The sequence below is a fragment of the Juglans microcarpa x Juglans regia genome, chromosome 8D (genome assembly GCF_004785595.1).
Source record: "Juglans microcarpa x Juglans regia isolate MS1-56 chromosome 8D, Jm3101_v1.0, whole genome shotgun sequence".
In the NCBI taxonomy this organism is placed as follows: domain Eukaryota; kingdom Viridiplantae; phylum Streptophyta; class Magnoliopsida; order Fagales; family Juglandaceae; genus Juglans; species Juglans microcarpa x Juglans regia.
Genome location: NC_054608.1, coordinates 6,451,716 through 6,595,894, shown reverse-complemented (window position 1 = coordinate 6,595,894; position 144,179 = coordinate 6,451,716). Strand labels below are relative to the sequence as shown.

Sequence of the window (144,179 nt, the reverse complement as noted above, 5' to 3'; positions counted from 1 at the left end):
TGAATTTTAAATTGCTCTTTATTTGAGGTTATTATTATATGAGGAGATTTATTTACCATTTTATGTGGAAAGTTTATTTATTATTTTATGTAGAGACAGTTACTCACTATTATTTGAAGAAAGATAATGGTTTGAGTGATATTATTAATAGGTTTTGGAAAATTTTGCTGTCGGGGTATACACCTTAGGCTTGTGTTATACTTCTGTAGTGTGTAATCATTGATAGTAAGTGCACGTGTAAACTGATTAGCTAGGAGAATGTGCGAGATTTAGGAATAAATAAATGAGGTTTAAAATTTTGAAATGTTAGGCTCGACTAAATGATCGAAGATCTAAAATCGAAACATGGAAAGAATGCGATGGACAAGTATGTAGGTTGCTTGATGTATTAGCAAATTCCGAGGATGTAATTTTTATAAGGAGGGGAGTTTGTAACAACTCGATCCTAAGATTAGAATATAAGATAAGTTTTATGTATTTTTTATTTAACTAGAAATATTCTATTATTATTATTATTATCATCATCATCATCATCATCATTATTATTATAAGATTTTACAGTTGTTAATTTTAATAATTACTATTATAATTTTGTTTGAATTTGCTAGAGTTTTGTTTTATTATTAATAATTATTACTAGATTTTATTAGATTACTAGAGTTTTGGGTTGAATTTAAATCTTGTTTCTTCCTATCCCTACGACATTCACGGCAACAACTTGCATGGGAGATACACATTCACATTACGCAGTTTTTCTACCATTTGTTTCTCTAGGATTTTTATCAGTTCCTCCCTATATATATGCGTTACAGACTTCACGCAACACAAAGAAGGAAAACTCATGCATTAGTCAAAACATCCCCACGTTTCAGTCCTGTTCTACACTTCTTAAAACAGAGCAACCAAACTAGGCGTTGCCGCAAAGCCATACGGACACGACTCAGTGAGACACAACAACCGAAATGGCCGCGACTCGACGATGGAGCCATCGCAGCGATTCCACTAAGGAGACCATGCATGACCGCGAAAACCACCAGGGCATGCCGCCAGCCACCACAAAAGACATCGGCAGTGGCTCTTTGGCCGTGTACTTGTGCTCTCATCGCCAACCACCTGAAGGGACATCGAACCACCTCCCAGCCACCATAGAAAGAGTCGACCAGCCCAACCCAGTCGCACCCACTCCTTCTTTGACAGCCCAAGACCGTCGCCACCCTCATCTCTCTCTCGACAACATTTTAACGTGACAGAGCACCCTCTCTCCGACTCACGTTCTCTCTCTCTCGGCCTCACCACCCTGCCCAGACAAAGCAGTCGCGCCGTCGACCACTTCCGGCCACCCAGAATCGCCGTATCGTGCCGCTGCCCTCGGTGAGTTTCGACTCTGTCGGACGTCCCTCTCTCGAGCCTCTGTTCTCTCTTCTAATGATACATGTGTTTTAAGTGTTCAGGTGTTAATTGATAATATTACATATATGCCCTTTTATTTCTATTTATCTAGTATCTTGAAGGATTGTTTTAAGTATAATTACATTTGTAACTTTTACAGACTCTAGTGATCTTTAAATGAACTTGTATTTTAAATTGAGCTTGTTCTCATATTATTTCAATAATTGTTTTAGTAATTTTATTAGGCTTAATATTAATATTTTTAAGGTTGAAGTTTTCCTTAAATAAATATATTAGTTAAAGGCTCATTTTATAAGAAAGTATTTAAAGAATTTGAAATATATTTTTTTAAGTATACTATTGAGCCTAGTATTTTGTTAATATTTCCTTTGCCAATTTAGTCGGATTTTAAGAAATTTATTAAGTTATACTTTAAATAGGAAAATTAAGGAATATGTTATGGGTTTTGAATAATATTATGATTAAGTCTACTTTTATTAATCGAATTTTTTTACCAAATATTTTAGATTCATATATATGTATATATATATATATACAGTTAAATTATATTTGAAAGATTAGATATCATATTTCAGCAGTAAAAGATTTCTTATAAGATTTAATAATTATGTTAAGAAATGAAACTTATTTTAAGAGTTGAAGTTTTATGATTTATTTTAAAATAGCTCAAGTATTCTACTAAATTATAATATATTATTAGTATTTAAGTAATTTAAATACTGGGATTTATTTGATTATGGTGTTAAGCAAAAAGATTTATTTGACTATCTTTTAGATTGTAAATTTAATTAAGTAGGATATTAGTACATATTGTTCCCAAACAGATTTAGTGATAGTTATTATTGTGTATAAATGACGAGTTACGAAGTGATATTCAAGAAGAAGCGCAGCGAGGTAAATAATTTGATCATAAATTAGGATCATTACAGTACATATTATAAGTATTATTTAAGCCAGTTTATTGACAGCCATTATTTATGAACCGCTCATGTCATATGTAAGCATATCTCATCAAGCATAGTATACGATCATGTCATTCCGCATCATGTTCAAATTCAGAAATTATAATTATGTATGTATTATGTCATGCATCTCATGTGTATAAGACACGTAGTTATCTTAAGTTCAAAGTGCAAAATAAGATCAGATCAGTTAATAATCAGATGACCATTCAGATGCATGGTACCAATGCAATTCAGTTTCAGGGTGGATGTGCAAGTCACGAACTCAGTCGTGGTCCATCATAGTATGCCAGAATACTATCAGTGGCTCCCCTTGCTGCAGCGGGATGTGGGGCCGATGTATAACCTCACACACAGAGTTAAGTGTGTTAGCCAATCAGATCAATCAGTTAAATCAAATCAGTTAGTTAAATCAGCTCAGTTAGTTATTTTAGATAAATTAGTCATGCATAGCATAAGCATCAGTATGAACAGTCATGAATTTTAAGCTCTCAGCATGAAAACTTTTATGAAACCTTATATTTATTACGTTTACGTTGTGATGGATTTCTTAATGAGTTTTCGACTCATTTTAGTTTGTTTTCATGTTTTTAACCACGCAGGTGAGGATGATCATCACAAGCAAGCATGCCAGGATTAGAGGGAGCAGTTCTTTTAGAATAAAATTTCTTTGATGACATATTTTTTATTCAGACTATTCATTTAATATTTTTTGAAGACATTTTTATTAGACAGTTTTTCTACAAAATAAATCCTAATTTCAGTTATTAAATATGAGAACTCTTACCGGGTTTATTTTATAAAAAACACGTGACACTCTTAGCCTACGGGAAGGGGGCGTTACAGGACCGCATACTATAGCATATAGGTCAGCAGAGATAGCACTAGGGTCCATTCTACGCTTCTCTTGAACCTGACAAGCCAAGTAAACAACAAACCAGCATATTACGATGTTGCCTAAATAAACAATTCACTAGTTTATGGGTTGCTCATATGCCAATATAACCTACACATTTCTTCAACCATCTTGGAAACTGTTGTGAGTGAGTCCGATCGATAGAATTTGGGTGCTTTTCCTTACATGTGTTGTAGTGCTCACTACATAGAGAAAGAAAGAACTATTATTATGTTATTTGTGCCTAGCAAGAATAGCTAATAAAAGCTATTCCCAACTAGCAATAATGAGTTCATAGGAAACATTATTAGTAATCGGACAACATAAAGAATTAAGCCATACTCTAGGTAGGTTGCAATCTCAGTACAGTTGTTGAGGACGTACCAGCGTGCTGACTTGAACAATTTATCATCTAATTGAAGTTGAGTTGAAATACCCAAGGGACAAAATTTCTGTGTGAAAACTGAGAACTCGTCTCGGCCCTCATCATCTGGTAACCCATCAATGTTTCGGTCTTCCCGATTGAACCTCGTCTCAATATCATAGAGATACATCGAGCAAAATATTAAGTATTCTACATGAATATACGCTTCCGCTATTGATCCTTCTGGGTGAGCTTTATTCTTCACATACCGTTTGAACTTGCTAAGGTACCTCTCAAAAGGGTACATCCACCTATATTGAATTGAGTCCCCAAGCAAAGCCTCACGAGGTAAATGAACTGCTAGGTGGACCATAACATCGAAGAACGAAGGGGGGAAAATCATCTCCAACTTGTATAGAATGTTGACGATATCACTGTCAGGCTGCTTCAATAGGTTCCGATCAAGTGTTTGCGCACATAATTCTCTGAAGAAGTTGCTAAATTCAATCAAGGTCAAGCTAATATCCTTTCTTAAATACCCACCCACTGCAGCAGGAAGTAGTCTTTGCATGAAAACATGACAATCATGATTCTTGAAACTGGAAATTTTGCAATCCCACATAGAAACACAATGAGAAATATTGGCAGCGAACCCATCAGGAAATTTCACAGCCGACAACCACTCACAAAAACTTTTCCTCTCATCTCCATGTAATGCGAAGGTAGCAGGTGGCATTGTACATCGATCACCATCATGTATCAAATGTAATTCTTTTCTTATACCCAAGTTGGAGAGGTCACGACGTGCATTGATATTATCTTTACTTTTTCCAGGAATGTTCATCAACATGCCCAAGATGCTATTGCAAATGCTTTTCTCGATATGCATAACGTCTAGATTATGTTGAAACTTAAGTGTGGACCAATATGGCAAATTGAAGAAAATGCTCTTTTTTGTCCAATTCAACTCTTCAGGAGTGTGTTTGCGCTTCTTTGAGCACTTCCCAAACGACACATGTCCAATACAAGTTAGTTGACCGAGTAACTCTGGTCCTGTTAACAAAGTTGGAGGTGTGCAGTGATCTTCTTTACCATTGAAAATGCTTTTTTTTTTTTCCTCCATGTGTGATCCAGTGGTAAGAATCGACGATGCCCCATATATGTATGATTTCTGCCATAGGTCAACCACATGGAATATGTGCCTAGATTGCATGATGGGCACACTAATTTTCCTTTTGTTGACCAGCCAGAGAGGTTACCATATGCAGGGAAGTCATTGATTGTCCACAATAGAGCAGCATGTAGCATAAATGTTTCTTCACTAAAGGGATCATATGTCGCAACCCCATTTTCCCAAAGATTACTCAATTCATCTACCAATGGCTGCATGTACACTTCTATTTCATTCCTCGGTGATTTTGGCCCAGGAATAATGAGTGATGTCATAAAGAATGCCTCTTTCATGCATAACCACAGCGGAAAGTTATACGGAACGAGGATCACTGGCCATATACTGTAAGGTTTAGCCATATTATTGAAAGGGTTGAAACCATCACTTGCTAGACCCAGTCGTACATTGCGAGCATCCTCAGCAAACCACCTATGTTCTTCATCAAATGTTATCCAAGCCTCTGAATCAGCAGGATACCGCATATTAATGCCATCATGTGCTCGTTACTCTTTATGCCATCTCATGTCAACTGCTGTCTTTGATGACATATATAGTCGTTGCAACCTCAGCTACAATGGGAAATGTCATAAGAGCTTTTGAGGAATTGGGCGACTTTTGTGTGTTGATTCCATCCACCTAGATGCATTACATTTAGGGCACTCATTTAGCTCAGAATTTTGCTTCCTATATAAAATGCAGTCATTAGGACATGCATGGATTTTTGAGTAACTGAACGCCAAACCTCGTTCCATTGATCACGACTCTTTGTATGAGTGTGGCAAGACAACATTAGGAAATGCTGACCTCAACAACTTAAGCAGCATGTCAAATGACTTTATTGACCAACCCCCAATCGTTTTAATGTGTAGTAATTTTACGATGAACGAGAGCTGTGAAAAGTTTTTATAACCATCAAATAGTGGTTGTCGGGCATCATTTAAAAGTTTCTCATATGCTGAGGTTTGTGTAGGTCCAGGGATTGGAGGGGCTTGGTGTTCATGAGGAGTTGTAGAGTATTGCCTGATGCCACATCAACAAACGTTCCTGCCATAAAGTCACCCAACATCTAGTCCATGTGATCAATATATTCTTCTTAATGACTTACCTCCACGTTGTCATCAGAATCGTTGAGAGTTTCGAATGGATCCTCATCCGCATGAAATATCTAGTTGGTGTAGTTGGGATTAATCCCTGTAATGAACAAGTGGGTTTCCACCTCACTGATAGGTAACCAAATATTATTAGAGCATATATGACATGGACACCAAATGCAACCACTTCCCATCGTGTGGTTTTCTGCCTGTGTAAGGAACTGCTTAACCCCTTCAGCATATTGATTTGATTTAAGTCTGTCACTCAAATTCATCCAACTCTTGTCCATCTTCAAAATGGGAATTTAAGAAATTAGCTTGTAGTTCGCATGTACATGTTTTACAGGGAGATATGTAGGGAAGTAGCATGTGAGGAAAAAGATTGATCTACTAGTTATGAAAAAACTTTATGATTTGCATGCCGAAATATTTGAATTTTAATACGATGTCACTTCGTTGACTTATTTCATTGGGTAATGGGGAATCGTGGCTATTTATTTCATGCTCGGCATAGTATATTGCATGGGGATAATCTCAAAGACCCCCTTCGACTGTGAAGGGGCAGGCCAAGTACATGAATAAGTGAGAAAAACAAAAGCCCAAAACATGCCTCATCAACCAACCATATTATTCATTGCTAATTACTAACTTTCATACTAATATCACTTATAGTGAATATTTTCAATTGTTATACATAAACTAAAAAAATAGGAAATACAAATATTCGTTATGATGATCTAAACCAGTCACTAGCTACCAGTAATAAACATGGCTTTACACTCCAAGAATTTCAAGGGGTATCTACATAGTTGAACTCATATATAGCAGAAAATATAATTTCAACTACACATGCCAGATCTAGACAATTCAACTAAAATCTGCAAAAATAAGTATAGTAGCAGTTGCACAAAGTGAGGACATCCATTACTCAGATATATTATATGGTTCAAATAAAGGCTAATATTGTAATTAATGCAGCCCATAAAGCTGCGATTATTAGTGAAAAAGTGTGGCATTAATCATGATGAATTTCATAGGCAGGGAGTTTAGGAAATGGAGTGTATCAAACAAGCAAAAAGACCCCGCACAACTATTCAATGAATATGAAAGCAATTATCCAACTTGTTTACATTAACGTAAGTTAATAAGATGCAGCCCTAATGATCGGAAGAGAGCCGACCTTCTGCATATATATATATATGTTGAGGAAAAAATTTGTTGATTGGCATATTCTTGTGAAAACCTGTGTAAAATTGAGTTGTAACAAGTGTTGAAGCAGTGTAATATGAAAAAGATTGAAGTGTGCTCAACATGGCTCAACTGGCGCTCGAGCGGGACCTTCCAGAGAGGTTCGCTCGACTTGCGCTCGACTCAGCGCTCGAGCGGAACCCATATAGAGTGATTCGTTCGATGTGCGCTCGACGAAGTGCTCGAGTGGAACCATCCAGAGAGGTTCGCTCAAGGTGCGCTCGATGTGGCGCTCGAGCAGAACCTATCCAGAGAGTTTCGCTCAAGGTGCGCTCGACATGGCGCTCGAGCAGAACTCATCAAGAGAGGTTCGCTCGATTTGCACTCGACGTGGCACTCCAGCAGAACTCATCCAGAAAGGTTCGCTTGATGTGCGCTCGACGTCTCGCTCGAGCGGTTTCAGAAGACAACGTGGGCTCGACCTTCGCTCGAGCCAATGTTCAAGACAACCTAATTTTGAGCGTCGTGTCTTGCTGGGACTATAAATAGAATAGGTTATTTCTGTTCTTTGTGTGAAGAAAACAGAGCAAAAACACAATCTCTTTTCAAGAGCATTTGAGAGAAACTTTTCTCTCATTCAAAGTTGAATCTCTTGGAAGATTTACCTTCACCAAATCACACTCAAGATAAAAACACTGTAGAGTCCATTGAAGTGGACGTATTCAATGGCCGGAAGGTTTCCAGAGCTGCCGTGCTGCAGAGATCGAGAGGTTCTTGTGGGATACTATAGAAAGGGTTATTTATGGAGTTGCAAGCCAAGATTTAGCTACTACAAAGGTTTTGTGAGTGTTTCTAAATTGGTTGTAACGAACTTATATTTCTATAGTGGATTTGTGGTGGTGACCTACACCCGGAGTGGTTTTATATTTTGAAGAAGTTCTTCAAATGAATTTCCACTCCGTGAACAAATCTCTACTTTGATTACTTGTGTGATGCATATTTTTTATTAGTTGTATGGGTGTCAATATGTTTAGTAGACTAAGAAAATTTTGAACTACACCTATTCACTCCCCCTCTAGGTGTTGTGTTGGGTAGAACCACTGCTTTTTCAGTTGGTATCAGAGCAGGTTCACTCTGCTAGAATTTAGTTCCTGAGTGTGATCCTGTTGTAGTGGTTAAAATGGATAGGTCTCAATCTCTAACATCGCCACCATATTTTGATGGTAGCAACTATGCTTATTGGAAAGTTCGAATGAGAGCTTTTCTAAAGTCTATGGATGAACGAGTGTGGGTTTCCTTGACAAGAGGATGGAAACAACCGGTTACAATAGTTGATGGAGTTGAAATTCCCAGAGATGTGGAAGAATACTCTAAGGATGAAGTCAACGAGTGTAATTGGAACAGTAAAGGCCTGAATGCGATTTTCATGGCTGTGTCCCAGGAGGAGTTCAAACGAATCTCCATGTGGGAAATTTGTAAAGAGGCATGGGACATTCTTGAAATTACACATGAAGGTACCAAGGCTGTCAAGAATTCTAAGCTTCAAATGTTAACCACTAACTTTGAAAAACTTAGAATGAAAGACGATGAAACGTTTGATTCTTTCTATGCTAAATTAAATGATGTTGTCAATTCTCGCTTTAATTTAGGGGACAAACTCCCAGAAAATAGGATTGTAAAAAAAGTCCTCAGATCTCTTCCTGAAAGATTTCACCCCAAAGTTACTGCTATTGAAGATAGCAAAGATTTGGACACTATGAGGATTGAAGAGCTGGTGGGCTCTCTACAAACCTATGAACATACTCTTCCTGTGGATAAGAAAAACAAGTTTATAGCCCTCAATACCATTAGAGAGGAGTCAGATGAGTCATCAGATGAGTTGGCTATGAGTGACAAAGAAATAGCATTCTATGCTAAGAAATTCAGGAAAATGTTCGTGTCTAGAAATAACAAGAATCAGAGACAAGAGAAGAAACAGTTTGAAATATACAACAGAGATTCGAGTTCAGGGAACAAGGAGAGGAGCTCTAAGAAATACACTAGTTGCTTCAATAGATTCCAAGTCTTCCTTTTACTTAATGAATTATCCTTGATAATTAAAAGAATATATATATATATATATATATATCTCTTTATTTATATACAAAAACTTGGCCCGCAAAGATAATTTTAAAAAACTACTTTTCAAGTTGATCATGGGCTTAAATATAGTATGACGTTAAACCGCGTCAATTTATTTAAGAAATTATTTTGTAGTTCCTTTTGGCTAAATTCAGCTAGCCTTTTATCGTTTTATACGAATAGTTCCTGCTTGCATATAATTAGACTCCAATCCAATTAACAACATTTGATCCTAATCTAGTAAATAACACTTTTAAAAATTAATCCTAAAGTTGAGGGTTATAATATCTTCAACAATCATAGATACAAGATGAAGAAAACTGCCAGCATTTCCCAATGCTCCTTCTACACAACTCATTGGTGAACCTCAAATTCTTCCTTTCTCTTCCTATAGTAGTGTTTAAAAAAATTGAGATTACATACATATATGCATATATATATATATATATATATATATATATATGCAAACGGCCTCTTTTTGAAGACTTTAACATGATAGGTAAAATTATTCGAACCATATGGGAGATTTGAATATTGGTTTTAACTATATTTACTGATAACATTTATTGAAAGACTTTGTAGGTTTTAAATAATAGATCAAAAGGGTTTGAAATAATAGAAGTAATTTATAAGTACTGGTCATGGGGGATTTTAAATTTATTAGGAGTTTCTATTTTCAATTTAAGAGTTTAAAAAATTGGTTCAACGTACACGTGAAATATTTAATGTTCAAATTGAAAGATCTCTAGTCCTACATGTTAAATGATATCACTTATTCTAAGATTTAACTTTTTGTGCTATATCCTTATAAACACATGCACTAATTAAAGCCATAGTCTTGCTAAAGCCCACAGTAACTCCTAGGAGGTGACTAATAAGTGGAAAGTCGAATGGATAAAGGAAAGATCAGAATTTGGATTAGGTCAATGAGATGGAACTCCAACAACTTTGATGAAAGTATAATTTTTTTTTTATAGACGTGTGTGTGTGTGTGAAGAGCAATGAGGTAGAGCACGTAGGCGTTGGGGGCTGTTGATCGAGGGGTGCATGCAAGACCACATAAATTAATTGGTGATGAATACAATCTCTTTGCGTTGGCAAGAAGCAAGACAATAAGACCAGGGCTTTTGCTAGCTGCAGGGGTCCATATATATGTATATAAATATATATATGTCTCTTAAATGTGTGGACTATATATATATAGGTGCGTGCAGTCCTCGATGAAAACATAACATTTGTAGTACGTGGTGCATCTTTTCGTATGTAAAATGGTATATATGTCATCCACGCATTTACGGGGTGTGTGATTCTTATGTGAAAATTATTATCTAAAATGTGAAATAGGGGTGTGGTTTGCCTTCACATCAGTGAAAAGACTTTCAAATATACTCAGTGTTCTGTATCAACTGTGACATACAAAAAACTGTGTCTATCATTATTAAACAACTTAAATCCATGGGCTGCAGTCACATGTCAGAATAGGAAAAAGGTTTGTCAGTAGTGTAAATTATAATTCGTTGAATATATCACTGCAATTGACTTCTGTCAAACACAAGATGCTATGAGATATTATTAACCACAAAGAATAGTTGATACAAAAGCAGATCACACTCAAATTCAAACCATGTTGCCTGCCCCTTGATCATATAATTTGATATATTATGGCCCCGTGTTTGAAAGTTCATAGAACTGATAAACATTATATATGGAAATCAGATAGGATGAATGCATTCCCAACAATTCTTCCCAAAACACTGTAAATTCTTTCCAAAAATTGAGTTTTATGCTTAAAGCTTAAAAATCCAAAAATGGAGGATAGATATCTCTATAATTTGATGGTAGAGATTTTAGGGGAAAAGAAATACCTTGATTCACGTGCAAATCTTCAAACTTGTCATCAATGACTTACAAGTGGAGGTCTGGATGTTCGATAGCATATATATGTCGGGTTCCTTGTACATTAAAATAAAAAAAAAAAAGGTAAATTCATTCATATAAAATCGAAGAAAACTTGGATAGATTGATGAGCTACCCGCGCATGAAGCATGAGATAAACTGCCTTGTAACACCCCGTATTTTTTTTTAGTGTATTTTTAATGAATGAATTATTTTTATTGATTCAAAATTTATTCTCTTGTTTTAAAAAAAAAAATTATTTTTGAAGTGCTTTCTTTAAATTAATTATTTTTATGCGTTTAAATTTCTTCTCAAATTAAATTAACTTGTGTGGGGTTTAATTATTTATTTTCACTTTAATCACTGCGTTTGAATTATTTTATTTTACTTGCGATGTTAAAATCGTCTCCGTTGGATCATTTTTGTGACCCAAGTTATGAGGATTGGACCTCATTTATTTTCCCTCCATTTTTCTTCCTCTCCTTTTCTTTTCTTTTCTTTTCTTTTCTTTTTTTTCTTCTTCCTTATTTCTCTCCTCCCCCGTGCGCGCGCCCCTCTCTCTCCCTCTCTCTCCTCGGGCGTCCGTCACCTTCACCCAGACCGCCGCCGTGCGCGACACCCCCGGCTGACCAGCTCCCCCTCCCTCCGGCGACCTCACCCCCCAAATCCCAGCCCCTACCTCGCCGTCGGTCGCCCGCACGCACCCCACGAAGCCGCGGGCCACTTTCACGCCAGCGCCGTCATGAGCCAGCGGTGGCCTTCACCGCCCACCCCTTTGTGTTCCCCTGCCGCCGGCAACCTCACCCCACGAACCTCACCTCCATCCGCGCCGCCGTTAACCACCAGTAGCCCTTCAAAGCCGCGGCCACCATTCGTTCCAGCGCCGCCGTCGCACCACCTCTGGCCACCATCTCTTCACCACATCATCCTCGACTTCCTAGCAACCCAATGGACCCAACCTCACCTCCGATCTGTCACCGGTGAAGCCCCACCATCAATATTTCCGTTTTGGGTGTTTTTGCACTACAACCGCCTATTGCGCCGCCACCCACGGCCAACCACCACCACCACTAGCTTCACCGACATCCCTAAGCCCTACCCTATCAATCTGGGGTCTTCGTTTGCACCCGTTCAAAGGTGGGTCTTTGAGACCCTCGGCCACAATGCATTTGGCACTGTTTTGTTGCTGCGTTGTCGCTTCGTACAACTCCGTGATCTTTCAAAAGTTATATTATAGCATTGTAAGTATTTTTCCAAAGAACTTTTGATATTTAAATGTATTTCTGCGCTAATTCATATTTACTGTGAATTTATTGGTTGTGCCGGACTGAGTCCGAGGAGTAAGGGGATCGGTTGGATTGGATGATGGAGTTGTTTATGTGAGATTGGTTTATGCTAGGAAATTTGTTGGCTGTTTCGGGTTTAAATATTGGTGTTTTGAGTTTGACGTCGGTCATGGTGAATATTGATGATTTTTAGGAAGTGATGATATATTTTTGGATTATTGGTTTGATGTATTGGAAATGTTTAGAAGGGTTTGTTGGGGCCTTTTTAACATCTAGAAGTGTTGAGATATTTTTTCCTGTTGTGGAGTGTGAACGAACAGAGAGTAGTGTGTAGTGTCGTCCTGATTAAATTGTTAGTAATTGTTTGGGACTGCGAACTGTAGGAATAAGTGTGAGTGACTGGAATTTGAGTTGGCATTGGTTTTGATGCTTGTATTGGACAATATTGAGATTGGTATAGAATATTTTGGGTCGAAGTGTGGGCTGTCCGGATTATTATTTGGCTGATTGAGTTTGATTAAACTTACTGAATTATGGTCTAGAAATTGGGTTTTAAGTTGTCTAAGACCAATTTTGTGTTGTTGGACTTTAATATTTAGTTTATATTATTTTTATGAATAGGTGACGAGACGGATAGAGACCGTATTCAAGTCATAGATAATGCGCTGCAGGAGTCAGGTAAGCGGGGTTCCTATGCTAGGCCTTACACGAATTATTTGAGACTAAGGTTGATTTTCTGAAAACTTTGCATATTTTTGTGGGGAAATGAGAACTTTGGAAAAACAAAACCAACCTCTGTCGTTTATTTGCATACTCATGAAATTTGTACAAACAAGAGAAAAATATGTTCTGACATGCATTGTGTAGACATGAGCTAAATTCTGTCATGTGATTTCTGAAATCTGAAAAATGAGCGATATTGAGTATATGAAAAGTTGTGCATTTATTTGAAAAGATGTGCTGGCTTTTGTGTTCAGTGTGTGTAAACTGTCTGATTCTGTTTTGATACTCTGTATTATTTTGATATAACATCTGAAAACCTTTGGCATGGTGTACTGGTTTTCGTATCTGACTCTGTCTTTGCTTTGCTCTGCTCTGCTCTGTTATGCTCTGCTATGTTTGGGTTGGTACCAACTTCTCTGTCTCTGAGTGCACCCACTTTGAAAATAAAGTGGTTTTATTGTGGTCTTTCCTGTGTGCACACTCGGGGCTCCGAGAAGAATAAATGAAAGATTTCACCTCTGTCTCTGCCTGGTTTGGCCACCGGGGTTAGCACAACCCTACCACGGGGGTGAAACATGGTCTCTGCTCTGTTTGATGCTCTGTTTTGATCTGATGATGATACTCAGTTTATGTTATGCCAAAGCACTATGAGTTTTACTTGTCTTAAAGCCATCGCTCTTTTACTTTTGAAAATATGTTCTGTTCTGCATGATAACTCTGGAAAATATTTTGTTCTGCATGCTCTACTTTGTAAATGCCCATGTTTACACGCTAGCATATGATTTCCGCTTACTGAGTTGTTGATAACTCACCCCCTATCTTCATAATATTTTTCAGATGATGTGGAGAGTCCAACTGAGGACCTGGATTAGATTGGTGAGCATGATTAAGCTGAGAGAGGATGTTAGAAGAAGGAATTCTGATGTCTTATGTCTTTTAGATTTAATTTTATCTTGGGCTTGGGTTTAGTAAGACTTTTGAAGTTATTAGTTTGGTTTGTTATGACTACCGGGAGATTTTGGGACTCCTTAGCTTATTTTGCTGCAGTAATAACTTTGTAGAGTTTCAATGTGGTTATTTAGAGTACTTGAGATTGAGTTTTGCTAATAAAGTTTTGGAGTTTTATTTTAGTTGTGTTGGAAAACATGTTCTTAAGTGGCAGGTAGTAATTCTCCATGCCAGCTGGGTTTGGGGCGTTACATTTGGTATCTGAGACAGGTTTGAATTATGCATACTATAAACCTTGGAGGTTTAGATTTCTGTGGGTTCATAGGATGTCAAGATTGTAGTGTAGGAACTTGAGGAATTTAAGGATTATCTTGTGGATATTTAAGTTTGGGATTCTAAAAACCTTATGATGGATTTTGATGGGATTTGAGGATTTAGATTTTGTAAATTCTAAGAAATGATTTTTATAACATATCAGGTTTTAGATCCGGTAAGCTTATTCTTTAGGATGCAGGAGATGACTTGGAAATGATCTAAGGTTCAGCTTTTGAAGTTGACCTAAGTTTGACCGAAAGATGGGTTTGAGGTTCTGCTGACTAAAAACATTTGAGTTTTGGATATCCGTGGGTTTAGGAAGAAACTTCAGATTTGAGGTGTAGATTTGTATACAATAAGAGCTGATTTTGCGAATATTTAAGGTTTTAAATTTTGCAGACTTTATGATTGAGTTTTGAGATTTTGAGATTTAGGGATTTTAGATCCGACAAAATTAGTTTGTGGACTATAGGAGATAATTGTTTTTAAGATTTAAGGTTTAGATTTTTGGTGGTTTAGATTTTAAAGATGTACTGGAGTTTAGAACGAAGTTGGGTTTACAATATGAGATGAGAGGAATGACTATACGAGTTGGTTAAAGATATAGCTAAGAATGGGTAAAATCTTGTGTGCAGTACCAGAAGAGTTTAAAGGTTTAATTGGAAATTATTGTTTTTATTTAAATTGAATTTATTTGGTTTTGTTTGATTTTATTTTATTTGAATTGAAATTATGTTATTTTATTTATTAAGTTTATTTTATTTTGTTCGTTTCGTTCGAACCTGAAAAGCGGGTTAAGAATTAAGTTATGGCAGGAAGATGGTACGACTGAGAACGCTATTGTTATATTTAGCAGAGTAAACTTGAACTTTTTGGTGTGCTTTTATAATATCAAGGTTTGAAAGGAACGGCATGGTCTGGGTGATCTTTTTGGGGAGTATGATATTTGAGATTTTCGATTTCATGGATGTATGACACGAGGCTTTAGAATAGAAGATTGTAAGTTCAACAAACTTTAATGATAGATTTACGAAAATTTCACCAAAAGTTTAAGGTTTTGCAGACTTTAGGAAATGATTGTTATTATTTAATGTTTTAGATTTTGAAAGCTTGGGGAGTCGATTGTTTTATTATTGGATATAAGTTTATCGATCTTACAGATTTCAGAAATTGATTCTTGTATAATTTAAGGTTTTAGAATTGCAATTTGAAGGACTGATTTGGACATCTTGCCTCATAACGGTAACCAACTTCAGTCATGGTGGTGGGGGGAAATCGCGAACTGCAGAAGATGAGGTAGGGTTTAGATAGAGAAAGGGGATCGAAGGAGAAAATGCCCAAAACGTCGAAAGTTCTTATAGTTGTTATTGCGGCGACAAAATATTATTGCCGTATTAGCTGTATCCCGACGGAAAGTATTCGACGCAAGAAACAATTACTAGTTGCGGCGAAGAAATCGTCGTAAAAGAGCAAAAAATTGCCGTAAGATGTAAACTGACCACTCCCACTTTAATCTACTGTAAAATCTAACGGCGACATTTATTCCGTTGCAAAAAACTACTAATTTCAGCATTTTCTTTTGCAGCATTCCACATATCGCCGCAATAACTATTATTCCTTGTAGTAACCATGTGGGACTTTTAAGCTGAATGTAGATGGAGCTATTTTTAGCTCGTTAAATGTTTTTGGTGTGGGTGTTGTGTTGCGGGATGACAAGGGATATATGGTTATGACAATGTCTAGAAGGGAGTTAGGTATTCATGAGATGGAGGATATAGAAACGCTTGCTGCTCTAAGGGGTTTGCAGATAATTTCTCATATGGTTATCTCTCACTTGATTATAGAGGGGGACTCACTTGCTGTTATGGAGGCTATATGCTCAAGGGGGGAGGATCTGAACAGGTGCAATGTCTTAATCAATGATGTGAAGAGGATGCTGTCCAGTTTTAATTCTTTTGAGGTTTTGCATGTTGGTAGGCATGGCAATGAGATTGCACACCTTCTAGCTCGACAAGCACAGTTTGTGGATGACACTTTATGGTGGTGGAATGAGCCTCCAGATTTTATTCGAAGTAGTCTAGCAATGGATGTAACGAGTGCTTATTGATAGATGCAGATGCTATTTTTTAGTTGGTTGTAAAATGTCACCATATTAGTGTATTATGTATTCTAAAAAAAAGAAAAAAACCTATAGTAAAGTGAATTGCAGCCAATCTATAAAAGATTATGAGTGCTCTTGTTTCGTTAATCGCGAACTTTACAATTGATTTCACAAAAACAACTCAAGATCATTTGAGATAATCAATTCATTTTTTTTTTAATATGATTAGAATACATCGACCCTGAAAACAATAGTCATCCCCGAATGACCTTGAAGAGTGGATGAATTGGAGGGACCTATTAATACACATGAAAGTTCTAATAAGATTGCATGTAATATTGCTAGTTTCTCATGGTATACAGGATTTGTAAGAAAGAGAGGATCAATAGGATGATAGAAGCCAATGTCGAAAGAATAGCCCAAGGAGTGTTGAAATAATTGCGCACAAACACTGCATGCCATCTAGGTCATCTTCGTTGGCAGTATCCATTTACAAAGGCTTCTGTAATATAAAGTCTTGACATAAGCATTGTGGTAGAGCTTATTGAAGAATTGAACCGCTTCCTTCGATTTGACCAGCTATGAATAATCTCACTCTCGCAAAGTATGTCCACGTCCTTGGTAGTGTTGATGAGGTTGTCAATGACTATGGCATAGGAAGTCAACTGTGCTTCACTAGTGGTGTAGCATTGCTCAAAAGCGATCAAATGGAAAGTTGTTTATGTAGTCTCTTGGATTAGTACTGGGGGAATTTTTAGGACCCACCCGCCCCCCCCCCCCCAAGTCCCATTTTGACTTCCCAACATTCTGAGTTGTTTTCTTCGTCGTTAGTTGATGAAACCAACCATTTTCTTAGCAAGTCGACAATGTGCTTTATGTCTTTGAGTGGCAAGATTTTGGAAGGTGGTGTGGCTGAGCAAGTTCTCCCAAAAAATTTAATGCAAGTTCCACTAAAGACTCGTTGTGCGTTAATTTGTTGTTTGGTCATGTTGAACAACCACTCAAGTACAATCCATGGAACTTGGTTTTCTAGTAATATCATGTCGTGGTATAGAAATTGAAGCGTGCAAGACATGGCAAAACTAGGGTTTAGTTCTTTTTGTAACATCCCGTATTTTAGTGTATTTTAACTGAAGGATTATTTTTAATATTTCAAAAATTTATGCTCTTATTTTATAATTATCGGATATTTTAAATGGGTTATTTCATGATCTTTAAACTGTGAAAATTAAATTGTTATGTTTTCTTAATATTTAGTTATTGTTGTACATTTAAATTGTTCTTCTATTTTTTTTAATTAATTGATTGTGAGATTTAATTATTTTATTTTCATTGTATCATTACGTTTAATTTATTTTAATGGATTTGCTGTTTTAAAATCATTTTCGTTGGATAATTTTCTGTGACCCAAGATGTGAGGATTGAACCTCATTTCTTTTCCCGACTTTTCTTTTTCTCCTTTTTCTTTTCTTTTTCTTTCCTTTTTCCCCATTTCTTCCTCTTCCTTTTCTCTCCCCTCCCGCGAAGCGGCTGCGCTCCCTCCCCCGTCCGTTTTCTCCTCCACCCACAACGCCGCCGTGCGCCACTCATGTCGGTCACCGCCCCTACCATTCACTTCCCCATCGGCCGGGGACCCCACCTCCTAAATTCCAGCCCCCCTCATTCCGTCGTTCTCCTCCACGCACAACGCAAGCCGCGACATTCCTTGCACCGTTGCGCCGTCGCCGTGCCGTCGTGGTCCTCACCACCCAGCCTAACCTCTTCCCTTCCTGCCGGAGACCACACCCTTCCAACTTCAGCCTCCCTCGCGCCGCCAGTAGCCTCCACGAACCGCCCAAAGCCGTGGCCTTCACTTCGTCCGCGCGCCACCTCCGGCCACCATTTCTTCACCACTTCATCCTTGACCTTCTAGCAACCCAATGAGCCCAACCCCAGCTCCGATCCGTCACCGGTGAAACACATCCAACCCCATTTCTAATTTGGATATTTTTGGCCTAAAACCACTATTTACGCCGCCACCCACGGAAAACCATCACCACCATTGGCCTCACCGACCTCTCTAGGCCCTATTCTATCAATTTCGGGTCTTAGTTTGTCTCCATTTAAAAGTGGGCATTTGAGACCCACGGCTACAGTGTATTTTACACTGTTACGTTGCGGTGTCGCCACCTTTTGCAGCTCCATGATCCTTCGAAAATTATTATATAGCACTGTAAGTATTTTTCCAAAAAACTATCGTGATTTAAATATATTTTTGCACTAACCAATATTATTGTGAACTGGTTGGACATGCTCGACTGAGTCTGAGGAATTCGGGAGTCGGATGGATTGTGGATGGAGTTGTGTGTTTGGTTGGTATTGTGAAATGTTGGTTGTTGGTATGGTGTTGTTCATGTACATGGCATATTGCACACATGATCATGTTTGTAAAGGAAACTGGGTTTTCGTGTACATGCATTCATGTTTATGTGTTTCATGAAAACTGGGTTTTCATGTGTTAAAGGATTTTGGGTGCGTGTGTATCACGACCCCAAGCCGAGATGGGGCATTATCTCGGTGGAGCTCCTCTGGTCACTTGGGAGCGGAATATACTGAGTGACGTCCCCTGGGTTGTCGCTGGGCGACAACAGGATAGGACGAGATGGTCTCGTGCCGACTCCGTGGCCCATCTGCTGGTGGGGGGCTAGAGGATGCTTGGCCACGAACGCGCTGGGTGCGGAACTGGGCATCGCTCGTTGCGTAGTGGGTGCGTGGCCACGAACGCGCTGGGCTTGGAACTGAGCATCGCTACGAAGCCAGGACGTGCGGATGATCCCTAGGGAGATAATGGTGCATTGGTTAATGGAATAATGAGCTGTTTTTTGGGAAAATAGTGTGTGTTGATTAAAAGGTTTTTATGTGATTCATTTTCTGGGAAAATGAGATTTTATTGATTTGGGTCATTTTCTGGGAAAATGACGGAGTATTCTTTTTGGGCCAAAATGAGATTTTGGCGTGTGTTGGAAAATATCTATTTTCGGAAAAAATAGTATTTTTGGATTTAATGCATATCTCATCATATGCATGCATGTTGGTAGCATTAATGTATTTTTATCTCGTGGTTATTTGGGTTATACTTATCTGCGGTACCGTTCTATAGTAATGCAGATTTTGATGCAGATGAGGATGAGGGTGAGCCTGAGGATGAGGAGTGATTGGATCACTTGCATTTTGGTTTGGGACTTTTAAAATATTTATTTCGGATGACTGTATAATATTTAAACTTTTTTACTGATTGTTTAAAATGTATTAACAATTCTGGTACTTAGTTGTATTAATTATCCGCTGGTTTGTTTTTGTACACTGTTGCATGTACACACACTTGGCACTAACGTTGGGATGTGTGACCCTGTTGTCATCATCTCGGCGTCTCGATTCCCATGTCTCCTTACATGAGGGTCGTGGGCGCCACACTTTCTCTATAAACTCCTTATAAACATCCTTGCGAAATAGCTCAATAATGAAACAACCATCAATTAACAAAATCTTAACAAATTCTTCTGGAGTGTATTGATCAATTGATTTGGCATAATACTGATGAGCCTCTCTCTCCACTTCCTTGATGGACTTCATCAAATCTATCACACTTTTCTTACTTGTCTTTGAAGTGTGTAATCGAGAAATATGACATTAGTAGTGTAGTGTAATTTTTTGGCGGCTTTCAAGTTTGGATGGCCATGGTGAAGAGGCTCAAAAGAAAATGCGTCAAGGATAAATGTTTTTTCATTATGCTTGTAGAGTATTTTGGGGATCTTGAAGATACTGCTCTTCAGTGGCACAAGCAAATCATGAGACATCATTTTTTCAATCGAATAGGCCAAACCTTCTATGTTGATGATATCCACGCCTTTCGCTTAATTATTCGGATGGTCCATGGACTTGGCTTGCTCTATGTCGGGGAGAGGTCGAAATGCCGCTTGCCAAACCGCCTGCTCTCTCCCTCGGGAAGGTAATTCACTTCATTATTCGGGTGGTCCATGGTTGGTCCACTCCTTCGCTGCAGTGGGGGTTGGAGTAAGTGTTCGGGTAGCCTTAGGGCTGAACCCGCTCTCCTTCGTAGGAAGACAGCTTTTGGCTCATCTCATCCCTCTGTCCCCCGCGGGAGGTATGTTGTTCGGGCAATCTGTTCTGGACCCGCTCTTTCACAATGACATCGCCAAAAAGGGTAAGTTTGGGTCAGGGTAGCGTAGATCCCACACTTCTTTGTAATGAGGGTCGGGGTAAGTTATTCGGATAAGCACGATGCTTATTCCATTCTCTACTGTGGGAGGGTTAAGGCAACCTTATGGTCTACCTTTCCCTATGGTATCCCATAAGGAGGTAAGTCGTTTGGGTAGTTTGCTACTGAACCCACTCCTGCTCGTTGATGCTGACCAGGAAGGTAAGCATTTTCCTTCTAGTAGCTGAAGACTAACCCGCACTTCGTCGTAGGAAGGATAAGGCAACCTTTTTGTCTATTGCCCTGCGGGGAGGTAATTCAAATAGCATTGTGGCTGATCAGATCCTTCGCCGTGATGGGGGTCGGGATATGTTATTCAGACCATAGTGAAGGCTAGTCCCACTCTTCTAGACAAGGAGCTTGTGCCATCTGTTCACCTATCATTCTTCGTCGTTCAATCAGTTTGACCTACTCTCACCCATTGACATCACAGGAAAAGGTAGGTTTGGGTGAGGCTGTCACTAATCTCACACTTTGTCGCAACAAAGGTCAGGATAAGTTATTCGGGTAGCTGCGAGGCTAATCCTACTCTTCATTGCGGGAGGGATAAGACAACCTTAAGGCCTATATCTCTCTATGGTATCCTGCAATGAGGTAAGTTGTTTGAACAATCTATTACAGGACCCACTCCTGCCTATGGATGCTTAACGTGGAAGATAGATTTTTGTCTTAGGCTGGTCAAAGACTAACCCGCACTCCTCTGCGAGAAGGATGAGGCAACCTTTTAGGCCTACCTCTCCCTTTTTGGTCTCACAGGAAGGTAAGTTGTTGATGGAGTTTCCGTTTAGTGGAATTGACTTTGCTAATGGAGATTGTCGATTTGGTCGAAGGGGAGTTCGCTTGACGGGTAATGTTATGTTCCTAAAATTAGCCATTGAAATACAAAACTTCTTTTTTAAGGCCCGGAACTGGTGCACAAAAACGTATAAACTTATGAAATAAATCGGTTTAGCAATAATATTTCCGTAAATGCTCGGTGTTCCAGGGGTGTGGAAGCTCATTTCCTTGGGAGTCTCTGAGGCGGTAAAAGCCCGAACAGCTTGTGGCGACGACCACATAAGGGCCCTCCTATCAGGGGCCTACCTTTCCCTTATCCTGCATTGTAGTTCCTATCTCTTTGAGTACAAGATCTCGAACCTTAATGGTTCTCGGACGCACACACTTGTTGAAGCATCTCTTGACCCTTCTTTTGTTGGAGGAGATTCTTATCTCAGCCTCCAGTTAGACTTCTTCTAATAGATCTAGCTGTTCTTCCAGCTGCCTATCGTTAGACTCTTGTTCGAAGTGCTGGACTCTGTAGGTGGAGATTCCAATTTCTACTGGCGGCATTGCCTCGTATGTGAGGGTAATGGGTGTCTCCTCCATTGACATTTTTACTGTGACCCTGTAGGCCCACAGGACGGCGGGGAGTTCTTCTACCCATGCCCGATTTCTATCATCAGGCCGCTTCTTGAGTATTCCCATCAGTGTTTTGTTGGTTGCCTCAATTTGCCCGTTAGACTGGGGGTGTCCCAGGGCCCGAGGCTAGTAAAAGCGTGCTTTTATTACATTTCCGTCCAATGCCTGTCCTCCTGAGTGATTCTTGCAAATCTCTTCTTGTATTTCTACCAACACGTATTGCGCTTCATCAGGGGAGATGCACCTTAAAAGAGGCGCTGAGTGACCCCATAGATACAGGAGTCCCTAGATTAGAAGGTAGCGCTACTCTATTTCTGATCTTTCTTGCCTCCTTCTGTCCTCAAGTAGCTCGTTGATTTCCAAATATCTAATTATGTCTCCTGTCCAATCTGGGGTTCTGTGTCGTATTTCCATTACCTCGATTCCTGTTGGAGGTACTTACACAATTCGGACCACTATATGTTCTTGCAAGGGGGAGTCCTCCTGTCTAGACGCAATACGTGCCAATTTGTTCACTTTTTGATGTTCTATCTTCGACACTTTCTAAATCTAGAAATACTTGAAATGGGGACTTTCAACAAATAGCCTTTTCAACTAGTGCTAAATATTTCTTCAACTTTGTACTTTTTACAGCAAACTCTCCTCGCACTTGATTTACCACTACCCAAGAATCAGCCTATACTTCGATCTCGGTGGTGCCTAAAGACGTGGCTACCAATAGCACTGAAAGTTGTGCTTTGTACTCCACCTCGTTATTTGTCATTTTGAACACCAACTTGATGGCCTAATTGTATTATTCTCCTTCGGATGTGATGATATTCACCCTCACTCCCCCTCCAGCCCTGCAAGATGAGACGTCAATGAATAGTTGCCAAGGCTTTACAAGAGGTGCATCATTGTTCTCTACCGGGAAACCTGTAAACTCAGCGACAAAATACGTTAGTATTTGCCCCTTTATGGTGTTTCGTGGTGTGTAGTCAACGTCGAACTCACTTAATTCCGCTGCCTAATTCATAAGCCGGCCCAAGGCGTCCGGTCATTGTAGCAACCTTTTTAGGAGGGTTTCCGTGAGGACCTATACTGGGTCAGCTTGAAAGTACGGACGTAGCTTGTGCGTAATTACTACTAGCGCAAAGGTCATCTTCTCTATGCTGGGGTACCTGACTTCGGCCCTCCAATACGCTCGGCTGGTGTAGTAGACCAGCCTCTGGACCCTTCCTCTTCGCGTACCAACGTTGAGCCGTATACCATGTTTAACCCCCGTGGCAGGGTTATAAACAACAATTCTAACTCGTGAAATAGTCGTATCCACTATTATAATCCGTAGTTGGCCCGTATCCACTATTATCACCCGTGGTTAGGCCGTATCCACTATTATAACTCATGGTTGGGCTATGTGCTATTATCATTCGTGGCTAGGCCGTAATGGAAACTGAATAGAACATCATAATTAAACTTAATTAGAATACATAATCAAAATCTCATGCCAAGGTTTTTCAGATGCCACAACATATCCAAATAGAATATTGATCAAATTTAGATCTTTTCACATATTCAAAAATAGTTTCAGAACATTTTCGCATCACATGCACAAATTTTCGTAAGTTTCATATTTGCTCCTTTTGCATAGATCAGAAGCATTATGCACAAAATTAGCTCATGTCTACGCCAGTCATGACAAAAAATACTTTATCTTATACCGCTTCCATGCATATGCAGAACACATATCTAAGGTTGTTTTTAGATTTCTTTTCAAAACAAACATGCGTACTTTCAAAATCAACTTCGTTTCATTTTTTTTATATAAAGTCTAGTATTAGAATCTCGCTTACTTGAACTTCTTAACTTTTTGAATTTCTTTACAATAGTGCTGGATGAAAATTACTTATCGCCTGTAAGAACAGTCACGTAATCTTCGTAAATTTTCCGTTGAAGACATATTTTAATACTTAACCTAAAATGCTAAAAATTAATCTACTTTAATTCTTCAAAAACAAAAATTCTCATAATTCCTAAAATACCTTCATTTTCCAAATCCATCAATATCCACTTAATTTTTCCGACTAAAACATTAAATTCTAACTTATTTACTATTGTGGTTCAACTATATAGTATAAAATAAGATAACATAATTATATCAAAATCTATTAAAGTGGATAAAGTAAAAATATCATTTAATTAAAATAGACTTAATTAGTATTAAAGTATTTAAAATAAAACTAAAATCTTATTATAACACACTACTGAAATGAGTAATAAAATACTTACAATTTATTTTGAAAAGAAAAGTATTTTCTATAGACTTTATTATCCCTCAAATAGAGCCATGCAAAGCAAGTTTAATATAAAAAATATGCCCCATGAGCTATCCTAATGGCAAGGGCGTTATGGGAAAGTAAAAATCATAAACATGGGCTATTTGGGAAACGCACTAAAAAAGGATCGAAAACTAAGACCAACCACATGCAATGGAGACATCCAATAATCACCGAGAGTGGAGGAGTAGAGCGAAGAACTAGGAGGTGACAGAGATTAAGTCGGTGAGGTGGCAGCTGAACACTGAGAGAGAGACCAACTAATGAGAGAGAGAGAGAGAGAGAGAGATTAAGGGGAGAGACGGAGATGAGATCGTGGGGAAGATTGGAGTGGGCTTACTAAGAGGAGGACGATGATCGAGAGGTGGGAGGGGTGGTTTGTGGTTGGTGTCCGATGATGGAGAATATTTTTTCGGCAAGTAGCGGTGGCCAAGCGGCTGAGATATACAAAGGTGGTTAGAAACGTGAGAGAGAGAGAGAGAGTGTGTGTGTGTGTGTGTGTAAAGCAACAACAACCTACGGTGTTCCTACTGTGCTTGAATTGTGGCAACCGTTGGGAGGACGCTTGGGCCATGTTTTTTGTGTAGTTGGATGGCCGAGTAGGCTTGCGGGATTGCCGTGCATGGGAAAAACTTGTGCTTTGTTTTTGTTTATGAAAACAAAGGATGTTTTGGAGATGTGCATGGGTGGCCAAACATGGGTTGAGCGGCAATGGGTGGTTGTTTATAGTGTCTGTGTTGAAAAAAACAAAGGGCTCTTTCCAATTTTTCGTGTGCTTGAGGATGACCTGGAGGCTCTCTTAAAAGGTGGCTGTGATGGCTGAGCAGTAGGCTATCATGATGGTGGTGATAGTTTATGGTGGAGGGAAAGGAGAAGGGTAGTGGGTTGGTGGGCCGGCACATGAGTTGGTTGGGTGCTAATGAAGATGGTTGTTCCTTCAGTGCAGGGCTTAGGTTTTTAGGATGCTCTGAACGTAGAGGGAGGTTGCGGCTTGAGGTTTCTTCATGTAGGAAGTAAGTGATTGAAAACAAAGAAGAAAAACCCTAGAGACGAGGGAAAGAGAGATGTACGGGCATGGGACTATGTGAGAGGACTCGGGGCCCCGGGGGGGGGGGGGTAGGGTTAAAAAAATAACTGATGTTGGTTCGCACTGGTTGGGTTTTGGGTGATCAGGTAGGGCCCATTACAAGTATTTGGGCCCACATTTTTCGGTAGTGTGTGAAAATAATAAATGAGCTTTTTTCTGAGTTTTGGGCATCGACTCAACTTCTAAAAAATAACTTAACTTGTCAAAAATAATTGGCCCATAAAAAACTATTCCATCCATTACAAAAATAAAATTTCGGTCTGTATAAAAAAACTACTCAAAATCTCAAAGGGGCTTTTCTACATATAAACTTTCAAAAAAATTTTGAAAGCGGGCTTAGCTATGCCCGGGTGTTACAAAGTGAGAAGTTGCCGCACTACGCTTTTGGCCTCAGCTGCGATTTCGTTGCAAATCCTTACCCTGACTTCTGGTTGCTCTAGGTTGAGAATGACCATCTCCAAGATTGGTTCCGCTTTTTGGAGCTCCTGCTCATCTCGGACTTCACTTATGACCTCCACGCAATTTGGAGTTGGCGGCAAGGTGCAAGCACCCTTCACAGGATATCTTTCACTTACCTCGTCATTCGTTGGAGCCTCTTGTTGGTATGCCCATAGCCCTCTTCTATTGTGCTCTTCTCACTTCCATGAACTTGGTTCTCTTACTGGTTAGCCTCCATGTCACTGGTGACACTGGCAAGCTTTCGAGTTGCGTGGAACAGGTTGCCTCAGGTGCTCGAAGTACATGTAAGATCTATAATGAATCTCATAGATGGTGCCACTGTTAACGTTGTGTTTCACACACCTTTGAGCCAAGCTCCTGCAACTCTGGTCTTTCAAAACAGGCTTGCAAAAGACAAGGGAGAAGACAACTAAAGGGGGGTAACCTTGGGTCGGGGAGTCTCTGGTGCCAAAGTTTGTAAGTGTTCTTGGAAGTTTGTAAATAAATAAATGAGTCTAGGGACCAGAGAGCTTTCTCGTACATAGAACTTGCTATTTATACCATGAGTTGGGGGAGGGGAAGATCGTCCTTGTCCCTACAGAGGTCGTGCCTCTTCTATTGTTCCTGTTGTCAGATCCCTTAATGCGGCGTGACCCTGCGACGGTACCATAAATGTGGCATGTAGCTTAGAGCACTCTCATTGGATTAGCTAAAGTTAAATGACATTTTTTTATGAATGTAAGAGAAATTTTACTTTTGACTATTCCATTCACATAAGTCTCCACATTGGAATAGTTAGTTTTTCATTATATAATAATAAAATAATATAAGATGAATTTAGTTTTGGTTATTCACATCAAATCTCCATATTAGATTATACATTTATTTATTATATAGTAATGAATAGCTAATAATTTCAAAAATATTTAATTTTTTAATTGTTAATTTATTTTATTTTGTCATATTTTACTATTCTACCTATTATATATTAATTAATAATTATATTCTTATTAAATTAATGTATCACTAACTCAAATTAATATACCAATTGTGATAAAATATGTGATAGAAAGAAATGGAGAGAGAAATAATTAATAAAATATGTTTTTGATGTATGTACAGTAACATTCAAATTTGGAAAAACTTTTGAAAGTCACTGTTATTTATAATTTAGCTAATCCATTGTGAGCATATTTTGCTCTCTAATAGCTAAATACTCAATGAATTTAACTTTTAGCTAATCCAATGAGAGTGCTCTTAGTAGTGGCGTCATTAATGCGGCGTGATTTCTTGGCCTTGCGTTCATCCCTTGTGAGCCGTAGATGATTTGATATCAATGGATCGAGGGCCTTCTGCATTTCCCGCTACGCTCTGTGCAAGTCTCTAGGTTTTGAATGCAGTCGCTGACCGTTAGGCTAACATGTCTTGTCAACCACTCGACTCCTTTTTCCTTGTAGATGTCTCAACCCTTACGTGGACTTGGTAGCCTTTGAGCCGAGTATTAGGCTTTGTGAAGTGGGGAAAATATCCTTACGCTAACAATATTTTATTCAACTTTCATTTCATCTCAACTTACTATCCAACCGAGACATAAAACAAAAATGGTGCTAGTAGTAATAAATTATTTTTTTCTTTTTGATGAAAACAGACTTCATTTCATTCAATGAATCAAAGTTACAGCTGTGACTTATCAATATAGAGAAAACCCAGACTATAAGCCAACATACGCATCTGCTCTGGGGTACCCCTGCACACAAACTCCTTTGTAGTAGACATTATCTTAACTTCTAAAAAACTCTTTCCTAACAGAGAAAGTGTTTTGTAAAAACAGGACTACACGACCCCTCTTCCAAAGAAGAGAATCACTCGCCCCTCCATCCTCCCAAGGAGAGGAGTATGGGACTCTGCTGCTATGGACACTATGTCTAATAGTTTATTTCTTTTTTATTAATTACAAAAACAAAAAATGCAAGAAAAACACATTAAAAAACTACAGAAACACATAAAAACTCTTTGCTACCGCCGCCTGCCACAAGCACCGACGTGAGCCCATACGGCATGCCCACCGCAAGCATCGGCTTCACAAGCTCGGACGGCACCGGCACCCAGCTCTCACATGGACACCAGTCGCATGGCCACTGGTCATAGCATCGCCCTCTCCTCTCGACCAGCTTTTGTTCCAGATTGCGTCCGATCCAGGCAGCTCAACACCTCACTCAGGTAATGGAAAAACACTAAGAAAACTCTGCAAAAATGGAAGTACAGCACATAAAAAGTCAGCAGTGGTGCTTGCAAGACAAGTACCACTCTAGAAGGAAGGCCGACGGTCGATCTTGAAAGTCTTGGAGTCAGAGGTACCAGAAAAGCCAAGCGTTGTGTCGACAGAAGGCTCCTCGGTGGAGCGTGAGGGCCACACGCCTACAAGCTTCGAGGCTTCAACTCGCGCATGCGGGCTACGCCCCACTCTGTTTGGCGGCGTGTTCGGTGGTCTTGAGGATTAGCGGCTGGGCATCATCCAGATGGGGTGCGTGTTGGCTAATGTACGCCGAAAGGTCCCGAATGGGGATTCTGCCTTATTTGGCCTAAAAAACACAAAAATAAAACCAAAACACTACATAGGCAAAGAAATCGGACAGAGGAGAAGGGAGGGGGAAAGGAGCCGAAGCTCCCACTCCCTCTAGCTAAATCTTGTGTTTGAGGCAGTTTAGAGAGAAGCGAGAGGGTTTTGGATTTTAGAGAGAGTAATAAATTCTTATTAAAGACTTGTTTAGTACAACATAAAAAGTTTTGCGTACGTCAGTGTAAATCCTGTGCATCATCTCGTGTGAGTATACTTTATTACTATGTTTCTTAAAAATATTGTTTTTTTCAAATTCAAAAATTCAAGATAAATGAGATAGTTGACTAAACTCACTTCGCATTCCTATCTGATCAATTATACGGCACTCTCTGTTGTTGACCCCAGGAATTTGAGAATTCCCATCACTGAGTGGGAGAGAGGGGGGCTGATAAATCGTATAGGAATTAGAAGCAAGTGGCAACAATTGAAACTCAATGAAGAAGAACAATTAACAAAAATCAAGATTAATGTTGAATGTTCATAATAGATTAGAGAATGTAGGGGATCGAAGAGCAAGATTAGAGATTCAGAAGGAATGTTCGTAATAGCTCTTGAAGAAAATGATTTGTTTGATTTGAGTTATGTAGGTAATCTGCATATATAGGCGGAGCAATAAATATGAAGATCCAAAAAGATTATAAAATTACTTTTATCTTTGACAATTTATTAATATTACTTTATAATATCTACTAGTCACTCCGGTACATCTCATGCAACTTAATTTTACTTAAATTGGGTTCGCCTTTGAGGCAGTCGACTGTCGGTCACCTAACGCGGTTTTTGAAAATTCCAATCGCTTGCACATGCTCTTTAAAAAACAAAAATAAAAAATTCAAACCACCAGTCCAGGCTCTTATGTTCTGCCGTCAACGTCTGCTGATCAAAGGAAACCATAGTCCTGGGTATCATATATTGAAGGGATTAGCTATATATCATTGAAGGCACAGAAAACTGATCAAAGCTTTTGCAAGAGAATAGCTGAAAAGTGAAAAGCAGAAAAATGAAAAGAAAGGCCGCAGAGGCAGAGGCAGAGGCAGCAGAAATAGGATTATTGGCTTCGCGACGAAACGGGACTTCCCAACAAGTCAACGCCCCTACCATCACCACAACTACTGCAGATGTTTGTGGTTCGACGTCAGATCCCGTTAAAGGAGGAGGTAAGGCCAGGAAGCCTAAAAGCATTCATACTATCTTAATTGGAATGAACTGTGTATATATATATATGTCATCCATTAAAGGCATTTACGTAGATTAATCTCTGTTTTGATCCAGAAAATCACTACACAGCTTGGTAAGCAAAATATTTTCTGTTTGTTGCTATGCTGCAACTTTTCATTTTCCTATATATAAGGACTCGTAAGATCATTAGATGCATAAATTTTAAATTCTGTGAGGGGTGGAGAAAGGGAAAAGAAAGAAGATAATTACCTAAAAGCATTCTGCTATATATGTGCATGCATGTAAGAAAATGCTTATTTGTTGGATGGTTTCGGAGGCATTCTTTTTATGGATCATTTTGATTGAAATATGTACGTAGGTGTTGATTTTTGTAATTCTATGGCAGAAAAAGAACTTGGCATTCAAGATGAGGAGAATCTTAAGAGCAAAGGAACACTACCGGTCATTAATTGGTCTGCGGGTTCCAAGGATTCGCTTCAGGATCAGACTAAAAATGATACTTATATCAGCAATTATGATGAAACAACTGAGCATGAAAGAGATGAGTTAATGAAAGAGGCAGATCTTGAAACGGGAAACAAAAGGGTACCGGCCACTTTCCGTAAACAGACAAGAAGTCAACTGCGATCAAAACATAAACGTCGTCGTTCTCTTGAACACAAAGGTACGTACGTACTAATTTACATTCAGACCGTAAGACAATTAGCACATTCTCGTCGTAATTTGAAATGAACAACTTCATAAATTTAAAATTCTGTAAAGGGTGGCGAAAGGAAAAGGAAAGAAGATAATTAGGCTAATTGGCTGGAATTAGCATTTCGTTATATATCATGTGCATTCAATATGCATGTGAGAAAATATTTATTTGCTGGATGGTTTTGGTGGCATTCTCTTTCGGATCATTTTGATTGAAATCATGTGGTACAGGTGTTGATTTATTTTTGTGCATGATTCTATGACAGAGAGAGAAATTGGAGGTGACAAATACATCACCAAAGGAGATGAGTTGAAAGAGGTAGATCATCATGAAACGGAAAACAAAAGGGTACCGTTCTGGCGTAAACTGATAGCCTATCGCCCATGGAAATCTAAACCTTCTAGTTCTGATGATCTTGAACGTAAAGGTACTAATTTACATTCTGATAGTAAGACAATTAGCACATTAATCTCGTCGTGATTTGAAATTAACAACTTTTATAATTTTGTTTAGAAATGATATATATGCTCTATTATTGCAGTAGTTAGATGATTTTGGTGATAATTAAACTGGTAATAATGGTAGTACTATGTCATTTACTCATGAGCCACGAGTTGTACGTTAAACAAATTAGGCCGACAATAAAAATGAATCTTAGATTGAAGAAAGTACTACTTAGCAATAACAGGATAGGTTACTTTGTCACAGTTCACACTTTTAGATTTTCTAGTACCTTCGCACAATGAAAGAAAAATGTGAAACTCAATTAGACATAGAGAAAGGAATATCCTATTTCGAGAGAGAAATTACAGAATTTAAAATTAGCTAGAACTCAAATCCAGGTATTTTTCAATCTACAGCGCCATAAAACTCAATTAAAAGCATAAGGAAATTATTTATATTCATGATATAATATTAAGGTTATATTTTTTTTTCCTTTTTTATCCCGTATTTTCAGGTTAGAGAAACATAAAATATAGGAAATGAATATAAAAATAAGTTCCTTGTTTCTGTTTGGTTTTTTAGTTTATATAATTCTAAGATATAATAAAAATTATTTCAAATCTTTTATTATATGAAATTAAAAAATCCTTGCAGAGCACAATACTAATAATAATAATAATAATAATAATAATAATAAAAACTATAATAATGGTTGTTAACGTCGTGTTTCGTACACCTTTGAGCTAGGCACTAGCAACTTAGGTCTTCAGAAATGGGCTTGTAAAAGATGAAGAATGGTGCAACTAAGAGTGGGCTGCCTCAAAGCCGGGTAACCTCCGATGCCTAAGTAAATATTCTTGAAAGTTTGTAAATAAATCAAGGAGTCTAGGGATCAGAGAGTTCAGAGAGATATTCACATACGTGGGATCTGCTATTTATATTATAAGTCTGGGGGGACAGATCGTGCCTACCCCTAGAAAGTCTATGTCCTTTGTATTGTTCTTTGTGTAAAAGTCTTTTAATGCGGCGTGGCTCTACGACAACATCATTAATGTGGCGTGTAGTCTGGGTAGTGAAGCCATTAATGCGGCGTGGTACTCCGACCTCCTTTTCCCAGGCTGTCTTCTCGAGTTTGTCGACCTCGCTAGTTGATAGCTTTCTTTCTTGATCGCACTATTTTTGCCAGCCTTTGGTGCACAACCAGTCTCTTGGGGTCCTAACGACTTTGCCTTGTTAAGCTAGGGTTCTCCAGATTTTCTTGTACTAGTTTCCTTACTTCGTCTTTCAATCACATTTTACCATGCCTTGCTGTTTCGTTTTTTCACTTCATCCTTCCTTCATTGTACAACTTTCCTGTGGGACTAATCCCTTGGCCCGCTGTGGGGAGGCAAGATGGCCTTGAGCTGGATCTACCTCCTTTGTCCACATTGATGTAGAGTTGCTTGGTCAATTTGGAGCCATATCCGCTCATCTTTGGTTTGGCTTTTCGCATTTCTCCTACTCGTTAAACAGGGGCATTATCATTACTCTTTGGGGATAGTAGTCAATATTGCAAACCTGAGTTTTCTGGTATGTGCTCCTTGTTCTTCTTGTTGCGCCTTTATTGTCCCTGCTTTTGATGCCTACACCTTTTGCTTTCGGGAGATTCATACACTCAACTGCATGTTGACATTGTGTAGCTTTCTGTTGTAATGCCATTTCCTTTTCTAGAGATTCTTTTTATTTCGGATAGTTGAAAGACTAAGCCTACAGTCCATTCGAGAGAGGTTGGTATGCCTCAAGTCAACCTGCCTCTTTTGGTTTCCCAAGAAGGTAACTTCTTCGGATGGCCGGGGCCTGATTCTTTCTTTTACCGTGATTGGAATGGGGGTAAGTATTCAGGCAACCACAAGGTTGGTCTCGCTCTCCACCATGAGAGGGATAAGACAATCATTAGGCCTACTTTTCCCTATAGTATCCCACTTGGAGGTATGTCATTAGGGCAATTTATTACTGAACCTACTCCGACTCGTTGGCATCATGAGAAAATATAACATTTTGGTTGGGGTATGTGTTCAGGCCACCCAAAGGTTGATCCTGCTCTTCACTGTGGGAGGGATAAGACAACCTTTAGTCTTACCATTCTTTATAATATCCAGTGGGGAGGTAATTTTTCGGGCAATCTGCAACTCAACCCGCTCCCGCCTGTTGACGCTTATGAGGAAGATAAAGTTTTTATTTTGGGTAGCTGAGGACTAACCCGCACTTTTAGGCCTACCTTTCCCTGTGGTATCCTGAGGGGAGATAAGTTCGGACAACAATGTAGCCGGTTCACTTTTCACTGCAATAGGAGTGGGGGTAAGCTGTTCGGGCCGCTCGGGGGGGCCGGTTCTCCATCATGAGAAGGGTAGAGCAGCCTTCAATTTGGCTATCTCCTTTGGCCTTGCAAGAGGTACATTGTTCGAGCAGTTTGAGACTGGACTCGCACTCACTTGTTGATATCGTAGGAAATGTAAGTGTTGGGTCAGGCTGGCGTTGATCCCACTCTTCGTTGTGGCAGAGGTTGGGGTAAATGTTTGGGCCACCCTAAGACTAATCCTACTCTCCACTGTGGGAGGGATAAAGCAACCTTTAGGCCTATCTTTCCTTATAGTATCCTGTGAGAAGGTAATTTTTGGGGCAATCTGCAATTGAACCCGCACCCACCTGTTTACTTTCGCAAGGAAGGTATGCCTTCGTCTTCGGGCCTCTCGAAGGCTGACTTGCATTCCGCCGAGGAAGGGATAAGGCAACCTTTAGGCCTACCTTTCCCTATGGTATCCCGCAGGAGGTAAATATTAATCCATCGATGAATTTGTCGTTGTAGATTTATTTAGTCACAAGTTGTCCTGCTTTGCTGTCAATATGGAAGTTTGAAGCAGGCATTTTGCATTGTCCTGAAAAATCACATTTTTCATTAAATATAAAAAAATCACATGTTGGAGAAGAAGACATCACAAAACAACGGGAAACGAAATTTTCAGCCAGGGAGGTTGTTGCTCGCTCTTCCTTCTAGGGCCATTTGCTTTGTCCCCTTTTAGCCTAGCAGGGCGAGTAGCCGATAAGGGCCTGCCCGAACTCTTCAAGTAATGCTCGGCCCATTCTTTCCTGGTAGTTACGTCCGAGGTATGATCATTTTTCCTCTATTTTAGCTCTTGGACATAGCATTCTCTTGCCAAGACTTGTTCGCCTTGAACTTCTCTCACTCTTTTTAGGATAGGGAACTTCATTATGAGTTGATAGGTCGATGTGATGGCCCATGAGCTGTTGAGAGTGGGCCTTCCAATAATGGTGTTGTAGGATGAAGGGATCCTCACTACCAGGAATTCGACCATGATCGGGGCCATGCGAGGGTCCCTGCCGATAAGGACCGACCACGTGTGGTTCCCACAGGCTAAACCATACTTTCGAAGAAGCCTTTCAAAGGCATCGGGGCCAGTTGCAGCTGAGCAACTTCTATTCCTATTCTGGTGAAGGCCCCTACGAACAGGATGTTCGTAGAACTCCCATTGTCAATGAGGATTATGTAGGTGGTGAAGTTGGTGATGAGCATTGTAACCACCAATGTGTCGTCATGGGGGTATAGGACCTCTTCCTCGTCAGCCTCCGTGAAAGAGATGACAAGGTTAGGGTCACCTCTTCACTGCTTGGCAGGATGGTACTCGGCCAAGTATACCTCATGGTATCGGGCCTGCCTGGAGTGTGCTTTTCTGCTCGAGGAGGAATGCCCCTGCTATGGTTCGGATTTCTCCGAGTGGAGGTCCCCCCGTGGTGGAGAACGAGGTTAGGCTTGTTGCGGTTCCTATACTGGTGGTTGCCCCCGGTGGTTGTCTTCCCTCCCGTACCTATTACCTCGATCCCTGCTTCTTTCTATCGACCTTCCTCTTCTTTCTTGCTTCAGTCTCCAGGTTGGGGAGCAGTGTTGCCTGTTCTGCCCTGAATATTCCCTCCTCCCTTGCTAAGAGAAACAATTCTCAGTATTATGTGAGGTGGACTTGTGGTATGTGCAGTAGTGGTACATTATACCTTGGTCATCCTTTCTTTGGGCGATGGAGGTGTTAGCCTCGTAGATGGTGAACGCGTGCCGATTGAGCTGGGGTCTCAGTCCCCTTGTCGGGGCTTCATCTTGCCTCTTGTAAAGGGAGCTCTTCAATGGCTTCTTGTGGGGCTTAGCTTTGGCCAGAGCTTTTGCCTTTCTCTTTGCTCGCTCCAGCTCTTTCCGTCTTGGCTTCATCAGGGCCTACAACGTGTCTTCCGAATTGATGAAGTTGTTGACCCGATTAATGAATTCGCATACATTTGGGATAGGCTTTAGCAATTCAGGTCTTCAGAAATGGGCTGGCAAAAGATGAAGAATAGTGCAACTAGGAGTAGATAGCCTCGGGGCCTTATAACCTCCGATGCCTAAGTTAGTAAAAACCTCTGATGCCTAAGTTAGTAAATATTCTTGAAAGTTTGTAAACAAATCAATGAGTCTAGGGATCAAAGAATTCAGAGAGATATTCTCGTACCTGAAATCTACTATTTATACTATAAGTCTGGTGGGACAGATTGAACCTGCCTCCATGAAGTTTGCGTCCTTAATATTTATAGTTCCTTGTGTCAGAGTCTTTTAATGCGGCGTGGCTATGCAATGGCGTGTAGCTTGAGTAGTGGAGCCATTAATGCGGCAGGGTACTCCGACCTCCTTTTCCCAAGCTGTCTTGTTGAAGGCCCGTTGATGTCTTTCCTATTAGTATATTGATGGTTCCTCACGTATTACGCCTGCTATGCGAGCAGGCACTTGAGAGCTGGACACTACTCGAGGAGCCTTCAGATCGAGGAGTCTCATCCCTTGTAGCACCATCCCTACTACAGGTTGCGTCCAGAAGACTTTTTCCGTGGGCCAGATTGAAGACTATTTTCCCTGGGTTGGGCATTTGTCTCAATTCCCTTTCATTCATAGGCTTGCTGGACTTAGTAGGGGGGAAATCCCCTTACAATGGTATTATTATGATGCAGTATCAAATTATAATTGTTCTTCAATCCAATTTTTTACACTTTTCTTTATTATTATTATAGTTTTGTTATATATTATTATGTATTATAGATGAACCCAACATCGACGACCTTGGTGATGATTCGGCCGAGGCCATGGCTCCGGCTCGTAGGAGGTCTGGTAGGAGGTCGTTTCCAGAACCTAACCCAGGTACCACATTCTCTCTGGAAACTGTTTTATTGCTGTTTTTTTTCAACGAATAAAAAAAATGAAGTAGTAGCTTTTTGGATATTAATTATGAGTATGCATGTGTTATATACAGTCATGGAGTGTGCAAGTACTTTGTAATCGTTTTGAAAAAGAGTACAATTCACTATTAATTTTATTTTATACATATCCCACTTTTACTCATTTTTTTTAAAAGGATTATATGGTATTTACGCACTCCACGATTACAAATATATTTTCTCTAAAATCAAATGAATTTAAAATAAATTAATATTTTATTAAATATTTTTATTAGAATTTTGTTAAAATGGAGTTGCTGATATCATCTTTTATAACCATAATTTAATGCTACTTCAGCCAATCTTTGCCGCTTTTCCTATTATTCCAATGAACTGAAGTGCCTTTATTCTTCCGAAGGCATTCTTCTGGGAAATCAAAATTATTAAGCATTGTTAAACTAATATTATTCTTTAATATTTCATGGCTCTGTTACGTAGGCTGATAAATCTCATCATGTTTTGTTATCAGCATTTGATATCAATTTCTATTCACATTATCTTCATTACGTACATTAACATGCATACAGGAATAAAGCGACCACCTGTTACTGTTTTTCAGCCACCGCCGCCACCACCGCCACCAACATTATAACGAGAGAGAGATTAGAGAGAGAGAGAGAGAGATCAGTATTTGGGGATTGTAAAAGGGTGTATTGCATGAATTTGTTGTTTTTATAACAATAAACTCATATAAATATTAGCTTCTAATCGGTGGTTGTAATGCAGAGCATTTGAAGACTCGAGCTAGAGGTAGTATTATAAAATGAAGACTCCAGCATTAATAATATGATTTAACTTTTTCATATTTTGATTTTATTTTAATTTATGTTTGGTTTACATATTGTTATTTTCTACGTATATATAGGACCGGATTATTTCATATTATATATAAGAAGATATTGCAAATATCAAAATATATGGGGATATTGCAAATTTATTGCACTACAACACAATTGAGTATTTGTGTTGGTTTTGAATTTGTGACAGTCTTGAAACAATTTTCTTCGATGGTAGAAAGAAACCATGACTAGGGGTGTTTATTCGGGTTCCAACCCGGGAACCCGGGTATACCCGAACTGGGACCTGGGTTTCAAACCCGGCCCGAAACCCGAACCGGGTTGGTCCGGATCAGACCCGAGCCAGAACCTGGGTAGATCCGAATTTTTGAAACCTAGAAATCTGGGTTCCAGGTTGTACCCGGATTATTATTATTATTTTTTATTTATTTATTTAAGGTTAAAGCCTTTATTTTATTAAATTTTTTTTCTAAGAAGTCAAGTTCATGAAACGCATGATATTTGTGTTCTAAAAATACTAAATGCATGTAAAACAAAAAACAAATCCAATATTTATCTATGCATGCATCACAATGCAATCCATTACATATTACACTATTGGTATTTATAAATTATATTACCAAATACAAAATTACAAGAAATGAGTTACAAAATCAGCAGCACAGTCTTCCCATCAGTGATTTAATCTCACACCAAAGAAGCTCCCCAAAGAAGCCTTTGCTGACATTTCATCAGGAACTTTTCCAAGCTTGCTTAACACAAATTGCTTCATCCTAGGTTTTCTTCTATCTCTTTCTCTGCAAGATAGATACATGTAAAAGAAAATTGTGACAATGCTAAGCATATATTCCAGTAGAAAATTGTACTAAGATGCAGTATCTTCGAAGATCTGTTTAGTGATAGACTTAAAAAAAAGATGTTGATCATTGAGTTCCATTTTTAAATCAATAATGGGAAGTTGTAACCCTTGTAAAGACTTTTCAGAAAGGAAAAGTCTACACTTTTTTCTATCAGTACTGCTGCGTAACATGTCAAACTTTTCAAAAATACAAGTAGAAGACATTCCGTTTGGCTCTCAAGAAAACAACCCATACCAAGACACACACACACACACACACACACACACAAAAGAGAGAGAGAGTTCCATACCCAGATGTGCTAGAACGGGGAAAGGGTCTATGAGGTCATGTGTAGCATCTGCACCACTGCTCCTTCCTAGATCTTTGGCTGAAGAAACTTAAGATCTGAGCAGATCAGTAGTGAAAAACGACCCATGTGAAAGACAAAAGAGGAGATCTAAGAAAACATTAGTCCATCACTTTCACCCCAAAAGTCTAAAACCCATCACAATCGAATAATCATGTTTATAATATATATGGAGTAGCTACTTCTTATCTATTAAATTCAACTTCAAAATTTTCATCGACAACATCAAATATTCTAAAAACAAAGCTAAAGAGAAAGCATTGAATCTAACAAGACCTTCGTCGAAATCAACAAAACAAACTCAAAATCAACAAATAGAGAACAAAACATATAGAGAGAGAGGAAAACATACCCATGGATGAAGACGACACACCAGGATCTAACCCATAAAAATACTCATCAAACATTTAAACATTTTCATCAAAACAAACTCAAAATCAACAAACAGAGAACAAAACAAATAGAGAGAATAAAACATACCCAAGGATGAAGACAACGGCACGAGGATGAAGACGATACTTTGATCTGTAGAGGAGGCTAGGGTTTCGATGTGAGAGCAAGAGAGAGAAAGCAGGTTTCGGCGTCTCAGAAAAGAAAAAGAAAAGGATGAGTAATCACAAGACCACCCTTTACGCGGCAAACCCAGACAGAGCACCTTGTAAATCGGGAAAATCTTTGCTGAAAGACCGACGACAAGACAGATCGTGGTCATTGGTGCGGAGTGAAGAATGAAAGAGAGACACGACGGCCGTTAGGGTTTTATGGCTAGGTTTTGCGTGTGTGAGAGAGAGAGAGAGACATCGTGGTTGGGGCCAGGGAGAGTGGAATAAAAATTTGACTGAAGATTGTTTTCTATTTTATACAAACCCGGTACTCGGGTTTTTAATATGGAACCCGGGTTTTATACCAAGATTCAGACTAGTTTATATCCGATTTTCACAATGTGGGTTCTGGCCCGGATTTGACTCTGGCCGAAAACCGTAACAGGAACCCGGTTAACTAGGCTGCAAAAAACTCTGGCTAGGATGAATAGTCTTAACCATCACTAAAGATGGACGAGAAATGGTTATATGTTCCAACTATAATAGTGTTTCGTTCAAACGTAACTCAGACGATGTTGTTTTCGAATGAGTACATTTAGATATTGACTGGTTTGGCCACCAGGGATAGCACTATCCTACCATGGGGGTTAAGCATGGTATATGATATGATATGGTGATATAATACGATACAATACAATACGATATGATATGAAATGATATGATAAGATGAATATGTTCAGTCATGTTATGCCAAAGGGTCTTTGAATATGAATAGTTGATTCTTTTTATACAAATAGTTTGTAATGTCGCTCTGATTTTTTTATAACACGTTTTGAGATCTGCATATTGAAACAAAAATGTTTTTTTTCTGCATTCTAAACATTCTGAAAAGGCTCATGTTTATATACTAGTATATATTATTTGCTTACTGAGTTTTTTATAACTCACCCCCTTATCTTCATAATACTTTCAGATGATGTTGACGATTCAGTTGGAGACCTAGAATAGTAATGTGAGCTAGACTAGCTGAGGATAGGGAGTCAAGTACCTAAGGGTACCATCACTAATAGAGGGGTTTCATTGATTATCTAGATGAGTAATGGTAAGTATAGTCGTAGAGTATGCAATCGCCATGCAATCATTTTGAAAAAAAGTTGGATCCGCTATTAAAAAATTAATTTTTGTTCACGTCGGTGCCATATTTATTCACTTCTTTCAAAGGGATTGCGTGGCGTTTGCACACTTCACGACTGCAAATATCATTTATATATTTAGATTTCATTGTGTTACTTGGCTTATTGAGACTTTTGAAATTATCAGTTTATTATGATGTGCTTATTGTGAGATTGTGGAGACATTGATTTATATTATTGGATTTATGGGATTGATGACCTTGTGAAGGAAATTTATGTATTAAGTTGAAATAGATGAATTTATGCTTTGTTTTTTGAGCCTTTGGAGATTATATTTGTATTGGGAGACATGATTATAGGTGACAAGTAGTAATTCTTTGACTTATCCGAGTATGGGGTGTTAGACAGTGGCTCAGATTGGGTGGTATTCAGTTGTGCTCTATTTTGGTTAGGGAAAACAAAGGAGGAAGTGGCTTATGGGGGTGGTCACAGGGGAGATCCTGGGATATACTAGGGGTACTAGGGGTGAGGGATAAGGGTGGGGCTTCAACTGAGCGTGTTGGTGGAAGAATTACTAGTGGCGTGCGTGAGCATGGGCGATGGTGTGTTCTCGGTTTCTCTATGTGTCTTGCAGCTGCTAAAGGGGGCCGAGTAGGTTTGTTTGTCCAATAGGCTGGGTCACGGAGGATAAGCAATGTACGGTGGTCTTTGGCAGTTTTTTTTACATGTCGTGGGTGTTGGACATGATGATCTATGGTTCACTCACTGTCACCTTGAGCTTGGCAAAGCCATGCTTGACAAAAGGGCTGAGCGTATAAGGTCTTGGCGATGGTTTTTGTGGAACAGAGGAGCTGAGTGGAGGATGGCTTGGCATGCGTGAAAGGGGCTGCTGTGTATGATGATGTGTGTGCCTCCACACACACACATTCTATATTAAAAGTGCCAATGCAAAAAGCAATAGTATTTTTTCGTCTTCCTTTTCTTTCTTGTTTTACCCTTATGTTTCAGTAGATTTCTCATTTCACATTATCTTTCCCAGAAACTGTTTCCTTCGTATGCATGACTTCAAACATAAATTATCAAATTATACCCATATAGACGAAAGCAAGGTAGATGCAAACACAATCCTTTCAAATTTGTACAAATTCACTTAAATAAATCATACCCATATACACAAAACCAACGCAAATCCGAACAAAGAGATAAATCCCACGCAAATTCATATCCATATATATGAAAGCAAACCAAATCCAAACACAACCTGTAATACATGTCTATATCTAAAAAGAATTTGTTAGCTTAGACAATTTTAGAAACATCATTCTTTACAAAATGAAATCAAATCCAACCAAACACAATATGTAGATTAGGAAGCTCAACAAATGTGACCGAGCTGCTCATGAGAAATTTTTTAAAACAAAAGCAAGAAAGCCCGGCAAAGAAATGCAAAGTTCAAATATTCTACCACCTCTGAGCACAAGTTCCATATGAATGAAATTCTCGACCTTGCCCGAGGATTAACACCATAAAGGACGTTGTGGCCGTCTAGCCGGAGACATTGACAGTGGCCATGTGGCCCCCGATGACGTCATTACGCTCAAAGATTCGGATAGAGAAGGGGTGGGAGGAGTACTGACTAACGAAGTGAGCGACGGGGGAGCTGCCGATTATGTTGTCGATGATGCAGAGAGTGGATGGTGCAGGTGGGGGAAAGAAATGGGTAAGGGTTTTTAGAAATGTAGTGCGGTGGGGTTAATAGAAGGGAGGGTGGTGCAGGAAGGGGGAAGAATAGAGACGAAACCCTAAGATTTTGCCTCTTGTGATTTTTTGGAGCGTGATGGTAAGGGTAGGAGACTATTAGGTGCGCTGTGAAGATCGCATGAGAAAGAGGAGGATTAGGGTTAGGTCTGAAAGGGAATTGGGGATTAAAAAGATATATATGTATGGGGGTCTTTTTATGAATTGTTAAGGGTCTATTTGTCTTTTCCTTATTAAGTCAGTTGTCATGGGTTGGGCTTGTTGCTTGTTGACTAGGTCCTGGTAGTTGTTTTTTGTTGTTTGTTTCCGTGGGAGTCGTGGCCCCTATCTGATCATGGTCTCTTCAGTTATTTGCTTTGTATTGCTATTTAAAGTTCAGTTCATCTATGAATGAAATCATCTACGTATTACATTCACATAAATTGTGTTGGAGGTTTTGGCTCCTCGAAACGCCAAGTTAATTATCAACATCCATAGTACAGCCCTAATAGTGGTATCCAGAGCCAGGTTTTGGCACCATGGCATAGGGAACGCGCCATGCCCAATTGAATGAAACATTATGAATAATGAAGTTTGTGATTTTGAGGCTGTTGGTTATGCACTGTGCTTGGCATTTCAAAATCTAGTTTGTGATTATTGGGCTGTTGGTTATGATTTGTGCTTGGCATTTCAAAATCTAGTTTGTGATTTTGGTATTGTTGGTTATGATCTGTGCTTGGAAATTTGAAATCTAGTTTGTAATTTTGGGGCTGTTGGTTATGATTTGTACTTGGCATTTCTAAATCTTGTTTGTAGCTGATGATGCTATTGGTAATGATCTGTGCTTGGCATTTCAAAATCTAGTTTCTGATTTTGGGGCTGTTGGTTATTCACTGTGCTTGCCATTTCGAAATCCAACAGGTGATTTTGAGGAATCCCATATTTGTATAATTTGCTGGTTTGAGACATTAACTTGAGGTGATGTTTGAGGAGTGTTGGGTTAGATATGACCCGTTGTGAGCAATTTAGATAATTTGCTAATTGTTGGTCTTGTAGAATATTTAAAATACAGGGGGACTTCTTGAGTACATCTCTGTAAGCATTTCTTAGTTGTTTGCTTGGCATGAAATTTTGTTGTGTGCAATTTTATAGTTGTTTGCTTGAATACATCTTTGGAAAACAAGTTTATTCATTTGAATGGTGGGGTTTGTATATCTTATTTGAACAACATTCTCATGAAAACAAGCAAACTATATATGTTTTTGGAAGTTCAGAGTAGAGTATGCAATTGACCTTTGGCACATTGACATTTTATTATGTTCACTGTTATTATTATTTTTTTTTTTTTGGCAAGACTTGTCGTACTTCTCTATTACTTGTCTATTACTTTTGAGTTGTTGCTTACTTGTTTGCTTGGCAAGGACTTATTAACACATGCTTTTGTGCATCAGACTGCTTATGATATCATTACTACTCCTTATTATTTATTATTGAACATCTCACAATTGTATTTGGCGGTATCTCTTCTATTGTTACCATGGACTTACTTGATCATGGTTTCAATTACCTAGTTTGGACTAAAGAAACTGCTATTATATTGATTTGTACCCAATGCCTTTGTATGCATTCATACGCTATTTGGTATTGATTTAGATCTGTATAAGGCTATGATGATGGTTCAAGTGACTCCATGGGAGGGGGTAATTTCACAAGTGTTTTTAATGGGGCTCGATCGAAAGTGACAGGGTAATCCGAACCCGAATGGTCACCAACCTTTTTGTGATCGTTTTCACAAAAGGCAACTGGGGTTTTTTGGTTTTGTAGCCATTATCTTAGTTGAGCTCCTGTCTTACACATGATGTAAATTTTGTAAACCATTATGAGCCACATTTAAGACACAAAACGGTTTAGAGAAGTAGATATGAATGCTCTTATTTTCTATTTTGCAAATTGATTAGAGATGGATTTGAGTTCTCTACACCCCTGGCTGTGATGATGAGAAATCCTCCTGGGGACATTTGGCAAGCTTGGCACACACCTCCATGGCATGGTAGTCCGAATGGCCAATAAATAGTGGCAAGCGGTTGTTACAATCATGAGAGGGAGGGTGCCTAGTGTGGTCATAAGTTACCATAGGACTTACTGAGCCGGCTACCAGAATCACTTGCAAATATTGTTGGGTCCTTAATTGTCTAGCATGTGTACCTATTCTTCTGTATCTACAATGTTTTAAAGATGGATTCATAAGAGTATGAAAATATATTTTTCACCAACCTCCTGACTCAGGAGCCTGAAATTGACCACATTTATGGTGATCAAGGTGAACAACCTCCTATCACTTTGGATGACTCTCCACCCCTACCCCAAGTAGAGCCTCCATCTCAAAGAAAATCAGCTAGTGGTGCAAACTTCACCCCCAAAGAAGACAAGTTACTTGTCTCTGCATGGTTGAATCGTAGCATTGATGCATTTAGGGAACGGACCAAAAACACACCTAACTTTGGGAAAAAGTTAGTCAATACTTCAATGAGTATAAAGAAGGTACAAATGAGCGGAGTGTTGGGTCCTTAATACATCGATGGTCTACCATTCAAAAGGCGACCAACAAATTTTGTGCTAAACTTGCCCAAGTTGAAAGTTTGAATCAAAGTGACATGACTAAGCAAAACAAGGTATTAGTATCCACTTTTATATTATTTTCAGCACTTAATCATGATATTTATGCATTATGTTTTCTTTATCTTTAATGGGTGGTTAATTATTTGATTTTATGCTTGAATTGGAAGTTTGACAAAGCGAAGATCATGTACCAATCACTTAAAAAAACGTCCTTTTAGTTCGAGCATTGTTGGTAGCTGTTGAAGGACCAGCCAAAATGGATTCAGCGTTGCACAAAGGACGGGATGAAGCGAAGGTCGAAGATGTCCATGACATATTCGCGTACCTCAGCAGTTGCACCTGATTCACCTATGGATTCAATTGGTGGTACAGAGGCCAAGAATGTAGTGGATAATGATGTCATCGAATTGGATAGGCCACTGGGAAGAAAAGCTGAGAAAGGAAAACATAAGGCCCAAGGCAGGGCATTAGATGAGCTTGTGGAGCTGAGTAAGCATAAATATACTCTCCTAGAGGAGTCACGTGCTCAAGAGAAAGGGAGGAAAATAAAAGTAGACATGAGGACGAGAGACTGAGGTTGGAGGCGGAGAAATTGGAAATCGCCCAATGGGAGAGAGAGGAGTGCATAATGTTGCTCGATGTGAGTACGTTGCCTCGAGTTCAACGAGTATATTTCCAGCAACTTGAACGGGAGATATTGGCGAGACACAATGCATAAGAAAATTGAGACTAGATTTTTTTTGTAACTTATTTTTTTATTCAGTATTCGGACATTTGTATTTTATGCTTGGCACATTAGTATAACTTGCTTGACTGTTGAGATTGATGTTGAGGGTTTTTTTGAAGGACTTTGGCACGTTTGTTGTATTTTATAATTTGTATGTTAACAAGTATTTATTGAGAAGATAGAAGAACGTGGTCGATGAATTTGAGTCTAACATGGATAGATGTTGCTTGATTACAGTTCGACATTACAAATCTTTAAAGTATTACATATAATGAAAATATTATAGTAAAAATCAGCATGTTCTTGAAGAAAACATGTTTTTTGGAATGGAACTTGAGGAAACAGGAATAGATGGTTCCTATTAATGAGAAGATAGAGAATCCAACAGAACGTTCTCTTCTATTGTTAGGAATAAATATGTCAATGTTGTTCAATTAAATCTGCTTGTAGTTGATGATGTGCCGAGCTGTCTCTAATTTCATGATGGCGTTGAATGAAGTTGATAAATTCGTTTGTTGGATTGCGCGACAGTTCTGGGATATCATCATCAACTTGATCATACTCTATGTTCGGACCTTGACTATCATCACGCTCGTTCTCAATGATCATGTTATGTAGAATAACACATATTTTCATTATATTTGTTAGCTCATTGACTTTGAAAAATCGGGAAGGTCCACAAACGATAGCAAATCGTTGTTGAAGTACCCCGAAAGCACACTAAACATATTTTCTTGCGGATTCTTATGCTACGACAAAGTTTTTCTTCTTATTCCCTTAGGGTGATGGAATTGTCTTCACAAACGTTAACCACTTGGAATAAATACCATCGACAAGGTAGTATGCCATAGTGTAGTTGTAACGCCCCGATGTCCAATAAAGACATTTTAGAATTTTCGGGAAGCCAGCTACTAAACTTAAACTTTAAAACTTTTCTTTTCAACAACGTGCCAAATGCGAAAGATTCCATAAATAAAACGAAATTTAATAAATACTTAAAATCCAAAATAAAGTCTACGGAAGTACTTATTTAAAAAACTACGAAAGTCTCATGTGCTTATCAGAATAATTTATTTAAGCCTTAAACCAAATAACTAATCATAACATAATTTGTCTAGGCCTTTGCCTCGCCTCCCGTGATCAAGTTCTGTCCTGCAATCTCATCCGCATAAATGTTATCACTTGGGGTTGTTTAAAAACATAAACAAATTTACAAAAATGAGTCGAATACTCAATAAGCAACATATCATACAATAAACATAATAAACATAAGGTTTCTTGAAAAATGTGCATACTCATAAATACATATGTAAATAACATGAATATGAACATGAACTTATCTTTCACTTATCATAGGCCGTTACCCACTATTGACCCCCGTGAGTTAGGGTTAGCGTAAATTCCAATTCTGCCCGTGGCCGCAGGTTGTGGAATCCATACATAAGGAAGACATATTGGGTGCACTACCAACATGCATGACCTAGTAATGCAATATGCCCATAACATAGGTACCATCTGTAACACCCGAGCCTAGCGCCAAGTTTATTTATTTATTTATTTTTTTTCTATCTATATTTTCGGGTTAAGTATATGAAAAAGTCAAGGGAAATTTTTCGAATATTATTTTATGGGTAGTCATAATTTTTTAAAACAAGTTGGTTTTTTTTTTATTTGAGTTTGAGTCGGGGCCTATAATTCGCGGAAAAGGCCCACACCCATTTGTGTTAAACCATGAAAAACCAACTATTAGTAGTTATGATCACTTTTCCCCACCCCGCACGACTCTACCCCCATGCACGTGCACGTCTCTTTTCCGTTTTCATTTGGTCCTCAATCTCATTCATAAGTACGCATTATACACCTTCTTGCAGAGTTGCCTCCTTCAAGTTCTAGGGTTACACCAGCCCCTGCTTTAACTTCAGCAACCCGCATCACCTCCTCGCAGTCATCACAAGAGAACCCAAACCAGCCATCATTTTTTTTCTTGCCATATGCAGATCTACCTTGCACCACCACTAGCCACCGAGACTGCCTCCCCAAACGACCTAGCCGTGAATCAGTAACTCACCACGCATGCCCAATGATTTTAGCCACAACATCGCAGTCGCCTCCATGTCCAGGCAGCACCAAACTCATGCACACAACCTAGTTTTCCCACCCCTGATATTTTAGTTTTCTTCCATAACCACCAAGTCCCACAAGCGACAGGTTTCCCCACACCCCTTTTCTTTCTTGTCTCTCCTTTGCATTTCCTCTTGTTTTTTCAATCACGTGTACACACATACGTTTATACCTCCTGCATGTAGAAACTCTCGGAATAGGATTGCCGTAAGCATCTTCACATCCAACTGCCAGTCTTGGGCTACCTAGCCGTGACCACCAAGCTGCCGTTCAACTCCAGGCCACATCCTCGCCACCATGGAAGCCCAACGAGTCACCCACCGCACGAAACCAAACCACCCAACTTTGGCCATGTGAATCTCCTGTTTTTGTTTCCCTAAACAGAGCACCCACCCCTCATTCTCCCCCACCATAAGCAATGCAAACCCACCACCTAGTCAGTCATAGCCCCAACTTGCTCAGCCGTTTGGTACCACCTCTGTTTCTAGATCACTGAGCTACAGTAGTTACAGAACAGCCCTATGCCACCATCGCCCAGCCATGGAAAATCACCAAAGGTAACGCTATGTTCTGCTGCTCTGAAAACAGGGTACTCCCACAGGTGGAAACCACCACCACCACATCTCGGGAGAGCCACCGCACGCCGCCAACCCCTTCGTGCCTTACCCATCCACGCATGCCTCGGTTTCCCTTGGGTAAGCCCCTACCGCCACATGCTTGGTGTAATTCCCGTGTGTTTTGTTCATCTAGATTTTGTTCCTATCAATTATATACGTACATAATCTACATATTATATATATGGAAAGTGTTAACCTAATAGTTGAGTGCTAATACCAGTTTACCCTTAGTGTATTTCCCATATATATGTTTTCGGATCAGAGGTCTTTTTGGATTATGTTTAAATGGGTTTTGTTTTAAGTCTCATAAAATATTATTTTGTGTAGATAATATTTTAATAATATTGTTAACTAAAAGAAGTAAACCTATTTTTAAGAGAGAAGTCTTTTGCGTCGTATCTTATAAGATTTTTGAAGTAGTCAGAGTATTCTATTAATTTATAATACGTTGTTGATACTTTAGATATTTTAAATTTACTTTTTATTGAGTCCCGTAATTATCTTAGTACTTGTTCGATTAAATTTCTTATTTCGGTACGAATTCGATTAAGTGGATATTGATGGTTTTAGAAAATGATGGTATTTTAGGAATTATGAGAATTTTAGGTTTCGAGGATTTAAAATAGGTTCTTTTAGCATGTTAGGTTTAAATATTGAAATACGTGGTTGATTAGAAATTTAAGGAAATTACGTGATTTTTATAGGCGACGATTAATATTTGTTCGGTATTGTTGAGGAATTTTTTGAAAGTCTAAGGAGTCCAGGTAAGCGGGGTTCCTATGCTAGAACTTACACGAATTTTTGAGAATGAGGTTGACTTTTTGAAAACTCTGCATATTTTTTATGAAATGATAACTTGGGAAAAACCAACATCGATCGCTTATTTGCATTACTCATGAAATCTGTATGAAAAAGAGAAAATATTTGCTGACATGCATTGTGTAGACATGAGCTATATTTTGTCATGCTGCCTCTGAAATCTGAAAAAGAGCGATATTGAGAATCTGAAAATTTGTGCATTTATTTAGAAAGATGTTCTGACTTTTGTTTTCAGTTTTGTGAGAATGATCTGAATATGTTTTGGTACTCTGTTTTGTTTTGATATGGCATATAAAAACCTTTGGCATGGCGTACCGATTTTGTATCTGACTTTGTCTTTGCTCTATTATGCTCTGCTCTGTTTGGGTTGGTACCAACTTCTCTATCTCTGAGTGCACCCACTTTGGAAACAAAGTGGTTTTATTGTGGTCTTTATTGTGTGCACACTCGGGGCTCCGAGAAGAATAAAGGAAAGATTTCACCTCTGTCTCTGCCTGGTTTGGCCACCGGGGTTAGCACAACCCTACCACGGGGGTGAAACATGGTCTCTGCTCTATGTGATGCTCTGTTTTGATGTGATGATGATACTCAGTTTATGTTATGCCAAAATACTCTGGGTTTTACTTGTCTTAAAACCATCGCTCTGTTACTTTTAAAAACATGTTTTGTTCTACATGATAACTCTGGAAAATATTTTGTTCAGCATACTGTACTTTGTAAATGCTCATGTTTGCACGCTAGCATATGTCATCTGCTTACTGAGTTGTTGATAACTCACCCCTTATCTCCACAACATTTTTCAGATATTTTGGATACCTTAGCGGAGGTTCAAGAATAGGAAGCATAGGTAAGGCTTTGTGAGCATAGTCTGTTAAATACAAAGAGGGTATTTGTTGTTGGAGAATTTTATTGAATAGTTTTGTTTTGCTCTGTTGACTTAGTACTTTGGGAAGTTGGCTTTTATTTTGAGATTTCATCGTATTCTTAGTTATTTATTTTGGAATAGATGATTTAAAGCAATGAGGTCTATGAGTAAACGAGGAATTGGAGTTTACATTTGTACAATGAGATATGATTTTAGGTGTTGAGAGGTAATTCTCCAACCCATCTAGGACCGGGGCGTTACACCATCTTCATATCATAACATAGGCCGTTACATATCTTATCATAATCATACTTGCATACTTGTCATATCATAGATTTTAAAAGAAATCGCATACATACTTGTCATATCATATCATAGATTTCAAATGAAATCAGATTCTTTCATAGATGTTGTGATACATGTTTTCTCACATAAATTCTTGACTTTTCATAAATATTTTAATGCATAATACTCACATAAAATCATGACTTTTTATAAATAATTTTAATGCATAATTCTCACATAAAATCATGCGTGACTTTTCATAAATAATTTTATGCATAACTCTCACATAAAATCATGCATGACTTTCCATAACTATTTAAATGCGTAAATTATCACATAAGATCATGAATTTTCATAAATCTTCACATAAAATCCTGACTTTCATAAAATACTTTAATGCATAAATCTTTACATAAAATCATGATTTAGGTACGTAAAAAGGGGCTTCCAACGGAGGGCGTACATCCATAATATTTTTATAAAAGACATGTTGTTTACCGTATATACGTGTAAGGGTATGATCATGCTACTTACCTTGCAGCGCTAATCCACTTTTTTCGGCACGTAATCGGTCAGCTATACAATGAGCGTGTAATTTTTGTAAATTTTCCAATCGAACGCGTGTTAAAATATTTAACCCTGAAATGCTAAAATTAACCTATTTTAATTAATATACTAATCCATAAAATACCATCATTTCTCTAATTTCATCGACATCCAACTAATATTTATTTACCCTCATTTTAATTCAATACGAGTCTATTTAAGAAACAAGTTTATCCCACTTAAGTAATATAACTGTTGCCACAATAAAAAATCACTAAAACAATTACTAAAACATAATAAAATCAAACCCAATTTAAATACAAATCTATCACAATGATACTCGTCTAATTAACCTCATGTCCAGCTCACAATTAAGGCAAGTCCAATTTAAAATACTCCAAAAGGTTTCTTCAAGATGATTTACGGGAGCTTTCAAAGCAAGGGTTTTAAGGCATAAAATTTATCTTATTATCATCTGTAGCAAACTGAAAAACCTAAAAACACAACTTATAATTTCTAGAGAAAAAGAGGGTATCGAGAGAGTGGGAGACAAGCGCGCGTTTACTGGGGAGAAAACTCACCGGGGGAAAGCTGAGGTGACGACGGCTTTGGAGTGGCTAGAAATGGCTGGCAACGTGACTGGGTTCTCTGGTCAGAGTGGTGTGACGCCGAGAGAGGGAGAGAGAGTTATGTCAAAGCTTACCAAGAGGGAAAAAGAAGGGTGGCAACGACCGTGGCTTACTGGGATGGAGTGGGTGCCACGAGGTTGTGCTGGTCAGCATGTTCTGTGGTTGAGGGTGGCTGGGCTGTGGCTCACGGTGGGGTATAAAAACTCTGGTTTGAGTGTGTAAAAACAGAGGTGGTGTTGCGGTTACACGTTGGTTGGGCGGTGGGCCAGCGGATTTTACCTTGCAAGAGGGAACTCGGCAGCATTGGGTGGTCTGGGTGGAGGTGATCTGAGGGAGGAGCAGCAACTGGTTGGCTTGGCTATGCATGGGTGCTGTGCCTTCCTAGACAGGGAGGCTTGGAGGCATTTCTTGGTGGTTGTCGTGTGTGTGTTGTGCGGTGTCCTTGTGGTTAAGCTACGGTAAGAGTGGATTGTGAAAGCGAAGGGTGCGTGAGTGAGGTACAGCTTCTCCAGACCTATTTGTGTTTATTTGTGGGAGTCTAGGATGTGTTTTATAGATGAGGTGGAGGGGGATGTCGTGAGTGATATGGAGATTGGATAAGTTGGAGTTAGGAGTTGGCTTTGAACAAAGAATTTTATTCAAACTGGGAATCCAACAATGTAGGAATACATGTACACATGGACTTGGGAAATAAATTCAAAAAAATATAAATACTATCTAGAAACCTATCTTAAAATATATCTCAATTTAATAAAATAAAAAATTTAATCCTACTTCATCTATAAAAATTTCAACCGAAAAATAACCTAATTATCAAACCCAATAAAATATCTGTAATTATCCCTATTAATATAGGATCGGGTCGTTACAATAGTCATTGCCATTGATTGTATAATTGACTAGAGGAACACGCCCTTGGACGAGTTCTATGAAAATAAAAGATCTCTCTAGTACATTAATATCGTTATGTGAACCGGGCATACAAAAAAATGCATGTCATATCCAAAGATCATATGAAGCAACTGCTTCTAAAATAATAGTTGATTCAGGATGTGCCGGGGTACATACCTTTCCAGGCAGTGAGACGATTTATCCACTTTCAATGCATGAAATCAATGCTTCACAGCATTCCTAGGAATCTTTGTTGTTTACCGACCGTAAGCAAATAAGCAATATCATTAGCATTTGGAGACCGCAAATATTCATCTGAAAAAACCGTTATGATTGTCTTCTAGAATTTTTTGAGGCTCTCCATTGCGGTGCTTTCTCCAATACTTATGTATTTATCCATAAAATCTCCAGTAAACCCATACGCCAGCATTCTAAGTGCTGCGGTTATCTTTTGCATAGAAGATAAACCGAGTCTTCTGGCATTATCTCTTCTCTGGACGAAGTAGGGTTTGTATGCCTCTACCTCATTTTGAATACAAAGAAATAGAGGACGACTCATCCGAAATCTCCTTCGAAATATATTGGAGGGATATATATGATTTTTTGCAAAATAGTTGTGAAAACCCTTGAATATGATTGTGCCGAATAAACTTATGACGTTGGCGATTGTCACGATGTCTCGATGACTTTCCATCGGCCTCGGCATTAAGAACAACATCAAACTCATGATTAGATGACAAGTATGTGAGCAATTTGCAAAAGAAAAGACGAGCTATTTGATAAAGGGAGTTGGAGATGAGACTTGGATTTTTGAGAATGTGAATGCAAGCAGAAGGCATATTTATAGAAGAAAATGTTACCATTACATATAAGGTAGAAAATGTTATCGTTAGAGAAAAGACAAAAAAAGTTACCATTGGAGAAATAACAAAGCATGTTACTGTTAGAGGCAGGAATTCAAAATATTACCATTGTACTATTTTGCAAAAACTTTTATCATCAATTCGCGGATAGATATTACCGTTAGAGAAACTGAAAAAAACATTACCGTTATATGAAAATGAAAAAATTGTTACCATTAGACAAATGGAAATCAAATATTACTCAAGTATATATGGACAAAATCAAATTTAAAAATAGCTTTGCGTTGGAAAATGCACATATTAAAAAAATTATTATTTTTAATACTGATGTTGGATTGAAAAATAATAGTGTATCCAGAAAAGAAGTGAATAAGACGAAAGAGTTAGTGGTTAAGAATGGAAATGGAACTGAGAGAAAAAAGTAATAAAAAAATAATAGAAGAATAATATTTTAATAGAGTAGAGAAATGAGAGGGAATGAGATGTAGAAGGTTTTTTTAAGATGAGTAAAATTTAAGATAAAATTATAAGGAGTGTCCTTTTTAGCTACAAGTTACGGAAACATTTAGGGAACCGGATGGGAATGCTCCTACACCCAATATATAGCTATATACGAAAAATCGACGATATCTTACCTTTAAAACCTTCTAGTAGCATAAGAGATAGAGGATATCTCACCTTAGATTCAGGCCGTTGACCGTAAGAATATGATGATCATGAAATCTAATTCACTACAAGAAATTTGGTTTTTTGAGACAAAAAATTGTCTCAAAAAACTCCTATTTCTTCCCAATATGGTTTTGGAGACGAAAAATTTTTATCTCTATTTTGTCTCTAAAAGACCGTCTCAAAAGGTTTTTGGAAGTGAAAAATGAATTTCATTTCCAAAAATGATTTTTATGGACGAAATTGGGCAAAACCAGTCGAATTGATTCGAACGGGTATTTTCTTTAAGACGAAAATTTTCCATCTCAAAAATACATTCGAATGGATAGATACAAGTTCGAATGGACACAGACCGTTCGAATGTAAAAAATATTCATTCGAACAGATGAAGTGTTCAAATGGATTTTATGGGTTCAAATCGACTATTTATTTTTGAAACTCATTCCATTCAAACGGGAGCTTAGTAATTAATGTTGCTCGAATAAATATTTTATTTTTCGAACGGACATACGGACTATATATCATGGTAGTCGTTCAAACGCATTATTTTGTATTCGAATGTGTCTGTTTTTGTTCGAATGGATTTAATAAAGGTAATTGACGTTCGACTGTATTAATCATACAATACAAAATTTAATTAAAAACAAAATACTAATATTACAAAAATTGTAATTCAAACATCACAATTGTTCAAATATTTTGGAACATCATAATAAAAAGACAATTAAAGAAAAAATAAATTTTAAAATTGTGGTGGTGGCATAGAGTTTTGGGACATAATTGACTGCAACTGTTCAAGCACAGCCTTTTGTACCTTCGTCCCCAGACTCCTCTGCATGTTCTCTTCTAATCTCGCCTCAAGATCCGTTGCTTAATCTAATTAGGTTAGCAACTCATTTTCCTTGGACCTCAATCGTTCTATCACAAGTGTTGATTCCTCCAATTCCTTAGTCTTGTTGACATTCGATCTGGCTTGAGAAGAGGTTGATGATGTTGAGGATAGCTTCACGCAACGTCCTAAACCCCTCAAATATCCAGAACGTGATTCAAGAACTTGAGGAAAGATTTGAGCATCTTTGACAGATGATGCATCAGAAGGATCTGCAACAGTTTCCTGAAGATATATCATCTTGTCCTACAACAACAAAAACATTAAAGGTATTATATGTAACAAAAATATTATTAGACAATCGAGTTAAAGAAATTTAAACTTACATAATTTGGCTCTGCTTCAGGACTGCTCCAAGCACCATCACGATTTTTATGTGCTTTAGCATACAATTGGGTCAGATCATAGTCAATAGGACTTTCTTCTTTCTATTAAAGGAAAATCTATATTAGAACTTAAGAAAATTGTATTATATGTTAATATTTAACAGGGATTAGAATAACTTACCATTTTGTTAAACAAACGATGAAAAGATCGAGAACCCGCATGATGGTGTATCGTTAAATTTGATCTATTTGCTTTGTTCACCGTACTTTGTTGCTAAAAAAAATATTATGTCTATATGTTTAATACATCTATCATAGACTACTAAGAAAAGATAGTAGCGAAATTACCTGATAGGCAGGATCTTCAAACATATCACAAACCTTCTCTCATTCGTTCGGTGGCATTTTTTGGAATGGATTTTGACGCGCCTCTAATGTGGTACTAAACTCCTTATAATGTACATGGCATCGACCTTTGTACCTCCAAAATGCATTTGACATTAGTTTCACAACCGTTAATCGATCCTCTCGTCGGCCAAAATTAAGCTCAAACTCATCATTTCAAAAATTATAATCAAGTATTATAAATACAAAGTAACTTTAAATTAACATGTTATATACTTAGTTGTTTGGAATATAGCTTATTACCGAGCAACGATTTTTGATGTGGTCTTTCACATCTTGAAAAACTTTAGACCAAGAGGATGTAGCAATCGGTGCATAAGTGCGAGTAAGTGAATCAATATAAGAAGCAAGCTACGCTGCTGAATCTCCGTAGCCATTGGTGTGATCATCAGGAATATCAACTTTAAGTTTTCTCACTTTCCTTACATTCTCTATACAGACATCCCTCGTAGTGCCTCAACCTTGACGCTGGCTTACAACAAGTATATATACAGTAATTAGTGTATTTGAATTAAATTATTTTTATTTCATAGATATATATATTACCTAAATCAAGCATAAAATATGGTATTTAATTTGATATACTATACCTTTTTCTGGGTCTAGTGATATTAGCCCATTATCGATGGCAGGTGAACCACAAGGGGAGTCAATAATGGATGGCGATTGTGCACATGTTGCTTTTCGTTTAAGAGGCATATCTATTAAAAATTGTAATAAATTATATATCGAACAAACGTTACGGATATTTATAAAAATGATAGTTACAAAAATATCTGTTTGAAATTCATTTAATATCGGTTTTGCTGGACCAGTCACCCTCATCCTCACTAGACACTTCAGGTGATTTATCTTTTTCCGACATTTCACCCTCAATTACGTTGGGTTGAACATCTTCTCTACGCAATGGGACCATGTCATATTGGCTTAGATCAACAAATAGATTGATGCCTGATTCATTTTCTTGATATACTTCTTCATTTGCTGGACTATCATCTTCTTTATGTGGTTCGTCTGTCTCTGGAATGTAATCATATGCATTTCTTGGTGCAAACTTCTGCACTACCCCCCATTGGTTCTCGTATTCTGGATCATCTAAATAAAAAACTTGATTTGCTTGGCAAGCAAGAACGAAATAATCGTCCTCATACCATGTGTAAGATGAATTGACACTCACAAAATATTCATCGTTACACACTCCCAACCTAGGATTTGAGACATCTCACCAATTACATTTAAACAACCAGACCATATATCTCCCCATGTATTTTAACACTATGATATCTTCCACAATTCCGTAGAAGTCAATGTTATCATCCCATGGCTTTCTTCGACAACAACCCCATAATTTTGAGTTTTCCTATATCATTCTCTATCAGTTGTGTGAAATCTATATCCACGCACCAAACATCCTGAGTATTGGATGGCTCGCTTAGACGGACCACGTGCTAGAGCATACAGTTCTAGTGAGATTTCTTCTGAATTATCACCATATTTCGATATAACCTACATCAATAAATATTATAATAGTTATATCCATTTTAGATAGAAATCTGTGGAGTTTAGTGGTATGTAGTTCGTATTATAAGATGGGGCTTTACAGTAATACTGTATGTTCAAACCACGAGGCAAATTCCTCTTCGTGCATCTTTTCTACATTAGTTACACCATTCATGCAAAGTAGTTGTATATATTCGCTGCGCATGTTCACATGAACTATTGATTTTTATCAACTTATAGTACTATAGTGTTATACATGAAATTAAAGATAGTATTGATTTAGAGGATCATCACTATCCTCAAGTAGTAGTCAATCTCTGCGCAGTTATTCAAGACATACCATCGAGCTCTTTCAAACTCTCGCCCATATAGGTCATAGCCCACTTGTACGCCTATGAGACAAACGGTCTGGAAAAACACGGTAAATATCGATGAGACTCCCATTTGTCCACCTTCATAATTTCAATTTGGTCTCGTAAATCTAGTATCAACTCTATGGAAATACGTTGAACAAAAGGTATGACATTCATTATCAATGTATGACTCTGCAATTGAACGTTCCGGACGAGCTTTATTCCCAACGGATCGCTTAAATTTTCTAAAAAATCGTTCAATAGGATACATCCATTTATACTGAATTGGGCTAGTGACTAAAACCTCACGAGGTAGGTGCACAGCCAAATGAACCATTACATCAAAGAATGAAGTGTAATGAATGAAGGCGGGTACAAACTCTCTAATTTGTACAATATCACTACAATGTCAGCTTACATTTTTACCAATGCATCAACTTTCAACATCCTACTACAAATATTCCTGAAAAATCAACCTAATTCTCTAAAAGCAATGAGAACATCTCAAATAAGCTTTCCATGCACAACAACTGGCAACAGACGTTATATAAATACATGGCAGTCGTGACTTTTAACACCAGTTTTCTTCAATCATGAGTTCGAACAGATCTTGACATGTTTGAAGCATAGACATCGGGTAACTTGATTGTCATGAACCAATCATAGAATTTTTTTCTCTCATCATTTGAAAGAGTATACCATCTGATGGGCATATAGCCAGATGACCCATTATCTTGCAAATGCAGCTCTTGTCTTATGCCCAACTCTTTTAAATTTTTACGAGAGTTAGCTGTATCTTTTGTCTTCCCTTCTATTGACATCAGAGTGCCCAATATACTCTCACGTATATTTTTCTCAATGTGCATAACATCTAGATTGTGGCGCAGTGTCAAGGTAGACCAGTATGGCAACTTGAAAAAATACTTTTTTTTGTCCAATTCAACTCCGCTTCTAGTTGTTTTATCTTTCGAACTCTTGCATCTTTCCCAAATCTATTTTTTAAAACATTCTCAATTGCGCGATAATATCATTTCCAGACAACTCTGGTGGTGATAACCTGCGCTCAACCCTTCCATCAAACATCGCTCTATTTGAATGCCATCTATGATCATCTGGTAAATATCGACAGTATCCCCATGAAACATAATTTCCTACCAATTGTCAACCACTGAGACTGTATATCTTTATTGCAAACAGGACAAGCCATTTTACATTTTGTGCTCTACCCAGACAAGTTTTCGTATGCTGAGAAATCATTTATTGTCCACATCACTATAGCATGCATCTTGAACTCCCGTGATGAGGCTGCATCATACGTACTGATATCCTGATCCCACAACTCTTTTAACTCTGCAATCAGTGGTTGCAAATATACATCTAATTCGTTCCTTAGTGATCTTGGCCCCGGTATCAGTAGAGTCATCATAAAATACGGATCCTTCATACACTTCCAAGTTGGCAAGTTATAGGGCATTAATATGACAGGCCAAGTATTGTGAGAAGTGCTCATATTGCCAAATGGATTAAAACCATATGTTGCTAAACCAAGACGTACATTGCGAGGTTCTTCGGCAAACCATGGATACTCGACATCAAATTTCTTCCATTGTAAGGAATCCGCAGAATGTGAGAGGAAGTTTTCATCGTGGACTCTTTCTGTGTGATGCCAAGATATATCTTTCGCAGTCAACCGGGACGTAAACAATTTTTGAAGTCAAGGAATGAACATAAAATGTCATAACACTTTTTGGGGTACATTACGATTATCAGATGTCCAGCTTGACTTATGACACACTGGACATGAATCAAATTTTGCATATTGCTGTAAAAAGAGAACACAATCATTTTAACAAGTGTGGATGATATTATAATCAAATCCTAACCCTTGCTTCAGTTGCTTCACTTCATAAAAATTACGGGGTACTACGTTATCCTGAGGTAGAGTCTTTTTAAATAATTCTAGTTACATGTCGATAACCTTAGCAGAAATACGACAAATAGACTTAATATAGAACAACCTCACCGTGAAAAACAACTTACTATGACAGGTGCACTCCTCATACAACTTTAGTTGTGCATCATCCCACAGTCTTCCAAAGTTTCTATTTCCCTCAAATGATTGTGCAGATGTTCCTTCTTCATCCATCGTCCCAAATATTCCTGCACCCAGATTGCTTAACATCTCAGTCATATTCTCTACATTATCATCATTGTCACCAGAAACATCCGCATTAATGTTGTCAGTGTTGATGTCGTTACCCTCCTCCATTGATTGGACTGATAGCTAAATCTAACTCCTCTAGAAAATGGTTCGCCATGTAAGACCCAAAGTGAGTATTTAGGATCGATTCCATTTACAAATAAATGATCCTCCATTACCACCAAATTATAAGAACTACGACTTTTGCACTTCTTGCATGGACATCTTATAAATCCTCGACTGTCAACACTCATATGAGCAAACTCTATAAAAAACTTCACCCCTTATGCATATTCCTTATAGTCTCACCTAAGTCTATCTTCAAACAGCATCCAAATTTTCTCCATTGTATTTCCGTTACTCGTCATCTGTCTATCAAAATAACATAATTCATTGGATAAACATTTACAAGAGTCTTTTAGCGGATACTACTTCTAGTATTGATAAGGTAGTTGGTCATATCTCATTCGAGAGACTATCATCTATATCGCATATATATACTCAGTTTAAACTCTAATGTTAGTCAAAATTTCAATAGCATTTCTCTACAATTTTTCAAGTATGCGAGTCACGATAAGTCATCAACCCTATTCATGCGCCGAACAACTTACGAATGGCATACCAGAAGAATGTAAGGAAACACTGAACCAAAATTTTAATTGACTAACACAAGAGTTTAAACTGAATATATTTGTCATATAGATGATAGAATCCCAAACTGTCCACTTTAGACAATTTAAGAGTTGTACCCAAACATTCTTTTAAGAGAATGTTTGGCCACAACTCTCTAACGGGTCTAAGGTTCAATTACATGCATATAAAAATAACACTGAAATCCATCTAGCTCCTAACTAGTAAACCAACTCCTACAATTATTTAATCACTCTCTAATTCATATGTTTCTTATTTTTAAGGATTAATTATAATTTGAATTTACTTATTTTTTAATTATACCTTATAGCTTTTAACCCCACTATCTTTTAAATATTAATTCTAATTTAAGTTATACATAAATCTTATGTTTCTTATTTTTAAACTATTAATTATAATTTAAATTTACTTATTTTTTAATTATACCATTTAGCCTTTAACCCCATTATCTTTTAAATATTAATTCTAATTTAAGTTATACATAAATCTTATGTTTCTTATTTTTAAAGTATTAATTATAATTTAAATTCATTTTTTTTAATTATACCTTTTAGCGTTTTCTTTTAGAAGAAAAGTCAGGCCCCTGTCCAAGAGAGGCCCCTATCCTGAATTTATTAGAAAAAACCTCACGAATGGCAGAGGATCATTGTGGTTACAAAAAAACCCCCCAACAAAAACAAATCTCATTTCTCTCTAATAAAAGGAATCCCCAAACGATCCATATGAATCAAACCTCGCAAACATATTTGTTCAGATTCCGAGCCAACAAAATCAGTGTTAACACCATGCATCCCTTCCTTCGCCAAAAAATCCGCTACCATATTTGCTTGCCGAAAAATGTACCTAAAACATGCATTAATCTCATTAGCAAGATTCTTTATCTCCTCCCAAAAATCCCAAAGAAACCAAAGTCAAAAAATTTTGGAAGCGAGCTGATTCATGTCTACCGGTGAATCTAATTCTACTAGAACATCCCGAAGCCTCAGCCGTTTACATGGCCAAAGACCATCTAATAAAGCTCGACATTTGGCAACCGTATTAGACGCAAATCCGTAGTGATGTGCAAATCCTGCTATACTCTTGCTATTGGAGTCTCGGATGATACCTCCACCCCCTGCCTCTCCCGAACTGTTACAAGCACCACCATCAACATTAAGCTTCACCTTTCTCCTTTTCGGCATCACCCATTTGATTAAAACTGCTTGTTTCTTATGAATAGGGGAATTCAGTATCCTCAAACTCTCCATCACCAACCTATCATTCTTTCTCATTTGCTGGAATTTTTTCAGATTAGAAGAAGCATCTTTGAGTAGAAATTTCATAGTTCGAATCATATCCTCTACCTTAAATGAAGTGTCATCCATTCTAGCCACACATTGAGCCTTCCATAAAGCCCAGGAAATAATAATGGTCAAAGCTCCACGTATCCATCCTACTTGAGATTGTGTCGTTGCTCGTTGCCACCAAAAGGACATCATACCTTTCCAGTTTCTGATCTGCGCTAGTCTTATCTGTCACAAATTTGCAAAGTACCTCCATACCTCTTGAGCACTCAAACCCTCACAGAAAATATGATGCATTGTTTCCACTTTAGGCATTGTACAACAGCGGCATTTAGAGGCTATTGGAATGGCCATGTGATGAATAACATCATCAGTCGGGACTGCACCTCTCTTCGCCCTCCAACAGAGAAAAGACATTTTCTTAGGAATATTAGCTTGCCACAACCACTTTCTCCATTCACATGGTTGTCCACGTTGCCTAGAGATCTCCCAAGTAGATTTAGTGGTAAAGTCACCCTCCAAAGAATGTTTCCAAATCAACACATCAGGTCTCTATCTCAGCCTCACGCCAGAGTCACGAATTACCTGGAAAACCTCAGATGGAACCAAGTCCCAAATGATTTCAATTTTCAGACCACTGTCATCTATTACCTCAGCAATCAATAGTAGACTACTTCCTGCCATCGGATAGAAATCTTGCAAAGGACCACACCCAACCCAATTATCCATCCAAAAGTTCAAATTACCATTCCCAACCAGCCACTTAGAATTTAGAATTACTCTCGGCATTATGGTTGTTATACCTTGCCAAAACTGAGATCCTTTGTGCAGCTGAATTGCCTAGTAAATATGTTCCCGCCCAAGGTATTTTTTTCGAAAAACTCCGCCCACATCGACTCCCCTGTTAACAGCTTCCAACCAAATTTCATAAATAAAGATTCCTGCACCTCCATCAAGTCTCTAACACTGAGTCCGCCTAAACTCCATCGAAGATCCCCATAGGAAATCTGAAAATATTTTTTTAAGCATTCCAAACACAGGCTTGGGCATTTTCAACACCGATAGCATATGGTTTGGCATGCTATTCAACACATGTCTAATAAGAATGATCTTCCCCCGAAAGATAAGATCTTGCTTTTCCATCCTGCCAATTTTTTTTGATTCCTTGCCAAGAAACCATCAAATAAACTAATCTTCAAACGCCCCACATAAAGAGGAATTCCCAAATACAAACACGGCCATGCGTCCTCTTCAAATCCAGAAATCAATTTAAGTTCATTCTTTCTATCCATAACAATATAGGAGGAGAAAAAAATAGTAGACTTACTCAAACTCATCAATTGTCCAGACATCTCTTCATAACGGTGCAGTGTTGACATGAGGTTCCTGATGGACAACTTTCCACCATTTGCAAAAATCAAAATATCGTTCGCATACAGCAAATGAAAGATAAGGGTACCACCACCTGGATGATAAGGTTTTATATGCCCCAAACTAAATTGTTGGTGAAGCATACGAGAAAGAATTTCCTGAGACAAAATAAATAAATAAGGCGATAAAGGATCACCTTGTCGAAGTCCACGCAACGCATAAAAAAATCCTTTAGTACAACCATTCAATATCACCAAATAATATGGGGAAAAAAAAGCATTGTAAACTAGATTCCTCCAACTATCTGAAAAACCCAATCGATGTAAAACTTCCATAAGGAATTTCCAATTAACACGGTCGTACGCCTTTTCCATATCGATCTTCATCATCACATTACCACTTCTCACCTTCCGATTTATCCCTTGAACCAAATTCTAGGCCAAAGCCATATTATCGAAAATACTTTGGCTTGGATGAACGCTGCCTGCTCCTTAAAAATAATTCTTTCAAGAATAGGAGCCAATCAAAGAATCATAATCTTCGTTATAATTTTGTACACCACCAAACAAAGACTAATAGGCCGAAATTGTCCAAATCCCACAGGTTCCTCCACCTTAGGAATCAACACCAAATTTGTAGCCCCGAAGAAGGTAGAAAAAGGTTGACCCGCAAAAAAATCATTTGCCATCTTTAGAAGGTCATTTTTAACAATATCCCAAGCCAAAGTAGAAAAAGAACCTGAAAACCCATCAGGTCCGGGGCTGCCATCCATAGGAATAGACCAAAGGGCATCCTTGACTTCATCAATCGATGGCATCCTACACAACGAAGCATTCTCATCTGCTATTACGGCTGGAAGTAATAAATCAAGGTTCGGAACGTTGGAAGCAATGTTAGCGTAGGAAAAAAGCCTCTAAAAAAATCGCACTAGCTCAGTAAGCACATCATCAGCCGAATCTAAAACACCTCCATCTTCCAGTGACTTTCTTTATATTTTTTTATTCTTTTTCTGCACTCTCATAGCAGCATGAAAAAAACTTGTATTAGAGTCCTCTTCCGTAAGCCATTTAATCCTTGACTTCTAACAAGCCAAAGTTTCCTCCTAGGGAATCCACTGCAAGTGTGCTTGTTTAGAAGCCATTAATTCACTTTTTGCCTGAGTAGAAAACGTCCTTATCACCTCCAGCCCCTGAGGATCTTGCAATTTGAGATGTTCCCATAATTCAATTCTTTTATCATGGAAAAAGCTGGCATACACAAAAGATGTTAACACACACCTCAAACCATAAGAAAACCAACCCGAGATGCTTGGTCTGAAAGTGAAGTCAACTCAAATTCCAGTTCAGCTACCCAAAACAACCAGATTTCCCCACCCCCCCCCCCCCCCCACTTCTGCAGTATTGACAAAAGACGGTAACTGCAACCATCTCGCTCATCGACTACATTTATTAGCTGGTATAAAAGGTTCCAAAATAGCCACCCCCAATGGCCAGCTTTTATTCAAAAGACGCCGAAGCCTATGTTTCAACGAAATAATTCTCCTAATGTTCCAGATCAATATATACATAAAAAAAATCAAAGAAATATTTTGGAGGGCGTATGACACTCTAGAACAACGATAGATTTCTATTTTCTCACACCCTTTACCTTTTTCAACAGAACATGCATTTATGGATTCCGTGTGGCCCTGTTTGAGAGAAGTAACAAAATAACTCGGCCCCGCTTCATAAAAAACTTCCTAAAAATGGCTAGAGTTGCCATGAGGAGGACCCAACCAGAAAGAGTGCCTCGAAGAACAAGAAATATTCATCTCTAAACAAATTCGAACCGCCTCAGGCCTTGTAACACAAGTCGTGGCGTTATCCTGTTTCAAATATTTCCCAAAACCATCTCCGATACTCCATAAAATTGATTCCTGAAAATAATTCGGAGGTAAACCTGGCAAAGTCATCCACACCGGAACCCAAGGTGAATCCTCCTCGACAAAATCAGAGTCCAATGAAATACCGGGAAAGGCACGCCAAGAATTTAAGAATTGCCTCTTGCCATCACCGAAATAAAATCCTCTTCCTGAGCCATCCGCAGTAAAACATCGCGTGGGTTTTGCAATTGCCCAATAACTGGTATTGTTTTCAGCCCCCACCGATTGTGGATAAATCCCCAAATATGATCAAGCGATGGTCTTCGACGTAGGAATTTTAAAACCATAAAAAACCAGAACGGTTTAGACGTCAACTGCACTTCCGCTTTTGAGAAAACAAAGAACATCTCATCATCTTGAAATTTCGGATCACCATGTGGTATTTGAACGATCGGCAATAGTTGAGGGTTAGAGCCCACCACATCAGCAAATCTTCACCTTGCATGTTCCGTCAATGTCTTCCCACCGCTAGTATTCAACTTTGGCCCTGTATTACGATTCAAATCCTCCCCATCCATCCCAATACTAGTCGGCAGTGGCATAGGGCTGGCACCCAGCACCATGCTCTATATCCCTACGTTACCACAACGTTGAGAGAAAAGTTCCTTTTAGCTTTTAACAGCATTTTCTATTAAGTATTAATTCTAATTGAAGTTAGACATAAATCTTATGTTTCTAATTTTTAGAGTATTAATTATAATTTAAATTTACTTTTTTTTTAATTATACCTTTTAGCTTTTAACCCCATTATATATTAAGTATTAATTCTAATTTAAGTTATACATAAATCTTATGTTTCTTATTTTTTAAAGTATTAATTATAATTTAAATTTACTTATTTTTTAATTATACCTTTTAGCTTTTAACCCCATTATCTATTAAGTATTAATTCTAATTTAAGTTATACATAAATCTTATGTTTCTTATTTTTTAAAGTATTAATTATAATTTAAATTTACTTATTTTTTAAATATACGATATAGTTTTTAATAAATTATCTCCAAACCATTAAATTTTAGTTTAAGTATTACAACATAGGAGCACACCCGTTTGAACACTTCAAGATTTGTTCGAACATGATAATGCATTCGAACGTGAAATCATTGTGTTTGAAAGGTTGCAACCAAGAATCCATATGCAAAACAGAGCCAAACACAATCTCAGAGAACACATTCCCACATCCACAAACATTGTATAAACACAAATATATTTTCATATTTGTTCACAAACATTGTACAAACACAAATATATTTTCATATTTGTTCAAAAACACAAATACATTCACACATCCAAACACAAATATATTTACATATTTCTCACATCCAAATGCAAATATATTCTTCTAACCTTAATCTTTTGTTCACAAACAAGAGAGAAAATAACTAATTTGAGTTTTAAGAGAACATAAATTTGAGTTTTTTAATAAAACAATCACATGAAAATAGAATATTAAAATAAAAGAACTTACTAATTTAAAGAGCAATTAGTGGTTGATTTTGGCCGAACACCTCAAGGTCTGCTCTCTCACTTTTGCTCCCTCTCGCGCTCTCTCAATCTTGAGAGGAATCAACATAAATGGCGAGCACGTTTGTGCTTCTGGACATCTTATTTTTTATTTTTCCGTTCGAACGTAATTTACTAACCATTCGAACCCGAAAGCAGGGAAGCGGGAAAAGTTTCCCACCTGATCAATTCAGCGCATATCCGTTCGAATGTCCATTATAGTTGTTCAAACAGATAATTGAAAGTGTAATATGGCGCAAATTAATCCCACCATAGCTTAGGAATGGTGCCAACATATTATATACGTTCGAACTCTATAAATTTCCATTCGGACATGTAATTAACCCTTTCTAACAGTAATAATAGGCAGTTTGCACGTGTGATATATATATATATATATCTAATTTATATAGAACACTTAATATTTATGTGTTCAATATATATAAGTATAAGTTAATAAGTATAAAATAAGTTAAGAATATATATGTCTAAATATATAGTAGAAGATAAGCATATAGTAGTGTACAAGACTATATACTTAAATAGTACACCCATATAAATATTATAAGTATATTATATAAGAGTATATTATATAAGTATATTAAATATAGAAGTATATTATATGATATTAGCATAAGTATATATTATATAAGTAGATATAATTGTATATCTAACTATAATATAAGTGAACAAATTATATATAAGTATAACTATATAAGTATGTTATACATATAGCAGTATATAATTATATAGTAGTATATATATAACTATATATATTGTAGTTTTATATATAAGTATAATATATTGTAGTATATAAGTATATAGTATATAAGTATTAGTATAAATATAAGTATATAATAATTAAGTATGAGTATTATATAAGTAGTATAAGTATTATATATAAGTAGTATAAGTATTTATACTATATTATTATAACAAATATAATAATAACCAACACAATATTTTTTTCCCGTTGGAACGGTATTCGTAAGCGTTCGAACGAATTATATATTTTTGAAATGAGTTCGAATGGAATTACTAACCGTTCGAACGGGAAAAAAATATATATATTAGGCATCGTGTCCAGACCCAGTGCCGTTAGAATGCACCAAACCCATTTCAGCCCCTCCGTCGCTCCAGTGCTTCCAGTTGCCAAAAGTCATCGTCCACCACCACTCTCCAACCCCGCCAATTTTATGTTCCATAAATATTTTATGTTCCGTTCAAACAAGGTTTAAAAAAATTCTCACCAATTTTAATTTAATTTCCCACCAAATGTTCCGTTCGAATACATAAATGTTGTGTTTGAACAAGCTTGAAACCTTCTCGCCAGCATTTCTCACCAAATCTTTACTGTTCGAACGAACCAATTTTATGTTCGAACAGACTTAAACTTTCTCTACCAAAATAAATTACTTCCCCGCCAATATTACCATTCGAACCAATTATATAGTATTCGAACAAACATTAATTCCAAGTTTGAAAGTATTTTTGACCATTCGAACGGTTTTGATGTTTTAAGAAGACCTAATTCATCACAAATGATGTGGTTTGAACGACTTTTAAACCGTTCGAATGTTTTTACAAAGTCATCATTTTTTTAGACGAAATTTAATAATTATTTTTAAAGATGAAATTTATTTCATCCCTAAATTATTTGTTCCCTAAAACTAAAATTTCTTTCTGTGATTGGACTTCACAACCTTTGTTCCCAGTAATTAATTTCCGGCCAACCGTAGTATTGTTGCCTCATGCACTTGGAGATGGTTCCAACCAAGAATTTACGTACGAAACAGCTCAGGAATAAATTAAAAAAACCAACAAGACTGTCGACAAAAGGAATTGTCGAGATCAGTGAATAGTTAAATATGGAAACTTATTTGAATGTGATTTTTTTATAATTTTTAAAATATTTGTGACAGTTGTTATCTTTTTTAATTATTTTGGACATAGGAATATATCGGTTAATCTATTCAAAATATCAAATTAAAATGTTTTATCCAAAATTTCAACAAATGAGTTTTCAAATATATCGGTTAATCTATTTTTTTTTTATTTATCGTTTAGATATAATTACAATTATGACCATATATAATATGTATATTTTCTGATATGTATATTTTCTTTGCAACTAATCTTATCTACTCATTGTAAAATATTTGTCATATATATATATATATAATAATTAGGAAGCACTCCATGATCACCAATTACACAACGACACTTAGCAATAAGCAATTGATGAAAGGGAATCTCCTCGACAGCTGGTATCCTAATCCTGCCTATAAAGACAATTCAACGGTCCTTTCCATGGTTAACTAATCTTCGTATGATGCAATTGTGGACTCCGATGACCCACAAATAAGGATATAAAGAAATAGAGGATTAATAATTTAAAAAGCTCGTTATATCAAAGGTTAACTGAAGTCTTGACTTGGTACAATCCATCGAAGTTATAAAGTAGAGCTAATCGTAAAAAACAAAGAGACAACAGATTAGACTTTGAAAGAGAAGAACGGATATTTGGATTTTATAGAGTTTTCATCTGAAATGTACGTGTTGTGAAAACAGAAAAAAAAAAAGTAAATAAACGATCAATCATACATCATAAAGATTTATGTAGTTTGGCAACATGTCAATATCTGCAGAGTTACAGAGGATTTTACTCTCTTAAGAAATTTCAAGGTACATTGCAGGGCAAAATTACAATTATGACCATATATATGGTTGTATGCCGGAAACTATAATTTCAAAATTTCTGAGTTGGAGAAGGAAGGAAGAAGAAGAAGAAAAGAAAGAGAAAGAGACAGATTTGTAACAAACTCGATCCCCAAAATCAAGCTGATTTCGACGAAGGTTGAAATAGAAGGTTGAAATAGATACAACAACCCATTTCGGAAATAATAACCCACAAAATTTTCAGAATTTTTTTGTACGGATTGTGACAAGTGATTTAAACAAAGTCGAAGTTCGTACTATATTAATTGTTGCGGTATGCGCCCGCTGCTGATGGACTAATATTTTAGTTGGATTAAAAAAATGTATGGTTTTCGTGATGTGCGTTGAAATTAGTAGTTTTGAGATAGTCTCTGAGTATCTCGTTTTCGATATTTATGAAATAAAAAATTAAAATAAAAAACATAAAATAAAGAGAAGAAAAGACTGTAGATTTGTTGCAAAAATGGACTGAGATCAGTTAATGGGAGCAGCACGTACTAAAATATACGCACACTTATAGCAATATGAGTTGCCAAACCAATTATATGGGCCAGGAGCGACTCTATGGGAAGTGATTATTAAGTCTCTTTATGAGTCTGATGACTGGCCCTTAATAATCAACTGAAAGTTACATTTAGAGAGTCTATTTATATAGTCTCGGCCCTCCCCCCTTTGGATGACTCACTTGCACAGCAAACATATTATTTCTCTCAATGTGTCAGTTCTTTTAGTCCTAGCATCTAGGCTGTGGAATTTGTGAATGTTACTCTGATTTTTCCACGTAGAACACTCCACCATCGATACGGATGGACTTCGGATGAACAACGACGACGAAGACGAAAAATCAGTGAAATAACTGCACTAGATCTACGATTTGTCAATGGGTAATATTGTTTCCGTTATGTACTCTGATGTAGTATTTCTAACATGACAATTCTTGTCCAAATATTTCATTCAACATAATTAAAGATGTTTACTATAGAAGAATAACGTGACGTATTCAAATTACATCTTCTATCAAAAAAATACAATTACAAAAAATATTATAACCAAACTTCTGAAAACATTTTTAGGATAATACTTACTTTCAGATGACAGGCTGAAGGGACCGATTAATACACAATAAGTTCTGATAATTAGATTGTAATATTGCTAACTTTTCATGGTATACAAAGTTTGTAAGAAAGAGAGGATCAATAGGATGATAGCGGCCAATGTCGAAAGTAAAGCCCAAGGAGTGTTGAAATAATTGCGCACAAGCACAGCACGCCATCTAGGCCACCTGCGGTTGCAGTATCCATTAACATTGTTGCAAAGCTTTCCGTAATAGAAAGTTTTGACATAAGTATTGTGGTAGAGCTTATTGAAGAACTGAACCGCTTCCTTTCGATTTGACCAGCTATGAATAATCTCACTCTCGCAAAGTATGTCCACGTCCTTGGTAGTGTTGATGAGGTTGTCTATGAGTATGGCATAGGAAGTCAACCACGCTTCACAGTCGGTGTAGCATTGCTCAAAAGCGATCAGATTTCGGAAAGCTGTTTCTGTAGTCTCTTGGATTAGCAATGGAGGAATTTTGAGGACCCCATCATTGAATTTTATGTCCAATATGCTTTCAGATGTACCCTTCACGAATTTGATTCCAGCCTCCACGAGGCTCGTAGCAGAAGGCATGACCTCCCAATATTCTGAGTTGTTTTCTTCCTCTATAGTTGATGAAACCAACCATTTTCTCAGTAGGTCGACTATGTGCTTGATGTCTTTGAGAGGCAAGATTTTGGTTGGTGGTGTGGCTGAGAAAGTTGTCCCAAAAAATTGAATGGCAAGTTGAAGTAAAGACTCGGTATGTGTTTGTTGTTTGGTCATGTTGAACAACCGCTCGAGTACAATCCAAGGAACTTGGTTTTCTAGTAATATCAAGTCGTGGTATAGAAATTGAAGCATGCAAGACATGGTAAAAATAGGGTCATCTTTTTCTCTAAGCTCCTCATAAGCATCCTTTCGAAAAAGCTCAATAATGAAGCAACCATCAATTAACAAGATTTTGACAAATTCTTCTGGAGTGTATTCAATTGATTCGGCATAATATTGACGAGCCTCTTTCTCTACTTCCTTGATGGATTTGATCAAATCTATCACCCTTTTCTTACCTGTCTCTGAAGTGTGTAATCGAGAAATAAGGCATTGCAAGTACTGTAGTTTAATTTTTTCAACGGCTTTCAAGTTTGGATTGCCATCATGGTGAAGAGGGCCGAAAGAAAACGCATCAGGGATAAATGCTTTTTCATTTTCCCTGTAGAGTATATTGGGGATCTTGAAGATACAACTCTTTGGTGGCAAAAGCGAATCATGGAACATCGTTTCTTCAATTGAATAGGCCAAGCCTTCTATGTTGATTATAACACTATCTCCACTCACAGACATTTCTAATCTTCAACAGAAGTGAAAGTCTGCATGGGCATCACAAACAAGGAAGCTAAACTTACACTAGGACACATCAAAGATGATAATAGATATTAGATTCACTAGCTAGCACACAATATATCTCACCTTAAAAACCTTTCAGTAGCACCAGAGATAAAGGATATCTCACCTTAGATTCAGGTCGTTGACCATAAGAATAAGATGATCTGCATGAATCTGATCTGACCTCTCAACCTTTGTTCCCAGGGATTAGGCGGCTAACTAAGCGATCATAGCCTCCAAACTAGCCACGACTTGAGCCCCGCGGTTTTGAAGTAGCGGAGCTAGATTTGGGTTTGCCAATGGAGATGCTACGCACGAAGATGCTGTCGACAAAGAAAATTGTCGAGAGTGAAAAGTTTAGTATGAAACCTTATTTGAATGTGATTTTTTTAATTATTTTTTTTAGATATTTGTGAAAGTTGTTATCTTTTATTATTATTTTATATACAGGAATAGGTCAACTTTTTGTTTAAAATATCTAATTAAAATCTGTTTTTATCTAATATTTCAACAAATGAGTTTTCAAATATACTTTCTATCTATCTATATATATATATATATATATATGAGATCCGTTAATCTATTTTTTTTATATCATTCAGATATAATTTTGAGTAATGATAGAGAAAGAGAGAAAAATATCTAGCATCAAGTGTGAACAGTACTAAGCAATAAACAATTGATCGGGAATTATCTAGATATATAGCAGGTATGTGACAGTGATACTATCTATTTATTATTTATAGTGTATTTATTTTTTTAAGTATTTTTTTAAATTTTTAATTATTAAGAAAAAAATAATAACTATATATAATTTTATTAATAGTATTTTTTTAATTATTAAATAAAATTAAAAATTAAAAAAATTAAATATAAAAAATAATAAATAAGTAATAAAAGAATAATAACCATCTCATTTTCCGTATACTATTCTGCCGCTTTAAAGGCATTTCAACGGCCCTTCATGGTTTATAGTGGCAGTGGCCGACAGCCTTGCGAAGTAAATGAAACCAACTGAGACATAGAAGGTATAAATTTCTCAGTCACGGATAGTATGGGCTGTTAATATTTCAAAAAACAAAATAATTTGCTATATATATTATTACTCTTTTAAAAATTTATCCAAAAAAATATATATTAATATTATAAAATATCCATACACTGCAGATCACGTGATGCCGAGTTTTGAGATGCGACGTTCGAAGCGTGTGGGCTCCATCTACTTTTAATTAAAGGTTGCTCTTCAGTCCCCTGCAGTCACGGACTCATGGTAATGCTAGGGATCTGCCGCCGGATCCCGTTTATTTTATTTGTTTTTTATTTTATTTTTTTTGAGTTTTTTTATATAGTGATATTATATCTTTTTTAAAATATTTAAAAATGTTAAAAAAAATATATAAAAAAATAGGTACGCTGTATAATATAAGATCGGGAGTTCTGAAAAAAATAATATTTGGACTGACACAGACAACTGTTCACTCCGGCACCTTGATCTCATGCAACTTGGGTTCGCCGTTTGAGGTAGTTAGTCAGTCACCTAACACGGTTTTGGAAAGGGTAGTCAGTTATTCTTTGAAAACTGGACACTAGATTACATGTTAGAGCTGTGACAAGTCAAATCATATTAAGAAAAATTATAAGAATCAAGAAAGTATTAAGGATGATTATGTGAATATAGTAGTAGAATAAATTTATGATATCTTATTTCTTACAGTGCATAATCTGATTGATGATTAGATATTAAATTCAGGATCTTCGTTTCATAGCACCTCACATAGAAAAATTGTGCAGAATTATATATGTTGCTGATAATTTTGGGAAGATGTATGTTGTTGATGGAGAGACACTAGATGTAGTCGGAGTGGGTAATGTGTGTATCACACTGCTAAACAGGAGCGTGTGGACTTTACAGCAAGTCAGACATGTTCTAGATCTAAAGAAAAACTTGATCTCTGCGGGACAGCTTGATGACAACTGTTTTACAGTAGCGTTCTCTAGAGGAGCTTGGAAGATTACTAAGGGTGCGCTGGTCTTAGCGGATGGTAAGATATTTAATTCTTTATACTTGACATCAAGGTCCAGTGATGTACACGTAAATACAAGAGTATAAAAATACAGGTTTGATCGCGGGAAACATGTGAGGAAGCTAAAGGGAGTCAACTTTATCGTTCCTCATGAAAGGTTGAGAAAGTTGGCTAAGGTTACTAAGATCGGTTCGAGACCGGATACTCCTAGTGTAGTGAGAGTTGTGAGTCGCCCAGTAGATGTCTTGACTAAGGGCGAAGTACGTGGAAGTCTGAAGTCAGGCTTAACTTCAGTGCGTCTTCTAGCTTGAAGTTGGGAGCTGTGAGCTGCAGAAATGATAGAGTTTAGTTGGAAACAATGGCTGGCATGTGAAGACCCAGTCTCTAAATGAGAGATTGTTGAAATATATGTGAAGACTGATTTTAGAGTTGAAAATATGTTTGCTGAAAATTGGCTCGATTGTTGGTCAGAGCCAAAGTTCGCTCGACATACCGCTAGTACTGTTTGGAGAAAATAATACTTGGACAGACACAAACAACTGTTCACTCCGACACCTCAATCTCATGCAACTTGGGTTTGTCTTTTGAGGTAGTCAATCAGTCATTTAACGCGATTTTAAAAAGAAAACACTACTATGCCCTCACAATTGTACCGTCCTAGTTGATCGCTAGTCAAATTTATTTTTTTTACTTAATGATTAAGGAAGTAATTTTAAGTATATTGATATATTTTAATTATTTTTTAAAAATATTTAAAAATATTAAAAAAATGTGAAAAAAAAAAAGAAAAAAAAAAAAAAAAAAGGCCAAAAAGCCTGAGCGATTACCGAGTAGCGTTGCCCGTTTTGAAAAGGTTAGTCAGTTAGACATTATTCCTTTAAAAATTCCAATCATTTGCACATGCTCTTTAAAAAGAAAAAAAACCATAAAACAAATAAAATAACCACCTTTCCAGGCCACCATAGATAATTTATTGAAGGTATTAACACTATCCCTAAAGGCACAGACAACTGATCAAAGCTTTTGCAAGAGATCAAGAGAAGAAAAATGAAAAGAGATGCAGATCAGGCAGAGGCAGCAGATCTAAGGTTATCGGCTTCGGGACGAAATGGGCATTCCCAACAAGTCAACAGCCCTACCATCACCACAGCTACTACAGACGTATGTGGCTCGACCTCAGATCCCGTTAAAAGGAGGAGGTAAGGGAAGACTAAAGCATTAATTGGAATGAACTTATCTATATGTATGTCATCCAGAAAATCACTACACAACTTGATAAGTAATGTGTGTGTGTGTGTGTGTGTATATATATATATATTCTGTTTATTGCTATCTTGAAACCTTTCAATTTCCTATATGTAAGGACTCAAAAGATTAGATATATAAATTTTAAATTCTGTAAAGGGTGAAGAAAGGAAAAGGAAAGAAGATAAGTAGCTGAAAGCATTTCGCTATTTTGATTGAAATGTGCATGTGTTGATTCCTGTGATTCTATGACAGAAAAAGAACGTGGCATTCAAAATGATGGTGAGTTTAATCTTGAAGATGAGGAGAATCTTAAGAGCAAAGGAACAGTACCAGTTATTAATGGGTCTGCAGGTTCCAAGGATTCGCTTCAGGATCAGACCAATCAAAATGATACTTATATCAGCAATTATGACGAAACAACTGGACGTGATCAAAGAGACGACAATTACATCACCAAAGGAGATGAGTTGAAAGAGGCAGATCATCTTGAAACGGAAAACAAAAGGGTACCGTTCTGGCGTAAACTGATAGCATATCGCCCATGGAAATCTAAACGTTCTAGCTCTGATCTTGAACGCAAAGGTACTAATTTACATTCAGACCATAAGACATGAATTAGCACATTAATCTCATCGTACGTAATTTGAAATTAACAATTTTTATAATTTTTTTTATACATAAATGTCACTTCTGGATCTGATAGATATTAATGTGTCAACTTAAATAAACTTTTTATGAACTAAATATGGTTAAATATATAAGTAATTAACTTATGTGGTTTCTCTTAAAGTCAGATATATGGTTTTTTGTGCATTTTAATTGAACGTTTCACTGTGTCTTTTTAAGAATGATGTAGTTTGTCAATATTCCATTATAAGTTAAGCTATTATCATGTAATGGAACTAAAAAATCTTAAAATATAAAAAGAAAACTTAAAGCTTCATTAATTATTAATGTTAAAAATATTATTTTTAAGAATTATTTTTTCACACGTGATGAAAAGTATTAATTAATTAAGATATAATTTAAATTATTAAATTTATCTCTTCATTGTAAATAATGACACTATAATAGTTGTATTTGCATAAGAATAAGGTTGAGGATAAAATGGTAGTGGTCAACAGTCAAGACCCGTAATTAGAAGAGTATTTAATTTTACCAATCAAAACAAACAACAAACGAAATTGCCCTCAAAATTAATTGCAGTGCTGCCCTTTAATTTGCACAATGAAAGAAAAATCCGAAAGTCGATTAGACCGCGTATATATAAAAATGAAAATTTAATTTTGAGAGAGAAGTTATAGATCTACTACAAGAATCATCAACATTTATAACGAGTTATTTACGATAAAAATTATTTTTTAAGAGAATAAATTTATTTTAACTGTAAATAATTATTTTAATAAAAAATAAATCACAATAAATGAACAATTTTTTTGCAATGAGAATTTAAAATTTATTACAACTCAAATGCAGGTATTTTTTAAATCGACAGCTGCATAAATCCCAATTAAATGCATATTCTTAGGTCTCGTTTGGATAATGAGATAAGATGCGATGATTTTAGATAAAAATTGAAAGTTAAATAAAATATTATTATAATATTATTTTTTAAAATTATTATTGTTTTGATGTTTGAAAAAATTGAATTGTTTATTATATTATATGTAAAAATTTTAAAAAAATTATAATGATAAGATGAAATGAAACTATTTTTATATCATAACAAGACTGATGATATCATTTATTCATATAATAGGTTATAACTTTTCCTTCTTTATCATTTATTTTCAGGTTAGAGAAACATGAAATATAGGAAATGAATATAAAAATAAGTGCCTTGTTTCTGTTTGGATTTTTGTTACTTTTCCTTAATATATTATTATTGTGGTTATTGTCCGATCTATTACAGGTATATTCGGTGGCCGCAGCTGCGATGACTGCTGCAGCAATTGCGGTGACTGCTGCTGCTTCTACCTCGTCCGCAAACGCAAAAAAGGTTCCACATTCTCTCCAATGTTTTTTACAATACATTTCATAATAATGTGTTAAATAAAAAATAATTTTTTAAAATATTTCATAAAAATAATATTATTTTATAAAAATATTTTTATTTTATAACATTATTATCACTACAACAGAATGTGTGTTTTGTGACAGAAAAAACTGTCACAAAAAAATGGCAAACCGTCACTAAACATATTTGGTGACGGTTTGAAACTGTCACCATGACCGTCACCTAAAGTGCGTCACAGAAAACATTTGGTGACGGTTTACTGTTCAACCGTCACAAAAAATATTTTTAGTGACAGTTGGAAGTGTTCCGTTCGGTACAACGTTCGAACGTTCCTTTTTTTGTGACGGTTATGAACTGTCACAGAAAATCACGTTCGGACGTAAAATCAAACGTTCGGACGTTATACACGACCGATTGGCGTTCGAATGAGAGAAGTTGACGTTCGTTGGATATCGTGTTCGAACGTATAAAATTTACGTTCGAATGTTAATGCGTCCGAACGTTAATTACATTAAACGTTCGAATATTTGTTCGAACGTAAACGTAAATGTTCAAACGTAGCGCGTTTAATGTTCGGACGTTATTTCGAATGTAAATGAAGGAGCGTCCGAATGCAAGTTCTTTGTTCGAACGTTAGTCGCTTTACCGTTCGAACGGTTTGTTCGTTTTAGCGTGAGTACGTTCGAACGATTCAATTGTATTTACGTTCGAACGTTTGTTACAGTGTGAACCAACGTTCGAACGATTTTTTTTTACATTCGAACGTACAGATCAGAAATACTAATTTCATAAAATTTAAAAACATAATACCAATTGTATCATATTACATACCCAATTAACAAGTAACAATGTCTTATAAAAGTACAAAATTAGATATTAAAACTAGTCAGAAATATTGATAAAATTTATTTCTTCTTTTTCCCTCGCCCACGGGGATTCTGTTGCAACGACATAACACGTTCCATTTGCACCATCATCTCCCGTTGCACTTGCTCTTGCACTTTATTGCTTATTCTTTCCTCCTGGTCTCTCTGTTGGTCCTGCAAACGCGTCTCTAAACGAGACTGTCGTTCTAAGAGAGACTCTAACTCTTGTTGTCTCGACCTCATATACTCATTCTCACGCCGTGCAGCTTCTAAATCTGCCGTAAGATTATTAATTTGTGAAGCCGATGAGGTTGAGGAGGATGAACATTTATGCTTGATAGATCGTCCCAAACCTCTTGCCATACTAGACTACGGCCCGAGCACTTGCGTGAATATGTCTATGTCACTAGGAGAGGATTCCTCAGAAGCCGACTGCATCTCCAACATTTTGCTCTGCAATTTAAAAGGTAATGATCGTAAATAATTAGTAACGTATTAAAAGAAATAGAAATAAGAAATAAACTATTAAAATATTATATAAATAATTTATTTAACAAAATTAACACTGCTTACATAATTATCTGCAGCGACAGGATCCATCCACTCACTATGCTCATTAGTGTGAGCAGCAGCATAGACATGAATGAGGGAAAAGTTTTCAGGATCATCACGTTTCTAACAAAGCGAGAATATTAGCAATTTTAAAAAGATAATATTAGTACTTATCAGAAATAATATCAGGAAAATAAATGAATTCTATAATTTTTTAATTACCATTTTTTCAGCAAGACGGTGGAATGACCTTGAACCGGCACGATGGTGGACAGTCAGAACGGATCTATTCTGTGCATTTGTAGAACTCAAGTGCTACAAAATATATTAAAAATGTTAATTGTAATATATATACATATAATATATAAAACGAATATGAATGTAAATAATTAAAAGATATAAATGTAAAATACCTGATAATCTGGAGATGCGAAAAGATCACAACACTTTCTCCAATCATCTAACTTCATCTGCTGAAAAGGAGACTGCGCAGCCTCTTCCAACGTCTCAAACTTCTTGAAGTGGTCATGACATCGTCCTTTGTGACGTCGGAATAGTGTAGCCATCAACTCATTCACGGTTCTCAAATCCTCGCTACGGCCAAAGTCGAGGTCGAATTCATCCTAATAAGGGAATCAGGTAAAAAATATAATATATTAATCTAGGTGAAAAAATGTACTAAAAAGTAAACTCACCAGCACTCGACTTCGACTGTGCTCCTTAATCTCTATCGGAACATCTCGCCATGAGCGCACATAAAATGGAGCATAAGCTCGAACTACTGTGCCAATATAGGAGGAAAGCGCTGCTGCACTATCATCCACTCCTCCAGTGGAATTATCAGGAATTGTGATCTTCAGTTTACCATACCTTCTATTTTTTTCAAGAGAGATTCCACGTGTATAGCCACGACTGCGACGTGCAGATGCATCAACTACATGATAATAGATATACTATAATTATAATTATATAGTTATTGAGGAAAAAATATTAACTATATATATAATTATCAACGACAATATTTCCTTACTGGTAGGTGTCGACTGGCTGTTGTTCTCTTCTGTGTTAGCTTCATCTTCAGGAACGGATTCCTCGAGTGGGAAGTCCTCAATGGGTTCAGGACTTGGACTTGGCGGAGGCACATTTCTTCGTTGTCGTTTTGGCGGCATTCTTGAAAATAATTAATTATATCAAAAAAAATTAATTAGAAGAAATTATGAAAATTCAAGATATTTTAGTCACCTATATGAATAAAATATTTAGTACTTTTATTCTTCAGATGAATTTTCCATGCTTGCTTCAGAATCTCCATCAATAACATCTTCTTCATCATCATGCACCTCTTCTTCATCATCTTTATCCACCTCCTGCCCGGATTCTGATTCGTCTTCATCTTCTGACTCGTCTTCTTCTTCTTCCTCCTCACTGACTTGAATTGAATGATCATTTAATACAGACGGGTCGAGATGTACGGGTGGGACATCATCTCTACACAAGGGGAGCAACTAAAGTGCACCGAGGTCAACAAACAAATTAATACCCTCTCCATCTTCCTGGTATGCCGCAACAATCGGAGTGTCATCTTCATCTCCACTATTCTCGTAATCTGCACCCGTTCCTGCTTCATATATATTTCGAGGAACAAATTTTTGTACGGCTCGCCAAGTTATCTCCCCACTATCTTCATCAGCACTTTTCATTGGATCAATCAAGTAATAGACTTGGGTAGCTTGACAAGCCAATACAAATGGATCATCTTCGTACCATTTAGATACAGTATTGACACTCGTAAAGTGATTATCCCTATGTATCGAAACCCGACCACCACCTAGATCCCACCAATCACATTTAAAGACATATGTTACAGACCCACCCAGATATTTCAATCCGATAATATCACGTATGACACCATAATAGTCAATATCATCTGTTCCCTGACTCCCCTCGACTAACACACCACAATTTTGAGTCTTTCTATTACGTTCAAGGTCCAAAGTATGGAATCTATAACCTCGAACCGTGCATGCAGTATATCGAAGTGCTCTATTTGAGGGACCACGGGCCAATACATACAATTCAGAAGAAATTGATCCGGGATCACGAGCACGTTGTTCCAAAATCTATAAATTGAAATAGTATATATTTATTATTTCATTATCCAGAGTTAAAAATTTCACAATATAACATATATATAATTTTAGTTCATACACGTTCTTCAAACCATCCGGGAAATTCTTCCTCGTGTCTTGCCTCTATATTTTCTACGCCTTCCGTCCTAAGTTTGTCCATGTGGTCACTGTTATAACATGTTGCAAAAGAAGTATATTTTGAGCACAACAATTCTAATTAATTTAAAGAAAACTATAATTATTCAAAGAAATGAAATGACATACCTAAGATAATCATCAATCTCTCGGCAGTTATTTAGCACATACCACCGAACTTTACCCAACTCTCCATCAATTAAATCGTAACTTGTTTGTGCACCCAAGGGTCGTACATTCTGGGAAAACACTGATAGCTCACGAGGAGGCGGAGTAGCAAGATCAGCATTTCGCTCTTGACGATTAAATCGTGTCTCAACACCACGAAGATATAGAGAGCAAAATGTTAACCATTCATCGTGTATATAGGCCTCTGCTATTGAACCCTCAGCTTTGGCTTTATTCCCAACAGTGCGCTTCAATCGACCCAAATATCTTTCAACTGGATACATCCAACGGAATTGCACCGGTCCACCCAGAAGTACCTCTCACGGTAAATGTATTGCTAAATGGACCATGACATCAAAAAATGATGGTGGAAAGATCTGCTCGAATTTACATAGTATAGTAGCAATGTCTTCTTCCAATTTCGACAACACATCTCGATTTACTACCCGAGCGCACAAATCCTTGAAAAACATACATAGTTCAGATATGGCCACACGTACATTAGATGTAAGCTTCCCACGAATTCCCACAGGTAATAACTTCTGCAAAAATACGTGACAATCATGACTTTTCAATCCATTGATTTTCCAATCATCAGGACTCACGCATCTACCAATATTTGAAGCATAACCATCTGGCAACTTCACACCTTGCAACCATTTGCAGAAATCCATCCTCTCCTCCCTCGTCATCGTAAAACATGCATGCGGCATGACCACCTTGTTGCCTTCCACCCGCAAATGCAGATTATGTTTAATTCTCATTCTCTCAAGATCTTTCCTCGTCTTGATCGTGTCTTTCGTCTTTTTGTTAATACTCATCAATGTACCCAGTATATTATCACAAATATTCTTCTCTATGTGCATTACATCCAAACTATGTCGCAACTACCATGACGACCAATACGGCAAGTCAAAAAAAATACTACGCTTTGTCCAATTCAATTCTTGTACGGCTCGTTTTCTCTTGTTCTTTCCCCGACCTTTGCCAAAATTGTTCGTTCTAACATGTTGCAATTGTTCCACTATCTCTTCTCCAGACAACTCTTTTGGTGCAATCCTATCCTCTACTCTTCCATCAAACTTGGCACATTCTCTTCTCCATGCATGATTTGCTGGTAAATAACGTTGATGACCCATGAAACACAACTTCTGAGAAAATTTTAGCCACTCACTAGCAGTTTCTTTATTACACGTCGGACACGCTAACTTCCCTTTCGTACTCCAGCCGGAAAGATTCCCATACGCCGAAAAATCATTTATGGTCCACATTACCGCAGCATGCATCTGAAAAGATGTCGACTTAGATGCATCATAAGTTCTAACCCCTGTTTCCCATAACTCTTTCAGCTCTTCAATCAACGGCTGCATGAATACGTCAATATCATTCCCAGGTGATCTAGGGCCAGGGATGAGTAAAGTTAACAAAAAGTTTGGCGCCTTCATACACCTCCATGGTAGAAGATTGTACGGAATCAATACCACGGGCCAAGTGCTATAACTTGTACTCATATTCCCAAAAGGGTTGAATCCATCGGTTGTGAGTCCCAGGCGCACGTTCCGAGCTTCTAACCCGAACTCTGGATACTGATTATCGAAAGACTGCCACGCAAGTGAATCAGCTGGATGCCTCATATACCCGTCATTCTTAACTCTTTTCTCCTCGTGCCACCTCATATCATGAGCTGTTTTCTTACACATATATAGTCTTTGCAACCTAGGTTTCAAGGGAAAATACCGCAACACCTTAACCGGGACGTTTTTCTTACCTTTCCACCTCGACTCTCCACATACAGGACATGCTTGTTTCTCCTCGTTCTCCTTCCATAACAATACACAATCATTCTTGCATGCATGTATGGACTTGTACTCAAATCCTAATCCCTTTCTCAACTGCTTCGCTTCATAAAAGTTCTTAGGCAATGCAGACCCTTTGGGAAGAACCTCGTTAAATAAGTCCAATACCATGTTTATTGCTTTCGTCGACATCCCACACAATGATTTAATGTGAAGCAACCGCACAATAAACGACATTTTGGAATGTTTTGTACAACCTGGGTAAAGCTCGCGCTTTGCATCTTCCCACAGTGAAGGGAAATTATCACAATCAGTCCCTAATCCACCAGTTGAGGCATTGTCGTTAACCTCATCCATAAACATCCCAGCTCCAATGTCACCCAACATCTCCTCCATCTCATCGTGCTCATAATCATCATCCATGTGCCGCAAATAATTGTGATGATCGACCAATACATCTGCTGACCCTTCATACGGCTCACCATGCAGTACCCATCGCGTATACCCCAGATCCATACCGTTCACAAATATATGACGCTCTACTTCATCCAATCCTATCGCACACAAATTTTTACACCCTCGACATGGACACTTAATGTAACCACGACTATCAGCAGAAGCCCGTGCAAAATCAATGAAAGTTCTTACTCCACATGCATAGGGTACGTAATCCTTTCCAAGTCTATCGTCCAGACGCATCCAATTTTTGTCCATTTCTAAAAACATCTATATATTAATAACACGTACATTGAAAATTCACATGCATGTCATGCTCCAATTGTCATTACTTTTTTGATAAGGTAGTTGGTCCTATTCCATTCGAGATTATATTCTCCATATTGCACAAATCTCGTCATTCTACTAATTTCTACGTTAGTAGAAATTTCGGCAGCACCTCCCCATAATTCTCCAAGTATACATGTTCAAATATCGGGATTGTGACCCTACGAACAGTATACCCGAAGAACAATAGAAGAAGACACCGAAACTTCATATTAAACGTGAAAAGTAGCGAGTAACAAAAATGTGCAATACAGATAATATAATCTCAAACTGTCCACACTGGACAATTCAGGAATCAGTGGACACATAAATGTACACTGATTCCCAAACGGGTCTAAGGGTATTTATGCAATGTCACACACATCTAGCAGTATAATCATACAACAATATCTCCATATTGTTAAACTAAAGAGGGATGGAAGATTATGTGACCCTACGTTTCGTGTCTTGTACACAACGAGGGAGAATGATCTTAAAGAAATGTTTAAAAATTGGTCTAATTACTTAACCGTCACAAACTGTCCGACCTCGACTCTCCTCTCAAGGCCGAAGAGACTATGACAGTCAAGCAATTATACCAAAATTTACTTATTAAATTGTTATATATAATTTTAAAGATTATTAAATAATTTTAATTATTATCATTCCACAATTATAATCCTAATTGTTATACTTAATTGAGTGAGTTATTTACTTATATAGACAATAAGTATATAATTTTTATATAAGAATATATTTTATCCTTATTTCCTTTCTCTTTAGTTTATAATAAATAAGTATATTTACATATTCAAACTCTACTTATTTAGTAGTTTCAAGACTTTTTTATTGAAGAGTATTTTAAAGGTTATATTATAATTTTAATTATTATCATTCTTAAAATATAATTTAAATTGTTATACTTAAATTGTAAAAGAAGTATAATATTATTTTAAATATTATAATTCTTAAAGAGTTAGTTTTATTTGTTATTACTTAATTTTAAATATTATTATAAATATTTAATTATCATTCTTAAATTTCAATGGTTATACAATAATTTTAATTATTATAATTCTTAAAGAGTTACTTTTATTTGTTATTACTTAATTTGAAATATTATTATCACAATTTTTCAAATCCATATCACAAAAACACATTGTATAAATATCATAAAATTCAAATAAAGACAAGAAATAAAAATTTTTTCTTACCAAACTCAACTCTCTCTAACTTAAATGTTCGGACGTACATTTCATCAAAGTCTCTCATTTGTAATAATGTAAATATATTCAAACGTCATTCACAAATAATAATGTAAATATTTAAAGTCCATATCACAATATATTCATAATAACTCACAATATATTCACAAAATAACATGCCACATGTATTAACATATTTTTAAAGTTGAGTAAGTAATAAACATGTATTAACAAAGCCTAATGAAAATATATTTCTAATAAGAAACACAATATTTCAAATTCATATCACAACATATTTATAAAAACTCACAAACTATTTACAAACTATACAAATAATAATCACAATATTTCAAGAGTAAGCATAAAATCACAACAATATATTGATAAAGTTTAGAAATATACCTAGCACTCACAATATCCTCTTACAAATCAAAATCTTCCAACTTCCCAAAACAAGCAATCCTTCAAATAAATACAACACTAACTTATTAGAAATATTCTATAACAAAAACACATTGTATAAATATCATAAAATTCAAATAAAGACAAGAAATAAAAATTTTTTCTTACCAAAACTCAACTCTCTCTAACTCTCTAACTCTCTAACTCAACTCTCTCTCACACTAACTCTCTCTCTCTCTCTCTCTCTCTCTCTCTCTGTCTCTGTCTGTTGCGCCCACGGGAGAAGAAGAAATGATCTGCTTCCTCCCGTGCGCGTACTGATTAATACCGTAAATTATTAGTTTAAACGTTTGAACGTTTAAGTTGTACGTCCGAACGTTATTTGCTAAAATTATTCCCGCTCATAACGTTCGGACGTTTACAGTACACGTTCGAACGTACCCTTCTTATTTATAACATAAAATCTAGCGGGAAAGTTCCCGCACTTTCCTCATATATGTTCGAATGTATCACAATTTTTCGTTCGAACGTTCGTAAATTTACAGATAAACGTTCGAACATTTAACTTAAACGTCCGAACGTACATTTTATCAAATTGTTACCATATTTGAGCGGGAAATTTCCCGCACTAATTTAACTAACGTTCGAACGTTAACATATTTGGTGTTCGAATGTACATAATTTTCTGGTGATTTCATCAAATAACGTTCGAACGTATAGTCTAAACGTCCGAACGTCTGAATCATCACACAGGTACCTTAATCGAGCGGGAAATTTCCCGCTCTTATTTCAACGTTCGAAGGTTAACTTGAAACGTTCGAACGTACGATTCCTACTATACTAACTTATAATATAATATGTATACTATATTTTATATATCTATTTATAACTATATACTACATTGTATAGTATGATAGCATAATACTTTCAATGAGAACATAAATGTATATAATATATAAATTATACCATATATATAAATCAATAATATATATTAAATTGTTACTTATTAAATTCTTTATTATATACTAACTTATAATATAATATGTATACTATATTTTATATATCTATCTATAACTATATACTACATTGTATAGTATGATAGCATAATACTTTCAATGAGAACATAAATGTATATAATATATAAATTATACCATATATATAAATCAATAATATATATTAAATTGTTACTTATTAAATTCTTTATTATATACTAACTTATAATATAATATGTATACTATATTTTATATATCTATCTATAACTATATACTACATTGTATAGTATGATAGCATAATACTTTCAATGAGAACATAAATGTATATAATATATAAATTATACCATATATATAAATCAATAATATATATTAAATTGTTACTTATTAAATTCTTTATTATATACCAACTTATAATATAATATGTATACTATATTTTATATATCTATCTATAACTATATACTACATTGTATAGTATGATAGCATAATACTTTCAATGAGAACATAAATGTATATAATATATAAATTATACCATATATATAAATCAATAATATATATTAAATTGTTACTTATTAAATTCTTTATTATATTCTAACTTATAATATAATATGTATACTATATTTTATATATCTATCTATAACTATATACTACATTGTATAGTATGATAGCATAATACTTTCAATGAGAACATAAATGTATATAATATATAAATTATACCATATATATAAATCAATAATATATATTAAATTGTTACTTATTAAATTCTTTATTATATACTAACTTATAATATAATATGTATACTATATTTTATATATCTATCTATAACTATATACTACATTGTATAGTATGATAGCATAATACTTTCAATGAGAACATAAATGTATATAATATATAAATTATACCATATATATAAATCAATAATATATATTAAATTGTTACTTATTAAATTCTTTATTATATACTAACTTATAATATAATATGTATACTATATTTTATATATCTATCTATAACTATATACTACATTGTATAGTATGATAGCATAATACTTTCAATGAGAACATAAATGTATATAATATATAAATTATACCATATATATAAATCAATAATATATATTAAATTGTTACTTATTAAATTCTTTATTATATACTAACTTATAATATAATATTTATACTATATTTTATATATCTATCTATAACTATATACTACATTGTATAGTATGATAGCATAATACTTTCAATGAGAACATAAATGTATATAATATATAAATTATACCATAAATATAAATCAATAATATATATTAAATTGTTACTTATTAAATTCTTTATTATATACTAACTTATAATATAATATGTATACTATATTTTATATATCTATCTATAACTATATACTACTTATTAAATCATCAATAAACACCATAAGCTCATAAACTATTCACAAAATTCACAAACAATAATCACAATTATTTCAAGAGTAAGCATAAAATCACAACAATATGTATAAACATATTGCTAAACTTTAGAAATATAACAAGCACTCACAAAAAAACCAATAATCTAATTGTCAATAATATTATATAACATCCTAATATATAACATAAACATTTATAATATAATATTAAATTGAAAAACGTTCGAACGTAATAATAAGTACGTTCGAACGTTCTGTGTATATAAGGCCAAAACCGAACGTCGAAACGACATTTCCAATACGTATCATCGTCGTTTCCTAGCACGCCGCCACGCCTCCTTCACCGCCGCCGTCAACTCCGCCACAATCGTCACTGAAGGTAGGCATTCATCTTTTATTCAAGTAACATGTATTTTATTGAGATTTGGATTGAGTTTTATTTAAAACCGGATAAGTGGTTGCCGGATTTTCAACTTCATTTTCCGGCCACCACGGCTAGTCATTGGCCGAATAGTCACCGTAGAAATGTTTCTTGAAGTGTATACTTCATTTGCACGGTGACATTTCGGTATTTAGAACCGTGTAGAGAAATTTTTGAGATTTCAATAATGGCTGAGTCAACTCAGCCATTCTGCGTCGAAACGTTCGAACGTTTCACCAAGACGTTCGAACGTACGACGTTTAAATTACAGAGCCGTTACGGCTTCCACGTTCGAACGTTTAATTATAACATCCGAACGTAATGATTTTCTACATTATTCATGCTTCGACATTCGGACGTTCATATTTATGTTCACATGTAAAACAAATACGTTCGAACGTATTTGTTTTAACGTCCGAACGTACGTCAGCCAATATTTATTTACTGCTTATGTTCGAACGTACATTGTTACATTTGAACGTATTTGTTTTACGTTCGAATGTAAATATATTGACATTATTTTACGTGCGAACGTATAAATAAACATCCGAACGTTTTATCTTTAACGTTCGAACGTTAAAGATAAAACGTTCGAACGTTACGACAGAGCATCTTAAAATTAATACAAAAAAATGTATTATTGTAAATAATTTTTTTTTTCCTTTTCTATTTTCAGGATATGGCTCTTCCACTGCATACTAGGAAACGAGGGAGGGAAGGAGCCACGTCGGACACTGCCCGTATCGGAGCTCGTACTGTTATGGTAGAGCGAGAGGTCTTAATTAATGAGTTCGACGAACTCTATTGGCAGCAGACGAACCTGAGAGATGTTTTCCTCAGTAGAGGCTGGGGAAATATCTGCACATTGAGGGGGAAGGTATACCCCTCAATGGTTCAAGAATTCTATATGGGGATGTGTGACATGCCTCAGGATGCATCCTCTCACACCGTGACTGTACGCGGTGTTTCCATTGAGGTATCAGCAGATGTCATCGGCGAGCACCTTGGGATTCGTCGAGGAGTGGAGACATTTGCACACTCGACACCCCGTGAGGATGTAGGCACTTCTACATCATCTACTGGTCGGGGATGTGAGCCAGCATCAGCCAGAGATGCAGGCCAGTTAGAGGCTAAGGATACTGGCGTCGAGGCTCGGGATGATGACCGAGACGAGGATTTCTACATCCTCACCGGGAGGGATCGCATGCAGATCGAGCGGAAGAACGCCTTCAACCAGAACCATCTGCTGCATTTCTTCCGCATGTTGCACCTTATTGTTGCAACAAATGTCGATCCTGTGGCTCATAAAACCACATTTAGTCGGCTTCGGGCACAATTTTTGATACGAGTGGCACGTGGAGATCCTATAGATTTGCCATTGCACATCTTTCAGAGGATCCGTTACGAGGCGAGCATCGTCTCCACGGATAATCTCCAATATGGTGTCCTCATCAGCCGACTATTACTTGCACGGGGAGTGCCGACCCAGCCAGAGGAGCGGGTCAAAGATCAGATGAGCCCCCTCGACATGACCACGCATCGACGTAGCATTGGACAGGCGAGGGGACGTCAGCCGCCCCCTGTAGAGGATCTAGTTCCTCCGACGCAGCCTGAGCCAGGTCATGTCGGGAGTAGTAGTCAGCATACGCCGAGTACGTCTGCAGGAGATGTGCGGCCTGCTTGGGTTGATGCGGTCATCTCACAGCTGACTGCGCATATCGATCGATCGCTCGAGGCTATATCGGCGTCTGTTGCCGAACTCACCCATCGTGTAACTATCCTTAACGACAAGGGTGATACCTTGACTGAGCAGGTACGGAGTTCGACTTTTGCGGATAACATTATCATCTGACTGTTAATATCAAATTTTGTATTTTATTTTTAATATTTGTAACGAAAAATATTATTGAATATTTCTATCGTTTTTTAATTTCAATTTTTAATCTTCTTTGATGTTATATTTTTCAACTTTAATACTAAATCACTGCATTTCAAATATATATAAATCAATAATATATATTTATATATTACAAAGTGTGTATATATAAATATATACAATTCAATTTTTTAGATTTGTTCACAAATTATGCACAATAAAAACCACATAATTTTTAAATTAAAGTCATTTAATTTAAATTTACAATGAACGTTCGAATGTTATTACTTAACGTTCGAACATTGGTGCAAACATTTTACGTTCGAACGTAAAATTAATAACATTCGAACGGTTGCGCCAAAACATTTTATGTTCAAACGTAAACAGACATAATGTTCGAACGTATATGTAACGTTCGAACGCATATTTTCCATACGTTGGAACGTAAAAAAATCTCATTCTATCTTTAGTGACGGTTTGCAGAAACTGTCACAGAAAATACCTTTTAGTGACGGTCTAGGGACTGTCACAATTTCCTAACCGTCACTAAAAAATAATTGTGTTGTAGTGTATGAAATGTATTATGAAAATGTATTGTGTATCAATACTCATATTTTAATACTCTTTTTTTTCAATGCATGTATTATGAAATGTATTATAAAAAATGTATTGTGCAGCTTTTTCGCAATACTCAGCATTCATAATAATTATGAGTTTGCATTACATTATCTAGTAGTACTGTTCAAGACCAATGGGCATATTTAATTTATCAATAGAATGAAAAAAAAAAAAAAACTTATTTTCCTCAAAACTAATAAAACTGCTCGTGCCTAGTTAAATTCCTCCATTCAAGATTAGACACTAGATGTGATTAATTTCCAATTGGTGTGGTCGATTTTCCTGGAATTGTTTATTTTGGGTCTTGTTGTTAGGCTGCTGTCCTCCAACTTCTGTACTCCCCATTCATATCGATTCTTCAAAACACACACACACACACATATATGAGAATTCCACATACTTCAGTACCCTTATCCCACACCTATTCCACCATGATGAGTAGACAATATTGTTCATTAACCTTTGGTTTTTTAAAATAAGAAAAGAAAAAAGAAAATGATCGGTGATAAAAGTGCCATATTTTATATAGTGGGATGAAAGTGAGATGAGAGTGTGGTTTGTAGCAGTACACACACATATATATAAATTGATAATTAATAAAAGAAATAAATGTATATGTATTAATTGTGTGTATGTGTGTTATATATATATATATATATATTTATAGCTAATATCAAATGGTACAATGGAATGCACTTTTATTGAAATATTTTGTTCTAGAGCTTAAACTGGAATGATGACTGAAACGAAATTTAAATTTAAAACATTGATTCTTATCCTCTTCACGATCCCACAAGCATAACGGCAATCATAGATGTTTAGCTTGTCACGGAATGCACAACGAGTGCCACTATGGGTTTCATAAAAACATTTGCAATCTGATCTTTGGAGGAGAAAAAGGGAACAACAAGAGATTTTCGGGCCACCATCTAAATGACAAAGTGGAAATCAATTTTCATGTGTTTAGTTCAAGCATGAAAAATTAGATTCACACTCGAACAAGTTGCCCCTATATTGTTGCACTAGAGGACTGGTGGAGCAGTGCGACACTCCAAGTTTCACCAAATAAGGGTTGCAACCATGTAAGCTCGTCAATGGCATGAGCTAAAGCTCTTTACTCCGCTCATGTGCTTGCCTTGACATAGTGGCCTGCTTCTTTGAATACCAAGAAATCAAAAATGAACCAAAGGATTTGGTATATCCACTTGTGGATCGATGGTCATCTGGGTGCATCCTACCTAACCAGCATCATTGTAAACATGAATAGAGAATGTCTATCCTCGGTGTAGATGAAGAAAATGATGTAGACATTCTTTGAGATACTCAAGAATGCGCTTGGCGGCTGCCTAGTTATCTACTGTGGGTTGATGCATAAATTGGCAAGTTTTGTTGATGGAGAAGGAGTTGTTTGGTCTCACGAGATTGAGATACTGGATGGCCCCTACTACACTTATATTCATAGTTGGGACTTCAAAGGATAGGCTATCTTTGGTTGAAAGATGATGAGAGGTGGACATTGGAGATGAAACAGGCTTGTCTTCAAGCATGTTGGTTTTCTGGAGTAGATTAAGAATATACTGCCTTAGAGGGAGAAGAGGGCCTCTAAGGTATGATGCGGCCTCAATGCCTAAAACATAATAAAGATCCCCTATATCCTTGATTGCAAAATCTAAGCTTAATGAGGAAATAAAGAGTGAATACCTTCCGTTGAATTCCCTGTGAGAATAATGAAATTCACATAAATAAGAACAAATAATTGTAAATTATGTCGATGAGAGACAAATAGGGAGGTATCAGATTTTGATCCAATAAAGTCCAACTCAAGTAACTTATTTTTGAGACGTCAAAACCATGCCCTCGTTTGAGGCCAGAAATGACCTTGTATAATTTGCACACATGATCTTGAAATTATGGATGAATAAACTCTGAAGGTTGCTCCATACAGATATCATTAGGGAGAAACATATGTGAGAATGCATTTTGGATGTCAATTTGTATAATGGTCCAGGAGAGAGCCACTGCAATAGAGAGTACATTTTTTATGGTAGTAGGCTTGATAACTGGGCTAAAGTTGTCTTGATAGTCAATGTTATGCTTTTGCTTGAATCCCTTAGCTACTAAGCTTACTTTATGAACATCAATAGACCGCCAGGCTTGCCTTTGAGTTTAAAAATCCATTTTTACCCAACTAGGTTGATAGTGGAGTTGGGGGCCGGGGGAACCAAAATCCAAGTTCCATTCTTGAGAAAAGAATGAAATTCTTGGCTCATGTCCTTTTGCTTGGGCTTAGACTTGGAGGCATCGGTAAAACAAGTTGGCTCCTGAAAATCACCTATATAGAATGGGCTAGTAGGGTCTTTTGGAATTGAGTAGTTAATAGTGCTATCATGGAATTATTTAGGTTTTCTAATGTTGTCTTGCAAGCATGTGTGCATGGGATGAACCCGTCGAGGAGCTTCTAAGGCAGCCAAGGAAAGGTGTGAGCAAGGGCGAGGGTGAGACGAGTTAGTGGGCTCTAGAGGTGGGGAAAATGTGGAAGAAGGTTGGCATGAGGTAGGATTGGAATTAAATGGAAGTGAGGGAGAAGGCCTAGGGAACGAAATTGATGTATACAAAGGAATGACTAAAGTTTATGGGAGAGAGATAGATGTGTCCAGCATCGAAGAAGGAGGAAACATAGTCGAGTTGACAGAGAAAGGAGGTTGGGATTCATTGACTACAACATGATGGGAGATGTAGATCTTGCAAGATGGAGGATGATAACCATTATAACCTTCGTGGGAACTGCTATAGCTAATGAAAACACTATTTGAGACTAGTAAGACACTTTATGAGAATTGTATTGACGATAGTAGGGCCAAAAATCATATCCAAATACACCAAGAAAAATATAGTAAGATTTCTTACCTGAATAGATTCTCATTGGGGTAGATGTTGCCTAGGACAGGAGTAGGTAGCCTGTTAATGAGAAAATAAGCTGTTTGGAAGGCCTATCCCGATGATGAAGGGGATTTGAGGCATGAGCCATAAGAGAGAGACCTGCCTCAACTAGGTGATGATGTTTACATTTGACGTACCCATTTTGTTGATGGGTGTGGGGGCAAGATATACAACGCGCAATCACAAGAGAGGTAAAGTATTTATGGAGGGATCGAAATTCTCCGCCCCAATTGGATTGAATGGCCTTTATTTTATAGCCAAAAATATGTTCAACATATAGTTGAAAGTGTTTAAAAATGATAAGAACATCTTATTTGTGCATAGTAGCGAAAAGCCAAGTAAAGTGAGTAAAATAATCCATAAAATTAATGTAATATTTATCTCCATTAATGGAACAAACATGTGAGCGTCCCCAAACATCCGTAAAAATCAATTCACGTTGGTAACTAGAGAAGGACTCGAACAACTCTAAGGGGAGTTTATGATTCTTGGCATGTTGGTAGGAATCACAAACCAACTTAGTCTTATTATATGAAATATGTAAGGAAAGCCTAGAAATAATATGGGTAAAATATTGAGAAGAAGGGTACCCAAGTCTGATATGACACATATCGATAGGGCCATGAGCACTGAGAAGAGATTGAAGAGGGACACGAGTAGGTATGTGAGAGAAGAAGGGGTGGTAGAGTGGATGCTCGCATTTGCCATAGTTCACTGGTGGCTAACAAAAATGTGATTTTTATGAATGAAAGGAATATGTAATAAAGTAGCTAAACAAAAAGTGGTGTGTGAGGCAGGTAAGGTGCAAGAGCCAACAAGTTTGATGGGCAAACATGTGTCATCTCTAGTATGAATTTGATCTGAGCGAGTGTATTCTTCAACTGAGAGAGTGAGATTCTCTAGATTATTGGGTGTGGTAATTATGGCATTCGTGGGGGTGACTAGTGCCATGCCTTGAAAGTTCTAATCAAATGGTGCCAGCAATCCAAAATAGTGTGGCCTAGTTTACCATAGACTTGACAACTCAATCGAGAGTGGGTAGTCGAACTAGATTGGCATCCGTGTCCTTTACCTCAAATTATTGAGGCAACACATGTGAAAGACTTGGTAAAGGAACCACTATGACAAGCTGATTAAAAGGAACACCCATTGGATGAAGAGCCACGAAGAATGATGTTTGCCAAGGACAAAGAAATATTAAGATTCATGGTATGTTGTTCAAGGTGAAGCTCATGGTCAAGACGATGTCCAAATGAATCATATTAGGACATAGGATCAACAAGGGTGGTAACGAACTTAACCAGGGAATTATATGAAGTCTCTAAACCACCAACCGAGAAGGAGACAATTTTGTACTCATCAAGGGGCTGACTAATGGCGTCAAGCGTATTAGCAAGAACTTTGACTTTCTAAGAATAGTCACTAATGGAGTTGTTGCCCTTCTCCAAGGTATAGAAGAGCTGAAACTGTAGATTCATCAGGCAGCCGGCTGGAGAGGCAGAGGAATAATGTTTCTCTGAGGCAATCCAGGCCTCGTGGGAGGTTTCTAAATGGACAACCTGTGGAAGTGTAGTCTCACTAGCAGAGGAAAACAAAGTAGTGAGGAGTTAAGGTGGAGTGCATAGGCAGAGGACATGCTCATAGGGAGGAGCTAAGGTGGAGTGGGGTCGCTTCCATCCACAAAACCAAAGAGTTGTTGACCTCTGAAATAGGAGGCAGTTTGTAATGCCCCAGTCCCAGATGGATCGGAGAATTACTCCTTGTCACTCAAAATCACTTTTCAACCATATAGTTATAGACTCCAAAGTTTTCAATGACACGTACGACTCACTGTTACAGATCAACTACTCCAATAAGATTAATTTAAACACAACAAAAATCTCAAATATTACAACAACCTTCCAAGATACTAGGTCAACATAGCAAAAAGAATTATGGAATAAAATCTCCAATAACCACAAATACTATCTTTGTACTTAATCCACTATGCTCATGTAGTCTTATACATAATTTCTAGTCTTGATTCCCAACTATACCATAAAAAATTATCTGAAAAATGTTATGGAGATAAGGAGTGAGTTATTAATAACTCAGCAAGCGGAGAACATATATTAGTATGTAAACATGAGCCTTTTCAAAAAGTTTGGTATGTAGAAACAAAACATTTCATATTTTTTCATATGCAAATCTCGAAAACGTGTTATCAGAAAATCAGAGTGACTTTTCAATATTTTCATACTCAAAAACCAACTGTTAATATTTAAAGATCATTTTCATATTCAAAAACCCTTTTCATATTAAAAAACGCTTTGGTATAACATAGCTAAACATCTTCATCTTATCATATCATATTGTATCGTATCATCTCATATCATATACCGTGTTTAACCCCCGTGGTAGGATTGTGCTATCCCCGGTGGCCAAACCAGGTCGTATTATATTGTGAAACTTCTCATTTTTCAATTTCGGAGTCCCAAGTGTGCACACAGGAAAGAACACATAAAAGACCACTTTGTTTCCAAAGTGGGTGAACTCATATCATATCATATCATGTTGGTATCAACCATATCACGTGAACCAATATCATTATATCAGAACTATATTCAGAATCAAAATCAAAACAAATAAGTATGCCAAAGGTTTTTCATATGCATATCACATCAAAACACGTGCTGAAGATATTCATATCATTTCCATTTAATCAAAAACAGATCCAAATCATTTTATATCACATGTATAAAAATCTCAATGATATCATATTTGCTCTTTTGCACATTTCAGAAACATGTCAAATATTGCTCATGTCTACTCTATTCATGTCAGAAGCATTTCTTTTCTCTTTTATAGATATCTCATGAGTGAATACAAAACATATACTGAGATTGTTTTTCACCTTTTCTTTTTAAAACAATATGCACATTTTTACAAACCAACCTCAATTCATTTTTTTTTATGCAAATCTAGCATAGGAACCCCACTTATCTGGACTTCTTAGCTTTTCAGAAATTCTCTTCAACAATGCCGAACAAATATAAATCGTCACCTATAAAATAATCACGTAATTTCTGTAAATTTTCGATCAAACACATATCTCGATATTTAAACCTGAAATGCTAAAAATTAACCTATTTAATTCCTCAATACCTAAAATTCCCATAATCCTAAGATACCATCAATATCCACTTAATTTACTTAACCTAATTTCAAATCAATCACCAGTCTATTTAAGAAAATCAAACCCAACCCAATTAAAATAATGAATCAGTCACCGTAATAAAAAAATATTATTCGATCCAAAATAATTTAGATCCTGAGTCAAATCCAATAACATATAGGTTTAACTTTGTAATAATTTAACATAACCCACTTCGAAAAGAAACCAGTACGTAAACAGCCCATGATCTAAGATAAACTCAGCCCAAATAATTTTTACAAAGCAATATATGTTTCCGGAGAAAGAAGAAAACTAGAGAAGATCTTGACGGCGAAAAAATATTTTTACCGAGAGAGAGCGAGAGGCAGCAACGCAACGGCGACACGGTGGCTGGGCGCCGTGGGAGGGAGAGAAAAATTGATGAGAGAGAGAGGGAGAGCACGGAGACGGAGAGATAAATAACGTGAGAGAGGAAGCTTGATGTCGGCACTTCCATGTGGCTACCAAGTGTGAAGCGTGGAGGTGAAGGGCTACGGTGATTCGTCTATGTGTATCCTTGAAACACTTAGTAACGTGGGAACCTTCCAATGGTGGTGCCGCGGCAGTGCACGGTGGGGGGCTGAGCAAGAAAACTTGCACTATTTTTGTTGTATTACAACAGGGGGCCTTCGCATGGGTTGCGTCGATTTTGCATGGTGATTCTCGGTTTTGTATGGGGCAAGAACAGAGGTTGCATTGGGTGAAGGTGGTTGGGCATGGTGGCTAGGAAACAGTGTTCGTGTGTGGGTTGACAGTGGTTAAGTGGTGATGTCCTATGGGCTGCCTCACGAGGAACTCAGGAGGGTCATGCATACGTGATGGGCTTGGTTTGATATTGGTGTGGTGTAACTCGGCTTGCTGTAAGGGATGACCAAGACTTACGACGGTCTCCACGGTGGTGCAACCAGTGCCATGGTGGTGTAGTGGCTTGAGGATCTGTCATGGTTTAACTCCCGATGTGGATGAGGGTGATTGTCTGAAAATGGAGGTTTGTTGCTCTGTTTTGAGTTGTCTAAAATAGAGGTTTGTGCTTGAGTTGGCTGTGCGCCTGGACTGTTTCCATGGTGTTCAACGGTGGAGAAGAGGCTGTTGGCAGAGGAGCATGCGGTGGGGGTGAGAGTGAAATGCGCTAACAACGTGGCTGGTTGGGCAGGAGGCTGCGCTTCATTGCTTGGTGGTTCACGACAGTGGCATTTCCTTATGGTCTGGGACTATGGGCTTTGGGGGCGAGGGTGAGAAACTGATGTGAGGGAGAGGGAGAGAGTCTGATGAGAGTGAAATTTCTGAAAGTGAAGAAAAAAAAGATGTGGTTGAAAAGTTGAAGAAAAAGTGGGAGTGAGGTTCGGAACAAGCATAATCTGAAAATCAAAGAAGGAGAGAGGAAGAAACCGTCGGAAGATAAGAAAAAGAAAGGAAAACAAAGGCTTAAAGCCTTACCTGAAAACGACGCCGTAATGCTCCTTTGGTGAGAACTGGTCTGGGCTTGGGTTTTACATAGTTTGTGCACACAACAGGAGATAGTTATCATGGTTATGTTTTATGGTGATGAGGTGGTGGAGGTTTCTAAGGGTGATTGGTCGGGATCGCGAGGTGTTGGGCCGTACAGATAGTGTAGATGAAACTAATGAAAAATTTTTCCATGGTGACTTTCGTCAATTGGCTTGTGATTCTATAAACGAAAAACATAAGAATATTGACAAAAATGCTTCTCCCTATATTTTTATGTATGCAACTATAAGTACATATTCATAAAGCATGAATTTGAAATCTATCAGTTATGATGATGAAGTGGTGTCTTGGTCTTCTTTTTTGGTCATCTTCACGTCTTTGGGGTTGTTTGTTTTGGTTTAGGCCTGCTTTTATCCTGATCTTCTGGCCCTATTCCTAACAGAGACCATTCATCCACTCATAATCATCTAGGTGTTCTAAAGACTTAATTTCTATTCTGGGTATCTCAAAAATATGAGCCCTCCTAATATCGAAGTGTTTGGAGAGGAAACGTTATCCCGCGTATCCACAATGAGGTCTTCCAATTAATTGTGTGAAGGTCAATCGATTGGACCTGTATTGACACCCCTTTTGGGGTGCGTAAGGGGGCTCTAAGGTCGTCTTGGCTAGCTATGCGTGCAAGGCAGTGGTATGAGCTTTCGGCTATAGCGGTGTGAGCTAGGCAATGGGATGAGGTTGCAACTTGGATGTTGACCTTTGAAGTGCCCATATTCTTATAGATCGACTCCTCTGATGAGTTTTCTATTGCAAGGCGCATGCAAATGGACTTGCAATACGATGGAGTTTGACAAGTTTGTTTGTTGGTGGGGGATGGGGGGATCATGAACAAGGTTGTAACATGGATATATAGAAATCAATAGTTTCTAACAATTATGGCTACTGGGTTAATGCTCTCAATGGTGAATCAATCAAGGAGCTGCATGTAATTCCGATTGCTTGTTCGGTACTGTGGTACCAAATCAATATCTCATTTCTCTAGTTGGTCAATGGTACACACTTCAACCCAGGTATACTGACATGGATATGAGATAGAGCTTATATTTGGTTGGAGTATGAGAAGGTCTGTTTGAGCCACTTCTTGGCTTCCCAAATTTCCCTCCATGTGTACGAAGGACAAGTACCCAATCCAGCTTCTAAAAAAATTGTTTTTGAGAAATACCTTGCCTTGAAAAGCCTATGCAGTAATGAACTGTCATTAAGTAAAAGTCTCCAACCTTACTTAGCTAGTAAAGCAAGGTTAAAAGTCCTCACATCTTTGAATCCCAGCCCCCTCTAGATTTTCTCTCACACATTATGCTCCAGCTGATCCAATGAATTCTGTTCTTATCATCCTTTTGGCCCCTCCAGAACTTAGACATCAACCTTTCCAACTCAGAACACAAACTAGTAGGTAGTAGAAAACAGCTCATTGAATACGCTGGAATGGAGAGTGCAACAACCTTTAATAACACCTCCTTACCACCTTGAGACAATAATTTTTCTTTCCAACATTGAAGCTTCTACCACACTTTTTGCTTTATAGATTGAAAAGCTTCAGCTTTGGACCTACCAATGACTGGCGGAAGTTCAAGATATTTCTCATACTGTTGGATTTCACTATTTTCCCACAACTGCATATTCTTCTCCCTAGCTTCCCTACCCATATTACTACTAAAAATCATAGCAGTTTTCTCCTTATTTATTCTCTGACTCGAGACCCTCTCATAATTTTCCAACATAGCCTGCACCCTCTTGTTCTCCTCCACCTCGGCCTTACAAAATATTACACCATCATCTGCAAACAACATATGATTAATGTTAGGAGCTCCCCTATATATTTTAATACCTGAAATCTCCTTTCTCAAATCTGCTGTCTTTAACAGAATAGAAATTAAACTACTACAGACAAAACTAATTCAGTGTCCACAGCTTGAAACGGTGCACTTCGTTGAGGGCCTTCCAAACTGTGCTCTTCAACTTTATTAAAACGGTGCGTTGCCTACGGTCTTCCACCAAGTCTGCAGCTACGAAACGGTGCGCCTTGAGTTGTTCCTAGTTCTTCAATCTTCCTCTCTTGTTCGACAGATCACTTCAGTTTCCCATCTGCCCATTTTCTCACTCTGGAAGCCGCCTTCTCTGCCAGAGCTTCCATGGGCCATAACAAGTAATCATTGGATTCTAGTTAATGCAGATTGAGAACTATTAATCCTAACAGCACATCAGCAATAAATATTTTTGGCGGTTCCTATATCTATGAAGTTCTAGATAGCATTTGGAAGACTAATGTTTTATGGAAAAGTAGAAAGCAAATGATTTTTTGGTACTATTTTTGTTGTGACTTGAGAATATTTTAGTAAATGTAACTTCTTATGATAGAAGCATTATTAATGTATTAACTTATACTTCTATAATAACTTTTTATAAACTAAATTTTTAGGAAGACTAATGTTTTCTGGAAAATTTTATCAACAAACGATTTTCTAGTGTTTGGTTTTGACATGATAGTATTTCATAACTTTTTATTATTTGGTGAGTATTCTTTTATGAGTCATTCTATTCGTTATTCCTACACTTCACGTAAATCACAGTTGATTTTTTATTTATTTTATTTTATTCTTGATAAACTAAAAGAGATCTTCTACTCATCATCCATATACTACATATTTAGTGAGGGAAAAAAAATCATATGTGATGTATGGTATAGGGATGATGAGTAGAATTCTTCTTATGATAGATGTACTATTCGTCAACTTGAATAATATTTTTATAAGCTAAATATGGTTAAATGCAGAATTAATTAGTTTTTTTTATGACTTTGTTAATATATAATTTAACTAATTAAATTTATTTATTTCAATCCGCTTAAATTTTTTAAATACGTGTATGGTTTTGATCAGTTTAAATCATGACACTATACTGCTTCTAATTTAATTAAAATATTCTGCCTCACTTACAAAGTGACAATTTGTCTCATTTGTCTCATTGATGAATGAGTATTAAGATATAATTTAAATTATTAAATTTACCTATCCATCGTAAGTAATGACACTGTAATAATTGTAAGAAGGTAATTGAGGATAGCATGGTAGTTCAAGAGCCAAGACCCGTAAGAAGAGTATTTAATTTATCAATCAAACAAACAACAAACGTGATTTCCCTCAAGATTAACTACAGTAGTACTGCTCATACTTCATTAAGATTTTCTACTTCCTTTGCACAATGAAAGAAAAATTCGAAACTCAATTAGACGTACAAAAAGAGAAAAATTCAATTTCGAGAGAGAAATTACTGAAATATAGGAAATGAATATAAAAATATGTTACTTGTTTCTGTTTGTATTTTTTAACTTATTTAGGTCCATTGGCTGACGAGGAGGAAGCCCATGATTGCGGACATCATGGCCGACGTCACCGCTTTACTTGGCGTCACCGGTTTACTTTGGAACCGAACCCAGGTACCACATTCTCTCTAGTGTTTCAATGATTAAAACTGCTCATGCTTGGTTAAAAAATTCTGGTGCATGCGCAATTTTGCATACACTAAGGGTGCGTTTGGAATTAAAATTCCTCTCAATTCATCTCAACTCATCATTACAATTTTTTAAAATTTTAATATAAAATATAATAAATAATTTAACTTTTTTAAATTCTAAAATAATAATAATAATAAATAATATTTTAACAATATTTTATTATCTCAACTCAATTCAACTCACTTCAACATTTAAGCGCACCCTAAATTCCAGCATTCAAGCTTTAGTCACTATATGTGATTAATTGCCAATTGGTGTGGTCGTTTTTCCCGGAATTGGTTAATTTGGATCTTGTTGTTAGGATGCTGTCCTCTGAAACAAGTTTCTTATGTACTCCCCTTCCGTATCCTCTATTTCTACGTGGGTGTTTCTGTTTAATTTGTCGAATTAGTGATAGACATGATGAGATGATACATGATATACAAATAATTTTTAAATCATGTTTACGCAAGCTCCTTCGTAAAATATATATTTTTTAAGTTCAAATACATTATAATCAAATGAATTTAAAATAAATTAATATTTATTAAATAGTTTTGTAAAAAATTTGTGAAAATACTGGTGTCTATATCTTTTTTTATAAACATAATTTATTGTCACTTCAATCATTCTTTGCCACTTTTCATATTATTCCGATGAACTTGAATCATGTCTTTCTTCTTCAGGGAAATCGAAAGCATTGTCATCATGTTTTGTTATCAGCATTATTTGATGTCAATTTCTATATATTCACATTGTCTTCATTACGAACATTACCATGCATATATATACAGGAATAAAGCGACCACATGTTACTGCTCTTCAAACACCGCCGCCACCACCGGCATGACCAACATCATAATTCCAGAATCAATCATAGGTTTAAAAATTTTGGCATCTACAGATAGTACTGCTGCCATGGCGTCCACTTGGTATATTATATTGTATTGCAACTCTTTAATTTCCCTTCGGGATTATATCTTCTCAATAATAGGGATCCAATAAATTGTTTGCAATTCCTCTTAGAGATAAAATGTGAGACCCCAAAATTAGCGTGTTTTTATTTTGTTTTATTTTTATTCTCTTCTTTAAGGGAAGTTTGAGACCAATTGGTTGTTGTAGAAAAATTCCATGTTGTGGGTGCTGTGGGCCGAATTTAGACTTGAAAGAGAGGAGAAATTGGGTCCAGCATGTGGGCTAGCTAGGAGCCCAACCCCTCCTTCAAAACAACGCCATTTAGTGGCCCGGGAAGTGAATTTTTTCCTCCTCTGGAACGACGTTGTTTGGGCATGAAGGGTGAAAAAAACCCTAGTCCCTTGTCATTTTCTCCCCCGCGCCGCACCCTTTCTCTTCTTTCTTTCCTTTCTTTTTTTTCTTTTCTTCTTTTTCTTACTTCCTCGTCCCACGGCCCGTGACCTACAACGTCGTCTCCGTCGCCAGCTTGCCTTCGCCACACGTGCATCGAGCGCGGACTACCATCATCGTCTGTCCCACCTCTTTTTTTCCCCAATCCGAGCGCCCCTTTCTCTGGTCTTCTCCCACTCCTTCTGCTCCCGAGCTTGCATCGACCATGGAGAAGCCTTGCTGCCACTGCGAGCCTCTCGTCGCACACCATGTGTGTGTTGCTCTCAAAGCCCATGCCGCCCTACACCGACAATCGGAATCACAACTGCATTTGCCGAGACCCAGCCCTTTGACCTATAAATAGGTCGAGCTCCTCATACCTTAAACCATCCCTCAATCAGCTTCTCCCTCTCTCAAAACCTACTTCTAGCGTTTCTCCACCCTCAGATCTACTTCCCAAAGCCTCTAGGGTTAGTTTTGCCGCAGTGTGCCACCACTCCCAACTACCTTCTAGTAGCCGCGCAACCACCCTGGAGAATCCCATTTCCCTTTCCTACCGTCCTCTCCCTTGGGTTCCACCCAACCCGTGGGTTAGAGCCAACGATGTGTGCACTTGTCCAATCGCATGCGATCATCCAGAAAAAAATTGCCTTCTGCATAGTAAGTAAGTCTCCAACGTGACCTTTGAATTTCTAATGTGAAATTATTGCTAACCTTGTTGTAGTGTGGTTGTGTTTGAGAAGGGCCTAGGGCTCGGGAAAGTGTTGGAATATTTAACGTGGTTCTTGTCAGAAATTGGGCCAAGGGCAGGATGGAGGATGAGAAAACACTTGTAGTTGGGGTTTGTGAAATTTTGGAATTGTGACTTGTGTATTGTTGTGTGGTTGAGTATTTATGATATGCCATGTCATCCAATAAACTGCTTGTCATGCATCTGCATATTCATTATTATTAATATCTGTCATGAATTATTCATATGTGCTATGTTATATGGCGAAATCATAAATTGGTTTTTGGTGTCATTAGAAAAATAATATATTTTTGTGTGGGTGCGCGCATCTCATGACCCAAAGTGAAAATGGGGTATTATCTCGGTGGATGTCACTTAGGAGAGTGTAAAATTGAATGACGTCCCCTGGGGTGTCGGCCAAGTGACAACAGGATCTGCCAAGACAGTAACGCTCTTGGTATGATTCCGGAGCCCCTTTGCTAGCGGGGGCTAGAGGACGCCTGATCAAGTTACGCCCCAAGAGCAGAGCTGGGCATTGCTCGTAACGACGTCACACGTGCGGTCGTTACCCGTAGTGTGACAAAGGGAGCTAGGGTGTGTGGGTGGTCCCAAGGGGAGACTATGGTGTACACTATAATAAATGGATGTGTACATATCAACAACCAAGAATTTCAAATATGAAAGCATACAAAGAAACATGCGCAGTAGTCATGAGTGACTTTTCCAAAATACCTATTTTTGAGGCATTACAAAAATAATATTGTTTAATAATAACCACTCACTCCAAGAGTCCCTTTTATGCCCAAAATTTCAACCATTTATTACGATGTGCACCATGGACTCCCCTTGGGACCATCCGCACACTCTCGCTCCATTCGTCACACCACGAGTAACGGCTGCGCATGTGACTTAGTAACAAGCGACGCCTAGCTTTGCTCTTGGCACGTACATAACGAGACATCCTTTAACCCCTGCCAGTAGAGGGGTCACAGAGTCGTACCAAGAGTGTTACTGTCTTGGCCGAGCCAGCTATCGTCCGGTGACAATCCAGGAGACCTCACTCAATTTTACAAGCTCCCAAGTGACCAGAGAAGTCACATCGAGATAATACCCCATCTCGACTTGGGGTCGTGATACACACACACCCACAAAATATACTTTTAATCCTTTGACACCAAAATAATAGTTTTACCGGTTTCACAGCACAAGCATAGAACAAAGCACAATCATAACAATATCATGAAACAATAATAACAATAAAAAAATGCAGATGCATGACAGACAGTTATTGGATGACATGGCAATAGTGCAATACAACAAATATCATAGATTTCACAGTTTTCAAATAATTAGGTTCTCTACAACTACACGCGATTCCTAACACTCAATCTGACCCTCGGCCAACAATTGCAACAACAACCATGATATTATAACCTAACACTTCACAGGGCCCTTGGCCACTTAACCAACCACAACCAGACTGCAACAAAACACAGTTTTCCAATGTTAGAAATCCAAGGGTCAGTCTAGGGTTTTACTTACTACATGGAACAAAAATTCTGGATGATCATTCATGCTGTCTAAGGGATCTCGCGAGTGTGCATGCGTGAGCATCATTGTAAGTGGAAAAAGATCTGCCAATAATGCAACATAACACAGTTTTCTAGCGTTAGAAATCCAAGGGTCAGTCTAGGGTTTTACTTACTACGTAGAACAAAAATTCTGGACGATCGTGCGTGCTATCTAAGGGATCCCGCGAGTGTGCATGCGTGTGCGTCACTGCGAGTGGAAAAAGATCTGCCAATAACTAATAACGACGACTAAATACGAAATAATAAAAACATAGGGTCACACAACTTACAAAGGTGGTGGCGCAGTAGAGGCAATGGCAGATTTGGTCAAAGCGGGGAGATCCACAACTGAAAAAATCACAGGAAGGCAGATTTGTAAAGACAAAGGGTGGAGGAGGAGACTTTTACAGCGGGGTGCGGTGGAGCACGATGGAGCAATGGATAAAGTGAGCTTTAGCTCACATGTTGGGTGGAACCAAGGGAGGAGGAAGGCAGGAATGGAAAGGGGAAGGCTATGAGGTGGTCAAATGGCCACCAGAGCACGGTTGGGAGTAGGGGCTTGCAGCTGCGCACGACTGTGCTAGGGTAAAATCTCTCCTAAAATCTATGAGATTGTAGATCAGAGGATGAGAAAGATGAAAGGAGGAGGCTTCAGGGAGGATGAGAGGCTTGGAGGTAAGTTTCGGGTGAGGGAGGCGTGGGTTGGGGCTTAGTGAACGCAGTCGCAGCTACAATTGGTGGTGCGGGACTGTAGGGGAACCACGAGCATTGCACGCATGGCATGTGATGGGTGGTGGGCTGCAGCGGCAAGCCTCTGCCATGGCAGAGGCTTCACGGGCCACACACAGAGAGAGAGAGAGAGAGTCACGCGGATTGGTGGAAGTGGACGGTAGATGAAGGTAGTGGCCAAAGCTTGACGGATGTGTGGTGATGGCGCAATGGCGGCTTGGGCGGCGAGGGCTCACAGGTTACTGAAGGAAGGAGGAAGAAGAAGAAAAGAAAAAGAAAGAGAGAAGAGAAGAGGTGGGGTCGGTCTGTCATGCTCAAACTGTCCTTTGCATCAAAGTGTATGGTGAAACGGATTCGTACGTGGGATCACTACAATGAGATCTCGCAATTTCAGCAAGTAAAACCACAGATCAACAACCAAGAATTTCAAACATGGAAGCATACAAACAAACATGCGCAATAGTCATGAGATACTTTCCTAAAATACCCATTTTTGAGGCCTTACAAAAATAATATCATTTAATCATAACCACTCACTCCAAAAATCCATTTTATACCCAAATTACAACCATTTATTACCATCTGCACCATCGACTCCCATCAAGACCACCCGCACACTCTGGCTCCCTTCATCACACCATGGGTAACAACAGTGTGACGCCCAAACTCCCACGTACAAAAAATACGGGAATCGTGACGTCAGGATGACGACAGCACGGTCACGCATCCCAACAAAATGTGCTCAAGTGTGTGCAACATGCAAAAGTGCACAATAAAAGTCGCAACAGATATTATAAATAAGTTAACTAAGTATCATAATTTTAAATACAAATATTCAAAACAAATTATCTTTTAAAAGTTATACAGTCATCCCAAAATATATTACAAAACAAATACATAAATAATTGATAAAGCGAATCTCGATAAACAGGAGTAATCCCAGATCACTCCGCCAACGGATCCAAGCTTAAGGCTCGTCATCCACATCTGCATCAAAATCTGCGATACCATAAAATGGTACCACAGGTAAGTATAAACCAAACAACTCTCGGAATAAAAACATATTAATACAACCAACATGCATTCATATGACAAAATACACTTAGCCATAAAATACAATTTTTCCCAAAAAATGATTATTTCCAACACAAGCCAAAATCCCATTTTGATCCAAAAACATAGTCTGTCATTTTTCCAGAAAATGATTCACACAAAACAAACCATTTATCAGACACTGTAGGCGGGAATCATAAGCGGGACTCCACCATCATCCCTGTTTACCACCATCCCTACCGCGTGCACCGTAGGCGGGAATCACAGGCGGGACACAACCACCATCCCTACTTACCACCATCCCTATCGCGTGCACCATAGGCGGGAATCACAGGCGGGACTCTACCACCATCCCTGCTTACCACCATCTCTACTATTCCTTTCCACACAATGAATACTTATCAGAGCACTGTAGGCGGGAATCACAGGCGGGACTATACCACCATCCCTGCTTACCACCATCCCTATCGTGTGCACCTTAAGCTGGAATCACAGGCAGGACACATCCACTATCCCTACTGCATGCACCGTAGGTGGGAATCACAGGCGGGACTCTACCACCATCCCTGCTTACCACCATTCCTACAGTCTCTTTTCCTTTTTCTCAAACCAGTCAATCCAGTCGTTTCAAACACACTCAGAATCATTTCACATGAAAATCCAAATTTCAAATAAACACCTGAAAACCTAGTTTTCAATAAACACATAAACATGAAAGTATGCACACGAAAACCCAGTTTCATTTACAAACATGATCATGCGTGCAATATGCCATGTACATGAACAACACCATACCAATAACCAACAATGCAAACCAAACACACAACAACTCCGTCCACAACCCATCCGACCCCCGAACTCCTTGGACTCAGTCCGACATGTCCAACCAGATCACAATAATATGAGTTAGTGCAAAAATATATTTAAATCACGATAGTTCTTTGGAGAAATACTTACAGTGCTATCTACTAATTTCCGGAGGATCGCGGAGGTGCAAGAGACAGCAACACAGCAACAGAACAGTGCCAAATGCACTGTAGCCGTGGGTCTCAAAAACCCACTTTTGAACGAGTGCAAACGAAGACCCGAGATTGATAGGGTAGGGCTTAGGGATGTCGGTGAAGCTAGTGGTGGTGGTGGTTGGCCGTGGGTGGCGGCGCAAAGGGTGGTTGAAGACCAAAAATACCCAAATCGGAAATGGGGTTGGTTGTGCTTCACCGATGACGGATCAGAGCTGGGGTTGGGTGCATTGGGTTGCTAGGAGGTCGATGATAAAGTGGTGAAGAAATGGTGGCCGGAGGTGGCGCGACGGCAGTGCTAGTGCTCAAGATGCACCGCGGCTTTGAGGAGTTCGTGGTGGCTAACGGCGGCGTGAGGGAGGCTGCAACTGGAGGGAAGGGGTCGCCGGAGGGAGGGGAAGTTGGAGGGGTGGGTGGTGCTGACCACGGCGGCGCGACGGCAGCTGGGCTGGGAGAAGAGAGAGCGGGGAGAGAGGCCGCGCGGGGAGAGAGAGAGAGGAGAGAAATGAAAGAGAAAAAGAAAAGAAAAAGAAAAGAAAAGGAAAAAAGAAAAAAATGGAGGGAAAGAAATGAGGTTCAATCCTCACATCTTGGGTTACAAAAATAATTCAATGGAAATGATTTCAAAACAGCATCTCAATTAAAATAATTTGAACGTAATGATAAAATGAAAATAAAATTATTTAAATCCAAAAATTAATTAATTTAAAAGAAGAACAATTTAAATGCATCACAATAATAAATATTAAGAAAATATCTCAAATTAATTTTCACAATTTAAAGATCATAAAATAAACCATCTAAAAATATACGATAAATTTAAAACAAGAGAATAAATTTTTGAATTATTAAAAATAATCCTTAAATAAAAATACACTAAAATACGGGGTGTTACATCCTTCCCTCCTTAAAATAAAATTTCATCCTCGAAATTTGTAAGGCCATACATCACGCTAAAGCAGGATACAACATACAACCAGAATACGCTTGAGACAACATACCATCACCAACGCCCAAATAGGCGTAAGTAATGTTCTCTCAAGTCTACTCCCATAGGCAATTCCATTATACTCACATTAGACTCCCAATGGTATCTCACGTCCAGTATTCCTAGGGTGGCTATGTTATCCAAAATCTCCATTTTTCATAAGAACCTTAATACAAATCTAATAAATTCCAATGATTAATAGCTCCATACAATAATCTGTGCTAATCTCAATCGGCTCCTATGCTATAACTTCTAAACCTCCTTTGAATTCTACCTTTGGTAACCTAATGGTCACTTCCAAAGTTAACCATCAATAACAAATTTTGCACAACCAAATGGTTAATCTTCAACTATAAGTATTGTCTCAAAAAATTCAAGTCACCACTAATTCCTCAAGATCAGTGCAAAATCCAAACTCCTAACTACAACCACAAATATCACGCTTCTACTGCGCACTCTGATAATTCGCCACATGCATAAAATTTATGTCCTCATAAAACTAACACCATCAAGTACAAGATGGCTCCATACCTACTAATGAAAAACTCTTATCATAATTTGGTAGAAAATACTCTCTTCTCCAAAACTACGAGTTGTCACTCATATTCCTCAATTAACTCCTGTTACCTTAAACAAAATCAATATTCCACAAAATACATCCATTATCACAGATAGAAAACCAATATCAATCAATCTCAACATCCCAAATTGCAAACAAGTAACATCACCCCAAAATATGCCCATCTCGTCTAAGTTAAAGAACATACCTTAAAAAGTTCGATTCCAACTCGGTCAACCAATAAGAGCGCCTATAAACTCCTACCCAACAAACTAAACCCAAAAACTCACCACCTACATTCTTAATAACATCTAATATAGCGGTAACTAAACTCACTATGAACCACCATTGACTACACCAAAATATTATCAAAACCTTCTTGGTAACTCGCCCACCTATTTCCACTCCTATAAGCTAGCATTAACACGACTAGTTCCTTCAATAGTACATCACTATTAAACCTTAAGACAAGCCATACTGCTCAAATCTTCAATCCACCAAAAGCCATTGCAAAGCACCCAAGGATCCTAGAGCTTTATTAACCCACATACCTGACCATATTATCCACCGATGATGCCTAAACTTCAACTTCCAAGATCTTATCATACACCATACATGATGTCACATCAATCTCTTTTCAAGTTAAATAACAATGTCCTTAATTCAACCAACTTGGTGCTCAATCTCCAAAAGAAAGTATAAAACATTCACCTTATAAAACTTGTAAATTCTAAAACCCCAAATATTATCAAATTGCTTATCAAGGTCGGCAAGATCGAAAACTTCTAATCTAAGCAATCCCTTAATTGCTTGTTGAAGCTACCACCTTAAATCTCATAAACTTATTTCTTAAAAATTATGGGGCCTCAAACCTTAGATGAACTTCTCATAAATCTAACCTTGAAGTTCGTTGAACTTACAACCTCCTTCTCCATAAACTCACTACTTAATTCCTACGGAAGCTACGACCTCAATTAACCTAAGCGATTTAAAACTATTCCACTCCTCAGTTGCGACTTGAGTTCCTACTCCACAGAGTTCACCCAGACCATGTCGTTCGAGCCTAGATATTAAAACAAACTAGTTGCCAAGAGTTCAGGCCTACTACACTAAATGTTCAAGCCTAACAATGACATTCACAGTCGTACCATCTTCTTGCCATAGCACACCTCTTAACCCGCCTTTGAACTCCGAACAAAACAAAACAAAACAAAATAAAATAAAATTCCATAAATAAATAATATATGAAAAAATGAATAAAACCAACAATAAAATATCATAAGACAAAATGAAGAAAACAATGAAGCAGTACACAATAAAATAATAGAGGCAAATAAAATAGCCTACCATAAAATAACGTAGTTAAACAAAATAAAGTAACATAAAATAAAATAAATAAACAAACAACGTAACACAATAAAATAAAATAAATAAAGCAATTAAAATAATATACTTTAAATTAAATAATTTAACTTACAACTTTAAAATAAAATTTCTGGTACATCACCTAAGGGACATGTGGGTTCATCCAGAGCCAAACTGCTCTGATACCACCTGTGACGCCCAAACTCCCACGTACAACAAATACGGGAATCGTGACGTCAGGATGACGACAGTACGGTCACACATCCCAACGAAATGTGCTCAAGTGTGTGTAACATGTAAAAGTGCACAAAAAAAGTCGCAGCGGATATTATAAATAAGTCAACTAAGTTCCATAATTTTTAATACAAATATTCAAAACAAATTATCCTTAAAAAGTTATACAGTCATCCCAAAATATATTACAAGACAAATACATAAATAATTGATAAAGCGAATCTCGATAAACAGGAGTAATCCCAAATCACTCCGCCAACGGAGCCAAGCTTAAGGCTCGTCATCCACATCTGCATCAAAATCTGCGATACCATAAAATGGTACAACAGGTAAGTATAAACCAAGCAACTCTGGGGATAAAAACATATTAATGCAACCAACATGCATTCATATGACAAAATACACTTAGCCATAAAATACCATTTTTCCCAAAAAATGATTATTTCCAACACAAGCCAAAATCTCATTTTGGCCCAAAAACATATAGTAATATTACTGAATCGTTATTTTTATTCCATATTGTAGTTCTATTAAATCTTAACAAGAATATATATTATATTATAATTAAATTAATATAGAAATTTATCACATTTTGTTAAATATTTAATTTTTATTAATATTAATCTAATTAATATTAAATAATGTGATATTATTTTTATAAAATTTTGTTATTCACAATGTCTCACTTTATTAAATTACTATTCGTATGTAATTTAGTGATTAATTATTTATTATATTTTAATGTTAATGTTGTATTGATAAGCTCTTTAATTATAAATTTCAGGTTGATTATAATGTCTTCTTCTAGGGCAGGATGTAATTGACGCAATCCAGCTGAGACTAATATCAGTCCAGGTAGGGAGATGACTGTTTCACTAGAGTGACAAATGAAGCTTTCTGACTTCCAAAGTCTTGTCTGGGAGGGTCATTCGCTGCCATTAGTCTTCAGCGATCGTGGTTGGGGACCTATTTTAAATGAGCAAGGGAATCACGAGAGACCGTCTCCTATATTGACATTGTTGCTAAGTTCTATAGAGAGATCAGTGGCGCTAGCCCAGATGACGGAGGGGCATACATGATATCTATTCGAGGAGTTTTAGTTGTATTTTCACAGGATGGACTCGCTGAGCATCTCGGTATTCCTAGGCTGCCAGATGCATATCCGAACGTGGTGTCTAGAGAGTCTAATCCTTCAGCTGAGGCAAAGACAGCTGAGGAGGAGGCACCAGTTTATACAGATGAGGTCGATACCTTACTGATCTTAAGGTGAGGGATTTGGTTGTTGGTCCAGATGCTCCCCAGTATGACGGGACAAGGAGCATCAAGCAGGCTGATCTATCTTCTTTCTTTAAGATCCTGAATTTGATAATTGCCAACAATATTGACTCTCGGCAGCACAAGATAGAGGTTGGCATTGATCGGACGAAATTTATGATACGGGTCACTTGTGACATTCCTATCGACCTGGTGGGGTATATATTCGATAGGATTCAATCAAAGTCCCGGTACATTTCGACGGATATACTGCTATTCGAGATCTTGATCACCCGATTTATGCTGATTGCCGGTGTTGTGCCTGATGTTGCCGAGTGTAAACGGGAGCCGATGAGACCGATTAATAACACCGCCCTCTGACAGAGCACGGGACACTCGAGACTGTGTCTTCGTGGACATGTTCCAAACTCGGTTGATCATCAGAGAGATGCACAATTGGGAGATCATGGAGTATCGGCCCCTAAGACATCTAGACAGGCCGAGACATCAGTACGCAACGCTACTCGTGAGGACATGGCCGAGATCGTGTGTGTAGCGATTAACGGACAAACATTAGCAATGATCGATGCAGTGCGTATAGAGGTCCGTTCTGCTGTGTCTGAGTTTCGTACAGAGATTACTGCTAGCATCTCTGAGTTATGTACGAAGCTTGATGCCATGTCTGCGACTCAGGTCACCATCAATACTCGATTGACACAGATAGAGGAATGCTTAGCTGCTGTCGAGGAAGTGTGCAAAGAGTTGGGGTTTTAGTACTTTCTATCTTTTATTTTTTTTTATTTTTAGTTTTCAGAATGGACAATATTTAGTATCTTGTAAATTCAGTATTTAATTATGAATTCGTATTATTTTATATTTTCTGAACTAATTATTGATTTATATTATTCCTATTATTTAATTGATAAATTTCTTATAATTACTAGTTAATATAAATATAATTCTATAAAAAAAAAAACATATGATCACCTTTTGAACCCTACAAATAACATTCAAACAATGCTGATTCATCATTTGAATGGGGAAAATTGTACGTTCGAATGGTAGAGCAATTTTCCGCTATAATAATTTTACTTAAAGTGCCAAAATGTACGTTTGGAAGGTTAAATTTAACCGTCCGAACGTTAAACATTATATTCAAACGGTTTCATTATTAAAGACAAAATATTTAGTCCATAACTATACCGTTCAAATGCGTTCGAACGATATAGTTCTTCCGTCGTTTTTTTGGCACGAAATATGGAATTCATCCCTAAATCTCACTTTTTAGGACGATTTTCATTTGGTTTCAAAACAAAATCGTCCCAAAAAATCTTTTTTGTTGTAGTGTAAATAGCTCATGTTTAACAAGCAACATGGAATGCGCGTTCATTATTAGACTCCATTAAACATCAGCTTCCATTTTAGTTTATAACTTAACAGTTTATTTCATTTTCATTTTTATATTGTTGAAAAAAGAAAACAATTAATTAAGATATTTTTCATTCTACTTCTTTTTTAGTGACTTTTTCATCAAGTATTTAACTTTTGATCGAAGCCCATGATGATATCAATAGGCGTGATTGAGAATAGCAAAATCGAGGATAAAGAGTAGCGCATTTACGTCGATATGACCCTAAATATTGTAAAGCATTAAATAATTATTGTGATAATTAGTTCTTATCTGAACATAATTGAAGTCAAACTTGGACAGAAGTACTGGACTTTAAAATGGAAGAGTTGCTCAAACTAAACCCTAGCTAGCGCGGTGCATGCTTGGATGGGAACCCTAAAAGATTATCTCGCTTGGAAAAATATTATTATTATATGAAAGGGAATCGAGATGCCCATTGGAAATTGGACATCATGTATTTTTTTTTAATTCTTTTAATCACACATATGATTTTAAAATTAAAAAATATTTGTATTTGAATCATGTTTACATGTTAAGATAAGATGAAATGAGATACTTTAAAAGGTTTGTGAAACCAAACCATGGCTTAGACATTGCGAACCAAATTCTTATTCAATTTTCGATATTTTAGGCATTTGACTTATAACCATAATTAAATTCGAAAGAAAGATGTTTGATTCATGAATTTTTTCTTTTTTTATCTAAGCTACTTCAAAAATTGATATAATAGTATCTGACTGTAAAATTATTTTTATATTAAAAAAAATATTTAACGTGTTTAATCACGCAGATTTAGTAATTTTACTTTATAAAATTATCTAGTGGTCACTCCGGCATTTCTCAACTTAATTTTAAATTGGGTTCGCCTTTGATTAGTTAATCAATTAACGCGGTCTTTGAAAATTGTAATCACTCAATAAAAAATTTAAAAACACCTGTGCACTTTAAAAAAATAAACAAAAAACAAAAACAACATAAAAAATTCAAACCACCTGTGCTCTTACGTTCTGCCGTCAACGATTGCTTGAAAGGAAACCATAGACCTAGTACCATGTACTGAAGGGATTAGCTATCCCTAATGGCACTGACAATTGATCCATCAAAGCTTTTGCAAGAGAATAGCAGAAAAATGGAAAGAAAGGCAGCATATCGCTCACATGTTCGTGGTTCAGCCTCAGATCCCGTCAAAGGAGGAGGTAAGGGAAGACTAAAAGCAATATTAATACTTGAGATCCATTAAAGGAATTTACTTAGACTATTCTCTGTTTGATTTCTCTGTTTTATCTTGGAAACTAATCCGAACAGTCCTGTTTTATCATGAGACTGAAAATGATACTAATATCAGCAATGACGAAACAACTGGACACGAAAGAGATGAGTTGGAGGAGGCAGATCTTGAAACGGAAAACATATGGGTACGGTTCTGGCGTAAACTGAGAGCATATTGCCACTCGCTCATTGTTGAAAACAGAGTAAAGAAAGGTGTAGAGCAGATGCTCGTAAAAATGCATCAGAGAAAATGTATATTCCGAATGAAGTGTTTTTGGTTTTCCATACATCCTCAATACAATAGTGCTCATATTTATAGCAGAAATCATTTACAAGAGAATAATTCTAGAGGGTTCTTCTGTTATTTCGTATGAGGTGCAGAGGAGGTTGTGGCATTTTGTTGAGGGCAGCCAGCAGAGGAGACATTTGGTTGAGGGCATGCAGTAGACGTGGCCCGTGAGGCGTGCTCCTCTACAGCAGGTGTACATGCTCTAATATCCCCCCGCGAGGCAAGCGGCACTGATAAAATGGTGAGGCTGGATCGTAAAAGTGCAAAGCGTGCCGAGGAGAGTGGCTTAGTAAAAATATCTGCAATTTGTTCTTTACTTGAGACAAAAGAAACAGTGAGGGTTTTGTTGGCAACACGATCACGCACAAAGTGATAATCAAGATCTACATGTTTAGTGCGTGAGTGTAGAACAGGATTAGCCGAGAGATAAGTTGCACCAATATTATCACATAACAAGTGAGGTGCTTCAGTCAAAAAAATTCCTAATTCTTTTAAGAGAGCTTGTATCCACAAAATTTCACAAGCAGTATTTGCAACTGATTTATATTCTGCTTCAGTTGAAGATCGAGCTATTGTAGGTTGTTTCTTGGAGCCCCAAGACACAAGATGAGAACCAAAGTAAATACAAAAACCACCAGTCGATTTCCGATCATCTGGGCAACCAGCCCAATCAGCATCTGAAAAAGCTGTAAGTTTGAGGGAAGAGACAGAGGAAAGGAAAAGACCAAGGGAGACAGTGAGTTTGAGATAACGTAATATGCGTTTGACAGCTTTCCAGTGGGATTGACGAGGACAGTGCATGTATTGACAGACTTTATTGACTGCATAGGAGAGGTCTGGGCGAGTGAAAGATAGATATTGAAGACTACCAACAATACTACGATAAAGGTGGGGATCTTCGAAAGAGGGTCCATCAAGTGCAGAAAGTTTATCAGATGTGGACAATGGTGTGGACACTGGTTTGGAGTCATGCATATTAGTCTTTCGTAATAAATCAGAAATGTAACGAGACTGAGATAAGAAAATACCCTGAGCCGTGCGGTGAACATGAATGCCTAAAAAAAAATGTAGTGAGCCGAGATCTTTGACAGGAAATGATGAGGACAGGGATGAAATAAAATCAGTAATGAGAGAGGAATCAGAAGCTGTCACTACTATATCATCAACATAGATTAAAACATATACAGAAGCAGTGGCAGATGTAAGAATAAAAAGAGATGAGTCAGAAACGGAAGCATGAAAACCAAGAGATATTAATTTCGAACTAAGTTTAGCAAACCAAGCCCTAGGGGCTTGTTTCAAGCCATAGATGGATTTTTTTAATTTACAAACATAATGAGGAAAATCAGAATGAACAAACCCAGTAGGTTGCTGCATGAAGACATCTTCTTGCAAGTCCCCGTGTAAAAATGCGTTCTGTATATCCAACTGATGAAGAGGCCAATTCCGAGATACTGCAAGAGAGAGCAAAATACGTATAGTGACAGGCTTAACAACCGGACTAAAAGTCTCGGAATAATCAAGACCGGCTTGTTGATGAAAACCCTTGGCAACAAGGCGAGCCTTGCGCCGTTCAATGGTCCCATCAGCAAGTCGTTTGGTTTTAAGAACCCATTTTGAGCCAAGAAGATTTTGAGAGGGATGAGGGGGGACGAGAGACCAGGTTTCGTTTCTGAGAAGTGCTTCAAATTCGCTGGCCATGGCCATACGCCAGACAGAAAATTTTGAGGCTTCGGAGTAGGAGGAGGGCTCATCGGGAATGGAGGAATGTGTGGTTAGGGAAGCATGAAGATTCGGTGATTTTGGTGGAGGCCATAGAATAGTTTCGTCGTGACGTTGGAGAGGCCGAGTGATATGGTGTTTGGACCGAGTGATCATGGGATGGGAATTGATGAGAGAGGGAGTAGAGTGATCGAAACCGATTGAAGGATTATTTGGGAAGGAATTGGTCTGTGATGAAGTAAGAGGCGTTGGAAGGATGGAAGGAGAGGACGGCGCAGAAGGTAAGTGTTCGGGAGAAGAGGAAGATTCAGAGTTAGGGTTTGTGAGCGTGGGCTCGTGGGCCGGAGTAGGAGAAAGGATAAGGGATGAGGTAGGCTGAAAGCTGGTGGGCTTGGGGGCTGGGCTGGAGCTAAGAAAAGGCCGAATAGAAGTAGAGGAAGGATGATCATGAGAGGAAGCAGCGGGCTGGGTTGGAGTGAGGTGTTCGGCCTGAGGATGTAATGAAGAAATAGAGGGCTGTGTAGGCAGTATGTGAGTAGAGGCGAAAGGAAAAGAAGTTTCATCAAATCGTACATCACGGGAGATGTAAATACGACCGGATGACACATGCAAGCAATTATACCCTTTGTGATCAAGAGTGTAGCCTAGAAAGACACAGAGTTTAGATCTCATGTCTAATTTATGATGATTGAAGGGACGAAGGTTAGGCCAACAGGCCGAACCAAAAACTCGTAAAAAATTGTAATCTGGAGGTGAATTAAAAAGGGTTTGAAAAGGAGAAAGATAGCAGAGGATAGGTGTAGGCATTCTATTAATGAGAAAAACTGCAGTTTGAAAAGCATCAACCCAGTATTTAATGGGTACGGAAGACTGGGCTAAAAGAGAGAGCCCAGTTTCGACAATATGGCGATGACGCCGTTCGATGCTACCATTTTGTGCATGAGAGTAAGGACAAGAAATTCTATGAGAAATACCCAGAGTTTGTAAAAGAGTATGAAAGGGGCGGAATTCACCACCCCAGTCGGATTGAACAGCTATGATATTTTTTGAAAAGGTATTCTTGACAAATTGAACAAAGTTGAGAAAGATTTTAGAAACATCGGACTTGACATACAACGGAAAGAGCCAAACATACTTCGTAAAATCATCAACAATGGAGAAATAAAATCTAAAACCATTGGAGGATAGCACAGGCGCAGGTCCCCATACATCTAAAAATAATAATTGAAAAGGAAATTGAGATTGAGAAGGTGATGATGGATGAGGAAGAGCATGAGACTTGGCTTGAAGACATGCCGAGCAGGGTAATGAGGTTGACATGGATGAGACTGGAAGATTGTGATGTCGTATGGTAAAGGAGGTGATCCGAGGGGAGGGATGTCCAAGACGAGCATGCCATGTAGAAGATGAAGTCCTTTCACCAATGAGAGCATGTTGTGAAGGAAGATTGACATTCTTGACATCAGTTGGAAGGACATACAAGCCATTTTTAACGGGGCCCTGAAGCAGTACTTCTTGGGAATGCAAATCCTTCACAAAAAAACCAGAAGAGTTAAATTCAAAGAAAACAGAATTATCTAAACAAAATTGTCGGACAGATAATAAATTTCGAGAAATTAAAGGAACATGGAGTAATTGACGGAGAAGAAAATTGCCAGAGGGTGTGGGAAGTAAGCCTGAGCCAGTGTTTTGTATAGCAAGAGATGATCCATCGCCAATAGTCACTTGATCTGGACCTTGATAAGCAGATGATTCCAGATTAAGTTTAGAAAAATCAGATGTGAAGTGAGTGGAAGCAGCCGTATCTGGAAACCAAGAAGTGGAAGAAGTGGAATTATTTGGAAAATTTGTGAAGTTAGCCGAGAGAGAGGAGGGAGGAGGAGACTGATATGCATGATCAAAACGATGGTAACAGGAGATTACAGTGTGACCAATGCGATTACAGAGTTGACAAGTGGGGCGATTATTCGGAGAAGAGGAAAAGAAATTTGGGGAAGAAGATGGAAGAGTTCGACCACCTCGTCCACGCCGATAGCCACGACCACGGCTTCGGTTAGGAGTGAAATTATGAGGAGAAGAAGAGGGACCACGCGTAGTAGTGAAGTTAGCCTGAAACGAATGATTGAGAAGAGACTGTGTTTGGTGTGCAAGACGAGACTCATGGTTGACAAGAAAACTGTAAACCTGAGAAATGGAAAGAGGCTCAGGTCGTGTAGTGATTGAGGACACTACAGACTCGAAATCCGACCCAAGACCAGTTAAAAAGTAGATGATAAATTCGGATTCTGGGAGAGGGTGACCGGCGGCATTAAGGGATGCCGAGAGTGCTTTTGCCTTGTGAAAATAAGTGGAGACCGAATCGGATCCTTTTTTGAGGGTAGCAAGTTGGAATTTCGTGGTCATTAGATGGGCTGTTGATTGAGCAGAATAAAGATTGTGAAGTGTATCCCAGATTTGCTTAGAGGTCGGACAGTCAAGAATTTGAGAGAGAACATTTTCGGTAAGAGAAGAATAGATTGCCGACATGATGAGTTGGTCTTGAGTGAGCCAGGAGAGGTAGTTCGGATTGGGAGCATCATCGATGGAAGAGGGAGGTGCTGGGATAGAGCCGTCGACATGACCAAACAATTGGTTGCCACGGAGGAAGGTAGTGATCTGTGCATGCCAAAGAAGATAATTTTCGGAAGAAAGTTTGATGGTGATGGATTGGGCAGCTGCGTTTGTGATGGAAGGATTTGGAGAGTTAGACTTAGGTGGTGCCATGATGATCGGAAAAAAAAAGGATGGGTGTTAGCCCTATGTGGCTCTCGATACCATGTTGAAAACAGAGTAAAGAAAGGTGTAGAGCAGATGCTCGTAAAAATGCATCAGAGAAAATGTATATTCCGAATGAAGTGTTTTTGGTTTTCCATACATCCTCAATACAATAGTGCTCATATTTATAGCAGAAATCATTTACAAGAGAATAATTTTAGAGGGTTCTTCTGTTATTCCGTATGAGGTACAGAGGAGGTTGTGGCATTTTGTTGAGGGCAGCCAGCAGAGGAGACATTCGGTTGAGGGCATGCAGTAGACGTGGCCCGTGAGGCGTGCTCCTCTACAGCAGGTGTACATGCTCTAATACTCATGAAAATCTGGCGTCATCTGACTACATATCACCCTAGACGTTCTCCTGCAGTTCCTGAAGGTACTAATTTACTTTCATACCGTAACACAATTAGCATATTAATCTCCTCGTAATTTGAAATTAGCACATGAAAATAGGCCAGGAATACAAGAAGCTCAAGACAGTATATACGTTTAGATTGAGGAACAGTAGTCACTGGATTCTGGATAATGATTTGGAACTATTAACAGCACATCAGCAATAAATATTTTTGGCGATTCCTACGTCTATGAAGTTCTAGTCAGCATTTGGAAGAATAATGTTTTATAAAAAAAAATTTCAACAAATTATTTCATGACGGATTATTTGCGACAATAACGATTATTTGCGATAAAAATAGACTTATTTTGACAGGAAAAAATCATTTTCGTTGAAAATATCTGGTTACAAATAAGCAGTTTTCTCGACTTTCTAGTATTTGGTTTTGACATGACAATATTCCATTACTTTTTATTGTTTGGTGACTATTCTTATTCTTTTATGAGTCATTCTGTCATTATTCTATACTACACATCATACTTTATTTTTTATTTTATTTTATTATTGATAAACTAAATGAATTTTTTTACTCATCATTCAAATACTACACATTTGGTTAGGAAAAAAATAAAATAAAATAATACGTTGAGTGTAGTGTAGCTGGGGATGATGAGTAGAATTCTTCTTATAATAGATGCACTATTCGTCAACTTGATAATATTTTTATAAACTAAATATGAATGCAGAATTAATTAGTTTTTTATGATTTTGTTAACATATAATTTAAATAATTAAATTTATTTATTTTAATACGCTTAAACTTTTTAAATAAGTGTATGGTTTTGATCAGTTTAAATCATGACACTATATTGCTTCTCATTTAATTAAAATATTCTGCCTCACTTATAATGTGACAATTTGTCTCATACATGAATGAGTATTAAGATATAATTTAAATTATTAAATTTACCTCTTCCCCGTCAAGATCCGTAAAAAGAGTATTTGATTTCGCAAAAATAACTGTATATAGAATGTTTGATTTAATTTAACAATCAAACAAACAAGAAACGTGATTTCCCTCAACATTAACTACACTCCTCATACTTCATTAACATTTTCTAGTACTTCCTTTGCAGGATGAAAGAAAAATCCGAAACTCAATTAGACGTATAAAAAGCAAAAAATTCAATTTCGATACAGAAATTACTGAAATATATGAAATGAATATAAAAATACGTTCCTTGTTTCTGTTTGTATTTTTTAGTTTATTTAAGTCAATTAGCTGATGAGGAGTACGAAGACGACATTAGCGACATTTTCTGTGACATTAGCGACGACTATGGTAGCGATGCTGAGTGCCTGATGAGTGCTGGGGAACCTAACCCAGGTACAACATTCTCTCTAGTGTTTTAATGCTCTTTTTTTTCAATGATTAAAAAAAAGAAGTAACAGCTTTTTGGCAATACTCTGTCTTCATACTAATATTTATGCGTTTGTATAACATTGTGAATAAGGCGTTCATACTAATATCAATCGAACGAAAAAATCCACCTAAATATTGCCCTAAAAACTAATAAAACTGCTCATGCTTGGTTAAAAATTTCTAGTGCATTTGCAATTTTGCATATATACACACCAAATTCCAGCATTCAAGCTTTAGACATTAGATGTGATTCATTGCCAATTGGTGTGGTCGATATTCCCGGAATTGGTTAATTTGGATCATGTTGTTAGGATGCTGTCCTCTGAAACAAGTTTCTCATGTACTCCCCTTCGATCCATATCCTTTTTTGATCGATCTACATACGTGGGTACTGTTTCTGTTTTACCGAATTATGTTATAAGAAAATAAATGATTTTTGGGCACTGTTTTGTTGTGATAGCTTGAGAATATTTTAGTACTTCTTTTTGTTTGGTGCGAATAGTACCGTTTTTACGTAAATGTAACTTTTTTATGATAGGAGAGCTATTAATTGTGCCTTAACTTGTACTTCACTAATGTTTTATGGAAAATATTAAAACGTTTTATAAATTGTTTGGTACTGAATATAATTTTACACATAAATGTCAATTAATTCTTATGATAGATGCACTATTCGGTGAAACTTTTAAACAAACTTCTTATAAACTAAATATGGTTAAATACAGAATTAATTTACTTTATGTGGCAAAAATATAATTTAAATAATTAAATTTACTTATTTCAATCAGCTTAAGTTTTCCGAATAAATACAAGTTAGATTTTGAATTCGAATCCTGACTCTATACTGTTCCTCTTTTAATTTAAATTTTTCCCATGTTAGACTCACTTATTAGGTGACAATTTATCACACACGACATATTAATAAGATATATTTAAATTTTTAAATTTAACTCTTCATTAATGTAACTAATGACAGTAACATATATCATAGTTGTTGTATATTTGCATAAGAATAAGTTTGAGGATAAAATTCCTTTAAAAGAAGAAGTTTGAGGATAAAATGGTAGTGGTCAAGTGTGAGCAGAACCCGTAAGAGAAGTATTTAATTTATCAATCAAACAAACAAAAACGTATTTGCACTCAAAATTAATTACACTGCTTCATTATGCCATTGTTTAGGAATACAATCCATCTTATCTTATTCAGTCTCTTCTCAAAATTTCTTTTCTAAATATCACTTAAATACAAACATTTTTCTATTTCAAATTTTTAATTTTTTTATCTAATCCTTACCTAATCATTACAACATTTTCAAATTTCAAAACAAAATACAAAAAATAATACAACTTTTTCAAATTTTAAAATAAAAATTATATTCTAACAATATTTTAACTTTATAATATTTTTATTCAACTTTTTTTTTTTTATCTTCTTTCTCAAAATCCAATAAAATATCTTAATTCAAATTATTTCACGACTATATATTCATAAAATTTTCATCTCATCTTATTTTCCAAGCATCTCCTTAAGTTTTCTAGTACCTTTGCACAATGAAAGAATATTCTATTGGAGAGAGAAATTACAGAATTTAAAATTTGCTAGAACTCAAATCCAGGTATTTTTCAATCCACGGCACCATAAAACTCACTTAAATGCATAATTTTAAAAGAGGTCAAAAAAAAAAAAAAAAAAAGAGGATAATATTTATATTCAAATAATGATAAGGTTATAATTTTTCCTTTATTATCATGTATTTTCAGGTTAGACTGTTAGAGAAACATAAAATATAGGAAATGAATATAAAAATAAGTTCGTTGTTTCTGTTTTGGTTTTTTAGTTTATATAATTCTAAGATATAATAAAAATTATTTCAAAACTTTTATTACATGAAATTAAAAATCCTTGGAGAACCCAATAATAATAATAATAATAATAATAATAATAGAACTATAATAACGGTATTATTATAATGCAGTATGAAATTATAATGGTTCTTCAATCCAATCTTTCGCACTTTTTATTATTATTATTATTGTTGTTGTTATATATTATTGTCTATTACAGATCATGAACTCAACATGATGATCGACGACCGTACTGGGATCAGGATTCGTAGCAGGACGTCGTTTCGAGAACCTAACCCAGGTACCACATTCTCACTAGTACTGTTTCATTGCTCTTTTTTTTAACGATTAAAACAAAATGTAGTAGCAGCTTTTTGGCAATATTCCACATTCATATTAATTGTGAGTTTATATTTTTTGTTTACACTAGTAGAATGTATAAATATTGTACAATTATTTTAAAAAAATAATTATTTTTTATATAGAATTGTATTTACTTTTTTCTTTCTAAATGATTATACGGCGCTTGCGCACTCCATATCTTTCAAATATCTTTTCTCTAGAATCAAATAATTTAAAATAAATTAATAATTTATTAAAATAGTTTTATAAGAAATTTGATAAAATGGTGTTGTTGATTTCATTTTTAATTTATAACCATAATTTAATTCTACTTCGACCAATCTTTGCCGCTTTTGCTATTATTCCAACGAACTAAAATGCCTTTATTCTTCCGAAGGCATTCTTTTAAAGAATAGAAAAGGAGAAAAATACTTGTGCGTATTAACCAATCAACAGTATTACGTACATGTGTGCCTTTATATATAACTTGACAAAAGAGCGGGAGAAATAATAAGAAATTTATCTAAGCCTAATACACCCTCCTCAAATTGGAGCATGAATGTCAATGAGTCTCAACTTGGACATCATAATAGAAAACAAAGGTAAACCGTAAACCCAAAGCTTTTGTGAAATAATCAGCAAGTTGGTTCTTGGAAGAAACATGAAAAGTACAAGAAAAACCATCTTGTATCTTGTCACGAACGAAGTGGCAATCGATCTTGATGTGCTTAGTTCGTTCGTGAAAAGTAAGATTTGAAGCAATATGGATTACAAATTTGCTATCACAGTATAAGGAAGCAATAGTTGGAGGGACTTGCAGATCTGACAACAAGGATGCGAGCCAAACTAATTCACAAACTGTAGTGGCCATGGCACGATATTCTACTTTAGTAGAAGATCTGGAAACAACAATCTGCTTCTTGGACTTCCATGACACGAGTTACCATGAAAAATACAAAAACTAGTGAGAGAATGTCTAGTATCTTGGCAGCTAGCCAATTAGAATCTGTGAAGGCACTCAAGTTTAGAGACGAATTAGCAAGGAAGAAAAGGCCTTGGCTTGGAGCTGATTTCAAATATTGCAATACTCGATATGCAGCATGTTGATGAGGCTGTGGAGGTGAGTCCATAAATTGGCTAAGAATATGAACAACAAAAGTAATATTAGGTCTTGTTATGGTGAGATACAGTAATCGACCTACCAATTTTCGATAAACCTTAGCATCATCAAGAGGAACACCATCAATCCGAGACAGTTTAACATTTTGTTCCATGGGAGTCTTTACTAGCTTACACCCCAAGTAACCAATGTCAGAAAGTATTTCCAAAGTATATTTCCTTGGAGAGGGGGATATACCTTTGAAACTTCGAGCAACCTCAAATCCTAGAAAAAATTTTAAATATCGAAGATCGTTTAATTTGAACTGTTGATTCAAAAATACTTTGAGAGGGTGAACTGATGTGGTATCATTGGTTGCTATCAAAATGTCATTGACATAAACCAATAAGGCTATAAAAGATGAGCCTTGAGACAGAGTGAAAAGGGAATAAACTGCTTTTGATTGTATAAAGTCATGTTCAATGAGTGTGGAAGAAAACTTAGTAAACAACTGTCCTGATGCTTGCTTTAAACCATACAAATATTTATTGAGTCGACACGCTCTAGTATCTCCTTTTTCCACAAAAACCAGGAGGTAAAGACATATAAACTTCCTCTTTCAACTCACCATGCAAAAATACATTGTTGAATTAGATGCCAACCTTTGATAGCAGCAATGGCTAACAGACATTTAATGGTAACCATTCTTGCAACTGGTGAAAAAGTATCAAAGAAGTCGATCCCTTCTTGTTGAGTGAAATCCTTAGCTACCAACCTAGCTTTATATCTTTCAAGGGTCCTATCAGATTTATGTTTGATCTTATACACCCACTTGCATCCAATTGGATGTTTGTTGGATGGTAGAGTGGTTAAGTTGCAAGTATTATTTTGTTGTAAAGCATAAATTTCTTTTGCCATAGCAGTCCTCCAATGAGGAAATTTCACAGCTTGATAGAACTTTGGCTCAAAAATTGAAGAAATGGCTAAAGCTTATGCTCGATAAGATGAAGATAATCGAGAATAAGAAACAAATGAAGAGATAGAATAGTGCTTACCTGATTCAGGACCAGTTAAATGAGAAAAGGATGGCGAAGGACAAGTAGTAGAAGAGACCAAATGGCATTGGTAGTCCTGAAAGTAACCAGGTGGCTTATGTGGTTTGGATGATCTTTGACATGAGGGAGATGGAAGTGTTATGGATGGAGTGGGATCCTAAACAGATTGATCAGATGACGAAGTAGAAGGAACATAGTCAGAATGATTAGGAAGAGGATTAGGGAGAACAATAGATGAAGGAGATGAAAGATTAAAAGCTCAAATATGACCAAGATTTTGTGACATGGATTTGAAAGGAAATATTTCCTCATGAAAAAGAACATCACTAGAAACAAAGACGGAATGGTTGTCAATGTCATATAGCTTGTAACCCTTTGAAGCAAGAGGATATCCAAGAAAGATGCAACAACAAGCTCTTGGAGCAAACTTGGATCTGTTATGTGTTAAAGTAGATGCATAACAAAGAGAACCAAAAACTTTCAAATGTGTGTAGGATGGTGACTTGTTGAAGTGTAAGTCGTAAAGAGTTTTATTAGAAATGATAGGAGAATGAGTTCTATTAATAAGGTATATTGCAGTAAGTATACAATCACTCTAGAAAATAAAATGGATATTGGATTGAAAAAGAAGAGCATGAGCTACGTTTAAAATGTGCTGATACTTCCTTTCGACAACTGAATTTTGTTGACGAGTGGCTACACAAGACAATTGATGGATAATGCCTTTGCTAGAGAAAAAATGATTCATAGCAAATTCATTTCCATGATCAAAATGAATGATTTTGATGTTAGAAACAAAATGTGTTTCAACCATAGCAATGAAATACTGTAAATGAGTCCGAGCATCAGATTTAGATTTAAGTAAATAAATCCAAGTGCTACGGGAGTAATCATCTACTATGGTTAAAAAGAAATGAAAACCTTCTATTGATGGAGAAGAGAAAGGTCCCCAAATATCAACATGAACAAGTTCAAAAGGCATTGAAGAAATATGTCCACTAACAGGAAAAGACAACATCTTATGTTTAGCAAGAGAGCAAACATTACAATATCTGGAATTATTATTGGAAACAATGGAAGAAAAGATAGGCAAAAGCTTCATACAAGAAAAGGATGGGTGACCCAACCTTTGATGCCAAATATCAACAGAAGCATTATTAATTGTACTAGAAATATAAAAAATAGAAGGATTAGAAGACACATCTTTAGAATTAAAGCCATGAACTTGTTGATGAAGTTGTAGTATGTATAATCCTTCTCTAGCTTGTCCCTTCCCAATCGTCCTCTGAGGTCCTGAATAAAGCATGCATTATAAAGGAAAATGAGACAGCAATATGAACTAGTTAACTTGCTAACAGATAAAAGATTGAAAGTAAATGAAGGAATGCAGAGGCCATCATGCAAGATGAGAGTTGGTGACAAGAAAATAGAACCTATGTGACTGACATGAGTAGAGGCTCCATTAGGAAGTTTGACAACAATATTGTGCACAGGTCGAGAAGAACTAAATAAAGATATTGAGTGGATCATATGATTCATCACACCAGTATCTATTATCCAGTCATGATAAAAAAGATTGAGAGAATTTTTGTGAGTAGTGGAAAAAACAGAATGGCTGGAATTGATTTACTTGATAGATGATCAAAAGAAGAAGATGAAATTACATTCGCTGCTTGAGGAGAAGGAGTAAGAGACAATGAATTAAGGAGAGCCAAAAGCTGCTGATACTGTGAATGTGAAAGAGGCAAAGAGTTAGTAGAAGTAACTTGATGAGCAGAAGGAACCGAGGACCGAGCTTGAAGTCGATATCCTGGTGGATATCCATGGAGCTTAAAATATTTATTAGCAGTATGTCCTCGTACTCCACAGTGAGAACATAGAGGCCTGTACCTAGAGAATAAAATTCTTATTTCCAGTGGATGCTTTACTAGAAAGACTGGAAGATAGAGCAGCAGAGGGAATAGAAGGGATCAAAACAGAGCCTATATCTCGTTGCCTTTCTTTTTGAAGGACAAAGGAGAAAACCTTGTTAATTGGAGGAAGAGGTTCAATAAGCAATATCTGACCTAAAATATGAGAATAACTATCGTTCAGTCCCATCAGAAAACGCATTACATAATCTTGTTGTTGCGGATCAAATAGGGAACGTAATGCGCCACAAGAACATGATGGCAGTGGCCTGTAATTGGCTAGCTCACCCCATAGTCCTTTCATTTGAGTGAAATAGGCACTAACCATAAGATGATCTTGCGTGAGAGAAGCAATTGCTTTTTGTAGCTGGAAAATTCAAGGTCTGTTGGCTTGAGAGAATCAGTCCTTGAGATCAGACCACATCTCCATCGCAGAGTCTTCATAAATCACACTAGCTATGATCTCTTAGGAAAGGGAGTTGATGAGCCAAGATAGAACCATATTATTACATTTGATCCAATAAGGAAATAGAGAAGAAGAATTGGAAGGCTTCAAGATAGATCCATCAACAAATCTGATCTTGTATTTTGCTGTCAAGGCCATCAACATGAAGCGGTGCCAGGTATGATAATCCTCACCATTGAGAACTTGTGTAACCAGTAAGGAGCTGGGACTGTCACCATGATGAAGGAAATAAGGACTGGAAGGATCTTCAGAGGCAAGAGGAGAGTTAGAGGAAACAGACAAAGTGCTCATGTTCGTAGGGTGCAAAAAGAAAATATCTCTGATACCATGTAAAGAATAGAAAAGGAGTAAAATACTTCTGTGTATTAACCAACAGAAAGTATTATGTACATGTGTGCATTTATATACAACTTGAAAAAAGAGCGGGAAAAATACTAAGATTAAATTTATCTTACTCTAATAATTCTCCTGGGAAATCAAAATTATTAAGCATTGTTAAACTAATACTATTCTTTCATTCATGGCTCTAATATTACGTAGGTTGATAAATCTCATCATGATGTTTTGTTATCAGCATTTGATATCAATTTCTATTCACATTGTCTTCATTACGCACATTACCATGCATATATATACAGGAATAAAGCGACCAACTGTTATTGTTCTTAAAACAATACAGTTTTTTCAGATTTTAAAATAAAAAAATTATATTTTAACTGGCCTTATAATATTTTTATTCAACTTTTTTTTATCTTCTTTCTCAAGATCCAATTAAATATCTTAACTCAAACTCTTTTACGATTATATATTCACAAAATTTTTATCTCATCTCATTCTCTAAACATCCCCTTAGATTTTCTAGTCCTTTGCACAATGAAAGAAAAATGCGAAACTCAATTAGACATAGAAAAAGGTATATTCTATTTCGAGAGAGAAATTACAGAATTGAAAATTTGCTAGAACTCAAATCCAGGTATTTTTCAATCTACAGCGCCATAAAACTCAATTAAATGCATACTTTTAAAAGAGGATATTATTTATATTCATATAGTATTAAGGTTATATATAATGTTTCCTTTTTTATCATGTATTTTCAGGTTAGACTGTTAGAGAAACATAAAATATAGGAAATGAATATAAAAATAAGTTCCTTGTTTCTGTTTTGGTATTTTAGTTTATATAATTCTAAGATATAATAAAAATTATTTCAAAACTTTTATTACATGAAATTAAAAATCCACATTCATATTAATTATGAGTTTGCATGTGATACATATAGTTGTGGAGTACGTAAGGGTCGTGCAATCGTTTTGAAAATATGATTTTTTTTTTTTTGTATTTGATTTTTTTTAAAAAAATTTTAATTTTACTTATAAGGAAGTGACTATTAATAAAATTATATATTTTTTAAATTTTTTCTTAATGATTAAGGATGCTAAAAAAATACTTAAAATAAAATGATAAAAAAGTAAATACACGATAAGTAGTAAATAGATAGTAACTCTATCACTACCCTTACGTAGGTTGATAAATCTCATCATGACGTTTTGTTATCAGCAATATTTGATATCAATTTCTATTCACATCGTCTTCATTACGTGCATTACCATGCATATATATACAGGAATAAAGCGACCACCTGTTACTGTTCTTCAAGCACCGCCGCCACCACCGCCATGACCAACATCATAATTCCAGAATCAACCTCAAGTTTAAAACTTTTGGCATGTACAGATAGTGCTCCATGCCATGGCGTCCACTTGGTATATTATATTATTGTATTGCAACTCTTTAATTTCCCTTCGGGATTATATCTTCTCAATCATAGGGATCAATAAATTGTTTGCCATATTCCTCTAACAGCTAAAAGCTATTTAGTTATTTTATATATATATATATATATAAAAAACCCAGCAGATCAGATTATGTCTCTTTATAAATAAATTGTTTTTTTATTTTAGATACAATAATTATTCATTCGGAGCGATGTTGGGTTTAACGACATAAAACAATCAAGTCCCTTTCTTAGAGCATCCACATCCCATGCCGCAAAATACTACTTTCCCTATAATTTGATGTTTGTTTTAAGGTTTTGATCAAAATATTTCCTACAACAGTAGTTCCCAAAATATAGGGATTCACTATTCATCCCCTAAACTATTTTTTATCAATATTTTATTCTAGTACATAAAATAATTTTTTCTTCCAATCATCTACACTTTCTCTCATACTTATATTTGTTATAGCTTTAAATAATAATTTTAAAAATAATTGAATTAATTATGAAAATGAAAAAAATTTAATTTTAAAAATATTATCATATCCACAAAAAAAAAATAATTAAATTTTTGTTTAAAATATTCATGACTAGAGTAAGAGTTAAAAATATAAGCAAAATTATTAAATAGTTAAGTTTACAAATGGAAGTGAGAGAAAAAAGTAATAAATAAAGAATAGAGAAATTTTATTTTAATAGAATAGAGAATTGATAGGAAATGAGATTTAAGAGGTTTTTGAAAGATGAGAAAAATTTAAAAAAAACTTTTAGAAAATGTACCTTTTAACTAAATTATAGAAAATTTTATTGGGAATGGAATGTGAATGCTTTTACAATCCAAACAGAGTTCGGTACGTTGCATGCAAATAATATATTTATTTGAGAGTATTGATTAGTCTGAATGGCTGGGGTATAAGGCCATTTTTTATATCTTTCAATAGGAATTAGATTTAATTTATTTTCTCAAAAAATAACGTCCCGAATTATTTCCAAAAGCACTCTCTCTTCCTGGAAGGGATATTTGAGCCCTCACAATTTTAGATAAGAGATAAAGTTAAGAAGCGACTCAAACTACTGAGAGGGAGATGACTTAGACCCCTAATGATGACTCAAACTTCTAATAGGAGATAGACTCAGACTCCTAAAAAGAAAATGGAGCACAAGTCAAGTTAGACTCTATCGCTACAAGGAAATAACCTCTATAAATAGCCTATAGGAGGTAACAAATACTAGACTTGATTACTTCATTACGTTATATACTTACTCTTATATTGTTATATTGACTTTGGCATCGAAGTGTCCTTAGGGCAACAAGTGCTGCCCCTTTCTTCGTCTTAAGTCATCTGTATGGTTGGTGGTGTGAAATACGTCCTTTACAATGGCACCGCCTGTGAGATCTATATAGATTTCAACGTGATTTTCACACACCAACCACCACGCAATCAAACGCAAACCGCAATTTCTTAATGCCGAAAAAGAGAGTAGGGAATTATGTGACTCGCGAGATCTTCCCCACAAAAAAATCAGATAAGTTCCTCAACCTTGCACCTATTTTTTTAATTTTTCAATACTATTAGAACATAATATATATATATATATATATATATATATATATATATATATATATATATATACGTGTGTGTGTAGAGGGACTCCCGAAATGGGGCGTGCGCTATGAACAAGCACCAAACAGTGGGCGACGTGTGCCATGCACGTTACATGCTCGTGAATGGCCCAGTTACATGCGTACCAACTCGGCACCCTTCGACGACAGTCGTGCATGGCGGGTTCCCTGCCCACCACCCTTGTGTGCGGTGCGTCCTAGTCCCAGCCACTAGATCCAACACCGGGATAGAGCCAATAAGGGTTCCATGCCGGTGTCTTGCCGCGAAAAACCCAGAAGCATGTTGAAGACCACCCATCAGCTGCCCAAGGACGGTTGAGGCCGCTAGTGGCCATGAATTGGCTTGCTGGCATTTTCTGTTTTTGACGATGCGCTCCCCGCACGATGGCACACCTAGATATCGCAAACAGAGGAGGGCAGCACCACCCGCCAATGACTCACTAGCTAGTGAGGCTGTTAGCGACCACCTCACAACTCGCCCATGCCCTGTATCACTAGCACAGTGATCCTCTACCATCGCCAGCCACCACCTGCACCGTCGGAGCTCACCGTCGCCGGCGAGGTGGCCCTCGACCACTGAAGTAGTTCACACTTCACACAACGCAGACGGAGGACAGACACTGTCAAAGATCGACAAAAACTCGACATCCGTAGTGGTCATCTACCACCGCTAGCCACCACCTGCACTGTTGGAGCTCCCAGTCGTCGGTGAGGTGGACCTCGACCATTGAAGCAGTTCACACTGTGGATAGCGCAGACGGGGGACATATGCAGCATAAGATCAACAAAAACCCGACGTCAGTGCGCCAGTAAAACTTCAACCAGCTCAACCACCACCTCCTTCGCTGGATGTTTATGTCACCGACAAGGATGTATAGAAACCTCACGGTGCTGCTCGCTAAAGTCCCTCGTCGTTCTCGCCCATAGCACCATGGGCAGCTTGCTCAACTACAACTCGACGGGAAAGTCCAGTCACCAAACCACTTAAGCAAGTTGCAGCGACCAATGAGGTCCATCTCAAAACAAAGTAGTTGCCCACTGAGTTTATTCACCAAGGAGTTTGTTAGTGCTCCTTGCCAAAAATCTACATGGAAACCTCATACCACAGATCGATACACCAGAATAGGGAGAAAGATATTCTCTGACTCACTTGATCATCAATGAAAGTTTATATAAGTTTTTCTACTTTTTTCCCTTTTGTATTTGTTTTACTAACATATGTGAAATAATAGGAAAAGGTGAGAGGAATAGAGCATATACATGACATATACCACGCGTACAAGCATGTCCTACTGGCCAAAATACACGTACATGCATGTCCCATGTAAAGCCTGCAATGTGCATGGGATTCACAATGTTGGCAACTGTTGCATATTGAAGCCATTTACCCATGGACTTTCGAAAGATCCGCTGCACCCAACAGATTGAAACGATAGCTCCACTGCAATGACGAACTATAGTGCATCTCGCCACCCTCATGGCAAGCAACACTTCGCCTGAGTCACACAAGTGTAGATAATATATCCCTATTGCTAGCTGCATTCGTGACGGGTAGCACCCCTTGGCAGGCAACAAGACCCGCAACACTTTGTAGGAAACAAGACCCGCACCCCTCAGCAGGTAACAAGACATGTGCCTCTCGGCAAGCAAACAAGACCAACGCTTTGGGTGAGTAACCTGACCAACGCCTCTCGGCAAGCAGCAAAATCGACACAGCCACAATGTAACTAGACCAAGGTCTCCGTGGAAGGCATATGTGGTTCTGTCATTGCCCGTGCTAAGACATGGCTACCCGCGAGCATTGCCCACGTATCACTAGCCTTCACCACACATTAGCGAGATAGCTCAGGTTTGCAAATCTCAAACTTGTAAATTGTATTACACTTACCTATTTTACTTTTTGTGAGAACTCCTTAGGATGTAGTACAAACCAACAGGCATGGAGCTCAGAAGACTACACGACCCTCTCCAAAGTACCATCGAACGGGCCGAGAGGTCAGAAGACCACGCGGACCTCTCCAAAATTCGCCAAAACGAACAGGAGTGGGGGTTAGAAGATCACACGAGCCTTTCCAAAGTTTGCTATTGAACTGGCGTAGAGGTTAGAAAACCACATGACCATCTCCAAAGTTCACCATCGAACGAGCGTGGAGGTCAGAAGATCAAACGACCCTCTCCAAAGATCGCCATCAAACGAGTGTGGAGGTCAGAAGAGCACACGACCCTCTCCAAAGTGCGCCAACGAACGGGTGTGGACATCAGAAGACCACACGACCCTCTCCAAAGTTAGCCACCAAAAGTCGAGTGACACATTCGCTGTGCAAACGAACGGGTGTGGAGGTCAAAAAGACCAGAAAACCTTCTCTAAAGTTAGCCACCAAAAACTGAGTAACACACTTGCTGTGCAAGTCAACAGGTGGGAAAGGTCAGGGACTGCCTGACCTCCTAAGCGCATAATAGGTGGGCAACTCTCTAGATCACCCGACCTCTCTCTTGGACATCAGTAGAAGAGATGGATCCAGGGGGTCGACGGTCACCCTGACCACTTAAGTGCAAGTCACTACAAACAAACAACAAAATGAGAACACCAACAACAATTTACACCAAGGAGGTAGAAAACTTATTACTACCAACCAAAGTAAAAACAATCACAAAAATAAACACAAAAAACAAAATCATGGAAATATGCACTCCTCACCGATAATAAAAAATCTCTCAGGCAAACATTCACACCAATAAACAAACTCAAAATCGAATTCCGAGCTCACACCTAATGTGATCGAGTACATCTACCGCCTATCTCTCCAAGCTGAGCCCCTCATTGGTTAGCACAAAATAAACAAAAAACCAAGGACCAAACAACAAATTAGGGACCGAATGGGAAACCGGTGACCAATTTTCTAAATTTATTTTGCAGATTATTGACTTGAAGATTCTCAAGGTCTTCTAAGGCTTCACAAGGGCGCAGAGACACCCATACAATAGCTTGTATCAAACCTCAGAGGGTTAGGGGAAAATGAAAGCATGTAGGCGCCCACAAGCCAACGGGGTGAAAGGAAGGTATAGAGAATGCAAAGTATTTAATTTCCTATGTGCCACCACAAAGAAAATTAACGGGGTAACTGGAAGGGATATTTGAGCCCCTACAATTTTAGCTAAGAGATAAAGTCAAGAACGACGTAGACTCCTAAGAGGGGGATGACTTAGACTCCTAATAGGAGTTAGACTCAGCCTCCCAAAAGGAAAATGTATCATAAGTCAAGTTGGATTCTATCACTCCAAGAAAATAATCTCTATTAATAGCCTATAAAAGGTAACAAATACTGGACTTGATTACTTGATTACTTTATACACTTACCCTCATATTATTGTACTGACTTCGGCATCATAGTGTCCCCAAGGCAACAAGTGCCGCTCCTTTATTTGTCTTAGGTCATCCATATGGTTGGTGATGTGAAACAATCTCTTCCATTTCCAAAAGGAGAAAAAAGTTCACTCTCTCTTCCATTTTTTTTACTTCATCTCCCAACTAGAGTTCACCTCCCCACTTCATCCGCATGTAAAAAGCTTATACTATTGCCGCACCGCCAATGAATCCTCAATTCTGTTATGTCAGCTGTTGAGTATGTATAAAGTCATCAACTATGAATTAAGCCTACAATAAGGTCAAGAATCTCTGGCAAGTTGACTCAGACACAAAAAAAAAAAAGGTTTCATAAGATAAGTAGAGTTCAATCACTCCAAAAAAGGAAAGATACCTCTATAAAGAGAGGGAATCTCTTCAGATTTAGACAGATTTTTACTATGCACAAGACACCTCAAATCTCATCTCTCCAGGAGCAAGCCATCTTCTTCTACCTCTAGATCTTCTAATTCCTTCATTGTATTGAGAGATATGTGAGATCATGACAAACTATAAAATCGCCATCATAGTGGATTTCACTCCCAAACGACCTGTGGAAGTCGGCTTTTATGCCAAACAACGTAAATCCTTTTTCTCTCTTTATTTATCTTTTATACATTTATTTATTATTTATTCTCATAGATGTATGGTACTCGAGCACTGCATCGACGCCAAAATGCTATCGTGGGCTATTTTACTATGTCATCGTGACCTAAATCACCTCCATGGGCCAGGGATGACTCTTCCTCTCCTTTTAGTCTGTGCAAATTTATGCATTAACAATTGGTGCCGTTTATGGGATCAATATAATCTCTGTACCGGAAATAAGAGAATGGTGATTCCTAGACTTATTAGATCATCTACAAAGAAGCATATAAGTTTTCTCAACTTTTCACCCCTTATTTTTATTTTGTTTATTATAGCACCCTCGACCCCCACGTCTGATTTGGTTGGACTCACGACACCAGGGTGATGGCCACTCGGGTCACACGCCCCATCGCCAAGTGCAAGTGTGTGCGGATATGCAATATATGTACAGCTTATAAGTGCACCAGGTAAATATAATAAAGCAGTCTAAAACTAAATAGCAGAAAATTAAAATACAACCCAACAAGAAGTCCTTCATAAAATTATTACAGTCATCCAGCTGATAAAAAATAAGAATAAAAATAAAAGTCCATCAACTACAATAGAAATAAACCCCAAGTCATCACTCCTAAGGTGGGGTCAATCCATCATACTCAAACCTGTCCTATGCATCGAAGTTTACGGTTCCATGAAACAAAACTATAGGTGAGAACACCACAATGAGATCTCGCAATTATCTCAGCAAGATTCAGGCTCCCTTTGTCACACCACTGGTAACGACCACACATGTGACTTCGAAACTAGCGATACCTAGCTGCGCCCGGCGCGTACGTAGACACTACTCATGAACTCAATATCTCAAATGGGAAGCAACTCAAGGAGGTCATCTGCAAAAACATCTTGAAACTCCTTAACGACTGGAATTCCCACAACTCACTTCCTCTCCACTGATTTAGACACCACTTGAACCAAATAAGCATCTGCCTCACTTGCCAAAGCTTGGATCCCAGATATAACCATGGGTCTCGACTTCAGCTTGCTACTCACAAATTTCATATAGTCCCCTCCAGGTAGAAGAAAACTGAATATCCGACTCTGACAATTGATACTCGCGAAATGCCGAAATAGGCAATCCATTCCGAGAATGATGTCAAACTCAAGCAACCTAAATACTTTTAAATCTGCATCAAGTGGCCTCTCTCCAACATCCAAAGGACAGCTTAGGGTAACTTTCAAACACATTACCCTTTCTCTGTTTGGTAATGTTGAGGCCATGAACTATTGTAAAGGCTCTGTGATTAAGTTACACATTCGTGCAAAAGTAACGGACACAAAGGATTGGGATGCTCCCAAATCAAATAATGTACTAGCACAAAATTCAAACAAGCGAAGTCTCCCTGATGAGATCAAATACTTCCAATGTAATTCTAGAAATTAAACCACACAAGCATCAACTCAAATAGACAGTTCATACCTATGATGACCCTTGCATCCTGGGTCTCTGAGGCCTCATCATTGACCTCATCAAATCTCAGAGCATACACCCTTGCCTGCATTGTTTGCCTCTGATTCATCCTTCCTCTGCGTTGTCCTGGTCGATTTCCTTAAGCAGCATTAGGGCATTCACGAGCATAATGCCTAGCTTCACCACATTTGAAACATTGAGTCCCACCTTGACGACAATCACAATTTATTGGATTGGTTGCACCTTCCGCATACTGGGGCTCGGCCCCTCCATGCACACACCAGTAGATGCTTGCAGCCTTGCCCCCGTCCTTGACCTAAATTTCTGAGGCAACCTCAAACTACTTCCTTCTCTTGTAAAGCTCCGCCTCTTTTGTCCTGTCGGAGAGCCTACCACTCCACCAAACTCTCGCTTAGCTATGGAAGCCACCTTAACTAATCTCTAAAAATTATGAATTTGCAGACAAGTGACTTGTCTGGGGATCTGCTAACGCAATCCCTTCTGAAAACGCTAGGTCTGCATCTCTTTGATGGCAATGAGATGCATCACGAACCTATCGAGCTCCATGAATTTTCGAGCATACTGCTCCACCGTCATATCTCCTTGCATGAGGTTGTTTAATTCCCTTGCCTTCTAACGCCTCATTATGTTAGGGAAAAAGCAATCATCAAACTTTGGCTTAAAACGTTCTAGGTCGAAAGATCCTAGTTCCATCTTAAGGATCTCCCACTTAGTCTCCCACCATACGACAACTTCTCCTTGCAGCATGTAGCTTGCAAAAAGCACCTTCTCGAATGTTCGCTCAAGATCCTTTTATCCACCTTCCAGCTATGAGCAAGTCTTCCTCACTTGTAAATCCAGGGGTCCTATAGGCCAAGAAACGCTCATACGAGCACCCCCTCTGCTCCTCCCAAGGTTGGGGCTGGAAATTCTGCTAGAGGAATTCTGTCATGCGATTTAAAGCCCAACCCATGGCATAATTCCGATCACCACGTGGTAATTCATCCTCGGGACTTGGCCAAAAGGTTCTTCATGTGGAAACCTGGGTCGCACCATCTCTACCTGCCAAAACGCAACCCATAATGCTAGTCCTTAACTCAAACAAAAAGAATTTTTAGGAATTAAAGCCCAAATTTCTGTTACTACACCTAAGTGACTTGTGGTTTTACCCAGAGCTAAACTGTTTTGATACCATCTGTGGTGCCGTCGACCCCCATGTGTGATTTGGTAGGAGTTGCGACACTGGGGTGATGGCCACTTCGGTCGGTTCATCATGATCGAACCTGTTCTCTACATCAAAGTCTACGAACCGTAGGTGGGAACACCACAATGAGATCTCCCAATCTCAGCAAGTAAAATCACAGATCAACATCCAAGAATTTCAAACATGGAAGCATACCAACAAACATGCGCATAAATCATGAGAGACTTTCCCAAAATACCCATTTTTAAGGCCCTACAAAAATAATATAGTTTAATAATAACCACTCACTCCAAAAATCCCTTTAATACCTAAATTACAACCATTTGTTATAGTGTGCATCATGGGCTTCCCTTGAGACTATCCGCACACTCTGGCTCCCTTCGTTACACCACTTTTAAAGACCGTGCATGTGACTTTGTAACTAGCGATGCCCAGCTCCGCGCTTGGCATGTACTTAACCAGACATCCTCTAACCCTCACCAATAGAGGGGCCACGAAGTCATACCAAGAGCGTTACCATCTTGGTTGAGCATGCTGTTGCCCGCCGACACCCCTAGGGACGTCACTCAGTTTTTACACTCTCCCAAGTGACCATGGGAGTTCCATCGAGACAATACCCCATCTCATATTGGGGTCGTGATATGCACGCATCCACAAAATATACTTTTAATCCTTTGACACGAAAACCACAGTTTACTAGTTTCACATCAAAACCATAGAATAGAGCACAAGAATAATAATATCATCACAAACAATATCAAAGTGGAGAGATCCACAAATGGAAAAATCACAAGAGGGTAGGTCTGTCATGATAAAGGGTGGAGCAGGGGATTTTTGCAACAGGGTGCGGCAGAGCGTGATGGAGTAATGGCTAAAGTAAGCTTTAGCCCACAAGTTGGGTAGAACCAAGGGAGGAGGAAGGTGGGAATGGAAAGGGGAGGGCTAGGAGGTGGTTGATCGGCCACCAGAGCACGACTAGGAGCGGGGCCTCGCGACTGCACACGACGATGCTAGGGTAAAATCTCTCCTAAAATCTATGGCGTTGTAGATCAGAGGATGTGGAAGATGAAAGGAGCAGGCTTAAGGGAGCATGAGAGGCTTGGAGGCCAGTTTTGGGTAAGGGAAGCATGATCTATTTATAGGTCATGGGTTGGGGCTTGGTGAATGCTGATTGGGGGTGCGAGACGGTGGGGGAATCCTAAGAGTCACACGCATGGCACATACTGGGTGGTGGGCAGTAGTGGCAAGCCTTTGCAGAACGAAGAAAGAGAAAGAGAGGGGCAGCGAGGGCTCACGGGTTGCAGAACGAAGCTGGAGGAAGAAGAAGAAAAGAAAAAGAAAGAGAAAGGTTTGTAAGAAAGAGAGGATCAATAAGGAGAAAGCGAATTGTCTTTTGCACTGGGTACAAACTCCCCAATATCATGCTGATTTTGACAAAGGTTCAAATAGATACAACCACCCATTTCAAAAATGATAACCCTTAGATCTTTCAGTTTTGAGAATTTTTCATCCAAAAGATGGGGCGCAAATTTTTCAGAATTTTTTTCGTATGGATTGTGACCAAGTGATTTCAAAAGTACTTACAATATTAATTATTGCGGTATGCGCCCCCTACTTATGGACTAATATTTTAGTTGGATCAAAAAAATGTACGATTTTTGTTGCCAGCTAGGATGTGCATTGAAATTATTAGTGTTAAGATAGTCTCTGAGTCTCGTTTACAATATTTATGTATTCAAAAATAAAAATAAAAAACATAAAATAAAGAGAAGAAAATACTGTAGATTTGTTGTGAAAATGGAGTGAGATCAGTTAATTAATGGGAGCATCATGTGAGATATACACACACTTATAGCAATACGAGTTGCCACACCAATCATTTAGGCCAGGAGAGGCTCAATGGGAAGGCATAGATGGTACATGTAGGGGAAGTGTATGTAGCTCTAGTGGCAATAAATAGTGTCATCACAAATGCTCAGATTAACCATGTCTATCATGGGTTCTAAAGTTTTATTTTTATATGATCCTATTTAACAAGTTATGATTTGTAATAAAGGGGCACCCATAGTGGGTACCCCTTTCCCTCCTCTTGGGAGTTATGAAGTGATTATTAAGCTAGTTTATGTGCCTGGATGGCTGACCTTTAATAGCTAGCTGGAAGTTACATTTTGAGGGCCTATTTGCATAGCCCTGGCCCTCCCCCCTTTGGATGACTCACTTGCACCACAAATATATTCTCTCTCTTAATGTGTCAGTTCTTTTTAGTCTCGATATCTAGGATGTGAAATTTGTGAGTGTTGCTCTAGTTTTACCTTGTAGCACACACTCCACCATCGATACGGAAGGACTTCGGATGAACAACAACGACGATGACGAAGAATCCATGAAACAACCATAGTAGATCTACGATTTGCCAACAATGTAATATCGTTTCCGCTATATACTCTGATGTAGTATTGCTAACATGATAATTCTTGTCCAAATAAATCATTCAGCATAATTAAAGTTGTTTATTATAGAAGCACAACATGACGTATTCAAATTACATCCTCAATCAAAAAAATAAAATTACAAAAAATATTATAACCAAACATCTAAAAACATTTTTAGGATAATACTTACTTTCAAATGACAAACAATTCGGAAAAAAAAAAAAAAAAAACATTTTCATGTCTTCCTTTTTCTTGGGAAGGCATGACTTCCCAATATTCTGAGTTGTTTTCTCCCTCTTTAGTTGATGAAATCAACCATTTTCTCAGCAGGCCAACAATGTGCTTGATGTTTTTGAGTGGCAAGATTTTGGTAGGTGGTGAGGCTAAGAAAGTTGTCCCAAAAAATTGAATGGCGAGTTGTAGTAAAGACTTGCTTTGGGTTTGCTGATTGGTCACGTTGAACAACCGCTGAATTAGTACAATCCATGGTACTTGGTTTTCTACTAATATTAAGTCGTGGTATAGAAATTGAAGCATGCAAGACATGGCAAAAATAGTGTCTTCTTTTTCTACTCATAAGCATCCTTGTGAAATATCTCAATAATGAAGCAACCATCAATTAACAAAATCTTATCAAATTCTTCAGGAGTGTATTCAATTGATTTAGCATAATATTGACAAGCCTCTCTCTCTCCACTTCCTCAATAGACTTGATAAATCTATCACCCTTTTCTTACTTGTCTTTGAAGTGTGTAATCGAGAAATAAGACATTGCAAGTACTGTAGTTTAATTTTTTCTATGGCTTTCAAGTTTGGATGTCCATGGTCAAGAGGGCGGAAAGAAAATGCATCAGGGATAAATGCTTTTTCATTTTGCCTGTAGAGTATATTGGGGATCTTGAAGATACAACTATTTGGTGGCACAAGCGAATCATGGGACATCATTTTTTTAATTGAATAAGCCAAACCTTCCATAAAGGACGTGTATTACACCACCAACTATACGGATGACCTAAGACGAATAAAGGGGCGACACTTCTTGCCTTGGGGACACTCCGATGCCGAAGTCAGTATAGCAATATAAGAGTAAGTGTATAAAGTAATCAAATAATCAAGTCCAGTATTTGTTACCTCCTGTAGACTATTTATAGAAGTTATTTCCTTGGAGTGATAAAGTCCAACTTGACTTGTGATACATTTTCCTTTCAGGAGTTTGAGTTTATCTCCTATTTGGAGTCTGAGTCATCATTAGGGGTCTGAGTCATCTCCTTCATAGGAGTCTGAGTCTCTTCTTGACTTTATTTCTTAGCTAAAATTGTGGGGACTCAAATATCCCTTCCAGTTAGCCTGCTAATGTTCTTTGTGCTGGCACATGGGAAATTAAATACTTTGCATTCTCTATACCTGCCTTTTATCCCACTGGCTCGTGGGCGCCTGCTTGATTTTGTTTTCCCTTATCCCATTGAGGGTCCATACTAGTTAGTGTATGGGTGTCTCCACACCCTTGTGAAGCCTTAGAAGGCCTTGAGAATCTTCAAGTCAATAATCTGCAAGATAAATTTAGAAAATTGGTCACTGGTTTCCAGTTCGGTCCTTAATTTTCTGTTTATTTTGTTCTAAGTGGTGAGGGGCTCATCATGGAGAAATAGGCAGGAGATGTACTCGATCACACTAGGTGTGCTTGCGAAGCTCGATTTGAGTTTGTTTATTTGTGTGAATGTTTGCCTGAGAGATTTTTTATTGTCAGCGAAGAGTGCATATTTCCATGATTGGTTTTTAATGTTTATTTTTGTGATCATTTTAGCTTTGGTTGGTAGTAACAGCTTTTCTACCTCCTTGGTGTAAATTACTGTTTGTGTTCTCGTTTTGTTGTTTGATTGTAGTAACCTGCGCTTAAGTGATCAAGGTGTCTGTCGACCTCGTGAATCCATCTTAGGTAGTTGTTGTGCTCATCGGCCGGTTCCTAATGGTAACCCACTCGAGGCGGTTTTAGAGCCTAGTGGCTTAGGGTGTAAATTGTTGTTGGTGTTCTCGTTTTGTTGTTTGTTTGTAATAACCCACACTTAAGTGGTCAGAGTGCCTGTCGACCCCTTGGATCCATCTTAGGCGGTTGGTCTACCCATCGGCCCATTCCTAAAGGTAACTCGCTCGAGGTAGTTATAGAGCTTGGTGGTTCATTCCCAATGGTAACCAGCTTGAGGCTGTTGTGGCAACAGTATAAACACTCGACATATGCTAGAGAATATGCTGTGCTTGTACTGCTGTCCAAGAGAGAGGTTAGGCGGTCTAGAGAGTTGCCCGTTAGACGCTTGGGAGGTCGGGCAGTCCCTTACCTTTTGTGTCTATTGACTTGGACTGCAGTGTGTCACTTGACTTTTGGTGGCTAACATTGGAGAGGGTCTTGTGGTCTTCTGACCTATACGCCTGTTCGATGGTGAGTTTTGGAGTGGGTCGTTTGGTCTTTTGACCTCCACGCCCATTCGATGGCAATCTTTGGAGAGAGCCGTGTGGTCTTCTGACCTCCACACTCATTCGATAGCGAACTTTGGAGAGGGTCATGTGGTCTTTTGACCTCCACGCCCCTTTGTTTTGGCTAATTTTGGATAGGGCCGTGTGGTCTTCTGACCTCCATGCCTGTTTGTTTTGGCAAATTTTCGAGAGGTCCTTATGGTCTTCTAACCTCCACGCCCATCCGATGACAAACTTTGGAGAGAGTCGTGTGGTCTTCTGACCTCCATGACCATTCGGTGATGAACTATGCAGAGAGTCGTGTGGTCTTCTGACCTCCACTCTCGTTCAATGGCGAACTTTGGAGAGGATCGTGTGATCTTTTGACCTCCACACCCATTCATTTTGGTGAATTTTGGAGAGGTTCGTGTGTTATTCTAACCTCCACACCCATTCAATGGTGAACTTTGGAGAGGGTCTTGTGGTCTTCTTACCTTCACGTCCGATTGTTTGCACCGCGTCTTAAGAAGTTCTCAAAAAAAATAACATAGGTAAGTGTAATACAATTTACAAGTTTGAAATTTGCAAACCTGAGTCATCCTGCTAATGTGTGGTGAAGGCTGGGGATACATGGGAGAAGCCTGCAGGTAGCCATGGCTTGGCATGGGCAATGAGAGAACCACATATGCTTTCCACAGAGACCTTGGTCTTGTTGCATGGTGGTAGTGTCAATTTTGCTACTCTCCGAGAAGCGCTGGTCTGGTTACTCGTACAAAGCGTTGGTCTTGTTACCTGCCGACGGGTGCAGGTCTTGTTACCTGCTGACGGGTGCAGGTCTTGTTTCTTGCAAAGTGGCGTGGGTCTTGTTGCCCGCCAAGGGACACTGCCCATCTTGAATGCAACTAGCAACTGGGAGATATTATCTGCACTTGTGTGACTCTGGCGAAGAGTTACTCGCCATAAGGGTGGCGAGATGCACTACATTTGTGTTGGCTGCGGCGTTGTAGTGTACTTATGGTTTCAATCTGTTGGGTACAACGGATCTTTCAAAAGTCCGTGGGTACACGGCTCCGATATGCAACAGTCGCCAACATTGTGCGTCCCGTGCATAGTTGCAAATATTATATCCCGTGATAGGGCCAAAGGTCACAATTATATCCCGTGACAGGGCCAGAGGTCACTATTATATCCCGTGACAAGCCCACATATCAGAGCAAATCTGAATTAGAATCACCATATCAAAATCAGAATCAGAGCCAAAACAAAATCAAAAAGTCATGCAAAAGGTTTTTCGGACGCCACATCATATCAGAACAGAGTACTGAAATTTAGATCATTCTCGCATATTGAAACAAAGGTCAGAGCATCTTTCTAAATCAATGCACAATTTTTTGTATTCTCAATATCGTTCTTTTTAGATTTTAGAAACAACATGACAAAATTTAGCTCATGTCTACGCAATGCACGTCAGAAAATATTTTCTCTTTTTCGTATAGATTTCATGAGTAATGCAAATAAACGACCGATGTTGATTTTTCCTAAGTTTTCATTTCATCACAAAGTATGCAAAGTTTTTAGTAAGTCAACCTCTTTCTCAATAATTCGTATAAAACCTAGCATAGGACCCCCGCTTACCTGGACTTCTTAACTTATTCAAAAATTCTCCACAACAGTACTGAACAATTGTCAATCGTCACCTATAAAAAGTCATGTAACTTAAATAAATCTCTAGTGAACAGATAAATCTCATATTACACCTGAAGGACCTATTTTAATTCCTCAAAAATTTAAAAGTTCTCTTAATTCTAAAATATTATCACTTCCGAAATTC

General features: G+C 37.4%; 2 protein-coding genes and 2 long non-coding RNA genes across 4 annotated transcripts; 2 read left to right on the top strand and 2 right to left on the bottom strand.

Moving 5' to 3' along the window:
- Positions 1-52,993: 52,993 nt before the first annotated feature.
- LOC121242803 lies at positions 52,994-65,467 on the bottom strand. The gene is made up of 4 exons (XR_005935978.1): positions 65,440-65,467; positions 59,811-59,813; positions 54,912-54,918; positions 52,994-53,176 (listed from the first exon to the last, which is right to left on the bottom strand). It is a non-coding gene; the product is annotated as an uncharacterized LOC121242803 (long non-coding RNA).
- Positions 65,468-69,485: 4,018 nt separating this feature from the next.
- On the bottom strand, positions 69,486-71,212 carry LOC121242801 (UPF0481 protein At3g47200-like). The gene is made up of 2 exons (XM_041140749.1): positions 70,967-71,212; positions 69,486-70,804 (listed from the first exon to the last, which is right to left on the bottom strand). The coding sequence occupies exons 1-2, from the start codon at positions 70,987-70,989 to the stop codon at positions 69,526-69,528; spliced, it is 1,302 nt and encodes a 433-aa protein (XP_040996683.1). The 5' UTR covers positions 70,990-71,212; the 3' UTR covers positions 69,486-69,525.
- Positions 71,213-73,863: 2,651 nt separating this feature from the next.
- On the top strand, positions 73,864-74,792 carry LOC121242802. Its single transcript, XM_041140750.1, has 3 exons — positions 73,864-74,062; positions 74,364-74,498; positions 74,538-74,792. Exons 1-3 carry the CDS (start codon positions 73,972-73,974, stop codon positions 74,723-74,725), a joined length of 414 nt encoding a protein of 137 aa, XP_040996684.1. The 5' UTR covers positions 73,864-73,971; the 3' UTR covers positions 74,726-74,792.
- Positions 74,793-104,519: 29,727 nt separating this feature from the next.
- On the top strand, positions 104,520-129,265 carry LOC121242799. The gene is made up of 3 exons (XR_005935977.1): positions 104,520-104,557; positions 122,825-122,836; positions 129,032-129,265. It is a non-coding gene; the product is annotated as an uncharacterized LOC121242799 (long non-coding RNA).
- Positions 129,266-144,179: the final 14,914 nt, after the last annotated feature.

What these genes read in the sequence shown, in the direction of transcription:
- LOC121242801 (XM_041140749.1), bottom strand. Translation starts at nt 70,989, where the DNA reads ATGGTCAACGACCTGAATCTAAG. An exon ending in GTCAACGACCTGAATCTAAG is followed by an intron (nt 70,805 to 70,966) that starts GTGAGATATCCT and finishes CTTCTGTTGAAG; the next exon opens with ATTAGAAATGTCTGTGAGTG.
- LOC121242802 (XM_041140750.1), top strand. Translation starts at nt 73,972, where the DNA reads ATGGGCATTCCCAACAAGTCAACAGCCCTACCATCACCACAGCTACTA. An exon ending in GATCCCGTTAAAAGGAGGAG is followed by an intron (nt 74,063 to 74,363) that starts GTAAGGGAAGAC and finishes ATTCTATGACAG; the next exon opens with AAAAAGAACGTGGCATTCAA. An exon ending in TCAGGATCAGACCAATCAAA is followed by an intron (nt 74,499 to 74,537) that starts ATGATACTTATA and finishes AAACAACTGGAC; the next exon opens with GTGATCAAAGAGACGACAAT.